Source organism: Akebia trifoliata, chromosome 8 (assembly GCF_017979445.1).
Source record: "Akebia trifoliata isolate Shusen 1 chromosome 8, ASM1797944v1, whole genome shotgun sequence".
NCBI lineage: Eukaryota > Viridiplantae > Streptophyta > Magnoliopsida > Ranunculales > Lardizabalaceae > Akebia > Akebia trifoliata.
Genome location: NC_141382.1, coordinates 44,766,614 through 44,905,034, shown reverse-complemented (window position 1 = coordinate 44,905,034; position 138,421 = coordinate 44,766,614). Strand labels below are relative to the sequence as shown.

The 138,421-nt window shown below is 34.6% G+C and overlaps 9 protein-coding genes across 10 annotated transcripts; 2 read left to right on the top strand and 7 right to left on the bottom strand.

Moving 5' to 3' along the window:
* The first annotated feature begins 9,169 nt into the window (after positions 1-9,169).
* Positions 9,170-12,321, top strand: LOC147397094 (protein LURP-one-related 5-like). The gene is made up of 2 exons (XM_086449585.1): positions 9,170-9,532; positions 11,821-12,321. Exons 1-2 carry the CDS (start codon positions 9,293-9,295, stop codon positions 12,214-12,216), a joined length of 636 nt encoding a protein of 211 aa, XP_086305711.1. The 5' UTR covers positions 9,170-9,292; the 3' UTR covers positions 12,217-12,321.
* Positions 12,322-16,038: 3,717 nt separating this feature from the next.
* FHIT (FRAGILE HISTIDINE TRIAD) lies at positions 16,039-26,283 on the bottom strand. Its single transcript, XM_086452538.1, has 5 exons — positions 26,109-26,283; positions 25,903-26,022; positions 19,428-19,574; positions 16,511-16,609; positions 16,039-16,417 (listed from the first exon to the last, which is right to left on the bottom strand). Exons 1-5 carry the CDS (start codon positions 26,253-26,255, stop codon positions 16,301-16,303), a joined length of 630 nt encoding a protein of 209 aa, XP_086308664.1. The 5' UTR covers positions 26,256-26,283; the 3' UTR covers positions 16,039-16,300.
* Positions 26,284-29,248: 2,965 nt separating this feature from the next.
* Positions 29,249-35,156, top strand: LOC147397092 (2,3-bisphosphoglycerate-independent phosphoglycerate mutase-like). The gene is given in 11 exon segments (XM_086452536.1): positions 29,249-29,417; positions 29,532-29,698; positions 30,491-30,618; positions 31,006-31,040; positions 31,043-31,155; positions 31,254-31,457; positions 31,558-31,976; positions 32,208-32,400; positions 32,493-32,588; positions 33,736-33,891; positions 34,753-35,156. Coding segments are annotated over 10 exon segments (1,671 nt in total). The 5' UTR covers positions 29,249-29,417; positions 29,532-29,536; the 3' UTR covers positions 34,918-35,156.
* Positions 35,157-37,336: 2,180 nt separating this feature from the next.
* LOC147397091 (uncharacterized) lies at positions 37,337-44,647 on the bottom strand. Its single transcript, XM_086452537.1, has 8 exons — positions 44,100-44,647; positions 42,637-42,784; positions 42,344-42,494; positions 42,105-42,230; positions 41,931-42,011; positions 39,501-39,693; positions 38,963-39,230; positions 37,337-37,993 (listed from the first exon to the last, which is right to left on the bottom strand). The coding sequence occupies exons 1-8, from the start codon at positions 44,289-44,291 to the stop codon at positions 37,746-37,748; spliced, it is 1,407 nt and encodes a 468-aa protein (XP_086308663.1). The 5' UTR covers positions 44,292-44,647; the 3' UTR covers positions 37,337-37,745.
* A 6,289-nt stretch (positions 44,648-50,936) lies between these two features.
* LOC147397090 (mediator of RNA polymerase II transcription subunit 33A-like) lies at positions 50,937-75,665 on the bottom strand. Its single transcript, XM_086452535.1, has 12 exons — positions 75,171-75,665; positions 73,918-74,028; positions 70,842-71,195; positions 65,034-65,350; positions 64,651-64,742; positions 64,228-64,558; positions 63,914-64,124; positions 63,711-63,825; positions 55,427-55,588; positions 53,960-54,635; positions 52,629-52,835; positions 50,937-52,098 (listed from the first exon to the last, which is right to left on the bottom strand). Exons 1-12 carry the CDS (start codon positions 75,461-75,463, stop codon positions 51,005-51,007), a joined length of 3,963 nt encoding a protein of 1,320 aa, XP_086308661.1. The 5' UTR covers positions 75,464-75,665; the 3' UTR covers positions 50,937-51,004.
* Positions 75,666-78,770: 3,105 nt separating this feature from the next.
* LOC147397089 (uncharacterized) lies at positions 78,771-80,977 on the bottom strand. Of its 2 annotated transcripts, none has more exons than XM_086452533.1 (3): positions 80,817-80,977; positions 80,078-80,121; positions 78,771-79,885 (listed from the first exon to the last, which is right to left on the bottom strand). In XM_086452533.1, the coding sequence occupies exons 1-3, from the start codon at positions 80,960-80,962 to the stop codon at positions 79,182-79,184; spliced, it is 894 nt and encodes a 297-aa protein (XP_086308659.1). In that variant the 5' UTR covers positions 80,963-80,977; the 3' UTR covers positions 78,771-79,181. The 2 variants fall into 2 exon arrangements, with proteins under 2 accessions (XP_086308659.1, XP_086308660.1); XM_086452534.1 differs by having other exon boundaries at positions 80,078-80,118.
* Positions 80,978-83,826: 2,849 nt separating this feature from the next.
* LOC147397088 (cytochrome P450 714C2-like) lies at positions 83,827-90,750 on the bottom strand. Its single transcript, XM_086452531.1, has 5 exons — positions 90,419-90,750; positions 87,957-88,183; positions 85,527-85,774; positions 84,640-84,994; positions 83,827-84,391 (listed from the first exon to the last, which is right to left on the bottom strand). The coding sequence occupies exons 1-5, from the start codon at positions 90,702-90,704 to the stop codon at positions 83,966-83,968; spliced, it is 1,542 nt and encodes a 513-aa protein (XP_086308657.1). The 5' UTR covers positions 90,705-90,750; the 3' UTR covers positions 83,827-83,965.
* Positions 90,751-97,413: 6,663 nt separating this feature from the next.
* On the bottom strand, positions 97,414-103,895 carry LOC147397087 (cytochrome P450 714C2-like). Its single transcript, XM_086452528.1, has 5 exons — positions 103,394-103,895; positions 100,629-100,855; positions 99,067-99,314; positions 98,161-98,515; positions 97,414-97,897 (listed from the first exon to the last, which is right to left on the bottom strand). Exons 1-5 carry the CDS (start codon positions 103,680-103,682, stop codon positions 97,472-97,474), a joined length of 1,545 nt encoding a protein of 514 aa, XP_086308654.1. The 5' UTR covers positions 103,683-103,895; the 3' UTR covers positions 97,414-97,471.
* Positions 103,896-119,017: 15,122 nt separating this feature from the next.
* Positions 119,018-126,795, bottom strand: LOC147397086 (cytochrome P450 714C2-like). The gene is made up of 5 exons (XM_086449409.1): positions 126,462-126,795; positions 124,142-124,368; positions 122,554-122,801; positions 120,581-120,935; positions 119,018-119,523 (listed from the first exon to the last, which is right to left on the bottom strand). The coding sequence occupies exons 1-5, from the start codon at positions 126,742-126,744 to the stop codon at positions 119,098-119,100; spliced, it is 1,539 nt and encodes a 512-aa protein (XP_086305535.1). The 5' UTR covers positions 126,745-126,795; the 3' UTR covers positions 119,018-119,097.
* Positions 126,796-138,421: the final 11,626 nt, after the last annotated feature.

The following is a 138,421-nucleotide window of genomic DNA, read 5'->3' as shown; positions in this document are numbered from 1 at the left end:
TAAAACTCGTTTTGACATCTCATCTCATCCATGAATGAGATCGAGTCATCTCGTGCAACAATGAACGCCCTCCACCTTATCTGAGAAACACATCAGGCAGTTTGAAATGATTTGTCGATCCAACTCGTTGATGGACGATACTGAAACGAATCAAACGAGTCGTCTTAATCTCGAACGAGATTTAAAATCATGATTGATAGTGGATGAAGATGTAGATCCCACTAGGAGGAATAGTTAACCACAAAAAGAAGAATGTATAATTGAATTTCCTCCTCATTGATGAGTTTCCTTGGCTAAAAAGGGAACCTGGGCACATCCCATGTACTTGGCTGGTTCCCTTTTAGAGATGAGGAGCATGTGGTGCAAACAAAGATTCCACTCCTTTCACTGACACATGATAATGATACCCACTTTCCATCCTAATTAAATTCTATATAAATTTTTTTATTAATTGATGGCTACATGGCTTAAAACATATATGTCTGAGTCCACTTGAAACTCGGTCTGTGTAGGCTTGAATTCCAAGCTAGTTCAACCCTAAATCTCGTTTGACCAAATTCGTCGAATCAGCTTGACAATGGACTGAGTGAGTTTAGACAGGGATGAGTTATACATTATATTTATTTATTTATTTTTTTTTTTGAAAAATTAAAGATAAAAATAAATCTTAATCTGAACACTTAAGTATTAAAATTTATTTGACTTATCCAAGTTTTCTTGAGACTAATGGCGTCGACTCTATAAGACGGACATTTAAGTCAAATCAAATTGAGTTGTGTTGGAATGACCTCAAGATTGTACCTCATATCTCACTTTTTTGACGTGAAAGTGTGTATAATCATAGATATAAGTGAAAAAACATTTATGATTCTTACACACTTTCACGTTATGAAAGTGAGACATGAGGTATAATTTTGAGGTCACTCCAGCACAACTCTTGATATTATTTATCAAACCTCAAATACTTGCTTCATTCTCCTTTTGGGGCTAATTTTGAAGAATTTCTTTGGCTTTGGATGAAAATTAGAGATATCCATTTGGCCTTCAAATTGATGACATGTCCCTTGACTTTAGTCTCCAACGAGACACTAGTAAATCTCTTTCCCAACTTCAACTAAATTTAGAGAAATTCTATTGGCACCCCAACTTTTACTTATTGCACCCAAACTACATAAATTATTTGTCACAGCCCAACTAAAAATTAATACACGCCATTTAAAATGAGAATTAACATTTTCATACAAAAAATTTCTTTGTGATACTTGAACAAGATTCAAAAGCCACAACTACCACTATTGACAATGACCCATCAAAAAGAACAAATTGACATCAACAACAAGTCTACTCCAAACTCTTGATATTGCTCTTGTGCTCTTCGTTTTACTATATCTATCTCTCCATCAAAGAGAAGAACATATCCAGACCTAATGTACTTTCCCAAAGTGAGATAATGATATTCTCATCTATTAATATTTTATTTTCTAAATTTGGTTGTGGTGTAATAAGTACATGTTGGGGGTGCCAATAGAAGTTCTATAAATTTTCCTTTATAGCTTTTTTTTAAACCTAAAATATTCATAAATATAGTTCTAGATTTTTCATAATTTTGTTAAAAAAGGTAAAGGTGGCATTTTATTTGAGGTTCACAATAAGGTGATAAAAATAAATAAATACCAAAATGGGTATATGGCTCTTCATATAAATATTTTTAAAACATGGTTGCTTTCATACATTTCCATATTGGTACTTTCCCCTTCACAATAATTTATTTATATAATTATATACTAGAATAAGGGTTGATTCGATCTGTAGTCATGAAAGTGAACATATGTTTACACACAATCTCAACCATGTATATGTGAGATCCAACAGTTGAGATTAATTTTAGAGATCTGTAATATATTTTTGGGATACATCGTTATCCTAACCATTGGATCCCACATATTAACGGGTCTGGATTATGTGTCAACATATGAGTTCATTTTTCATGAGTCTACTGATCTCGACCCATCAAATAATATTTGTATCTATTAAAATTCTCTTGATAATAATAATAATAAAACTTTATCTGAAAGATTTGAGGTTAGCTACACTAATTGTGTTCTTCTATTCCACTCTATCCAAAGTCAAGTCTTCTGTTATTGAGAGTAAGTTGAGGTTTCCAATTAAGGCATATTTGAGGGTATCTTTTAATACTTCACATTTTTCAATTAGGACACAAATGTTTCAATCAATGTCTTATTGGATCTAATCAGGCCCGATTCATATTTTGGGTTGGATTTGGGACTTGTATTATACAATGTTAAGTCTATAAATAGGCCCGAGCAATTGCGGATGGACCAGGCTTGAACGTAGTTATGATTTAGTCTTTCTAGCCCGGCCCATTGACAACCATTCGGATCGGATCAGGTATTATCAGGTCCCACCCAACCTATTTACAGACTCTATCACAACTCTAAAATAATAGTACTTTAATGCTGATGAGTTAAGATAGGAACAATGATGTCATCAATGTTGTTTACATCTAGTGATCATGATTTGAGATGTATAATATTAAATTACAGCCGACGATATGACATCATTAGGCATAAATATAAACTTGGTTGTTGGACTGAACACAGCTTTATTTAGAAGATCCAAGGCTGAAGGCTCCTTGTCCAAATGTAGACTCCAGTCGCTGGACGATATCAAATACGACAACCCACCGACTTCAACTATTTTCAAAGCAAAATCTTATATAAGTATAGATAATACAAGTGTTTGGTGTAAAATACTCAGATTATCATATTTGGAAATGAGTAAATTATAGTTTTAAAACTCGATTTGACTCGACTCGAATGTCCACTGAGTCAAGTAGAGTAAAAAACTCTTCAAATAACTCAAATTAAAATTATATTAATTTATATAAAAAGATTTTTTTTGTATTTTTTTTTATAATAAATAAAAATAATTATTTTTTGTTTTCAAAAGAGTAAATAAGGATAAAGATACTTCCTGTTTGTACTCGTGTATGTGGGATCCAACATTTTAGATCGTTCAGTCATTTAGTGCCCTTTCCATGCCTTGGAGGTCATCCTCACAACTTTATTTCATTAAATTTTAACTTGAATATAAAGAGTCTAGACCGTTAATTTAAAGCAATTTTTTTTTTTTTTCCTTCAGTTAGTGATCTTAGAATGTAATGGTTTTTGGTTTTTTGTATATTTTTTTTATGGGCAATAATGATATTCAAATTTTGTAAAGAGCCGTGATTTTCTGACTCAAAAATTTTCACTTAGTCTGTATTCAACTAACATGACAAGAGCACATAACCATAGATCTTTTTCTTCAGGATATACAAGTAAACAATCAATGGTTATGCGCCCTTGTCATGTCAATCGAGTGCAGACTGAATGAAAATTTTCGAGTCAAAAAATCATTAGCGTTTTGGAAATGATTTAATGTATAGTTTGATCCTCCCATATGGAGACCTCACGAGCAGGAGTACAAATAAGGATTAAAGATTTTAAGAATGATTTAATTTTTCAAAGGCATTTTAAAAAAATCATAATTGTTTAAGATACTAACGTCACCAAGAAGCACTGAACATAGCGTAATTCCCCCATTGTGAACCTCTATGCGTGTGTGTGCCAACGTGCATGTGAAAAGCTAACCTCAAATCTTCATTGTAAGTCAGTAGAGTCGTGATAATCTGACTACCCTACACTAAACACTCAATTGACTTTTCTAACGTGACAAGTTCAAGTTACACATTTTTACAAGAAAATGGAGTTTTGTATCTCAAGGTGTACATATCTACGATTTCCAAACTTGTCACGTCAGGAGAGTGAATTGTGTGTGCCACGTGAGGTAGTCAGATTATCACAATTCATATTAGTATCTTCCAAAATTATGTTTAAATTTATGCTTCTTAAATTTATTTTGTAGAAATATTTTTATCTTTTAATATATAAAAAAAAAATATGAATTTTATTGTCGGTGGTAATGAACGATAATTTTGTAAATATTAACCTCAACAAAAATTTTATTTTCTAACAACATTAAAATCTTTACTTTTTGGATTAAAAGAAAAAAAATAGAAACACTCATGGAGGGACATTCATGTTTAGAACTTTTGGAGGGACATTCCTGAAAATCGGGATCGAACCCACACTAGTGGGTGGCAGGATGAGTTTCAAGTCATAATTGGATGACTCGCATCATCATCATAAACACTTTCTTTAATCTATATATATAATATAATTAAAATGATAGACTTAATTAGCTTACACCTCTTATTATCAACCTCACATTGTTTAATAGAATGCCGTACTACTTAATCAGGCCAATCTTGTGGTCCATAATCAATCTTAATGACTCGATTTTATAATAATTAATTAATGGAGAATTTTTTTATATATAAGAACTGTGATGGGCACATATATAACTTAATACAATGCCCTGTTATAGGTCGGAGCCAAGATTTTCTTTTAGTGGGGGCAAACTTATACTTAACAGGAGGGAGAGGGGACAAAAATTGGAGGGAGATGAGGGAGTGGGGGCATTAGGATCAAATTGGGCATATCAGTAGTTCAAAATATAAAAGTATCTCGAATTTAAGTATAAATTCAAAGATACCTAAAATGCCCTCAAAAAGTTGAGTGGGGGCAATTGCCCTCAATGTCTCCTTACTAACTTTGCCCTGCCCTATTACATAGGTATCACACGGTATTCCTAGTAGTTTAACAATTGTGTATGTGATAATCTAAAGAGGGGTTAGTGTGATACGGGTGTTCGATTCAAAGATCTAGAATAATTCCCAAATATTGGTTATCGGTCACATTGTAATATTTTGACATCTATGGAATATATCAAAATAATCATATTTTTACAAAACTTCAGTACGAAATTTAGTCAATAGTTTTATCTTGTGTATATTCTAATATAAAACACTATTTATTTCATGAAATATTTTCATGAATAGTGAATTTCAACCAACAAAGATTTATCCAAAAGTTTTGGAGTCCAATAAACAATCCATTAATACTATAACTATTATGAAAACAGGTGCAATCGAAACAAAAAAACGAATCGAAAAAACAAAATAAGACGAAATATAATCACACAAAAAAATACAAAGATTTTACGTGGTTCCTTCAACATTGTAGTATGTCCACGGATCACATCGATTCCACTATGATGAGAAAACTCACAGTTACAGATTATACTCTTTCACAAAAAATGAAAAATATAAATATCCTAGAAAAATCTAACATAATATTAGCTCGACCGGTGTGAAGACGTGGATTGATTTACAATACCTCCTTATTGACCAATACTATCAGACTCCACAAACTACAACAATAAATACACTGGGGATATGATTGTTTTCGTAAATATTAAAAAAAATATATGATTGATATAGGAATTTTGGCAAAATACGTGACTGTATTAGTTATTTTCCAATTTGATAAAATATATTATCTCCAATTTTGCCATATGTATTTATACGTAAAACAAGCTTAGACATCCATAACTTGTTGGTAATGGATGCTTACACAGCCCAAAACTCACATAATTTGGTTCTTATTTAACTTGGTTTTATCACACAACACTATGAACCAATGGAACCTAAAATGCTTAAAGAAGGGATGATGTTGATGAAAAATGTTTTTGCGCACGAACATGAATGAATGTTTACATGAAGTCATTCAAACTTTCCCACCAACTTTTTTGTCACACCAATTTTTTTTTATCACACACCAATTAATAATATTTTATATAACACACCACAATCCGTCATTAGCCAACTCCAAAAGGAAATATAATCGAACGGCCTCTTTTAGATCGTAAAACCGAATTTGTATGGAGGAATATTATATAGTGGAAGAAAAAAGAAGAACTGAAAAGGGTTCATTAAATAAATAAAAGCATAGTTATCCACACTTGAAACATTATATTTAATTTCATTGTTTGGTGTGTTATAAAAAAGAGTTGGTGTGCTCCCAAGCCATTTATATACTTCCATAATATGTGGATGATTGAATATAACACAAAGGTCATCCATCTCCAAAAAAAAAAAAAAAAAGAAATTCTTAGATGAGTAGCTATCATATTAGATTATGGGTTAAACCTACTTTTTTGCCTTATTAAAGAATTATCTGACTCATATTAGCCTTATAATTTATCCAAGATAATGACTTTTGCTCTCTATTTTTTTTATGAAAATTTAATCCCACTTTATCTAGTGATTAGTAAGTGGTTTGTGACACAAAACTATGGGTTCTAGAGCCAACTTGCTTAATTAATTAAACATAATTTGACTTGGTGGGGACTACCATTACCTAACTCTCATTCTCATCTTCTTTCTTTAATTTTCTTGAACAAATTTTCACATGGTTAATAGTGTTTATGACTAATCTTCAAAACAACATACTAATGGAAATTTTGTATCACCCCCACCAAATAATAATAATAATAAATAAATGAAGAAACACAACCACTCAATTTTCCCAGGGGTGTCAATGGATCGAATCAGACCTGAAACCAATCTATTCTGGTCAATAACTTCGATTTTAAGTTCGTTCAACCTAATTTGATAACTTATTGGATGGGTTCTAGTTTAATCATGTTTCGATCCGATAAAATGAGAGAAAGTATTTAAATTATATTATATATTATATTTAATATATGAAATTCATTTATATTTTGTATATAAATAGTAGTTGATCTGGATCTGATCTGATTGTTATCGAATTGGATTGAATCTTAATATTGAGATCCAATAAAAACTCAATCTGATAAGAGTCTGATTCAATTCTTATTGGATTAGTCGCAAATCGAACATGATCCAATCCATTGGCAGCCCTAGTTATTTCCGTGTGTCTTTCAAACTAGTTATGAACAATAGGGGATGCATATGTGATGCATGCCTCACTTAATTAATGCCACTCGTTTTTTTGTTTTTTATGACTTATAGAATTTTTCATAATAATTTTTATTATTAAAGTAACCTAAATTTTATTAAATTATAGATGGGTACGTAATTACTTAAAATATGATCAACTAGTTGAAAATGACATCCTCGTGAGCCCTATGAATGGGATTTTAATTTATAAATGAGGAATAAGAACATGGAGTCAAAAAGCACTATTAAAATGACTTTGAATAAGAAATAAATTTGATTCGCCCAATTTAACTTTAGAGTTAACACACAACACGAAAAAATGTCATATTTGACAGATCAAGGTATCAAAATTTTCATTGTCGAATTTTTTTCTTTTCTTTCAAGAGGTCGAAACTGTCAAATTAATGGAGGATGGGAGAAATTCGACAATTTTAAACCTCGAATCGGGAAACATAAAAAATTTCGATAGACATGGGCAGTTGAAATTCGATTTCTAAAATTCGTTGGCCTTGGCCCGTTGAATATTTCTGTCAAATTTTGCGATTTTCACATAGTAAAGACATGATAAACTATAATGCTAGATGATTTCATAGGTCATATCTTTCATAATATGCATTCTAAAGTTTGTCCATTGGCCCACCATAGAGTCATTTTGCCTCCTCGATTTCTTGTCTATGAGTTGTGGTCATGATATTTGACCATCTATGTCCTAATATTCATATTTTATAGGATGTGACATTGTCAATCACTTTCTTTATATTACCAAGTACATTAAAATTATATTTCAGATATTTTAGCTAATAATCAAAATCACTAAATTTACACTAATTAGATCAACATACTTGAAAATATAAGAAATATACTTGACAAAATCAAATTTATTTTCATAAGTAAGAAAAAATGATGATTTCCCTAATTTCCTCGACCATTCACTTTTATGTGTCCCTATAAAGCATGGTTTTTGTAGATAAAGGAGGCACATGTGATGAAGAGTGTTAGTAAAAGCTACCATTAATTTATTTGAGCACTAATAATGTGTGTGAGGTGATAAACCAACAACCATAGCTATAGGGTTGTTTGTTCCCTTGTGAGGCTTTTTAAAGTAATCATTGTGGATTGCTAAGTTTTGTAGATTGTTCTTAATTAGTGAAAGTTATATGTGGACTTATGAAAACTAACTCATATACAAACACGTAATTCTAACCATTTAAACATGAGAAAACCTAGTGATATGTGATGCATATGTATAATTTTTTGATAATTGAATTTTGTGTTTTAACAGTAGGGATTGTATGTTTTTATGAAGAGTTGTGATAATTTGACTCTCTTTTTTCGTATGCTCTCATCATAGAACCGTAGATCCTTTGTTTTGGGATACTCAAAAAAAGATTTATTGTTTTGTAATTGTCAGGTCAGATAGCGAACAAAGATCGTATGAGAAAAGAGAGTCAGAAAATCACGATTCTTTTATAAAAGTCTTTTTCATGAATGAACGGATGGATCCTATTTTAATATATTTTCTTTTCGAAAAATGAGTTTTGGGGACATGAGGACACATATTTTAAACACGCTTGAGTCAACTAAGGTATCATCGAGTTGAAAATTCTTGACAATCCGAAAGTAGATTCAAATGAGTCAAATTGAATATATATTAAATTTATTAAATATTTTAAATTTTAAAATTATATTATTACTGAAAAATAGTTTCGATTCAACTTGATGAGTTTTGAGACATGGGAAAATCAAAAGAAGTAAAAAATACTTTTCTTTAATAACTAAACCACATTAATAGATATAGAATACAAATATTTTTTTAGGATATTTTAATAAAGGAAAAATTATGAAAAGAGGGTTAAATATTTTAATATTTACAAAATAAAATAAAAATCTATTTTTTTTAAATGACCAAAAAGAATTAAGTCCACATAGTCCAATGTTTTATAGCTTGCTTTAACACCCCGGCAAATTAGCCCCACTTAAAATGCTGGACAGTCCAGCGACTTATTAAAACACTTGACTGTCCAACGACTTATTTCTTTTTTGATAATTTTTGAAAAATTAAGTTTTTTTTTTTCTTATAAATATTAAAATATTTAATCCTTTTCTAGTAATTTTTTCCTTTAATAAGTATAAGTTGGTACAACCAAAATTGAACCTTAGTTAACAAGTTTCGGGTCGAATCACGGGTTCAATTGTTTCTAGCTTTCAACCACAAAACATTGTTACGTATAAGAAATTAGATAATCCAGAAAAGATACAAAACATCCTAGACAAAAGGTCTTTCTTTCCACGTCCTTCCATGATCCAAACTCAAACATAAAAACCCATTCTCATCTTTTTTTTCTTTCACCTCTCAACCACACTTCTTCTTCTTTTGTAGAACTTTCTTCGTATCAACGTAAGGACATGTCGAAGATATATCCAACGGAGAATAAACATCGTGAACCCATTAAACAACGTGACGCTGTCCCGTCGGTTATGACTGTTTGGAAGAAATCGACTATGTCGTTCCAAGGTACTGATGGGTTCACAGTGTTTAATCGTGACGGAAGGTTGGCTTTTCGTGTCGATAATTATTCGAGGAAGAGCAGAGGGCTTGTTCTAATGGATGGATCTGGGAGAGTCTTACTTACTCTTAGGCCTCAGGTAATGTTGTTCATGTTTATATATATATATATATATTAATTACTAACTATATATTAATTACTAAAAACTAAGTTAAAATAAGAAAAAATATGATTAAAATACTTGCATTAATTTTTCCTTTTAATGGGTATAAATTTATTAGAAAAGAAGGAAAAACATGTAGGGGGGTGATAATTTCTTTCTTAGAGTTTGTAAATCGCTTTCTTCTCATCTGTCGAAGTGAACACATTGCCAAACCACACAAATGTTGTTGCATGTGTTCTCTTATTTCTAAATGATTTTTTCCTCACAGGTCTGTGAGCAAATTCAATAACAGCCCAACAGTTCTTTAACATGTGGAGCAAATGACATTAATAATAGAAAGAAAAATTTTCTCTCGTGCTGACAAGTCCTCTGCCCACAAATTTTAATTTTGAGTCTTAAAATCTTAAAATAGGTCATTAAGATCACATGGATTATTACATTATCAATCTAACTCCACACCGTTCTAGATTTTATAAAAAAACTCATATTCAAATATATATATATATATATATTTCAAGCTTGATCCATAAAATAAAAAATGAACAGTGTCAAGGCCACCAGGTAATCAAATTTAAAATTAAAATTCAACACTGAAAAATAAAGTTTTTTTAATTTTATTTTAAATATCTTAGATTTTCATCCTCTACAACCTGGTGGAATCGAATTATGTTTTTGAATGTCATAAGATGATCTGATTAAGAAATTTTCGTTTTCCACTCTTATTGTTGATGTCGTTTGTACCACGTGTCCAAGGATTGTCTGCAAGTAAATTTGCTCACAGTACTGTCACAAGGGAAAAAAAAAACTCCTTATTTCTATCACCATTGTGGTTTTACTTTTTTAAAATTGTTGTTTGACGTTTCAATAAAGATAAGTGGCGAAGTACATGCTTTGTTGGCTGTCAGTCACTTAGGTTGACGAGGCATCCAAGGCAACTAGGACCCACACGTGTGTAAATGAGTCGGTCCGATGATAACGATGGTTTAGAGGTTATTCTAGAATGAGCGAGATTTTCGATGTGAATCATCTTTCATATTGGTCCGGAGGAGATCCAATAGAATTTAAGACATTTTGAAAACATCAGCCAACATGGATTGAATCTTTATATATATATATAATAGTAAATTATTTGTTATCTTAATAGAAATATGATCTTTTGACCTTCTAATCACCTTATTTTATGAAAATTATATATTTTTAAAAAAAATATGAACTTATAAATAAGTAGAATCTACCTATTTATTTCATGCAAGGAGAGAAGACTCAAACTAGAAATAAAATAAAACTTAAAGAAATTGATCTTAGAAGAGTTTGTAAGTAAAAGTAAGTTTCTTCACATAAATAGCTTATCTTAAAGATAAAAATAAAATAGAGAGCTTTTATTTTATATTAGTTTTTACTTTTTTTGCTATATTAAATTAATGAAATTATACAAAATACACCAAATAAGAATGCAAGTATACCAAAAAAACGACTCTGAAAGATAAGATGGTTTCTAACGCAATCTCATACCTACATACCTTGAACATAATCAGTCTTTTAAGAATTCAAAGAGCTTCTTCAAAGTAGTAACTAGTAAAAGAGATTAAAGGGTGTGATCAGCAAATAGAATTGTTATCTACACCTCAAACATCATATTTAATGTTAAAGTTTGATGTATAATGTTGAGGGGTTTTGCTAATTTATGCCTATAGAGCACACATTAAAGTGCAATAAATATACTTTGAAAATAAGCATTTAAAGGTATTTTAATAAAAAAATATTTCTTTAAGAGCATTTTTCATGCAAATTTCAAATTTTAAAGTGTATTTATTGCACTTTCATGTGTGACAAGACCCAAAAATGAGATATTTTTAAAATTTTGACCAACTTTTGGTGAAATCACGATTCCAGCTTATTGTTCATTTTAATTACCAAAACGTGATTGGTAATGAGATTGGAGGTTTTAAAGTGACAAACTTGTAGGTTTTGCTACTTTTAGCGAGACCATCACTATACAAACCAGTGAGTTTGTCACTTTAAACCTGCGATCTCATCGTTTGAAAATCCTATGATTTCACACGATCACATTCACATTTTGGTAATTAAAATGAATAGTCAGTTGAAATTGTAATTTCGTCAAATTCAACTCATGTAATGGTAATTTACGAAAACATGACTAAACTTTTGATGAAATTATGATTTGGTGTGACTATATACGCACTCTAGAAATAATTGTTCCTTATAGAATTACTTTCATTGATAATTTCTTTATATTCTTGCAGATTTTAAGCATGCAATACCAATGGAATGGATTTAAAGGAGAAGATGGAAGTAAAAAAAGTCTAAGGACTCCTCCAATCTTCTCAATGAGAAGGCGATCGATGCTTCAAAGCAACGACGAAGTTGATATCTTCATGGGTGGCTCTATAAATCATGTCACGACGCCAGATTTCAAGATCGAAGGGTCCTTTAGTAGGCGAAGTTGCAAGATTAGAGGCCCCATGGGTGAGGTGGTAGCAGAGATATCAAGGAAGAAAGTAAATACCACAATTTTGTTAAGTGACGATGTATTTAGTCTCATTGTACAACCGGGCTTCGACTCTGAGCTGATCATGGCTTTTGTGATCATCTTGGATCGTATCTGCCAAAAACCATCCACCCCAATCTTGTGTTCTTAACTGTATATCAGAGAAATAAATATATGTATTAATGTAATAATGTACATGCATGAGATACATTTTATCATTGTTATGGTATATATCATCACATATCTTAAAGATTTATATTAGTGTCAATTAATATGAACTACATCGATTGAATTAAAAATAAAACATTATTATGATATATGTCATCAGATATCTTAAAGATTTATATTAGCGTCAATTAATATGAACTACATCGATTGAATTAAAAATAAAACGATATCTAATTATTAGGATAAATGCTAAAAGTATGATAGTACTTTGAAGTTTGAATTTTCATCCTTACGGACGGGTTTCACATTTTAACTGAGGGTTTCGAGTTTTTTTACGAGCCACCTTTGCTGAATAGATTGATCCCGATCCTTAGATAAGTTAGATTAGATTGAGTTGATTATATTAATCTTGTTGTGGGTTCCATGTGATCTCATATTTCATTCTTCCTTACTAGTATATATAATAATGCCATAGAATGGGCGATGTAAAGATTAAACAAAACACTTGCTTATGTAAGAGCAAATATAATAATATTTGCTCTTTTGTACAATTTGAAGAAGAATGTTATCTAGTTGTCCGTACTCCCAACATATAATGTTTAAAACTCGTTGAGTCGACTCAAAATTTTGCCCATTTGACTCAATTGGATTTTAATGTATTCCACTTAGGGTGGCAACTTGGGTGGGCTAACCCAAACTCAACCCAATCAATAGGTGAGCCTGGGTTGAGTTATGTAGAAGATGAGTGAGCCTAGACTAGAATATCTCAACCCGAACTCAATTCAGGTTGAGAGTTCATGCAACCCATCTCAATTCGGGATATATATATTTGATTTTAAACTTTTTTTTTTTTCTATCTAGTTATCTGTTCTTAAATATATTTGTAAAACTAAGGAAAAAAATATTTTTATGTAAATTTATTGCTATATATGTTTGTAGATGATAATAGTACAGCTTTTTGAAGAGGAAGAGTCCAATTCGTCGAAAGTTATTTAACTCGGGCTAATCCGATTTTAGAACCTCAATCATGGATTGACCTCATTGAGGTTCTACAACTTCGGTTGAGTTTGGGTTTACCCTCCAGCCAGCCCAACCCGTCCATGTTGTAGCCCTAATTCCACTCCCCAACTGAAACTAATCAGTTGAGTCAATTAGGAAGTCCACTGAGTTAACTCATCAAACGGTCAAGTTATTTGGATATAAAATATTTATTTGGAGAATGAAACTAAATATTTTATTTATTTTAAAAATACTAAAAACTGCTTTATAAGTATTCATGAACTTAATAGGTTTTAATTTGACTCGTCTGAATCAACTCTCGAGTTGTTGACCTGACTCAATATTTATTTAAACTGAGTTTTAAAATTTTAAAATTATGATTTGGACTCCCAACCAAATCCGTACCGATGCAAATAAACATAGAAAATGTTTGAAGTGTAAGACCAACAGTGGGATAATAATCAAAATCACTAGGCATGTGAGTTAGGTGCAATGGTAGAAAGCCTATTTGATTACCCTACCATCATTCCCTAAGGGGATCATTGAGTTGACTTTACTTCCGGAAAATGAGAAAGAAATGACATTTGGTATATATATATATAGACAAATCATTAGGGTACAAAATTCTTCCAACTTAAATTATTTGTTCCGTTCGGTTTACGATGAAATTTGTAGATATTTTTAGAGTGCAATTATATAGAATTTAGACCTATAATTCAGTTGATTTGATACATTGCAAAGTAATTTTAAGATTGTGATTTCTAGTCCAACTTACTCATAAAATAAAATAAAAAGAGAAATTATATATCTTTGTCTTTGTAACTTACGTTTATATAATTTTTAAAAATCTTTTATAATATTATGTTTGGTCCTGCCTACATCACTTCAATTGAAAATTATAAGAATATGATTCCTTCGAGACTTCACAGAGGTTCTTTTGCATTAGATAGGCATGTATCAGTATTTGGTAGTGATGTCTATATTTCATCTAATTATCAAAACACATGTTATTGATTATATCATAATTCACTTGTTTCTTGGGGACGAACGTCATCATTGTTTTGACCTTAGGTTTCTTATGTTCTTCTTATCGGGAAGATCGTGTAAACCTGGAGAGTTCATTTTCCAATACCCAAATTAGGATGATGGATATTCAAATAGCTTGAGTAATCGACCCAAGCTGAACTTTTGAAGGGTAACCGAGTCCACTCTTACTCATTTGAGTTGATTTGTCCAAGTTTAAAATTCATACTACCTGGCATCCAAGATAAATCCCTTGAAGACGGTCAGTTAGGAGTGTCAATGGGTCGGTTCCAATTTTAAAATAAGTGGAATCAAAACCATAAAAAATCATAGGTACCCATCGGTTCCGGTTCTCAAGAATCAAATGAGAAAAGTTATTCAAAATCATCATATAAAAAAAATTCCTTCTAAAAAATAACATATTATTTATAAAGTATAAACTTAATAATAATTTGGTCCACTAAAATGATAATTTAATGACTTTTATTTTCAAATATTAAAATTTATTACCTTTACAAGTAATAAATTTAAAAAGAAATGACTCATCTTAAGTTCAAATATTTAATTTATATAAAATTTGAAGAATTTTATGTCATATATGTTAATTTTAAAATATAGGATTACCTTGAATCATGTATAATGTAAAAAGAAATGACAAAATAAATTGATTCCAAGTACCTATCGGATAGAATCTAATGGTTCCGGTTCTTATCGGTTCGATTCCATATTAGACCCGACTCTAATCAGTTCCAATAAAAAGGGAACTAGAACCGGGGCTTTCGATTTTGGTTCCGGGTAAATGGGTACCCATTGACACCCCTAAGGCCAGTTCCACAAGTCCACCCCACCAAATGAAACAAACATAACCTCAGACGAGTGGGAGGACTGAGGACACAATACCAACTTTGCAAAAGAATTGAAGAAGGCTCTTCTCTCTTTGTCCGTACTCCCAACTTCACCTCTACAGTTGCAAACAAACTTGGACAATGTTGAACAGTGACTCACTTTAATCTCTCCATCTTCAACAATCTCTTAACATTTTAAAATAATTATGTGAAAATTATAACAATTTCTTAAATTAATTATGGAAACATATCGAACAGTAAATACTAACTTTTGCAACTCGTGCAAATGCACGTGCCACCCGCTAGTACTCTAGTATTATATAGTTACAGGCAGGCTATTATCGTAGAGGAGAATAACCATGGTTGGAGGATAATTTTATTGAAAAAAAATGGAACAAAACAAAAAAGTCGACGTTCAACAAACAAGCTTCCCAAAACTGGGAAAGCCTGAAAATAGTTTAGGCCATTTTCCTTTTGAGATGGGTACGCTGAACATGAACCCTCAACCTGGCAGTTGAATTGCAAGATGTCAACTGAGCTATGGTTGCAAGACCAAAAAATCTTGATGTTTACAATGGAAAAGCCTGTTTTCAATGAGATCAATAACTCGGTGCTGGCAGGAATTAAACCCAAGTCAATGGTATCACCACCCAAAGACTTTGCCAACTACGCTAGTTGGAACTTAGCCATTTCTTGCTTATGTCCATTTCGACATTTTGCATAATCAGACAGTTCCCAAACAATCATAAGACAGTCAAACATACTTTCGAATGCCCAAAAAGGGAAGCCAGCTTGGAGTAACATTCCCAAGCGCTACCTCCACGATTTCAACATTCCTCTAGGGTGGAGAGTGGTGTGTGTGTGTGTGTGTGTGTGTGTGTGCTCGTTAGCGTGCATGGGTGTTGTGTGTCTAAATCCAATGCCAAGATTAGAGAAAATTGAATAAAATGGGCATTCCTTCTTTTAACAAGCCAACACCAGGAAAGATAGTGAACAAAGAAAACAGGAAAATGAAACACAGCTGTGTATTATCCAGCACAGATCACAAAAAAAAAAGAGAGGATTTGATCAGTTGGGTATCTTCAAAACCAACAAAGGGAGTTATAGAATCAAAAGTGATCCTGTTAAGCAAAACAATAATTTTAACCTTTTTTAATCGTGGAGTCTGATTGGACATTGATGACATCATCATCATTATCTCTATGAGAAAAGCTTTCGATACTCATCAGCCTCTTGACACATTTCCTCGCTACTCCTGTCTTTCCTTTCCTTATCCAAATCAAGCTTCTGCTGCAGCTCCTTTTCCTTCACATCTAACTACACAACAAGATCAACCGACAGAGAATAAGCTCACCACAAAATCCAAAGTGAGGATAACGTGAAAGAGAAGGCGCCTGTACAAAAACTTACAGCATCATAAATCTCGTCATTATTAAAGAAGTCACCAACTTTCCGTGGCAAGATATGAATGTGGACATGAGGTACTGTTTGTCCTGCCTGGGGACCATCCTGAAGTGCAAAAGAAGAATCAAGAGGTTAATATTACAATATTAAATTTGGTGCATATGTTGTGCACGCAAGAACGTTACAGAAACCTACCCTAAGTGCCACTCTTACTTTGTGCAATTGGGACATCTCCCAAGAATAGCCATACCATTCTTCCCCATTTTACCAGCCATAACAACCTTATTTGGTCCAGAATCTTTTAAAGTAGTCCTTGAAAATGTCAGAAACGGAGAATGTTCCCTTTTATGTACCATAATGATTATATAGAAACTTATACGATATACAAATGAATGGTTTAGAATAGATTAGAAATCGTGCCGATTATGTAGAGAATTATCTGAGCTGGATAACTGGAAAGAATGGATTGAATGCCATTTAAAGAAGAAAAGTAATTCCCCTTGTTTTCCATGGAAACTCATTATAGATGTTTCTATGGCAGAAGGGTAGTAAAAACTTAGCATGACCTAAAACATAGATTTAAACATTATTAAGTATTTTGGGGGTCGATGTTTTGTTTTGGTCTTGACGGAGACCGCAATGTCTCAATCAAAATATTTTGAACCAATTTGAAACTTTAAACCATGATTGTAACCTTAGAAGTTGAGAGGATTACATTTCCCTCTTCCATACTATGGAAACCTCAGTCTGGATCAGATCCCCCCCTTGTGGGTCGGTTCCAATCTCTCCTGGATTGGTTTTCGGGTTTTGGTTATTTTTAAGGTATTATGATACCACCAGAGTTACCTCCTAGTTTAACGGTTTAGGAACCAAAGTTGACTCCGGATTAATATAGAGGCGGAATCTGGTGAAGCGTTGATGGACTCTACCCTACTGATCCAAAGTTTCTCTTTCCTCCTTCCTGTAAGCACTAGTGCGGTACCTGCCAAGAGTTCTCCGACGCTCAAGTTAAAGTTGTAAAAGAATAACAATAATAACTGATAGAACTCTGTTCTTCCTCAATCGGCCAAAAAAGATCCTTTAGGCTCTGTCAATTCCTCTATTTATAGATCCTTCCTTCAAATCAGGATTTCCCCCTCTAACGAGATGTGATCCTGGAGAATCCTATAATTACCAGGATCCTAAATGGAATTGGGATCTTTGGGATTGGATCCACGATTCCAAGGAGATCTCCTCCAAAATCTCCGGACTTGACACGCATAAGTCAAGATTGTGCAACTTCCCAGACCAAGCCTGCCCTACTAGGTAGATCAAGTATTCACTAGTGCTACCCTGCCCTACCAGCCAGGTTGGACGCCTTCTATCTTGGTTTGTCTTGCTGCTGGGCAGCGCTGGGAATGCTAACTTACACATAGTACCACTTAACTGGTGTGGACACGTGTACAGTCTGGATAATCATGCAATTATTACCCTCTACAATTAGGTTATAGAACCAGAATGTGTTAAGCGTCAGTCCAACTGATCGGTCGGTTTTGACTAAGATTCATTACTCTATATTGACCCATTTGCTAGGTTATTGAAAATGAAAATTGATTGTGTATGATTGATGGAACAACACCACCACCGTCTTAGCCCAAAGTATTGGGGTTGGCTAAATGAATCTTGGTTATTGAAAGTAAATTCATATATGCTTTCATAGTTTCACTATCTCTATATCTTTTTGAGGACCTTCAACTTGAATATTTTTTATTGCGACTGTAATCGGCCTTTTTTGAACATGTCCAAACCATCTCAATTGACTTTCTCTTAGTTTATCTCCTGTTAGAGCCACTCTACATTTTCTTGAAATGCATTCATTTCTAATTTTATCTTCCTAGTCTTTTTTTTTTGTAAGTATAATTCAGTCAACAACGGATTGGAGGTCGAGCTGACCAATTAGATACAAAAACTGTGGATGCAAAAATCCACTCACTCCTGATTTGCCTAGGGATTTGTGTTTGATGACTCTTCATCCGGTTGTGGATGCCCCTACACCACAGCCATTCTGATGCCCAAGTTAGCACAAACAGTCAAATTGGCAGAGTAAAGGTGTAAATTGTGTACCTTTACCTCTGAGAGATCCTTTTTTATGGAGAAACTAGGGGATCTTGATAGGATCCCCCTTTCCTGATTTAATCTTCCTAAATTTTCACAATTACATGATTTGATTTGATTTACTCCTTCAATCAATTTTCATGGATCTCTCTCTGGATAAGAACTGATTCAGAGGATGTTTGACTTTCCTGATTTTCTGGGATTTGATATGTCGTGCCACGTGGAGATGATTCCAACTTATCATCTCATAGGTACGCCAGCCAGATCACCTACTTCCGAATATTCGAGACCATTGCCTCTGGAAAGGTAAACACAGTCTCTCAGAACTCCCAGTTTTGTTCTTGATCCCAAGGTCACACGTGGCAACATCTTAGAGCACCACGATTTTATCCTCCACAAAAACCAACACGCTGTACATTCCTCACACACCCAATACCCCAAGAACAACTTACTCCTCACATCTGATATACAAAACCATTCCCACCTACCTAAGAAATCCTTCAAAACACACCTCTAAATTCTTCAAAAATTGTCCACCAATAGAATAGTAACCCGAATATTGAAATCACTATTTCCTCTAGTGAATGCTCAAGGTCCATAAGTTCTTGTCCTTCCATATTCCCCAACAGATTGCAAACAACGCTATGCTCTATTAAAATAGGTTTAGTTTCCAAAATAATCAATCCCTGCTACAAAAACTAGAAGGACCATCAACTAGTGTAGGTTGTTGGAAGTGCCCGATGTACATAGCAACATACCATCAATAGGCAAAAAGGGTGCAAAAATGAAAATCAAAGAAGACAAGAAATTACTCTCATGGTAATCTTACTTGGATTGTAAGTGTAAGCGATGATGCCTTATGATACTGCTCAAGCTGACCCCCAACCTTCTGTGCTGTGAGCCACAAATCAGTAGTCTCATCACTAGTGAGATCAACAAAGCGCTTCACTTCGCGCCTCGGACAGACAAGCACATGTAAATAATGTCAAGTTGAACAATTGGAATGTTGAAGAATAGAACTAGTCAGACCATAAGACAATTTTTAAAAATTTATGGCAAATCACATCCCAACAACATGCATTCTACCATGCACTAGACGCTTGATAGGAAAATTGCATGCATCCATACACACAATCATCATCAAAACCTTATCCCAAGTATTTGAGATCAACTAAATGAATCTTGTTCCTCCATTCCGCTCTTCTCAGAGCCATGTAATTTGGGTGCATGCATCCATGTTCATAGATACATATTTATGTGAATATTACCTAGGTATGCCCATATCAACATCACAAGAACCTTTAAAGGTGTATTCATGTACAAAATGACACATGTTTATATGTTGAAATACAAAGGCATGCCCATAATCTTTTTCCCATGTGTACACTTATGTACTCAAGTGTGCGTACCTCTGTGTGCATTTGAGAAATAAACATAAGATTCTACATATTATACATGTACTACAGATCATGCATAAGTTGCACACTATGGGCACACAAAAATTACTCAAATATTCAATAACATGAATAGATACTTGAGAATATACATATGTATCTTGGTATGACCATTCATAGATAAATTCCCATTTAAAGTAAGAAATAGAGCCCATGTAGGAAGATTTATACGTGCATGCATGTCTGGTGTCTATGGGTGTATAAGCATTTACAGATGTCCACTGACATTATAAAAGGAAGTCACTGAAATAAAATAAAATAAAAAATCCAACTTAGGCCATCCACATATATAAATCTGTGAATGCATTAAGCCAATAAGATGAACTCATTCCAATAGAACAAGGATATGACCTGCACAAGGACAAGAAAAGAAACATCAATCAAAAAGATAAGTTGTTCTAAAATTATAAGCAAAGAAAGGACAAAGAGAAAAAAAAAATCTATTGCGCTTGACCATGACATGTTATCATATATAGGCATGATACACAATGACGTAAATCATATAAGAAAGTCCATACACAGTAACGGGATACTGAATTGCGTAAGTATTCAAGACAACATAAAGTCCACCCACATTAATGATATTCAAAAAAAGTGCCTTCTAGTGGTTCAGAGTTACTAAAAATTAAAAGACACTAAAGTTACTAACAAAATGAATAATGTGACTAAAATTAGCTGAAACATCAGTATCACTACAGGTAACTGATGCTGAGACCAATTTTAAACGCCAAGTGTGGTGATACAGTTGCTGAATTTTTTTGTGGCTAGTTATAAAACTTTGAGTTTGGGCAAATATAAGAGGGGAAAGGTAAAAATATGTTTGGTGAAGACCCTTGAGTACTTGTGAAGGAGCTGCCCCGTCAAAGTGGTGATTGTAATTTTATCCTCTGATTTTTCCACTATTTGCATCTTATTGTTGATCCCTAAAATGGTGATTCAACATGATTATCTACTTGTTTGGACTTCACATACTAAGAAGTAGGATTCTAACTTCACAATTAGCCTGATATATTTCTAGATACTTCAATTGTACCTCCTTGAAAAACCTTTCTCCCTAGTGCATACCCCAAATTAGATTCATCTTCAAAAGCTCTTGCACTTTGTGTAAGCCATCAATAAATCATCATTTCTACATGAATCATTTACTCTTAGACTTGTGTAGACACCCCGATTTGAACGGGCCCCCACTTGAAAGGGCCCAAAAACAACAATCTTTCAATAAAATTGGCCAACAGGCTTCAAAAGCCCGAATCATTCAAATATGGTATTTTGATCGAACCGAGGCCCCCAAGACCCCCTAAGGGGCTAGTGGACCCATAAAAAAGGACTTGACCTACCCCCACCTTCATCGCTACCCAAAAATACTCGATTTTCAATAAAACTCACCAATGGTCCTAAAAAGCCCGACTCGCCAACACGTGGCATTTTGATCAATCCAATATGTTCAAAAACCTCAAAAAATGAATAAAATAAAAAAACGAGACTTGGGACACTTATCATTTCCCCCATCTTCACCGCTCCATCTCCGAAACAAAAAATACCCCAAGCCCATCTACGGCCCACCAACCTTCAACTCTCGTAAATCAATCTTTCACCTCCCCTCCCCTAACCTAAGTTCAACCCCATTTTACCTAAACCCTAAAACCTACCCACCATCAAAAATCCAATCCAAAATGACCCCAACCAATTCCTATAACCCAAAAACTTTTCTAAAACCCAAGCCCAATACCCTTAAGCCCAAATCCATATCTAATTTATATCCAACCTACAACCCTAACCCATAAACCACTACCCACATCAAAGCAATCATCACTTTTTCATAAAAAATGACACATGTCATCACCCCATCTCACCTCCCTCATCAAACCACCAACTCCCATCACCTTTCTCTAAAAAATTAACTACCCCACTACTTTTTCTCTAAAATAATCACATCAACCCACACCTCCCCCTAACCTACTATCATCATTCCCTACTAACCAACCACCACCTTCCCCTAATCTACCATCTCTACAACCTAAACCTATACCCCTCCTCTCAAATCAAACACCTCCCCCTAACCTACTATCATCACTCCCTACTAACCAACCACCACCTTCCCCTAATCTACCATCTCTACAACCTAAACCTACACCCCTCCTCAAACACTCATTCTCTCCCATCAATAAATTTAAACCCCTAATCTCCACACATCTTGCCACATGTCACCATCTCCTTCACCCTCCCAACCACTCTCTTACACTTAAACCAAACACCACTCAATTACAACCACCCTCTTAAACACCCATCATCTCACCTCACCAAACACTCCACCCAAATGGTTTGGGTAAGATCCAAACCATTTGGATCAAAACACAACTCATTTACCTCCATTACATAATTACCCCTCCCAACTCCTAATTTCATATCCCCCATCCTCAAAACTCATGTCATTCTCTACTCTCCCAACATTTCACCCCATCTTACCCCTAAAATAACTCCCAAACTCTATAAAACCCCCCTCATTCTCAACTCTCACTACCTAATGAAAATTTGAAAAAAGCTTCATCTAAAAAAATTCTCTACTCTCAACTCTCAACCCTAAATACTCAACTCTTAATTTTCTCTTAACTCTCAACTCTCTCAAGCAAGTCAATGAAAGTCAAAGAAGGTCAAGAAGAATAAGATGGGCTTTAGACAAGAATCACCCTCTTTCTCCTCCCCACTTCCCTCTTCTACTTCTCCCCCTCTCTACACCTACACATACACCACCAATGGCTTGAACCATCAAAGGACCCCTTTTTCAATAAGGGTGCCCTCAATGGTTTGAATCAATATCAAAGTCCCTCATACTTGAGGGCACATATCGGATTTTTCGATTTTATTTTATTTTATTTTTATTTTAAAAAATGGACCGAATCCGAGGCTACCACCATGGTGGATGGAGTAGGGTACCTAACACCTTCCCTACTCCATAAAATGAGCCCCCTTACCTAAAATCAAAAGTTGGACCAAATGAGTCATATCCGTACGAGAGTCACCAAAATGCCAAAATTGACATATTTTTCAAAAAAAATGTAATCCGGGTGACCATTCACACTCATTTCAAATATGAATGGTGGCGACTCCAAAATCCCCCAAAGTGAATGATATATTCAAAATAGAATAAATCATGTGACCACAGCTTGGCGACTCCACTAGGGATGACTCTAAAAAGAGTCAAAGAGCTACTGACATCTATATCCTCAGTAGTTGGCAAAAACACATAAATCATCGAAATAACAAAGGTTTTTCAAAAATGTTCATATTATGTGCAATGGAGTCGTCAAGCTGTGGATACGTGATTTATTCATTTTTGAATATATCAACCACTTTGGGAGGGGTTTGGAGTCGCCACCATTCATATTTGAAATGGGTGTGAATGGTCACCCGGATTGCATTTTTTTGAAAAATCATGTTTTTTTGGCATTTGACGACTCTTGTACGGATATGGCTCATTTGGTTCAACTTTTGATTCAAGGTAAGGGGGTCTAATTTATGGAGTAGGGAATGTGTTAGGCACCCTACTCCATCCACCATTGGTGGTAACCTTGAACTCGGTCCATTTTCAAAAATAAAAAATAAAATAAAAGAAAATCGGAAATATCCGATGTGTGTCTTCAAGTTTGAGGAACTTTGATGTTGGTTCAAACCATTAAGGGCACCCTTATTGAAAAATGGGCCCTTTGATGACTCAAACCATTGTGATGTGTGTGCAAAAGTGTAGAGAAGGGGGTGTAAGAAGAAGAGGGAAAGTTGGACAGGAGAGAGAGAGGTGATCCTTGTCCAAAGCCCGCCTTGTTCTTTTTTACCTTATTTGACTTTCTTCAAAAGATGAGTCTTCTTTGAATTTCCTTGACTTGTTTATGAGAGTTGAGAGTTGAGTATTGAAGATTAAGAGTTGAGAGTTTAGAGGGATGAGTATGATAGTGAGAGAGAGTGATTTTTCTTATGAGACTTGGGGGTTTTTCTCAAATTTTCATTAGGTAGTGAGAGTTGAGAATAAGGGGGGTTTTATAAAGTTTTGGAGTTATTTTTAGGAGTAAGATGGGGTGAAATGTTGGGAGAATAGAGAATGACATGAGTTTTGTGGGTGGGAGGTATGAAATTAGGAGTTGAGAGAGGGGTAATTATGTAATGGAGATAAATGGGTTATGTTTTGATCCAAATGGTTTGGATCTTACCCAAACCATTTGGGTGGAGTGTTTGGTGAGGTGAGATGATGGGTGTTTAAGAGGGTGGTTGTAATTGAGTGGTGTTTGGTTTAAGAGAATGGAGGGTGTAAGAGGGTGGTTGGGAGGGTGAGGGAGATGGTAACATGTGGCAAGATGTGTGGAGATTAGGGGTTTAAATTTAATTGATGGGAGAATGAGTGTTTAATTTGAGAAAATGGGTGTAGGTTTAGGTTGTAGAGATGGGTTTGTACGTAATGATAAGGGTAAATTAGGGGAAGGTGATGGTTGGTTAGTAGGGAGTGATGATAGTAGGTCGGGGGGTGTGGGTTGATGTGATTTTTTTAGAGAAAAAGTAATGGGGTAGTTAATTTTTTAGAGAAGGAGATGGGAGTCGGTGGTTTGATGAGGTGATGACATGTGTCATTTTTGATGAAAAAGTGATGATTGGTTTGATGTTGGTAGTGATTTGTAGGTTAGGGTTAATGGGTTGGATATGGATAAAGGCTTAAGGGTATTGGGCTTGGGTTTTAGGAAGGGTTTTGGATTTTAGGAATTGGTTGGAGTCATTTTGGATTAGGTTTTCAAGGGTGGGTATGTTTTAGGTGATGTGGGATTAAATTTAGGTTAGGGGTTAAGGTGAGAAACGCATTTTGTGTGTGTTGAGGGTTCGTGGGCTTTTAGATGGGCTTCGGATAATTTGATTCGAGGTGGAGCGGTGAAGATTGTGGAAAGTGGTGAGTATCCCAAGTCTCATTTTACATTTATTTATCTTTTTAGGGATTTTGGGGATCATTGGATTGATCAAAACGCCACGTGTTGGCAAATCGGACTTTTTAAGCCCGTTGGTGAATTTATCAAAAAATCGAGTATTTTTGCTTTGGAAGCGGAGCAGTGGGGGTTGGAGAGGGGTAGGTCAAGTCCTTTTGGTGGGTCCACTAAACCACTAAGAGGTCTCAGGGGCCTCGGTTCGGTCAAAATGCCATATTTGAGTGATTCGGGCTTTTGAGACCCGTTGGCCAATTTTATTGAAAGATTGTTGTTTTTGGACCCTTTCAAGTGGGAGCCCGTTCAAATTGGGGTGTCTACAACTTGAATTATATAAACCATCTCTTCGACAACTCTCGGCATGATACAAACCTAACCAACACTCCAAAACTAGCTAGGCCACACCCTACAACCGATGTTAGTAATGGCCAACTCTGTAGTGCTTTCACTCAGTCATCCCATTCAGATCAACATTGTACTTTTCACTCTTGTACTCCTCTCTATTAAAGGCCCCAATACATGATAATGGATATGATACCATTCCATACTAGCCTAAATAATCCCAAAAGCACCTAAGCAATAATTGTGCTTAAAATTAAACCCTTATCTCTTCAGTTCGTAACTCAGCAACTGAGTATAATAGAAGGAAATTTTTTTTACCATGTACAGATCACACCCCAACCGACAACCCATTGTAGCAGAATTGAAAATTAATAAGTTAAACCAAGATTCACAAAATACCAATATATCATTGTTCATGTTATTGATTTCTCATCATTGGCAAGAATCAAACTACATATAGAAAGATTAAAAAAAAAAAACCCTAAAATCAAATTGGAAAATTAAGCAACCAAACATATAAAATGGAGAAGAACTTGGAGAATTAGTACAAACCAGGAAAAAGAGGCCTGAGATTGACCATAGCGAAGGAGAAATGAGTGGAGTAGAATACTTCTTTCTCATGTATTTTATACGGTCCGAACATATAAAACTCCTCCTTTGATGCCATAATCTGTAATTACAGATCGTTAGGTATAAAATTAAGGGAATCGAGAGATTTAATTTGTTCTTCGATTGATAAGGCTTGGGTTCAATTACAGAATTCGATGGAGTTGAAGACGTTCGGATTCTTCTGCAACAGGAGAGAGGAAAGGTAGCACGAAGGTTGCTAAAATGCGCTTTGGGTGTAGTAAGCACCTTCGAAGAATAGTCCACCAACTGCTTTACCATAAAACCGCCATTCATTGCTGTTTATCTTCTTTTTTTCTTCCTTAAGTGGGTCTAAGGTTTCCCCTAAGGTTTTGAGAACCGGTTTTGGATCGAATCGGTGCCCTGAAGTCCGGTGTGACTCAGTTGATCCGATCCAACTGACGTGGACCAAAAAGGGGTACAGATCCGATCCAACTGATGTAGACAAGTCATCTCCCACATCCTATCTTCTTGTTCTAATATGAATCATAGATGTTAATCTGTAATAACGAATGTGGATCCGTGAATGTACCTCAATCTTGAGGGAATCATGTAAATATATATGTATGTATATGTGATTGGTGCAGATAAAAATCTTACTTCATTCCTAAAATTTTGTTTAAATGTTGATCAATCATGCAAAAAAATCTAAAAACTAGGGTACGTTTTCTAGATCAAGACCTCCTAACAATCAAGCTAGTAAGGTTAAATAGTTAAATGAGAAATGAGAAAAAAAAAATGTGTACATTGTTTATGCTTTTTATTTATTTATTATTATTTTTTTTTGTTAATGAAGGATATCTGGGCCAGCTTGTGAGTACCAGACTAGTCCCTACGCCCTGCACTCAGACTATACCCCACTACGTGGAGCGGTGCGTGGCTACCAAGATTTTTTATGGGTAGTGGGATTTGAACTTGAGACCATAGAAAGAGCAGATTCCTTGACCCTAAGTTACTATCTTTTATTTATATGTTCTTCTTGTTAATGTTCAATCTTAATTTATTTATAGAAATCTTTTATAAAATTTTGTAATTTTCTCTGGTCGGCAATTTCTTAAATTTAGTCATAATTATTTCATGTACAATTTGACTTCTAATTATTTTAGTTTATTTTCAATTGTATTTCTAAGACTCCTGATATTAAATGTCTCCATATCCTTCCCTTAACAATATTAAGGTACTGGATTCATGTCATATGTTATGTCAAATAAGTTGAATTTTATACTTGGATGAGTTGACACGTGGAAGGTCTCAACTTAACTTACTCACACAGTGATAGACACATGACATTTAACCATTAATCCTTGTCATGAGGGTAACATGTTACTAGAATTTTATTTTATTATCTTATTTATTATTCTTAAATCAATCTTTCTACACTTGATATATTTAAACTAGGCATTATGCACACATGGCGCATAAATCCATGGACAATGATCACGTAATGTCACTTTACAAGACAACACCTATAGGAAATATGCACATTCCTCCACTATTTATTATAATAAGAAAAGGGTGAGTACCCATCATGCAATTTCATATTAATTGATTATTTTTAAAAATTATGTTTTAGATAATATTTATATTTTTATCAAAATCCTTATAGATAATTCAAAATTATCATTGATTTTTTATTTTGAGTCGTGCTGGAGTGACCTCAGTGGGGACACCTTGACATGCATTTAACTTGTATCTCAAAATAAAAAAAAAACCATATCTCATGTGCATGCCACCACGACTAGATGTCCCCAGTAAGGTCAATCCAGCGTTAATATTTTATTTTATATATATGATCATTGAATTTAAGCAGTTATGGGTAAGAAGAGATCGGCTGATGGGTCACAATTTTTTGATTTTTTTTGTAAGAATAATGATGAATGCACGTGGTTTTGATATGCGGTTGGGTACGTGGCAAGGGCACAGAACTGCACATCTTTTTCCTGTGCATCCCGAAGAAAAATATCTATACCACTTTCGGTGAATGATAGTTTTTATAAAAATGTGCCACATGGCAAATATTATACGGTGCCACGTGGCAATTTGCAAATGGAAATGCGCCTAAGAACCTTGAAAGCATATACGAATCAAAATCTCCGAGCTCTTTCTCTATCTCAGATATTTTATGAGGTAGCCGCCTCTTTTTCGTACAAATTAGAGACACCCCTTCCTTTTCAAACTTTTTAAGAAATGTCCCCCTTGACTTGGGTCCTCTATGAGAAATTAGTAAAAAGTTAACCAAATTCCATAATATTTTACATTTCTACCTCTCGCCAAGAACCCCAAATATTTGAGAGTTGCCATTGACACCCCAACTTTTACTTATTACACTCCAATTAAAAATAGAGAAAATAAGTGAGTAATTGAAAATAAGTAAAAATTGGAGTGTCATTTTTAGTTTTCTACTCTTTGGGTTTAAGATTTTATATGAGTCTAATCATTATTATAAACAACTACAAATTTTTTTTTTTGAACGAGTGTTATAATATTTTGTAATGTTGAAATTATAATTTGGACTAAACTTTTCTAATGTTTGAAGAATCTATTTTAATCTTTAATTAGGGCGGGATAAATAATTTAAGAGATTGAAGTGTAATAAGTAAAAGTAGAGGTGCTAATAGCAACTCTCGAATATTTTTACTAAAAATAACATGGTCTTCAACATCTTTAACCTTCACATGATTCAAAATGAATTTCTTAAGAAAATGATAATAGAAAAAAATAAATTGAACTATTAAAAAATAAATTTTCAATATTGAATTTTTCCTTGAATAATGTAAAAAAGATGATGAGTGTAGCCTTGAGTGAACCAATGAATAACGTTAATTTACCTAATGGTTTGCACTCACATAGAAGGTAGGGAGGGAAAGGATTTTTTCTGGTAGAAAATATTTTCTAGAGAAAGTATTCAATCATAACTCATAAACTTGAAATTCCCATTTTTTCAAGAAAACAAATTTCCACATGTAATCATATAAAAAATTGACTATAACTCATTGCAAAAATCTCTACATCGTGCTTGAGCCTTGAAGGAATTAAAACCTCGAAAGTTGAACATCAAGGTTGAAGGTGATAGATTTTGGTGTTTGTAAAGAGGTTGCAGATAAGGGTATTTTGGCCACTATATTAGTCTCTCAGTTGATACTTAGTCAAGGGGCATGTCGTCAATTTTCAAACTCGATGGTGTATCTTTGAATTTCACTAAATCGGGAAAGGGGTACCTCATAATTACATATTTTATACGTATATGGCACCTATCTTACCTACCTCTCTCTCTTAAAAACAGCATCACGAATCACGCTCTCTTAAAAACAACGTCAATAATCACGCGAATCTCTTGCCCTAATCAGAAAGTTGACCTAGCGTTAGATTTATAGAATCAAGGGCTTCATTCATTCACCATTAATCTCTGTTTCTGAACTTTCAGGGAAAAAAAGGAAGGTAAGAGAGATTAGATCTCATCTCCTATAATTTATCTTCTAGTACAGATCTCATTTCCGCCTTTAATTTATGATTCTCTGTTTGTTAATTAAACAAAATATTTGTGTGATTTAGCGAAGATGGGCACCTCTGAATTTTCATGGAAATTAGCGGATCATCCCAAGCTTCCCAAGGGTAAGACAGTGGCCATGGTTGTTCTTGATGGATGGGGCGAAGCAAATCCTGATCAGTATAATTGCATCCATGTAGCTGAAACACCCACCATGGATTCCCTCAAAACGGTAAAAAATAGAAAAACCCCAGATCTATCAAAATTGTTTTTTGATTTATGTTTCCATTAGATCATTCCTATAGTGGTAAAACCCCCGTGTTTTGGATTCTGTTTTATCCCCTTTGTTGCGCTTGATCTCGGATTGGGTGTTTGTTATTATCGCGTTTTAGGTTCTGTTTTTTCAGATTCTTGTATTGCATTTTTTTTTTTTACTTATCTGATGATGATATATGATTCAGTTGTTAATGGGTTGAATCGATGTGCGTATTTACGATGCATGAATGTATGTGAAGCCTGTGAGGAGATGATTGTGTATTGGTGTCGTTGATGGCTACCTTCGCTATCACATATCCATTATCCTTTATATGTTTGTGAGTCATGTTATTATAGTAGGGTACCCTTGATTTCAAAGGAGCCAACTGAGCTAAGTTGGTAAGGCGTGTGGAGTGTTGGTCTCACCACCTGGGTTCAAAACCCGTTGAATCCACTCTTACGTTGTCCACTAACCTCTTGCCCCTTGCTTGCCAAGAGAGAGAGAGAGAGAGAGATACAAAAGAAAGGACAAAAAGAAAAAAAGAAAGGTACCCATGGTTTTTCTGCCTAAAAATTGGCCCATATAACTTGAATAATTGAGATTTTCTAGCACCTAATATCGGTTTCAATCAAAAGATACATAAAAGGACCCAACTCAATATTTGTGTTATTTGATGTTGAATAAACTTTGAAATGCCAATTTCTGAGCATGTCTTGTAATGGATAGTGATATGCTTTCATATTGACATTATTGTTGCTTACTTTGAAGGTTGCACCAGACAAATGGAGATTGGTAAAGGCACATGGTACGGCTGTTGGGCTCCCTACCGAGGATGACATGGGTAACAGTGAAGTCGGTCATAATGCACTTGGCGCTGGAAGGATTTTCGCTCAAGGGTAATTTTTTTTGCTTGGCATGATGAGATGTTTAGATACTCGTTTGTTGAGGCATTTACCAACTCATCGAAGTTGATCCAAGTATAGTTTATTTTAATGAGGAACCATCTAACCTAACCAAATGTGATTGAGTGGACTTTGTTGGGCCTGTATCTCTTACATCCCATAATGAGGTTTACCCTTTTTTGGTCTTATCTTTTTTTCTATCCTGAATTAGCCCAAGAATTTTATAAGAGAGAACATGAAGAGATGGTAGTCTTTTGTTGTTATTCTTATAGATGTTTCCGTGCTGTTAATCTTTATTTTTCTTTTCCTTGTTAATTTGAATTTTGCTGTTATATGTTGAGTTAGTTGCATGTTGTGATATTTATTTGTTTCTGAATGCAGTGCCAAGCTTGTGGACTTTGCGCTTGCTTCTGGAAAAATCTTGAAGGAGAAGGTTTTAAGTACATTAAAGAATGTTTTGATGCTGGTACATTGCACCTAATCGGGTTGCTAAGTGATGGAGGCGTCCACTCCCGGCTCGATCAATTGCAGGTATTCTTTCTTGTTGAAGAGAATGGTGCTGACTCTTATGCTTTTGGTTGTCCATTATTGTGAAGGATACCTCTAATTTTCTGTTGTTTTCTGTGCAGTTACTGCTAAAAGGAGCTAGCGAGAATGGTGCCAAAAGAATCCGTGTTCACATTCTCACTGACGGCCGTGATGTTTTGGATGGATCAAGCATCGGATTTGTAGAGACTCTCGAGAATGACCTGGAAAAGTTACGAGAGAAAGGCGTTGATGCACAAATTGCATCTGGTGGGGGTCGCATGTATGTCACCATGGATCGTTACGAGGTATTTGATCAATTTTTTTATTTTTGTTTTTTTGCTTTTGTAGTTTGTGACAATTAATCTAGTTCAAAATTAAACTATTTTTTGGCCAATTCTTTTGCAGAATGACTGGGGTGTGGTGAAACGAGGATGGGATGCCCAAGTTCTTGGTGAAGCACCATACAAATTTAAGAGTGCTGTGGAAGCCGTTAAGAAGCTGAGGGAGGAAGCCAATGACCAGTACTTGCCTCCATTTGTTATAGTTGATGAGAGTGGGAAGGCAGTCGGTCCCATTGTGGATGGCGATGCTGTTGTCACATGCAACTTCCGAGCAGATCGTATGGTTATGATTGCAAAGGCACTTGAATATGAAGACTTCGATAAATTTGATCGTGTTCGATTCCCAAAGATCCGCTATGCAGGAATGCTCCAATACGATGGCGAGTTGCTGCTTCCAAGCCATTATCTCGTTTCTCCTCCAGAAATAGACAGAACATCCGGTGAATATTTAGTGCATAATGGAGTTCGTACTTTTGCCTGCAGGTGAGATGGTACCCTGTGAATATTTTGTGTCTGTTCAAACTTTAAATTATTCATTGAATCTTATTGCTTGAGGTAAATTTCCACATGGTTCCCTCATCTACCGCTTTGGATATGGTTTGGTAGGTGAAGAGAGGGAAATTGGAGGGAGATATGCAATATTTGTGCTCAATAGACCTGTCTTTTTTACTGTATTCTGGGTCTAATGCACACTTTTCTGTCATTGCTCAACAGTGAGACTGTCAAGTTTGGACATGTCACATTTTTCTGGAATGGGAACCGATCCGGATGTTTTAACCCAGAAATGGAAGAATACGTGGAAATTCCAAGTGATAGTGGAATCACATTCAACGTCAAACCAAAGATGAAGGCTTTAGAGATCGCTGAGAAAGCAAGGGATGCTATTCTCAGTCGCAAGTTCGATCAGGTAACATATGAATTCATCAGTTTCTATGTCTGGAATATGCTACCAGTCGAATGGATATTTAATTATCCTTTTCTTTTGTGTATGTTTTGTAGGTACGTGTCAACTTACCTAACAGTGATATGGTAGGACACACAGGTGACATAAAGGCAACCGTTGTGGCTTGCAAGGCTGCTGATGAAGCTGTCAAGGTAACAATCTAAAGTTGCAATTTTTTTGATCCATTTATTATTATTTATTTATTTTTGATATCATGGGTTCCCCCACCCTTTTGGTGGGACTAATCCCTTGGTCACACACATCGCCCTCTTGTCCTACGTGCAACGGGTCGAGTCGAGGATCAACCTGACCCTGGAGGGTGTTCCCAAGAAATTCATAGCTTCGTGGGGTTTCGAACATTTGACCTACTCTTCCTGAGGAGCTTGTCAAGGCTCAGCTTGCCACTAGGCTAACCACTTGGGGTTTTATCCATTTATAATTTTCAAGAACTTCAGAAATTTCATTGCTGCTTAACTCTATCATGGTTTACATCAGTGTTGGGATTTTTGAGTTTTAATGTTTGACTCTTCTAAGCCTAGGTAACTCTCTGCAACTCAAAGAGTCATTGGAGGTCTTCATACACAATGAAAAATCAAAGAAGAAAGGGAAAAATGATTAAGAAATTACAGCAGTGAGGAATGCTTGATAGATGAAGGGATTGGTTTACAGAAGAGTATTGTTAGGTTTAGGAAGGAACTAAAGAGAAGAATTATACTTTTGGGGTTATAGAAAAATAATAGGGATGCCCAAGTGGTTGGGGAAGGAGTGGTGGTGGTGGAGGGTTCGCAGAATATTTTAGAGAGAGCCAGTTACTAAAACAACCAATCCCACAACTGAATATAGACTGAGGATATGAAGAGGATTAAATTCATTCTATTATTCACAAGGACAGAAAAGTTGAGGATGATGTTGTCCATAGATGATGGAACTAAATTTGGACTTTGAATTCCCAAATTTTCTTTGTCATATTGTTCTTAAGTAAACTTAATCGATCTAAGAGTAGGACTTGATTTAACTTCAATCATTGAATTTTTGAGTTTGACTCAGCTGGGTCAACAAAAACTACTGTAAACTGGTGAAAGAAGTCATGAAAAATCAGAACCAATTAGAAAATAGAAATATTATCTGAGTTTTTCAAGTTGTGGGAATGAGGCTGCCATTCCAAAAACCTGGAGAAAAAGAGAAGCTACTATTCTAAATTACTAAAGACCCTTCTTTCCCTTTAAACTTGGCATTGTTTAATTTAATTTCTCTTTTTGCTGATGAGAGAAGAACTTCATTATGGTTTCTATCTTGCAGATGATTCTTGATGCAATAGAGCAAGTTGGTGGAATTTATGTTGTTACAGCAGATCATGGAAATGCTGAGGACATGGTAAAGAGGAACAAGAAGGGAGGTCCTCTTCTGGACAAGGATGGCAACATTCAAATCCTTACTTCTCACACTCTTCAACCGGTAAGTGAACTAAGCATTAGTGTTATAACATACTTTCTTTGAGTGGGTTTGGTTGGGGAGGCACTGCCTTGTTCTCCATCGACTATCCAGATCGTGGTACCATTTCATTAAGAGAGATTATATTGCCACACCAACTTTTGCTAACGCCACCCCAATTCATATGCAAATCACCAAAGAATTAGCACACATCTTGGGGGTGACGTTAGAAAACGTTGGTGTGACAATATAAGCTCTTTTAATATAGACCATCTATTTTTACAGTCCAATCTCTTGGATTGGCCGCAGAGCACTTATGTATATTTTTTGGCCAAGTAAAGATGTTTATTAGATAGCAAAAACAAAGGAAAGAGTGGCCAACAATGCCCAAAAAGACTTATTGATGGTTAAAAGAAAAGCTTTTAAAAGAACGTAATTCATCATCAGATGGTTATGGTCAAATTATTAATTAGATTATGTGATTCTTGGGTTGTTTGCATTCTTAGAGCCTAACCAATGTTGTTAAATAGCATATGCGACCAACACATCGCATATGTTGCAAGAAATTTTTTTTTGAAAAGAAATGCAGAAAAATATGTCATCGCACAAATCGCATGTACCATCTAACACATCGCATAGTCAACACACAAAAATATGCCATCGTGTATTGGCAGATAGCATAATTTGGGTATGCGAATATGCGACCGCATTTGACAACACCGGGGCTAACCCATTTATTAGATGACTTAGAGCAATGAGATGGTCAACTAATTAAATGGAAGTTAGAAATTAAGTATGCATTTCCAAAAGTGGTGTATTACGAACTTGAAATTCTCTTAAGGATTCTAGCTTCTCAGGTTTTGGTATACCGTCTTTCATGTTCAGGTTCCCATTGCAATTGGAGGTCCTGGACTGTCTCTGGGTGTCAGGTTTCGAAAGGATGTCCCAGGTGGCGGGCTAGCCAATGTTGCTGCAACTGTTATGAATCTCCATGGATTTGAGGCTCCAAATGATTACGAGCCCACTCTCATTGAAGTGGTCGACGCCTAAGGGTAACGTTAAATATTTACTAAGAAGCTGAAGCTAGTTTTAACGTCAATTAATCATGCTATACAAATTCATGTGGAGAGTATGTTATTTTCTAAGGTTAAATAAAGATTTTGATGGAACGGAATAAGTAGGATTATGGTTTTGTATTGTGATGACAGTTTTGGGGAGGTGGGGTGTCTCTCCCACTGGAACTGGAAGTACACCTGCGTTTTATATTTTATGGTATTTAGTTTTCATCAGGATTAGTGGGCTTGTGGCGATGAAACTTATCTATCACTTTTACCAGGTTATATATTTAGTTAACCGACATCCTGCAAGTTAGGTTAATGCAAATACAACTTTGTATTTTGAAAGTTACCACTGGGCAGCCATTGTGAAAATCAGCTGGACTATGTGATGGTCTGCCGACTGATAGCAAATTAAACATGTTGAATTTGGCAGGACCATTAATTTTGATGGCCTGCTTTTATACAAATGAAAAATGAGAATAAATCCCTAAAAGATGTCATGTTCTGCCCTGTCATATGAAATGCAGACATCATCCTTTGGTATATTGATACAGTATTCTGTTAGTACATCTCTTTTGGGTGGTCAAGAAGTATCATTCTTGATAAATTGAGTGTAGTAAAGATAAAGATGTTGCAATGGATGTGTGGAAATGTTAGGAAAGTTAAAATTAGAAATGATCGTACTCGAGAAATTAATAGTGCTCCAATAGGTGATAAACTTTAGGAAGTAGATTGCGATGGTTTGGGTTCCATCGAAGGCCAACAACAGCCTCTGTATGAAGTATTCAAGTTGAAGGTCCTAAAAGAGAGGGAAACTCAAAAGAATGTAAATGGAGATTGTGAAAGCTGGTAAGAAATCATTTTCATTAACAAAAACACTTGGCTCGTATATATTTCTAAGAGTAGGAATCCCCCGCTAAAACAAAAGTATGTACATTCCCATAAGAAAGATAAAATGGACTCTGTTGTGTGTGTCCCTACATACAAATCTCCCAGAAAAGTCATAAATAGCTAACTCTCTCATGTAGGATTATGCACCACTGATTGGAAAGAGTAATATTGACTTCTAATCTTACAACAATCACCTTTTTTTTATATTAAATGCGGAGGAAATATGCACATTAGACGACTTCTTTTTGATAGAATGGCCACTCGCATATTTCTAGCTGATAGGCAAATCATTGATCGAAGGCATACCAAATTTTGAAGAGCTATAATGGGTCTATTTAGGAGTTGTCTTTTGCCTCTGATTTGCTTTCAAGTTCACATTGAGGAAAATGTGGCATCATCATCATCATCATCAGATCCTTGTCCCAAAAAATTTTAGGCTGGTTGAATATTTTTGTTGTTCCTCCATTCAATTCTATCTAAAGCCTTGTTTATAGAGGTCCAAAAGACGGTTATGCCCCCCATTTATAGGCTTGCACAATGCAATTAAAGAAAGGAGGGAATGTGGAAGCTGAAAATTGACTATTCAACTCTTTGGGTGGTTTTTGGAGCCATTAATAATTCTATAAAAATCTACAAATTGAAAATCGATTTAACAATTTGCGAAAAAACCCAAACGAAAAAATCTAATGAATAAGTGAAACAATTCATGTACAAAAAGAATTGATAAAATAATTCGCAAAATTCCCTTGTACCATCATTTTCTTTATCAGTCTGAATCATTTTCTGCTGATTATCACTGGAATATGATGATAAAATCAATCAATCAATCATTTACAATTACAATTATGTATCAATCAGTATGTGCCTCCACTGATATCATTTTCCAATGGTCTACTCACGTGATGATTGAAGGAATTGTTCATGAAGGTTGATTTTGCATGATTTTAGACCTTACCTTGATTTTCTAATATTTCTTGGAGGAATTCCAGATGTTATGGTGTTGAATTTAAATTTTCTGTATTTTTCATTTATTTAAGTGTCAAATGCCCAAATTATACCATTGAAACTAAATTATGCTCGTATCAATCACCGACATGAAACATTAAGTATAGAGAGGCACCTTGTTTATTCTCTGGTACTAATGATGATGGTGTTTCCATGCCTAGAGTGTTGAGCATAACATATGGTTCAAAAAAATACTTCACTAATCAACAGCTTATGTGACCAAGGTGCATCGCAAGCCACTCTAAGTTGCTTGAAAAATCCCGTTTGTTCATCAACATTAACTTGAAAAATCCCCTGTTTGTTCATCAACATTAACCAGGTACCAACATACTATGGAAGCCCCAATGAAGCTACGTGTAACATTACAAGGCACCAACGCATATTTATCACGCTTGGACAATGTCGCAAGCATGATTTGTAGCCAAACTAAATCCCTGTTGTCCAAATTTTCATGCTGATCTATGCACACACCTGAGACCATGGAGATTACTATAACTCAATTCCATGTGGAAATGTGGACAAGGAAAACCTACTGTTATCATCAACTAACATTACCCTGCTCATGTTAAGATTCACAACTCTTCAAAGTAGTATTTAGGCATAATTACACTAGAATTCAGTGCAGTGGAGTGTAGACATGACGAAAATGAGTGACAAATGCAACTCATACAACTTATCTTGGCCCCACGGCTCCATCATACACAGGCCAGCTCATTGAATATATTACCTAGTGCAGAGTGCCCAACAAAGAAAAGAAAAAAAAAGGGGTGCTGGGTTAACAAAGAAAACAAGACGGAACCACTAAAAGCACACTTGAAGCCGTGAAACTCATGTCAGCTATGGTGCAAGCCTAATGGATTCAACCCCCCATTGTTGAGGAGTGGGTTACCACTGGATCAGAACAGAGAGAAGATATTATTATCTTCAGTTAGACCAAACGTGAACAAGGCCCTGCCTGTTACCAGTGTAGATCTCGTTGCGTTCTTCATCATAGAAGAGTGCCGTGATGTCCTCCAAGGCTTCTGCAACTGAATTCCTGAGCCTGGAAGCATAAGACCGTTTCTTCAATTTTCCACGACCACTGCTGCACTCATCTTTAGGGTTGCTATTGCTTGCTCGTATTTTGGCAAGGCATTTTCCAGTCAAGATATTGCTGATATTGATCGACCCAGCTGTCATGAGAAAACAATTACTGTTGGAAACATAAAAATTTCAAAACCTACATTTTAAAACTCCAAAACATGCTCCCATGCCCATCAAATCAAATCAACTCGGATGAGTCAAATTTCTAAATTTTCTTAGATATTTTAAAAGAATTAATATTTAATTTAAATTATATTTATCCTTTTCTCCAAAGAAGGGTATTAAATATAACACAACTTGGTCAAGTTACTAATCTGACTTGGAGATGTCACAGCAACTTGGCAACTTAGTTCAAATGGGTTTTAGAACTGAATCAACAAGTTTTAAAAAATGGATCAAAACCTCTAGAGTCAACTATAACTCAACCAAGTTGACTCAGCCAAGTTTTGAGTCCACTCGGAGTATTTTAAAGCATAGCTCAAAACCTATGAAGCTGTTGGGGCCCAAAAGTAAGCAAGAACGTTGCAGAGGCTACATTTATTAACAATATCAGAGCAAGCATGTCATTCTTCCTAACCATCCATTCCCAACAGAAGCCAACAAATCATAAATCTTGCATGAGATGGGAAGGTGTATCTTCTATAGTTCTGAGACAAGCATCCAAAAGGTGTCATCTTGCCCAAAATATAACCAATGTGCACCGAAAACAATTACAGTTGCATGTAGCCTTGCCCACTATGACATATGGTCGTGTGAGCAAGTCTGAGTGGACATACATTGTTTGAATGGACTTTATAATAAACCATAGTTCAAAATTTTGTGCCGTTTTAGAATATTCCAGTTTTGGCCAAGACTGGAACGAAAGATTTGACCCCCCAAACCAAAACATTTAATGTTTCAAGAATGTTTTGGATTGTCTACATGTTTCAGTTGAGGCTGTTTCAGTTTTTCTAACCGAGACATTATATCAATATGAGATCTTAAACATTGATTTCAACAATATATGGCATGGAGGCTTGGCTTAAATTCATAGCTCTAAAATTAGATGAGAAAATTACCATTTCCTTCCAATGGATCGTCTGAATCAGCCTTGCAGTAAGAAATTATAAGATCCTGATCACTTGTGATATAAATATTGTTTGTGTTGCAGTCGGGGTGCCATAACAAGTGATCCTCGAATGATGTTACAAGCTCACCTCGGAAGTTCCAAACAGCCACAGTTCGATTCCGGAATGTCAAGAATAACTGATTCTCATATAAAAATATAAACGCCGATGGAGTCATAAATTCAGTTCTGTTAACTTCTGTTAGCTCAGAATTCCGAACCTACAAGAAGCAATCATAGTTACAATCAAGGTTTAAAATCTCGTTTCACATTGTCAAAACATTCGGTACATTGATTAATGTTTAAATAATAGTCTTTTATAGAGGACCATGGTCAAGGAAGTGTGTGTGGTATCACCATCTCAAACTTTACCAACTGGTGAGCTGGTATAACCCACAGAATTTACCTCCTTACTAAGGTGACACATTGAGAAGCCCAGCGATTAAAGTGCTGTTTTAAATTCTAATGAATCAATGACAAGAAAACCTTACATCAAGAATCTGGAGATTCTCATTCTCTTGCTTGACAAGAAGCTTCTCATTGAATTGCTCTATGAAGTCCACCTTTTTATTTCGATGAAGGAGATGGTTGAAGGCCTTCAGAACAGTGCCATCTTCTATCGATAGAATCTTAAGAGGGACATGGCTACCAGCTCTTGTAAATATCAACAACATGATCCCTGGACTGTTACGAGTGTAAAGAAAAAAAAAAAGAGACGGGAGGATAAGCATGTGCTCTATCATACTCAGAAAAACAAGAGTGCCAAATATCAACCAATCAAACAACATCCAGAAAATCATTTGTAGTACCTCATCATTCAGACTCATGTACTTGAAAATAGAGAAGCAGCAAATGCAATAAAAATAAAAATAAAAATAGATCAAATCATTCAAGCATAAGTAGATGGATTACTTGCAAGCAAACACACCACATTATGAGCCTTCTACATTGGCAGTCATCAAATCATACGAAAGCAAGATCATTTTTATAACAACATCCATAATATCAACTTCAACAAATAACAGATAAAAAAATCCTGAAAGATCTTCAACCTTTTGTGAAGGCCAGATCTAGGTCTTGGCTTTAGTGTTTTGTATTTTCTTGCTTTCTATTTCTTTTCTATGACGTAGCTTGCTTCATAGGTTGGTCAATCAACCACCTTATTTTTCAATAAATCATCAACTAATAAATTAAAAAAGGACTAAATGCCCATATTATGAGAAAAAAATAAAAAAAAATAGCATACTTTTTTTTTGCCAGGCAAGGGATTATTGGGGTGAAGGTGGATTCAACACACTCCAAACCTAGGTCATGGGTTCAACTCTCCTCAAGCATTACTGTAAATCTCATTATTGGTGTGCCTTGGGGTGTAGTGCATGTGTGGTTGTGGGCGGGGAGGGAGGGAGGAGTTTTGTGAGCAGGCTCGTATTAGACGCATAGCACATATTTATGGAATCTTAATTTGAAGTTTTTCGCCACTAGGACACTTTTTAGCTACCTCGCCATCTAGTGCCTCCCTTCAACTACTTGAAATAATAGTGCCAACAGGCAAATGGGTCCAGCCAACTAAGACCCGTTTCTAAGATCCAGTACAGTAATCCAATAGATCTGGGTTTGGGCTTCTATCAGTCTGATGACTATGGGTTGAGTATCGTTAATCCAGCTCATAGGTGGGGTCCATTGATCATTCCCATAACTAATTTTTAATAGAGTTAGAATCCTAGAAGATTTGATAAGATTCTAGTGCTGAACCCTTATCTGGAAGATAGAGGCCTATCCTAAGAGTTTGAGTAGTTTAGAACTACGAAAGGAGGATTCTACACTTCATAATTACATGTAAATTCCTCCTAAAGACACAGTGAAGTATGTTAACTATTATCATAACGCAATTTAGAGATGAAACATATCTTCACCTTATTGATTGGTGCGACTCCAATCTATTAGTAACTCAGATTTATGGGGCTGTGAGACTCAGTCCACTTTCTTCTTCAGATTAATTTTTCTGCATAAGCCCATTCCTAAATCTCTATATCTCTATAATAACTAACTTGCCCAACACTTAATTTCATATAATCCACCCTGTTTCAGTCCTACAAACAGCACATAACAGTTCCATAAATTTCCAGTGGGGCCAGGACCCATCCAAAAGATCAACCATCTTATCCAATTATACTCCAGCTTCCATGCAAATCAGAATAGATACCAAAACTTTCCAGCAACAAAACAATGAATACACTAATGAATCACATAGTCCATTGTTTCCCTACACATCATAAAAAACGCCAATGAAGTTCACAATTTTGAAGGTAGTCAATTCATGTAAAAAAGCACCAAACTTCACCAGCCAGATTAGTGAATGAGCAAATCATTAAGGACTCTCGCATCCTACATGTCACATAATTGTTGAAGTGGAAAGTGTACAAGCCAAACACTATGTTGGTCAAATTCAATTACTTGTCAAGGACTTGAGAAAGATAGTCTCATAATCATAAAGAATAACCATGAACCACTCCCAAAAAAAGGAACCAACTTTGCCAACCCCCCTTAATTCAAGGCAAAGCTATTATTACGGTATATCAAATGAAAAAACCCCAATAAACATACTGGAAACTTTCCTCTCTTCTGCAACTGGAGAGCATTACCATAATCAAGTGTAAAGTAGCTCTATGCTAGGAACTGGAAATTAGTAATATATAGCATCCTAGTTTTTATTAAGCCAAGGAAGAGCACCCATTATGTCAACGAATGGGAACATGTTACAAAATACAATCATCTAAGAAAAAGTAGAGAGGGATCATTATATCAATGCATTGGAATATACTAAGAAATAAAAGCTGCATAGAACTAATTCTGAATTTAAGGATAAGAACCTTTGAACGTTATAAAACATGCTGAAAAAGTTTTATGAGAGAGAAACTTACCTAATCTTAATTTCTTGTACATTTTTATCTGATATAGAGTACAGCAGTGTATAATTTTTGAGGTCGAACACCTTGTATATACTAATACAAAGAAACAAAAGGAAATTTAGATTCAAAACCCAAAGCATGCAGTAGATGAATTAGCCACACATTGATTGAAGTGGCATAATTTACCTGTCTTGAGCAGAATAAGTGAGAACCTTTCCATTTACATCATCAAACTCAACAAAACCAGGCCACTTTAGTGATTCAGATTCAAAAAGTGCAAAACCAGCATCTGGCTTTCCCCTTCGTATGTACCTAACTCATTTATAATAACATAAGGTAAGAGAAAAAGAAAAAGAAAAGGAAAAAAAAAACAAGGGGGGGGAACAGAACTATAAGCAAAAGAAAAAGGAAAGGTTTCCACGCACTCAATTCTTGTGGTTCTGCATTTCAAGGAGCTGAAGTTGTCTGAAGCATAAACTGAAACTGTTATAAGTGAATCATTGTTCTTATTATAGAACAAGCTTCGAATGACTTCATCAGGACTAACATTCAGAAAACATATCCTCTGGTTTGCTTCTGCATTTTGAAAATTCAAAGCCCGAAGGCTTGCTATGTAGGTAATTTTCAACTTTGGAATAAATTGTTCACAATGAAAGCATATTCTATAGCAAAACAGTATTCCAAATGTGATAAGATGGTGAAAATCATGCGTTCTAACCTCTACTAAATGCTGCACAAACACCAGATTGTGCAAGAGCAAATACAATGTCACGTGCCGCCACTATCTCAATAATTTTTGACCTCTTCTTCAGAAAAGGTAGTACCAGAGGGCAGTGACCCTTGGGATCATGGGTATCGTATTCCTCCTGATCGAAAGAAAAAAACACATATGCAGCGCGTCAAAGAGTCTTAAAGGCATGACTTTAAATATGTGGACATTATAAACTGAAAATGGTTCTTATACATACAGGTAGATAACAAGGCATGGAAATGTGTTGCATTGGCTACAGATGATATTGAAAAAACAACAAAAATGGAATTTACATATAGTATCAAACCAGAGCTTCCAACAATATTTAGCAAGAGAAAAAAAAATATAATGACAAGAAAATGCATTAAAGAAATAGATTCAGTAAGACCATAGTCCATACATACTAAAGCAATTAATCTTGTCCCCCAAGTCCCACAAAGAAATTGAACATTTCAAGGATCAAACATCAGGCCTGATAAGGCTGAACACAGATGAAGTATTTGCATGGATTCTTTTTCACTATCAATTTCGAAGGAAGTCGGTGGTTCAAGTGACAAGCCTTGTGAATCAATAATAAGGGAAGCTGGCAGAGAGGGATGTTGCCCAACCCAATTGAGTGCAGCCATAGATATGGGCCGAGTGTCATGCAATAAGAAAGGGTGAAAATCGAGATAAGCCAGACAAGTCCAAAGTTTGGGAGAAGAATTGAGCAGGTCCATTGTTAAGTCCTAAGATGTTTGATGCAAGAACAGTCAGAGTGATCCACTTAGAATGTTCGAATTCTGTTTAACAAGATCAGAAGAAGTGTATTCTCAATCAAAATCAGGAATCCAAATATTGTGGCACTTCATGAGATCAAACAGGATATCTTAGCCAAGAGAATGATATAGGATTCCCGATGTGAGACGAAAGATGATTCATGAAATGGTCCCAATTTCTATTAACTGCAAATGTGTTGGAAAAGACTTCAACTAATGCGTCATTGGTGTGCAGAAACCGTATCCAATCATACAAACCCTCAGTTTCTTGAATTTTATATTGAAGAAAATAATTGAAACCATGCTACCAAACTATTTCAATTTTCAGATTTCAAGTTGGGTCGTAGAGGGAATCTGAAATGCACCACATGCTTAAGGCTTCTAGGAATCTTCATGACACATCTTAGGAATTTTTGCATAAAGATTCAATTTTTATGACACACAAGTTACACCAAACTGAATCGTTCTTGTTTAAATTCACTTTGAAATTGAATTACCAATTGTGACAACAACTCGAGTCTTTCAAGCCCTATTGTTTAAATTCTAAAACCTAAACCAGTTCAAGCAAAATAATAAAACCCTAATAGCAACAAAACACTGACAAATCGTAAAATTAGAACACACACACACACACACAAAAACAGGAACAAAGGAAGAAGATAAAACACTAACCCTCAACCCTATATTCCTGAATCGCTCCTGGGCATTGCTCATACTGAAAGCTCGGTCTCGCTTAGAACATATCTCCCTCCTCTGAAGCTTCTTGACGCTGTTCACGAATCCGTCAACCCGCGGACGTTTCTTCACCAAAATCCGACGACCACAACAAGGACGAGGACTGACAGAAATCCTCTTCCCATCCATCTCAATAACCCTAATTTTTAATTCCAAAACGGTCAAATTGCATCTCAGAATCTAAAACAAATTAAAGGAACCATCTCTTTTGTTTTCCTGATCAACAAAATCTGAAGCTCTAGCTTCTGATCCTCTCTTATAGAACCCTAAAATCCAAGACTAGAAAACAGATGCACGAGAAAGAAACCCTAGAATCCTTGATAGAAAATTCTTGCAAAACTATCTTAATTCGCAATTCGTAAACCCTAAAAAACAGAGTCGAAGAAACCGAGAAAAAATAACAGAAGTAGAGAAGACCGTCTCTCTTCTCTTCTCTTCTCTCTCTAAGTCTGAGAACTCGGTAGTGTGAGAGAGTGTCGGAGAGAGGAAAAAACCAAAATATATAATGAGGTCCTCAGATCGGGTTTCAAATTACAAATTTAGAAATTTAACGGCGTGTTTTGACGGTGTTAGTGTATACGAGTTATGAACTAGAACGTCTTCACTCACTAATTACTCGGATGACGTGGCATAGACACGGTACCATAGATCCGTTTCCTCAGGATACCCAACCATAGATCTGTTTCTTTAAGAAACACACCTGCAATTCGATTGAAAAATATGCAGATGTGTATCCCGAGGAAAAAGATCTATGGTTCCATGTCTATGCCACGTCATATGAGTATTGACCGAGTGAAAACTCTCTAGTTAGGATATCATTACTCTTTGGGGGTTCCGTTCAGCACCAAACATTTTAGCCAACCATTTTTGTCCTACATGGGTTAGAAGTTTTGGAATGGACTGATTTTTGGTGATGATGATCTCCTCACCGTAGAGATCATCCTCACCAAAAATCAGCCCATTCCAAAACTTCTAACCCCATGTTTACAAGTTGAAAAATCGTGGACCGTCCATTTTTTATGGGATTAGAAGTTTTGGAATGGGCTGATTTTTAGTGATGATGATCTCCTCACCGTAGAGATCATCCTCACCAAAAATCAGCCCGTTCCAAAACTTCTAACCCATGTGTTTGAAAAATGTTTTGCCAAAATGTTTGGTGCTGAACATTTCCCACTCTTTGGATATATACTTCGCCACGTTTTGGTGAATATTTGAGATGTACTCTGCATGTTTTTGAACTGATGATATACTCCATGACCTCGGTCTTCTTAAATTGATTAATGGAAATTATGTGTTAGAAAATTCTCCCAATTTTTTTTTTTTAACTCATAAAATCCTCCAAATAAAGGACTATCAATTACCAACGAATTAAAAAATTAATTGATGATGTTAGATGTATTGATAAATCATTTTATTCTTTATCCTTTGTAATTTTATTTTCTTCAACATTTAAATCTTAAGAATAAGATTAGATTTTTAGGGAGGTTAAAATGATAAACTTTGCTAGGAAATCCAGCGACAACATTGGTATATTCCCAGAAAATTATTCAAATTTTTTTTTACAAAATTTTATTGAATTTCACTGAATAATTATTGTGGAGGCTTTTATAGGTTCCACTCCTTGAGATTAGATGGGTACCTTGATGAAGTTGTTGTTGGTGATGATTTTAATCAACAAGTCTTTTCTTAAAGGCTTCAACAATTTAGAATAGTTAAAGAAAAGAAAAAAGAAGAAAAAGATCCAGTGTGGTGCTTGCCAAAGATCTTCTGAATATTTAGTCAATAAAAATAGTGAAGATCAAGAAAATGAAGAATATTTAAATGAAAAAGAAGATGAAAAGTCAAAGTAAAAAATGCAAGCTGGTGTTCTTAGGAAAGTGAAGGACAATAATTTTTTCAATCATTTCTCAATCTTTGAAAAGGAGTTTTAAATTTTCAAACTAGTGACAAGTGTCACCACATGCTTGTCCAAGTATAGTATCACATAGGCATGAGTTGGATGAGAGTCGATGACTCTGTCCTAGGATTTTATGCACATCCCTTATTAATATTGATACTTGAGTTTGATTAACATCGTCTCAGGTCAATTAATGCTAAATTGGTATGATTTATTGTTTTATGAGGGGGGGGGATAAGTAAGAAAATGTGACTTCCTCTTCAGATTTGATAAGTATTCTCAAATATTGCAGTAAATAGGGAGATTTTGCGCATTAGAAGGGTTTATATCATATTTTTTATCTTATTCTCACGTGCATATTAAACTCAATATGTTATTTTATCGACTTGTTAGGTTATTCGAAGTTATTTGTGCATGGATCCAAAATCTAATTTGCACATTTGTTCTAATCACCTCGAGTTTTAGCCTTAACACATATATTCATGCTTCTTTTAGATAAGGGAAAATTATGAAAAAAAAATAGAAAAAAAAAATTTATTTATCAAAAACAATCTAAGTTTTAAAAAATTAGAAAAAAGATACAAATCCGGTCATTCAAAGACCGGTTTTTCTCTCTCTTCACTTTTTTATCATTTTTCTCTCTCCTCAACATTTAAAAAAAAATTGAATTTTTTTTAAATACCGGTCATTCAAAGACCGGTTTTTCTCTCTTTTCACTTTTCTATCCTCTTTCTCTCTCCTTAACATTTAAAAAAAAGAATCGATTTTTTTTTTAAATACCGGTCATTCAAAGATCGATTTTTCTCTCTTTTCACTTTTCTATCCTCTTTCTCTCTCCTCAACATTTAAAAAAAATCGAATTTTTTTTAAATACCGGTCACTCAAAGATCGATTTTTCTATCTCTTCACTTTTCTACCTATTTCTCTCTCCTCAACATTTAAAAAAAATCGAATTTTTTTTAAATACCGGTCATTCAAAGACCGGTTTCTCTCTCTCTTAATATTTAAAAAAAATCAAATTTTTTTCTCTATCCTCTTTTTCAAATTCAACCGTTATATAGCCGTTTTTAGATGAGAGAGAAGAGAAGAGAGAGAAATGAAGGGTAAAAAGTGGATGAGGGAGTAACTAGAGTTGTTGAAATGGAGTAAAAATTAGATGAGAGAATAAAGTTGTGTTGTTGAAATGGAATAAATTTCGTTGTTGAAATGGAGCAAATTTCATTGTTGAAATCGATGAGGAAGAGATGAGTGAAGAGAAGGAAAAACCGATCTTTGAATGAGCGGTATTTAAAAAAATTCGATTTTTTTTTTAAATGTTGAGGAGAGAGAAGTGATGAGAGAGAAAAACCAGTCTTTGAATGACCGGTATTTAAAAAAAATTCGATTTTTTTTTTAAATGTTGAGGAGAGAGAAAGAGGTAGAAAAGTGAAGAGAGAGAAAAACCGGTCTTTGAATGACAGGTATTTTAAAAAAATTTGATTTTTTTTTTAAATGTTGAGGAGAGAGAAAGAGGATAGAAAAGTGAAGAAAGAGAAAAACCGATCTTTGAATGACCAGTATTATAAAAAAATTTGATTTTTTTTAAATGTTGAGGAGAGAAAAAAATGATAGAAAAGTGAAGAGAGAAAAATCAGTCTTTGAATGACCGAATTTGTATCTTTTTTATAATTTTAAAAACTTTGATTGTTTTTTATAAATAAATTTTTTTTTGGATTTTTTTCATAATTTTTCCTTTTTTTTAAATGTTGAGGAGAGAGAAAGAGGTAGAAAAGTGAAGAGAGATAAAAATCGGTCTTTGAATGACCGGTATTTAAAAAAAATTCGATTTTTTTTTAAATGTTGAGGAGAGAGAAAGATGATAGAAAAGTGAAGAGAGAGAAAAATCGATATTTGAATGACCGGTATTTAAAAAAAATTCAATTTTTTTTTTAAATGTTGAGGAAAGAGAAAGATGATAGAAAAGTGAAGAGAGAGAAAAATCGGTCTTTGAATGATCGAATTTGTATCTTTTTTCTAATTTTTTAAAACTTAGATTGTTTTTGATAAATAATTTTTGTTTTTGGATTTTTTTCATAATTTTTCCTTTTTTTTTTAAATGTTGAGGAGAGAGAAAGATGTAGAAAAGTGAAGAGAGAGAAAAAATTGGTCTTTGAATGACCGGTATTTAAAAAAATTTGATTTTTTTTAAATATTGAAGAGAGAGAAAGATGATAGAAAAATGAAGAGAGAGAAAAATCGGACTTTGAATGACCGGTATTTAAAAAAAAATTAATTTTTTTTTAAATGTTGAGGAGAGAGAAAGATGATAGAAAAGTGAAGAGAGAAAAACCAGTCTTTGAATGATCGGATTTGTATCTTTTTTCTAATTTTTTAAAACTTAGATTGTTTTTTATAAATAAATTTTTTTTTATTTTTATTTTTTTCATAATTTTCCCTTTAGATAATACCAAACTAACTTAATAAAATTAATAACATCGTGCTTATTGTTTCCTACTTAATTTAAGATGTTGAATCATATTTTACTGAATGCATTTTTCGAGAAGTGTTAACTTTGAGCCACCATTGATTCCAGATTGATATTTTCATTTAATATTGATTTCCAAGGATCAGATTGGTATTTAAACTTAGGGCCCACTTGATACTTAAAAACAAGTGTCCTTATCTCGATAATATGACAAAAATGGTCTTCACAATTACCATATCTTAACTTGTTACTATGCATGTGACCAAAATCCCTTGTTTTTTCTTTCGAAAACTAATCTCTATTTAAGTTCTTCAACCTCATGGTTTTCAAAATCGTTGTCACCCTTGAATTTTTCTATCCAAAACCTAAATATTTAAAAAATGCTATCGTATTCTGAGGTTTGAAGACAATTGATTTTGGGGAAGAAGATGAGAAGGTCTTTGGGTTACAAATCAAAGATGAGGGCGTTTAAATCAATTTCCATCAACTTATTACAAAAGACCAAAGTCAAGTGGCATGCCATCATTTTGAAACATAGGGGATCTCAAATATTCACCAAAATGTAGAAGGGTGTGTCTATATCAACTGATCTTTTTTTTTTTTTTTTTTTCCAAAAGAGGTTTTTAATATAAAAATTGGATTGTCCAATGAACAACCTTATGGATTTTCTAAAAAATCTCCAAATGAGGGATCAAACCATTAAATCGATGAATCAATTAACGATTCATCAATTAACAACCAATTATGATAATGTTTTTACCCTCTAATCTAAAAAAATGTATCTTCTTCAATCTTCAAATCTTAAGAATAAGATAAGATTGTTAGAGAGATCGAAAATAATGGGGAAAAAACTCAAAGACACTACTTATATAATCCCATAAAATATTATAATTCCCCTCCAAATTGTCAGATGAACTTGAGGTTTGATGGAGATAGAATATGAAGGTTGAAGAGATAATAGAGAAAAAAATTAACCTAACAATCGAATACAAGTGAAAGGCTGTTTAACTAGAGAGTTTAAGGTGAGGGTATTTAAGTCATTTTCTATTAGTCTCTTAGAGAAGACCATGGCAAGAGATACATGGCATCAGTTTGCAAGCGCATGACAATCGGGAATTATAGTCTCTCAAAACCCTTTGAATTTTATTTGAAACTAACCTCCAACTTTGTTTGGGTTAAGAGAAGTGGAGAGAAGCAAAACTCATTAAGAGAACAGAAGAGAAGAGAAACTCAATTTCTCTCGACCATTTTGGAATTTTGGATTGAGAGGAGAGAAAGAGATATTAGGGCAGAGTTAAATTTAAAAATATTTTAAAAGAATTTCTCTCGATTTCTCTCCTCTCTCCATTTTTGGGGAGAGAAAACTCATTTTTTAATCTTATCTTCTCTCCAACTCTTTTCTCTTCTCTCCCCACTTAACAATCCAAACAAGAGAAATATTGAGAGGAACTTATTTATTTTCTCTTCTCTTCTCTTCATTTCTCTCAATCCAAGTGACTAATGATATACCATTAGTATTGAAAATAAATAATAAAATATTTACTCCAAAGGACAGGAGATTATGGGGAAAAATACAAAGAATTAAATATGTGGACTTCTAATAAAAATAGAGTTTTTATTGGAACCTGAAGAATACCTCAAATATACACGAACAATTTGAGTCGACTTGCCAACTTCAAGTCAAGTTTTAAAATTATATTTTACTTATTTGTATATTTGAATAAATCTAAAATACATCGACCAAATCAATTTGATGATGATGATCATCATCATTATCATTTATGTAAGTTAAAGATAACTAGTTTTACAAACAGAAAACAAAGATTTTTTTCATTTATCTACAAGAGATGACCATAGTCAAGAGGCACATCATTAATGTTAAAAACACAGGATTACCTCAAACATTCTCAAATAGAAACGTTTATTTAGACCTAAACAAATCTTTGAAAGAATAATTACAACATTTTCGCTTCAAAAATAATCTTTATACTAATATTTAAAGAAGTACCATCAAGTCCATTTTTTTTAGAACGGACTTTTTAGTACATAAGGTCTTCACGGTCATCGTCCTTTTTTATTTTTTAATGATCGAATTTGATTAAGGGTGTACATCGAGAATGCCAGCCCCTCAAGAAAACTTCAAAGTCTCCCCTGTTTTTATAAAATTTTTAAAGGTGATATAGACGTACCCCTCCACGTTTGGATGAATATTTTAGTAACCATAGTTTTCAAAGTGGTCACATATCTCAGGGTCGATTTAGGCTGGGCATCCAAGGTCAAAGACCCAGACCCAGGCCCATCTCAACTATGGGCTGGGCTGCACTGCACCTAATGTCAGACCGGGCTGGTCCCCCAAAATACCGGACTGGGTCAGGTTTCATAAGTTTGATGAATGATGCAGACACCTAAAAAATGGAACTATGGGATGCAATTATGTTATGATCTTTAAACCAATTGATACCTTCAACAGAACTCAATCAATCAATCAATCACACTGACCAGTTCAGCTACATACCCCATGGTTTCTGCCCCACCTCTTTCAAGAAGTGAAAGCGCCAGTTCACACTCATGCCAACCTCTCAAACCATCGGCCAATTTCCTCAATGTCTCATGCTTTATCTCCCTTATCCACACCGGTGCGAAACTCACTATTAAACCCACGAAGCACGACACATACGCCTTCCATGTGGCAGGTTCACACCCAAGTGATATATTCCCCTCTAGTGCTCCCGCTATAAAATCCATGTGCACCCTCAAAATACGAGGTCGTCTAGAGAGCGGCCGTGTGGAACACGTCTCCCCAACACCCCAAACAAAAGACCCCGACAAGAACATCAGATAGGCCATTGTATAACCCTCGAGAATACATGAGATGGGACCCACACCTCCATGCTTCCTATCCCTCGTCGAGAGTAACCACATTGATATTGTTTCCTGATACAACACTTGGACAAGCTGTACACCACCCGTGACGCATAAAAGGCTTGCACCAAGCATGGCCACTTCTTTGGCCCTAGCTGTGGCTGAGGCTAATGATGACCGACTCGACTTCAAGCGAGCAGAGTTCGTGTGGGCCCAACCAGCGGCTGATTCTTGGGCTGACTCTACGACAAGCTCTACGATCACATTGTTCACGAAATTGAAGTTCTGCAAACTCCTGCACGTACCGAGGTATAGAAAACCGGGTGCAATAGAAGGGCGGGGGCCTAAAGCTGATACGTTGCTGCCTAAGAGACCATTCACACCCATTTGAGCCGTAGCTGGACAGACCACAACATGTGGTGACCCGAGAAAGGAGGTGAAGCAGCTTCGAAGAAGCTGGGCGATAGCTTCTTTATTATGTCTGAAGACAGAGCGAGAGCATGTCACGACTATGTAGTCATGCAAACGGCGGACCTTTTGGGCCCACAGAGCTCCAATGATTGGCATGCCAGGCCAAGGACAACTTGATGCACAACTTTCCAAGGCAGGTCCTGAAACAACATGAATGTACTCCAAGCTCTTTTCGAGTTTGAATGTTATGGTTAAACTGACCATGGCCGCCACTGGCAATGGAAGCATCACCGATGCAACTCCTACAAAATAAGGCACAAAAAAATACTTACGAATGTTTGTGTCAATTTTCACATACATGGTTTCAAATCTCGGTTTGACGTTTTGTCTCGGACAAGATAAACCACATAACTCGATTTATAATTATGTAGTAATATATATAGGAAAATAATTATAATTTTTTATTATAAAATAAGGTAGATTAGAAGATGTTTTATCATAAAATCATATTCTATTTAGCTAATAAATGTTTACATTAAAAAATAGTAATTATATACAAAATCCCGATTGACTCGGACGAGTTTTACTGCCTCGGCCCAGATTTTCAAAGTAGCATCCGAGTCAACTCGTTTCTCTCATGACATTCTGCGGATGTGAGACACCATGTCCATCTGTCTTGTTTAAGGACGATGGTGAGATGACTCGGGTGAGTCATCTCAGTCTCAGACGAGATTTAAAACCATGTTCACATAAAATTGAAAGATAATAATAGATATGGTGCCGTAAGCATGTGAATAGACAACAAACATATGATAAGAGTGGTAAAATGTACCTGTGGGAGACTTGGGTAAAGTAACACCAAGAGGAGCAAGTATTTCTTTTATTTCAGATTCAATTGAGAAAAGGGTAGCCGCTGGACTAGGCCAATCTATTCCATTCATTGAAACGGGTTTCCAGATACCACGAGTAACTTCGGCGGAGAAGTAGGTAACAATAGTTGCAAGAGAAGCCGGAAGAAAGTCCACCAGGTCCCTTAGACCTACAAGGCATTCAAGAATTTACGAAGGATGTACTGATTGCTCAAGGTATAAGAAAAAGCTTTGTTTGGTAGTAGTATTAGGAAACCATATAACTGATTTTTCATATTCAGTCCAAGTATCTCCAGTAGTTCATAAAATTGGTCCCCTAAATATTTTATCCTTAAAATATCAACGAGAAATTCACTACTATCCACAGGAGACCGGAGCAAATAATGTATACTTACGAATAATTCTATGTTGTAGTTTGCTCATGCCTATGGCACGGGTATCCTGTTCAGGGTTAAGGGATAGAAGAGAAAAGACAATAACATTAGAGGGGTACTATTGGAAAAGGGGGAGAAAAGGAAAGACAATAAAGTTGAAGGTTTATTATTGGAAAAAAGGGAAAAGAGGAAAGGTAATATATAAAGTTGAAAGGGTATTATTGAAAAGGGGGAAAGAACAAAGGAATAAAGTTGAAAGTTGTCCTCGAGATTCATGTCGAGATTAAATCCCAACCCTCTTTATGGAGGGGAAGGATTACAAAGGGAGGACAGCCATTGGGTTGCATTATATGGAAATTTCCTTAACTCATACCAGTTTGCCTGTTTGTTTTGTCATCAAAAATATGTAAAGAGTAAATTAAATGTCTCGCTGTAGAAAAAAAAATTAGAAGGCTGGTTACATTTTGCATTCTGAATAAAAGATAAAATGATACTCAAAACTTATAAAATCTAAAAAACACAAAGCATGATATCAAGATATTGGATATAACATACATGTTTGTATTAAAAAAACAAAAGACATGGCACGGCATCAAGACATTGGATAGGATAACAAGTCCGTATCTGTGTCTTGGATTTTGAGAAACGATGAGAAGAATCCCCGCTTCTGTCCAAGTGTCTAAATAAAGTATCCATATCTGGGCGTCTTGATTGGTTGTACATATATCTAAGAAAAGGTTTGAGGAGAGTTGAACCCATGACCTAGGTTCAAATCACATTGAACCCACCTTCACTTCCATTAACCACAAACCCTAGTTTGCTTAGCCATGAAAAATAAAAAACAACAAGTATGGAAAAGGGGCGAAAAAAAAGGAACCAGTAAAACAAATAAAACAATATATCAAGAAGCTCCAAATAACCTGTCGTTAAGTCCCTTGATGATAGCCTTCCATGGGCACATGCAGTTAAGACAGCCTCAAGAACGAAAGGGGTGGCTTCCAAGACCTCCCATGCAGGAAGCATGGGTCTCTCATAAACATCTTCTACTGTAGTTACAGGGGACCCACTTATGCTGCTGCCCGAAGGTGTTGAAGGTTTACCGGTCATGATCCCGCCTTTAGTCATTTTCCAGTAAATCATATTTAAGATCTTATTGGCAACTTGGTGAACTGGATTTCCACTACCGAGGCTGGAGAGAGTGGAGGCTATACAAGCTTTGTTTTGACAATACCAAGCTCGCAATTTTGGAAACGATTCAATATATATGGGTTGACCTGAAGAAGATGTTTCAAGTGGGTTCTCAACTTTGTTGATTTTATTTGTGGATGTAGATTTATGCGATGCAATGCGGCTGTTGTGTAATATCAAAAGATATTCCAGAGTAAGCTCATATCCATTGTACCCCCCTCCCTCTGTTATACAGTGCTCATGAGGGGGTCTATAGAATTTCCACAAACGAAGGAGAAAGAGAAATGCACAAGAAAAGACTGTGTAAACTGAGCTCTCATCCCCAACGCATGGTTTGTGACTTGGTGTGGGTATGAGTGATCCAAAAGCCTCACAAAGTGGCATTAAAGAAGCTGCAACTTCCGGGACCTGTAATTGAAACTTTAAATCCATTAGAAAGCATGTGAACTGCAACTTCAAAAAGAAAAAATAAAAATAAAAAATTATGATGCATGTCTGGCATAGACCACAAAGAATTTCATCGGATACAGGTCAAAGTAACTTTGCTTTAATAAGTGGAGTGGCCTTGTAACATAATAGGACACTTTACCAACCAAAAGTTAAACAAAAAAAAAAGAAAAGAAGGAAGACTGCCTTTATCAATACAGAAGGACAATTAGCCTGAACACATCAAGCAGAACCAGCTAAATTTGTGGAGGCCGGGCTTAGATCCATAACTTTGAGGTTGTGGGTTCAAGTCCAGCTTACCCATAAATATATATATATATATATTGTGGAGGCCCTATTACAGTGACAAGTCAATTTTGGCACATCTTTACCATTATAATGAGAAGGCGGAGTAAAAGTAGTTCGACACCAAAATTTGGCTTCCAAAAATACCCAACCTTAACATTTAAACTGAAAATAATCAGGGCCATTTTGGTCAAAAACCAAGAAAATTGCAATCCCACGACACGTTCATTAGTTTTCAAAATTACAAAATATCCCTTTTACTTAATATTTTAAATTTCAAATAAGCCCTTCAGAGACGTGCGTTTGCACATACCACCTTCTAGTTCATGTAATGGCTAAGGTTGATGACTGCATACAAAAGGTAGGAAATCTAATTTTATATGAACTTAGACTTCCGCAAAAATGTATGAGAATTGTAGCACAATAAAATATGAAACACAATGAATAATGAGAAAGTAATCACTTACCATACCGTGCAAAGAAATAACATGCACAGTATCAGCAGAGGACAACCCAAAAAGTACTGCATTCAGCATGGACATATAATCAACTAAATGGCTCCCCAGCCCGGTAAAATTGGGAGGTACAGGAGGAGCTAGAAGCTTGACGACTAACCGCACCACATGTTCCTGCAAAAGAAACAACTAGTTAGAGAAAAAGATGAAGTAAAGGATAAAGAAAAACTGAGTTTCAACAGTAGTATATGGATGTGACCAATAATTTATTCTCCTTGACCTAGACACTAAAACAGGACATCCAGACAAAAAAAATTGGCACAAACTCATTTTAAAATTTGTTTTCTTGGGAAAAAGTTAGAAAAAATAAAAATAAGGGTAAATAGAATTGTAAGCTATCGTGGAGTGAGTTCCTGTAATCGTTGTTTTCTTGTGATATTTTCAGGTTTTTCCTAAGAGAGAACAAGATACTTAAATCTCACAATATCTTTGAAATAACAGGATAATCTTGTGAAACATAAAAGTACTATCGTTTTTTTGAGTCTCTCATATTGGATCTAGACCACACATGCATAAAAGAGTATATCAGAATCTATCAGTCCCTAGCCAAGAGATACAAATTTAGTCTTTGTAGATTGATCTGTAAGTATATAGTCCACAGGTTAAAAGATTACGCGGAAGGCAAAAGAGGCTTTAAAAAGAGCACTACCACACTCTCATAACCGCAGAGAAGTTGCCCGGAAGTGCATATTACACAAGTAACTAAGACAAATCACTGGAACATGAATAAAAGGGGAAGCTCTTTACGACGACATTGAAGCACTAGGGCCTATGTTTGGTCCTCCATTTGCTAATGAGGCATTACAGCTTTTCATCCTACTAATAGTGTAGTTCCATCAGGGATCGTTGTTCCATTTGTCTGTTCAGACCTCAAGCAATTCAACAAATGGGTAAAAAGCGAACTCACCACTTTTCCACACAAACCTATGTTCGAGTTTTGGGCCTTCATTTTTGGGGGAAGTTGATGATTCGCCATAGGGTGTGGTACTCCAACCTAACCTTCTCAAATCATCCACTCTCATGAGAGAAAAACAGTACATGAGGTCAGAGATCTAAGCGAGTTGAGAAGGCAATGCGCTTGACCCCCTTCAACTCTCATTATTTTTCATTTCTCTATAAAGAAACATGGGGCTTAGGAGAGGAACTATTAAAAAACCAGTTTTTTTTATAACTTTCGTTTTGGGTGGATGAACCAAGAGAAAAGAGTTGAAATGATTCAAGTAAATAATAATGGTATAAAATAAAACAAATTAAAGATACAATGTTCCTCAATTCAAAATAAGGCTCAAAGGCTTATAATGTTCAAACATTTCATGATATGGATGATATCCCAACATTCATTAGCCCTCCTATATTTATGGCCAAAACAACATAAGGATGTGCACTTTTCCAAAAAATAAAATAAAATGTGCATGCTCTAATGCATAGGAAATGGCATGCCACCAAGAAACTATACTCAATACACAGGGACTTAATCTTATTCAAGAGAGAAACACTTCCAATGCAAATAACTATGAAGAGGAAGGGCAATAAAGACTAAGTTCAACTCCAAAAATATCATGACTATTGTAGATGCGCATTTTCGCTCTACTTTTCGATCTCAGATGCCACCTTGCGATCCCCTCTCCTCGTTCTCCTAGGTGTACCTACATCGACACCACTCCGACGCCCAAGTCAGAGATTTAGTACAAAAATGAGTCCAGTTTGGAGCGGGGAGAAAATCATACCTTTTAGCTTATTTGTCCATCTATATATATAGAGATGAGACCTTAGGACTTAATTGGATCCTACCACCGATTTTACCCTTCTCCAACTTAGAAGGGGATTTTGGGACGTATCTCGTACATATTTTGTATTTTCTACCGAGCTTACCCTCGTATATCCATACCAAACTCAAATCCATAGGTGCCACGTGTCACCCCTCAGTTCCTAGTGAGAAATATCCTCCACAATACCCCCTCTCGGGGGTTTGGACTTTTAGTCCGAGCGCCCGAGAATAAATGAATGGTACTATGTGACACGTGGTCACGCACCCCATAAATTATCATTTCCTGATTATTGACTGCGCTTGGTGCCATCATAAACCCGATCTCCAAAGCCAATAGATATAACCCCCTACGGTTGGGTTTGGAACATAAATCAATTAAACCCACCCCCAATGGATGGACTTGCCTCCCTTATGAACCAGTCGTTATATAAAAAAGACAAAAATGAGTTAACCCGACCGTCATTGATCGGGCTTGGTTCTCTTCACTCGCCAAGATTTTCGTTGCGTGCCGACCCCCTTACGGTCGAGATTTGTTCCTACATGAGCCAGGATTTTCGTTAAATAGTAGAATACCCGATCAAAATCTCAAATCGGGTTTGGATCCCGAAATGATCCAAGATTTTGATAAATAATAAAATAACCGATCGAAGTCCCGGATCGAGCTCGGCTCCCCTGATGGGCTATGACTTTGATAAATGATAGAATAATCGATCGAAGTCCCAGATCGGGCTCGGCTCCCCTGATGGGCTATGACTTTGATAAATGGTAGAATAACCGATCGAAGTCCCAGATCGGGCTCGGCTCCCCTGATCGGCCAAGGCTTTGATAAATGGTAGAATAACCGATCGAAGTCCCAGATCGGGCTCGACTCCCCTGATGGGCCAAGGCTTTGATATATGGTAGAATAACCGATCGAAGTCCCAGATCGGGCTCGGCTCCCCTGATGGGCCAAGGCTTTGATAAATAATAAAATAACCGATCGAAGTCCCAGATAGGGCTCGGCTCCCCTGATGGGCCAAGGCTTTGATAAAATAACCGATCGAAATCCCAGATCGGGCTCGGCTCCCTGATAGGCCAAGGCTTTGATAAATGGTAGAATAACCGATAGAAGTCCCAGATCGGGCTCGGCTCCCCTGATCGGCCAAGGCTTTGATAAATGGTAGAATAACCGATCGAAGTCCCAGATCGGGCTCGGTTCCCCTGATCGGCCAAGGCTTTGATAAATGATAGAATAACCGATCGAAGTCCCAGATCGGGCTCGGCTCCCCTGATCGGCCAAGGCTTTGATAAATGGTAGAATAACTGATCGAAGTCCCAGATCGGGCTCGGCTCCCCTGATCGGCCAAGGCTTTGATAAATGGTAGAATAACCGATCGAAGTCCCAGATCGGGCTCGACTCCCCTGATGGGCCAAGGCTTTGATATATGGTAGAATAACCGATCGAAGTCCCAGATCGGGCTCGGCTCCCCTGATGGGCCAAGGCTTTGATAAATAATAAAATAACCGATCGAAGTCCCAGATCGGGCTCGGCTCCCCTGATGGGCCAAGGCTTTGATAAAATAACCGATCGAAATCCCAGATCGGGCTCGGCTCCCTGATAGGCTAAGGCTTTGATAAATGGTAGAATAACCGATCAAAGTCCCAGATCGGGCTCGGCTCCCCTGATCGGCCAAGGCTTTGATAAATGGTAGAATAACCGATCGAAGTCCCAGATCGGGCTCGACTCCCCTGATGGGCCAAGGCTTTGATATATGGTAGAATAACCGATCGAAGTCCCAGATCGGGCTCGGCTCCCCTGATGGGCCAAGGCTTTCCGTTACACCAAACCCCTCGGTTGGGCTTGACACCAGTGAAGGGCCAAGGCTTTCTGCTACACCAACCCCTCGGTTGGGCTCGGCACCAGTGAAGGGCCAAGGCTTTCTGCTACACCAACCCCTCGGTTGGGCTCGGCACCAGTGAAGGGCCAAGGCTTTCCACTACACCAACCCCTCGGTTGGGCTCGGCACCAGTGAAGGGCCAAGGCTTTCTTTGTAGGCCGACCCCCAACAGTCGGATTTTGCACTAAGTGGTCCCGTATGACCAACTTAGGATGTGGACCGGACTCCCCATATGAGTCGGGTGTGTGTCAAGTTCTTCTGCTTCCTGCATCTTTAAAGTAACAGTAGACACGCAACAATAATAATTGCATAAACTAATAAGGCAATTAGTTCTCAATCCAATGTTGTCGATCTACGTCATTGCTTAAAACATCATAGTTTGATCGAATCCAATGTATAAATCAATCTCTTAAGTCAAACCCACTCGGCTCGTTGAGTCGATGCTAGTGAGTTTGGGTTGGTTTCCCCTTTGACTCGGTGAGTCGGGGTAAAATTGACCCCCACAAAGATTTTCCCATAATCCATTAAGCTATTTGAATCGGATGAATTCCTAATTAATCGTTACACTGTTCGATGGAGTCACCTTTGACTCGATCAAAATTTTGAATTACAAACTTAGTAGCTCGACTTAGTGGAATCCCTCAACTCATCGAGTTTCTAATTAATAAATCCAATTCATCGGAGTCTAGTGACTCGGCACGTCGGGCTTGGTTAAGCCCCCAATTTATACCATTTTACTAACTTAATTGGGTCCCGACGACCATCAACATAACATTTGATGCAAACCCGTTACCTTTTATATCACGACCCTATCATCCACATGGGATCTCATCGGAAAATAAAATTGGTGTTCACTTAAGGCATCAACAACCCCCAATTTATTTTGACAACTTATGACTCTTTACTCAATATATATATTTATCAAGGGTAAAGGATCCTAATTTTATACACCAACAATGATGTATAAGCCAAACACTTAAATTTAACCCAATTTTCACTTATCATAATTTTAAAAATTCTAATGTTCCTGCTTAAGCAGGTCTTCCATCAAAGGATTGAATGCACACCAAAGTTGTGTATGAAGATACACTACAACAACTTTTACCTTCTAAAGCTACACTTGCTGACAAGTTTGAGAAGGGTTTCCTTACACAAAACTGTTGATGTGTCTGCACCACACTCAACCTCCCCCTTTTATATCTCTATTTTAAGTTCTTGTAAGAGATACACACCACCATGCTGATGCGATGTAATTTAATTCAAAGAGATACACATCTGACATCCAACTACCCTCATCACTACTTTCAAGTAATTTAATTTAGTAATAATAAGTACCTGCAGTATCACCATGTTGATGCGATGTTTAGCCCCTTAACTAGCAATGCAACTGTCAAGATCACGTAAGCTCCATACATCAACAATGATGTGTATGCTAATGCACCAAAACATAATTTTCTTCTATCTCTTTCACTACTATTATCATCGGAGATGAAGGCGGTGAAAGGGAAGTTTCAATCACTGCTTTGAACCAACCCCATCGATTCAGGCCCCAAATACGTCGTGATCTTGTGCTTGATCTTGCGGCTCCATTACAGAGAAAACAACCTCCATTGCAACTGTTACAGCGCCATTAAAGCATCATTTTCATAATCCGATTATTCCCAACAGCATATCCCTCATTAACGAGGTGTTTAGGAGGGGACCAATAAGCAGCAACCGCAGACCCTTTGTTATCGGGGTACACACACCTCGACCTTCTTCATGCTCCAACCCCTCTAAGTCTATATTTGAGTCTAGATGAGAGGCCCCAAGACTAAAACTTATACAAAACGATGGGCAATCCATCCGAGTAATGTTTTGCCATTACGACCTAGAGAAGCCAAGGAAAATAGAATCTCCTCAATTTTTTACTCAACTCATCTCAGTCACAGACCTGGTGCTGGTGGGAGGTCAACCAATTTCTTCTCTTGCAAGAGATCTTAATTGCGATTGATAAACTAATCTGTGCCGTCCTTGATTCCTCGTCTTTTCAACTTTTATGATCAAAGAACCCAATCAACCATCCCTGATGCCTCCCTCAACCCAGTTGAATTCAAAGTAATCACTCCCAATTAATCATGGCTGGTAAAACTTGATCATTCTCCTTGTAGCGTTTCCCACAGACGGCGCCAATTGTAGATGCGCATTTTCGCTCTACTTTTCGATCTCAGATGCCACCTTGCGATCCCCTCTCCTCGTTCTCCTAGGTGTACCTACATCGACACCACTCCGATGCCCAAGTCAGAGATTTAGTACAAAAATGAGTCCAGTTTGGAGAGGGGAGAAAATCATACCTTTTAGCTTATTTGTCCATCTATATATATAGAGATGAGACCTTAGGACTTAATTGGATCCCACTACCGATTTTACCCTTCTCCAACTTAGAAGGGGATTTTGGGACGTATCTCGTACATATTTTGTATTTTCTACCGAGCTTACCCTCGTATATCCATACCAAACTCAAATCCATAGGTGCCACGTGTCACCCCTCAATTCCTAGTGAGAAATATCCTCCACAACTACCCCTAACAAAAATGTTAATTTTCCTCACTTGTTCCTTCCCCCATCATGCCCTGAATTAGCATGGTAAAATGCTGAAATAAACTTCCTCTTTGTTACAGTACGAGTTTTCCTCATCTTCTTCTACGCTTGAGACTACATCACTATTACTTTCATGGATTGTGTTTAAAGAACTCAATAAAGTTCCTTTCTAATAGAATTCTTGGGTTTTAGGATAGGGGTACCTCTTCATCAAAACAAGCTTTTTATATAAGGACCATCCTTGATAGTTTTGGTACAAGTGTGATTGGATCTAAAAACAAGATCTTTGTATCATTCTTTCGCCAAATTGTTTTATAATGATAATGACTCATATAAAAGAGTATCTATATTAATTTTATTGACAAAGAGATAGCATATGACAAACTACCTAGAGAGCTAATGTGGTGGATCTCTTCTTTTTTTATACCTTGGGTATTCGCGCTTCCTAGAGCATTTGACTAATCCCACGGGGCACGCATGTCACCCCTTTCACACTACCAGTTAAACTGGGGCATGAACTCCACCCTGACATAATTAAGTGGATCTTAGAGTGATCTGAATGGCTATATTGACATAATTGAGCACATGTATGGAAGGGCTATGACTAGTGTGAGGGAAAATGAATTTCCAGTTACAATTGGTCTACATTAGGAATTGACTTTGAGTTCGCATTTATTCTCTAATGGTAGATGAAATAATTGCTCATTTTAAAAAGCACGCACTTTGGTGTATGTATTTGTGGATGATGTGGTATTTATTAGTAGATGAGACTAGAAAGTGAATCAACATAAAACTAGAATTATGGACAAAGATATTATTCTCCAAGGGATTTAGGATAAGTAGAACTAAGACCAAGTATGCGGAGCATAAACTTAGCATTGATACACAAGAAGAAAAATGCACTATTAAAATTTTGATGGTTTAGAAATACCTCGAAGCAATCAATTTCATATCTTGAGTTTATTATACATAAGGATTGAGAGATTGGAGAAGATATTGCCCATAGAAACAAATGGATGGTTACAGAGGATGTGCACTTCTAGAGTATTCTCTAACAGACAGATACCAATCAAAACAAAAATTTTATAAGACAATAGTAAGGCTAGTTATGCTTTATGGAGCTGAATGTGGGGCAGTTAAGAAACATCATCTTAATAAATTGAGCGAAGCATATGATGAGATGGATAAATAGAAAGACTAAGAAAAATAAAATTTTAAAACTTATTTAAAAAAATGTAGGAGTAGCTCCAATGGGTGATGAATCAAGAGAAAGTCAAGTGAGATAGTTCGGGCATGTTCAACGAAGGTCGATTACAACCCCAATTAAAGCAAATGATCAACTTAAAGGCTATAGAAGAGCAAGAGAAGGTACCCAAAGACCATGGATGGAGACAATGAAAGCAAATATGAATTCGCTCTCAATAACAAAAGACTTCGCATTGGACAAAGGTAGAATGGAGGAACATGATTCATTTAGCCAACCGCAAATCCTTGGGATAAGGCTTTGTTGTTTGTTGTCACGAATCACGATCTTGCTGGTGCACCTATCCAGGCTAGGGAAATGGCTTCTTAGACCGAGGGGTTGAAGTGGAACCGTCCTGTGTGCCGGATGGAATGAAAGGGTGAGTTGAGAGTTCAGCCCTACTACGATTACGTAGATGTTCAGAGTTTGGATTATAGGGGAAAGCTTGACCCTATTTGGTATGACGCGTTTTAAAGCCTTGCAAGGTAAAACCCAAAGCAGACACAATCATATTGGTGTGGGCTAGGGGCACTACAGTTGTTGTTCTTGTTGTATAAAAGAGTATCCACAAAGCACATCATGGAGCATATTTGTTTTCATAGACAAAAGGCAACTTTAGGACAACATTATCGGTAATTATTTCAGATTCATTTCCCAAAATGCAACAGCTTCTGACATCTTACCATGTCAATCAATGATCTCATTACTCAACTGAAACCAAAGATCTGAATCAGTTCCGCTAGAAGTATTACCAAATGCATTAGCTACCTGGATATTCCACCCACGGCTGAGAGATGCACCACATAGAATCTTTGCAGCAGCTGACCTTTCCTCCTCTGACCCATTTAATGCAATATGGTATAACTTCTCAATCTCCACTAGGCTTAAAGAAGAGAGGGAGAAGGTTCAGACAATATAACCTCTGTCTATTCACTAATATTAGCATTTGAACACAAATCCTTCTGAAATACCTGGAGGCAGGAGTAGCAATAAGGGCATCTTTCAGAGGGCCAGATAACTGAGCTCCTTCCATGAAGGTAGACCAAGGAGATCCTTGACCCAATGATGAATCCGACATTGAGGTGATTGATGCAGACACATAACCAGGCCAAGAGTAGGCCGTTGTGTCAATCAGCTTTCTTGAAATGCACGCTTCGACTATGAGATGCAGCATGTTCCCTCCTGCCAGGAAAAGAAACAAACAAAAGATTACACATGGAATATTAATCAGAGTATGCGGAGAAGAAATATGATAATATAGACTTCATGCTTGATGCAAAGTCACCTGCTTTAACATACGTATCACTTCCACTCTTGAAATTAGAAATGAAGTTCGCTGCTTTCAAAGCAGCATTATTAGCTGCAATAACCACTGCTTTAGGAGGGGAGAGAAGGCCAGCAAACTGTCCAAGAGACTGAAGCGATGAAACTAGTCCATGTTTTTTAGAAGCATGACTAGTTCCAACATTACCGGATCCACTACTTTCCGGAAAAGAAGATAAAGGCAACCCCCCCTCATCATCCACAACACGAACAATCGCTAAGGGTATAATAGACAAAAGAAAAGAAAGACGTGCATCAAGATGTGGAATAGGCCCTTCCACAGGATCACGCTCCTGCAATAAAGCATGAAAGAAATGGTGAATATCAGCCAAGTTTTTAAGGAAAAAAAGAAAAGAAAAGTTCAATGATGAGGGTTTATCTCAACTCGTTGCACAAGCCGAAGGGCTGAAATCCAGAGAGCTTGGAAGGTCTGTTGCCAGCTCGAATGGTTAATTACTTGGAGTGTTTTAATTAATTCTGCAATTAGGTCATCAAAGTCAAGGAAAACATTGTATGGTTGCTAACAGACATCTTATATTTATTTAATGGGTTTTGCTAACATGTGCCCTAGGGGCACATGTTAAAGTGCATTAAATACACCTGTAAAATTAAATTTTGCATTGGAAATGCCCTAAAAAAATCTTTTTTTAACCAAAAATACCCCCATATGCTTTGTATTTATTGCACTTTAACGTGTTCCCTTAGGGTACACCACACACATTAACAAAACCCTTTTTTAATTGAGAGTGAATCTTTGACAAGGCACACCTGTAAGTACATCAATAGCCGATGTTGCTGGGAATTGTTTTCCATCCATAGCAGTTTCCATATACATATCAAAAGTAACCCAACAAGCTGCTCGACCAGTTCCAAAATTACAGCAAGATGCCGAGCTAAATGATCCAATATCAATTAGCACTCCAATAAGCTGACGCTTGTTCAACTGTTTTTCCAAACCCAGAGCTCTCTGTATGTTTGCAGACAATCTTACCAAAAATTGGCTTACAGACTTTAGATTCGAAGATACCAACTTATTAGCTTCCAGAAACTGTAGTCTCTGCAATAGGCGATTGAACTTTTCAGGCCTATTCCTCGAAAAGAAAGTGTATATCAGTAACCCAATAAAATTCATTAAGCATATGGATATCTTGGAAACATTAAACATCCCAATATTAAAGAAAAAAACACTTATAAATATAACATTTTGTATGTGCACAATGTGCGTAATATGATCTGTGCATGCATGTATATGTGGGTACATACATTTCCTTAAATAAGAATGTAGGTCTTTTTTGGAGATATTGATTCTAAACTTGTCCGTCTTCTCCTAATTCCAGGAGTTCATTTTTAATAGATAAGTCCATGGAGTTTCAACACATGTTCAATCATTGTGGGCTTTAATCTGGCTGCTCGGGATCAGGGGTAATCAGGTCTGAATACAGGATCTCTGGATCTAAAACTGCTTCTATGGCAGGTCACCAGTAGGCCAACGTCATTGCTAAAGCCCTAGGGAGAGATCATATGCGCCACATTGATAAATCACTTGATTCAAGAAAAATATTATTCAAAATGAATTTTATGAGTTAGGAATTGAGTTTCATTGTAACACTGATGGTGTTGAAAATTATGGCAAGCAAAGGCCAATTTTTAATTAGCATCCACCAAAGTTTCTCTCAGCAATAAGATAATGGATCTTTTGGGGCGAATATGAAACCCTTATGTCAACTTTGGTGAATGTGTGAGGTATCTTTAAAAGTTACGGGGATGAAGCCCAGTTTTCTTGTTTGTGGATTCTTGAATCAAACTTAAAGCATGTGGAACGACAAGGATGGTAATCGTAAATTTCACTTGCTCAAGTGAAAACCAGTTTTTTGTCCCAAGGAGAAAAGAAGCCTTGGTTTCAAGAAATTTTGATTCATGAATCTGTCTTTGCTAAAAAATGGCTTTGGAGATTTAGGATTGAGCATGATAGTTTAGGGAGAAATGTTATTAGGACAATGCTGAAGTAACATTAAAATGTACATCGATTCTCATATCGCTAACGTGGATGTATGTACGAAACCATTGATGCTTTTCATCGAGATACGAGTGAAGAACGTCTATGGTTATGTGTGCACCTCCACATTAGCAATGTGAGAGTCAATGTACATTTCAATGTTACTCCAACACAACTCATGTTAAGGCAAGTATGGTAAGGGTGCCTTAGGGTAGGAATGTGGGGAAGTGAAATCATCTTATGGGTGTAGCATACTCTTGAGTCTTGAGTTTCCCAAAAGGATTGTCATTGAAGTGGGGAAAGGGAATCAAGTGTGCTTTTGAAAGATTTTTGGTGCAATGAGAGTCCTCTTTAGGTGCAGTTTTCAGGTTATTTTTGGGACAATGACCGCAAAGACCTATTTTTTGAGAATATGTACCAAAAAGTCCCTTCTAAAAAAATATGGACTCTTTAATACTCTTTTTATCAAATATTAGTCTAAAAAGGATTTTTGAAGTGAAAATACCGTAACTACCCTTTCAACAATTTTTGAGGTTTAAAGAAATGTGTTTATTTGAGAATATTTTAGGTACTCCTATGTTTTAAAATTAATGACAAGCCCCTTGATTATGGTCATCTCGTATGGAACAATGAAAAAAAAGATATAAATGAAAAAAATCCATGTTTTCTCTTCCAAAAACTAGTAATCTTTAACTCACATAGAGCATTCATAGATGATGACTACAACAAAGATGATGGAGATGGCTTATGGTCATCATCACCATCAAACTGATTTGATCTATGTATGTTATATTTATTAAAATATATAAATAATTTTCAATAATTATAACATAATTTTAAAACTCGACTGGAATGTTCATCAAATTGATTAAACTCAAAAATTAGCAAGTCGACTTAAATGAGTCAAATAAAATTATATTGAATTTAATAATAGCTTTTAATAAACAAAAATATTTATTTTTTACAAAAATATTAATGACCAAATAAATTGGTCAAGTTTTTTATTTGACTCTGTGTATTTTTATATCAAACCACTTTGTAAGGTTGTTAAAAGGGTATTTTTCTTAAAAGAATTTTCAAAAGATCCTTAATAAGTTAATATTTTATTAATTGAGACTTAAATGATCCGTATTGTTTATTAGAGGACTGTTTGGTACATATTCTCAATAAAGAGTCCTTCACAGTCATTGTCTCCTATTTTTTTGATGTCGGTGTCCCCAAAGAAATGTTTGCTAATGTCAAGCTTTATGATTCTAGGTAGGGGAGCTATCTTTAGTGCTAAAGCCTACTAGTCCATATTTTCCCGTCATTTCTTAAGGCACTTAACAGGTTTTCTAACTCATATCGTCGATCTTGATAATAGAATCATGCATGTCACTTAAATCATTACATTCATATTTTATTAGTTCATTGCATGAAGTTTAAGGATCCTGATTACGCGCTATATTTTTGTAAATAAATCAAATGAAGTCGAGAAGCCAATAGTAGGAAAACTACCAAGGTCAAAGTTAAGATCAAGGCACGATCCAAGAGATCTGATGGTCCCGGATCCACAGAAAGATTGATAGAATCAAATTTTCCTTTACTGCAAATCTGCCACAGTATGTCATTTTGCCCATAACCTTTAACTTACTTATCACATTAAGGCAAGGCTAGTGAGGTTAAAAAATTGATTCAGAGGATAACAAATTCATATTACACGAAGAAAGGCCAATTTGGACTTTTCATTGGTCAGAAACGAAAAAACAAGTCAAAGACTCCTAATATGTCATGTTTTACCATTATAGACATAACTTTTGACTCAGGTATTGAAACGAGACAAGTCAATTGGGTTAGAACTCTAATTGAGAGGAAAACATATTACTTTTTCACGGCGTAGAGCTAATTAGGACATTCTGTGGATGAAAATGTGCTACCAAAGTAACCCTAGTTTCTTTTATAAAAAAGGCCTTATAGTCTATTTGGATTGAGAGAAGAGAAGAGAAAATATGCAATTTTCTCTTCCTTTCTCCTATTTGGATTGTTAGGTGGGAAGAGAAAAGAAGAAAAGTGGAGGGAAGAGAAGGGAAAAAATGTCAAATTTGGTTATCTCCAAAAGTGGAGAGACGAGGAGGGAAGAGAACAGAATGAAATTTTAAATTCCAAGTTTGTCCTCATTATTTTCAATATTTTTAAAAATAGGTAATATTAGCATACCAGATATTACTACTTACACCCCAAGTAAACAAACATCCGACAGGCCATTGGGCAGGCTATGAAGGGTATAATAGTCACTTGACAAGAATAATTTCTTTTCTCTTCTCTTATGAATCCTAACCAAACAAGAGAAACTTGGTTCTTTCTCTTTTCTTCTCTTTCAATCCAAACAGGGTGAAGAGAGACTAGTATTCTCTTCTCTTCTCTTCTCTTAATGAGTTTCTCTTTTCTCTGCTTCTCTTAATCCAAACAGAGCGTTAAGTCTCTAGTTTTGGATGCTCTCTTTGATCTCTCTTTATCCCCCCTCTTTAGTGGTTCTCTTTTCTTCTTCATTTTTAGTTTTTAGGATTTTACTTTTTGCTATAGTTGAAGAAAACAACAAGAGCTTTATTTCAAGACTATTCAGAAGCAATAAGGATGAATTTTTTTTCCAATTTATTCATTATTGCTTCTAGGATGTTTTATTGGCTAATCTCCCAATCTAAGGAGATTGATGAAGCCATAATGATTTAGTTTAATTTAGTTTTATTTCTTTAAATTCTTGAATGCTTTAATTTTTTTTTTGGATATAGATTTTTCTTCTCTAACCATGGATCTTCATCATATGTAATTTATTTCTTTTTATCCCTCATACTCGGCATGATCCATCGTCATTGGATTAAGTTCCCTTATGTTGGATGCTCGCTGTAATGGAGGATCATTGGTCGATAAAACCTTTGAAGAGAAGGAAGTCTTGAAAAATAATCTAGATTTATCAAAACCATATGTTTTTATTGTTAAATCTTTCGAGTCAAGAACCTTTGTTCATTTCTTGATTTGAGTTATCAAAGGAACTTAAGATTAAAATTAGGATTTAATTAAATTGGTTTGGTGGATTTAGTTTCCCTAGGTCTCCCAAATTGCAGATTTTTTTCTAGTTTCTTCCAACATAAGTTTTAAACCCTTTTCTTTTGGCTTTCTTTAATTCGGAAAATTAGTCCCCCACTTGCTAAATCAAGTTAGATTTTAAGTTATTTGTTCTATTCTTTTCAGATCACATCATTCTGCGACGAACATTGAGGGTTTTAGTCAAGAGAGGTTTATATGATTGGGAAGTCAAGGAAATTGCTAGTCTTACCAATATCATCTCTGTTATTCCTTGGTCTCCATTTGTGGAGGATCGAAGGGTTTGGGGATGTAGTTCTCAACCAAATCCTTCTATCTTGCGTTTTATTCAGTTAATGATCCTATTTTTCCAACATTTGTGGTCTAGAGTCCACAAATTCCATCGACAGTGTCCTTTGTTTGGACTGCGGCTTTGGATAAATTTTTAATCTTAATCACATCAATGCTAGGAAGAGTTATTTATCTAGACTTTTGTTCCTTACACAAATTAGGTGGGATGATCTATCAATCATCTCTAAATTCATTGTGAACTTTCTTGTAATGTGTGGGATCATTGTTTTGTGGGATCAAAGTTGGCAGACCAAGGCTTTTTTTTTAAAGAGAGAAGATCCCATAGAAATTTGAGCCTTTTGTTGTTTGTCGGGGCATCCTTTTTTTTATAGGCAATTATTAGTTAGCGTAAGAAGTATGAGTTTGAATCTAGGACATGAGAACAACCTCCACAAGTCTTACCACTTAGCTAACTGGCACTTCTTGTTTGTCGGGGCATCTGAAGAGAGAGGAACAAGATTTTTGGAGGGAATAAACACTCCCTTCAAGAGGTCGTCATTTTAATTTTGGATTTGTTGTCCCTTTGGCGTAAGTTGTTTTCAAAGTTCAAAGGGTTCTTTTTTAGGATTTCTCATTTAAATGGGATTTAGTTTATAAGACTAATAGCTTATTTTGTTTGTCTGCTTGTTTTCGGAGGTCTCCCCGACTTCCCTCTCTTTTTCAATAATAATAATAAAATAAAAAATGAACGAAAGATCTCCTGTAGATATATTGTGGTTGGTAAGTGTGTATGTGAGAAGAAAGAATTTCCATCCATTATGTATTTGACATTTAAGTTTGTTGTTGCATGTTCCGTCTTCTAAGCTTATAATATATATCTTCAATTGCATGTCCTATTTCCAGTTCCTGTGATCTCTGTGCCTGGCAACAAGCTTCCTATGTTAGTGTCTCTGTGTCTATGTTTTGTTCACCTTAGATGCATTTAATAACACACAATACAGCAAATACACAACTATTATCTTCAAAGTTCAAATGTTCCATCAACCTAGGTTTTGCTTAATTAGTACAATCCATAAACACAAGGAACTCATATGCGACTTCTTAAACAATCCTTACTTTGAAACAACAAAGTGTAAATCTATAATCTGAGCAATGTATGCTTCCATCTGGAAAGCAACAGACAGCTTTCTGAAGAAGGACAAGAATTATATAGGGTAAGTAATGCATACATGTTCAAGTGGACGAGACGGAGTAGAACCATAGCTTTTCTGTTTTCTGTCAGTTTTCCCAACACTTCCATAGCTGTAAAAGCATTTGCTCTGCTTAGCTGTTCACGAAGTTCATTTCTTTTATCATTCTGATTGTCTTTATAATTGACATCCATATCCTGGTGGCCTCCACCTCCAACTATGCCACTGAGTTTGTCCACAAATGTCGATTGCAACCCCCAATCATCCAGCGTGCTATCGATTAAACCGATGATGATGCTAAAAAGAAACAACACCAACGCATGTCCAAGCTCCATTTTGAGAACCCCATATGTCTGGGAAAGCTGTAACGCATCGTCTACACATTTTATGATCCTGCAAAAAGAAAAAAGCATGACCTTCATTAGAAATGATGAGTATTTTTAGTGGCTGATTATGTAACTAAGGAATATAAGAGTGTCATTTTGCAAGTCTTTGTCTCATATAAGGTACATTTTCTTTTCTTCTTCTTTTTATTTTTTATAAGCTAATGCACAATATGCATTAAAATGTGATCAAGGTGACCAACAAAAGTACAAAGAACAAAGAAGACCCTGTGCTTACAAAGGAACGGTACTACAAACCCACTCCCATCTGTCCATGAAGTCATCAAAGAAAATACTCCTAAACTCCTTATACACTTTACACCAGAAGAATAGGAAACCCATACTAGATACAATCACATCATCTAAGGGGAGGTACTTTCCATCAAAGACACGCCACTTCTTTTCACACCAAATACCCCAACCGATCACAAAAGGCATAATAGACCATAAAATTTTCTTGGCTACCTGGAGAAGGGGCTCCTAAGTAGCTCCAAGACTCAAAAAGAGCTCTCACCGATTTTGGATAGCAAACTGAAACACCAAACAAACCCATGAAGAAAGTTCAAATTCCTCTGGTGAAAGGATAATGAATGAGTAAATGATTTATCGATTCCCCCTCTCTCTATTGCACAGGAAACAACAATTGGAAAAGATTTTAAGTTGGTCCATGGTAAGAATCTTTTCTAGAGCCGTAGTCCAAATGAAGAATAAAATCTTAGATGGGACTTTTGGTCCCCAAATGCCTGAAGACAGAAAACTCACCCCCATCCACTTGGCCAAGAGAAGCATAAAGAGATCAAAGAGAAAACAACCCATTGGACCCTTCCCACACCTAACCACCATTCGCCCCAAGGCCAGAGAGGCACCCGCCAAGCCCACACCCTTTGAACTACATTTCCTAATGTATAAAACCATATATTCTTTCTATTTCATGCATGAACTTTACGGTATGACAAAATCTTGTATCATATAATGCACCAATTTCAAGGAAGGCCAATCACATACCTCTGGCAAAGCATCCTTAAGTTGCATCGCATCAGTAAAATAAAAAGAGAAGACCACATGATTACAAAATAATGCATTACACAACGATCCACTCTTATACTCTTAGTTACTCCAATTCTTCGAATATGGTAAATGTATGTCATGTTCGATACAAACACGAGTGTTAGACACAATGCCTTCGATAAGCTCGAGGTGTTGATATGTGACATATAATATTTTGGTTACATTTAACCAAAAAATTCAAAATAAATTAAACAAATGAAAGGTATGAGAAGTTAAGGAAAATATTTTTATATACCTTGGAACTATCCAATAACTTAAACAAATTGACATATACTTATCCTCTTGAACAACTTCATAAACAGTATATAGAAGACAGAATACACCTTCCTTGTTATAAGTCAGTTTTTATAGAAAAAATTCAATCCAAGGATGTGACACTTTTTTAGTAGTTCATACTGTTGTCCGATAAGCTCATAAGTCATACAAGTTTGTGTGCAGGTCATGGTGGGCCAAATATAGCACACCCTTCAGCTTTGGGAGCAGAGCTTAGTCTCAGCTTGATGCACTCTAAAACTTCTCCAGTGTACTTTGCGTCAAGACCGGATAAGCACCTTAGAAGAGAGAAAATTGTGGTGTACATTTTCTTTTATCAATCATGATTTTTGAATCATGGGGCAAACGTCTGTATTGGACATAGTCTCCCATGTCTTGTCTCCAATCATCGACTCTTAGATAGTAGACATTATGTAAAGACGAGTGTCACAATATATCGACGAGGATACGAGTGCTGATATGCCTAGTAAGGAGAACAACTCTAAAAGTGTGGTGTTACTGATATGTAGCCATAGACTATAACAACAACAAAGATCGATTTGCAAAATCAATCTCCTAGTTCTAATTTTGACACAGTCGAATCAGTGAAATCCTATTTAAAAAAATGGTAGTAAATAATGATGAATTCAAAAGATGGATAATACTAATAATAATAATAATAAGCAAATGGTAGATCGGGGAGAGGTTTGGAGAGGGGGCGGACCCTTTCCGGTACTATCCTAGGCTAAGCCCCAAAAAAGCCAGCTTATGGCCATCCTTTAGCAAGCCTAAGTGAACCCTACAGGATGAGCAGCTAAGTCAGATAGGTCTTTTTCCCAAGTGATAAATATGGAACCCTAAGCCCCGAGACGATTATGGATGAATCGGAATGTGGAAATTAGGAGGAGAAGAAATATATCCAATATAACAAACCCTAAGACCAAAACTTTGAGAAGGGGGAATTAAATATATTTATGCATAACCATAACAAACATCAAAGTGTTAGATCTAAAAAGCACTTTCTTCCCATGCTCAAAACTTGTTCATTTACTTGGTAATCATCTAAATTGATTCATTTTGAGAGGGTTCTCACTTCCCAGCATCAAGTCAAAACAAGCACGCACAACTCACCCAACTTATACAATTTGTTTGCTTTTCATCGACAACTAGCAGTAGAAAACAAAACATCATTTCCAGTTTGAGTTCAAGATCACGAATATTGCTTGATGCTAGTCTATGATATGTCCATTTCCCATCAATGAGCATTCATCCAAAACCTTAGAGAACTTCTCTCTATAATTTAAACATGAACATATGATGTTGGAAAGAATTGTTTGGGAAACCAATAGTAAATTTCAGCCATTATAGATTTAGTTAAGCAACTTGAACATAAATGGGATCCAAACACTTACTTGTTTCTACAAGAATTGGTTCCCATTGAAGTAGGTGAAAAAACATATCGGCTTAAAAGTTCAAGATAGAGTCTATAAGCCTCCGGTTGAGTCCGTCGATTAGGAATCACCCTGACAAGAAGATGCAATTTGAAGGAAAATAAGTATCTAGCACAAACAACAAATCAAGTAATGAGTGTTTGAGGTAGAGAATTCTTCACCAAATTCAATCCCAAAGAAAGGAAAGTATTCCTTAAGAATCTAACTAAATAAGAATTGAGACCCTTGATGAGAGTCTCAATTCTTATTACTATTTGTATAATCGTGACTTTAGAATGGTTCCTTCATAATGCATATCAGGATTGCCACAAAAAAATAAAAATTTCATCATCATTTCTATGTGTTGGTGAAATGCCTTGTTACTATATGATCAGCTCATACTCATATATTAATTATCTATTTATTACCTATCAAAAACAATATTATTTATTTATTGAAAATTATTTAAATTTAATTCATAAATAAAAAAATCTATTAATCTTACAATACAAATATTTGAATCCTACTACTAATGTTTATATGATCTGTTAGTATACTATCATATTATCAAAGAATTATGGGCACAACAAAATGGGTCTCTACTGTTCACATAGGACCAACCCATGTGTTGTGTGATCATCCAACCGATGGGTTTCATCCAAATACCTTTTCGAGCCAAAAATCAGAACGTGATTGTTCGAATGATTTAAGTCCATCCACTTTTTACTCATCTGAGTCATCTCAGCCTATTAAATTTAAACTCGGCCGTGTTGACTGGTTTTGGTGGTTTTTCATGTAAAAATAATTTATTTTTTAATAATTCGAATATTAATAATTTCTATAAAATAAGATATTGATATTGAGCATCGTTTAATCCAATTAACAACAGAAAAAATATATATATATATATATCAAATCCATTCGACCCAGTTTGGACAAGTTTGACTCGTTCGAGTCATCTCAGTTAATAAAAATAATTTTTTTTTTAAAATAATTTGGATGTTAATAATCTATATATAATGAGATGTTGCAATTGAGCACCCATTAATCCAACTAACAACAAAAAGAAAATCAATTATTATTAAAACATAATTACATATTTACCCAATCCATTCAAACAAGTTTAGACGAGTGTGACTCATCCGAGTCATCTCGGTCTCCTTAGAAACGAAATTAAAAACCAATACTTCATCAAAATCGTTATTGTACACAATATGTATGTATGTGTTAGGTACCTGGGGGTGAGAAGGGCGAGGACTTGAAGGGAAGAGAGGAGTCCGGAAGAGATGGCTTGTTCGATAAATTTCCAAAGAGAGGGATTGTTGAAGTTGAAGCAGAGATTTGACACCAAAACTTGCCCTAACTCGGGACTCGGAAGCCCTAACCCAGCTTCCGATACGCATTTGCTGACCTCCATCCCCCATCTTGAAGGCGATGCCTTTCGCTCTTGGCACAATTTTACAGTCTCCAATACTCGTTCCTCAAAACGAGTCGACTCAGTTACTACCATGTCTTTGCTTTGCATCATGAGCTCATCCACTTAATTGAAGAACGAAGACGAAGACGAAGAAGAAGAAATCTTTTAATTGGGGTTTAACGCTAACTTGCGCCATGGGTCGAAATTGGCCCAATAAAGTACGCTTTTTGTGATTTAGGTTTCGTTGCATAAAATGTGCGCCCATGTAAGAACCGAAGCGCACCGACGGCTGAATAAACCAACCTCGGTCAGACCGTAGATCAATTTGATTGGGATCGATTTAAATTAATTAATTTTAAAATATATATAATTTGTTTTTTTTATTTTTATCGTTTACTTTTATTAAAAAAAAAAAAATCAATATTAAATATGTATATTAAATTTTGATTATCAAATATTTTTTTGTAACGTAAGAAATCGGTCTTTATCAATTTGATTGGTTCAATAGTTGAAAATTGATTCAGTCAAAAATTTAAATTTTTGGTGTGACTTTTCCTTTGAAAGACCAATCAATGGTACGGTATAGTATTGGGTGATCGTCATTATTGGGATACGGTCAATTCAATCAGTTAATTTATATTTTAACTGTCACGATCATGTAACTTTTTAGAAATCGTTTCACATTGCTTGTCAGGGTCATGTAACATTTTAGAAATCGTGTCACATTGCTGACATGAATGCATGCATCTATGATTCTGTACATGCATCCACATCAGTAATGTGAGAAACGATTTCAAATTTAATGTTAGTTTAGACTCATTAGTTTATCGTGTTAAGGTTTTTAAAATCACTACAATTTATCTTGACAAACATTCATGAAAGAAATGAGATACCTAAAAAGATGAGACAGGAAACCAAAATTCAAAACAATAATTTGTCTAGATAAAATCCTTTGAAATTGTTTAAAGTATCCCAATTTGAAAATATCCAACGATAGATAAATGTTAATTGAAAATTTATTCATAATTATTTATTATATAAAAAATTAATATACTCTATCGTTTTCATTAAAAAAAAAATTATCATTGAAAGAAATAAAAATTGCGATGGACAATGCTAAAATCCCTACGAGGTCTTGAATGTTAACATTCCCCATATATATATATATAATAAAAATCATACATAAATTCTTTTATATATATAGTAAAAGTCAAACATAAATTATGATCACATAATCCAATAGTATTGAATTAAAATCAGTAAGTAATGAATTCAATCATTTGGAAACACCCTTGAATGATCAAGAAGGTATAGCGAATCAAAAAAAAAAAAAAAAAATCCTTTCTATCCAATCATTTATGATTGATAAACCCCCATTGTCCAATCGATCTGCTTTATTTTCTCCATCACCATTTGAGAATGATAGACCGAATAGATGAAATTTGTAAACCAAATGATTAGGAAGTCAATGAACATAAATGCTCATTTCTACAATAATAATAAGTAAGAAAAAGGCCATAGAGAAGGGCAAACAATAAATGGTTTTTTTTTTCTTTTCCTTTTAGGAATCTAGAAGCAGAAACAAGTTTTTTTCCATTACAGCCTGAGGGTGAGAGTGCATCCTTCCGATCCGGTCCCAGTCCCGGTCCTCTCATGCTCTATGAACACCGAACTGTCGCGATCCGGTCCCAGTCCCGGTCCTCTCATGCTCTATGAACACCGAACTGTCGCAAAAGTCTAAACACTAATAGACGAGAATATTTATCCTATGCTTGGATTGGGAGAAATGGAGAAAAGAAAAAATAAATGAATTTCTCTCCATTTCTCTTATTTGAATTATTAAGTGGGGGAGAGAAGAGAAAAGAATTGGAGAGAAAAAAAAAATATGAATTTTCTTTCTCTCTAAAAGTGGAAAGAAAAATAAACAAATGAAGATAAACCCTTTTAAAATATTTTATAATTTTTTTTTAAAGATATTTTAAAATTTCAAAATTATCCCAAATTCTCTCTTGTCAATCCAAACATGATAGAGAGATGTGTTTCTCTTCTCTTCTCTTTTCTTAAATGAATTTCTCTTATCTCCACTTCTCTCAATCCAATCATAGTCCCTGCCTCAACAGCAACACATACAACCACCCAAAAGATGAAGTGCACATTCCAAGAAAGCCAGAATTTTTAAAATAAATTCAAGACAAATAATTTATGCAGAGAACAGTGTCTATACTTCATCCTTAGTAAATCCACTGCCCCACCAAAAGTTATCCTTGCATCCAAACAACCCTTTATGGTTGGGGGTTACGGGTCAAGCAATGATAATTCCATCCACAAAAGAAACGTTAGTGTCGCTAATTAAGAGTCCACAAAATCCCCACATTCTCGTTCTTAATCCAAGATCCGATGACCTACTGCTAACTAGGCTCCACCAGATCAATTACAGGAATCTGATTCACATGGTTTTGCGCATATGGTGTTTTAATACAAGCACATCTAGATGAGAATAAATGAAAAATAAAGCAAAAAAGAAATCAATTAAATATTTTAGCTTCAGAGATTGCAAGCTCATCATGTCAATCAGACATTCCTACTAGGGATGTAGTCCAGTCTCTCCAGAAAACCCCTCGCACACAATGAATCCACCTACAAAACTCTGGTACAATTAATGACATAGTTGGATGGTGACGAGGACCTAAATGCCCAAATACTAATATAAACTAATTTGCATGTACTTGGTTAAAAATCAAAACAAAAGTAGTGTCCGACTTCAACCGTAATATGGTGTGATATGCAAGGACTGTTGAAATACACAATTCAACAGAGAAATTTTTTTTTTACGTCATAATCTAATCTAGCTGGCACCTGCAAGTTCCAATGGGCTCATAATAAATCATATAATTGGGATCGAAGCTTTAACTCCATCTATGTGGGTTCTAGGCTAGAGTGAATGAAGGTGCCAGCTTGCCAAGTTGGCTAAAGCATGGGTGTTGATACGTCGACCCGGTTTCCATTGCCGCCTTCACCTACTAGCTACCAACCAACCACTAATCTTATGTGCCTACCAAAACAAAGAAAGAAAAGGGAAAAAAACCCGAGTGAATGAGTTGGCTGACTGTTGATTTTGGCAAAACAAGATCCATATTGCCAAATCCAAAATTTTGGAACAAGGTTTAAAGATGATGCGAAATGATAAGATACACCTCTTACCAAATGGTGGTGATTTCACAGGAATTCCCATCAGACAAGAGGCCATGTTTAGCTTCACAAATATCCCGAAAACTTATTTGAGAATTGCAAAATACCCAAGGTACGAAATTCCAATCAAACTCCACACAGAATAGCCCAGTCAAAAATACATATATTAGACAATTCCAAACAATAAAGTGCATTATATAAAAATTTGTTGATAACATTAAACACTTGCTAATCCAAATCAAGTATCCAACCCATTAAAATATAATGAAAAGATCAAACAGTATTCGTTTTTTCCACCCCAGTACACACTACAAACTGTTAGAAAGAATAAATTAGTCATTGAAGCATATGTTCCCAAAGGAAGAATATTATACATTGCACAAAATTCAATAGATAAGGCATCAAGACTAGCATGTACAAGCTTACCTACCAAAGAGAAAATGAAGCAACCATGCAAACTTTATTTCAGCTTTACTAGTAGCCAATCTCAACTATTGCGCCCATTTCTTGCTTTGACTTAATCCCAAGAAGAAATATTTATCAACTGATTCCCTTCAAGAATTTTTTTTAAGGTAAGCTGGACATGAACCACAACCTCAATTCCCTTCAAGAAATTACCATAATCAAGAATAAAATTTCCTCAAAATTCAAGCTTTTTGCACATCGTTGGATCAATGTTCCTTGAACTCGGTCTGGGTTTCTTAGGGGCACCTGGGCAACTTTCCGAAATGCCATTTAAGAGAGGAAATTTAGTGGGTGTCTTGAAGCCACCGGAAACACCCATCTCCTTAGAAAGGATTTCAGCTGCAACTCCCTCGACTTGCTTTGAGATAATTGCATCCAAGAAGGATTCATAAATTGTATCTAACAATATCTCTTCTTGCGAGAGAACTTCCACACCATCATTATCATTGCTATGCTCCTTAAACCCCATAGAAGAATCAAAATCTAACCGTCGTGAGACATTGTTGCGGGCTTCCTTCATATATTTCTTAACCAAGGGAGCCAACATCATCTCATCTGGACCCGGAGCAAATGGATCGAAGACATCCTCTCTCGGTGTCCGAGGGCTTGAACAAAGATCTTGAGCTTCATCAATTCTGCCAGAATCAGAACATACTCCTGTTGTTGAGGAAACCCAAGTCAAGGGAGACAAGAAGTCGAGAACATCTTTTCCATTATTCTCTCTATCCGGATTGGGGGTAATTGGCCCTAGAGATATTCTACCATCAATGACTTTTGATGGCTCAGCTTCTACATTACCGTTCTTTTGCAAGAATGAAGTTTCCAGACAAGAATCTACTTTGTTCTTGATTTTTTCTGAATCAAATTCAGACTTCATATCTGGGAGAAAGAAAATCAGTCTGTTAATCAATCTTTAATACAAAACCCTAATTCAAATACTCTGACTATCGTCAGAAACTGAGCATAACTCATAACAAGAAACAAAATCAAACCGTAACAAGGTAGTTTTCCATCCATAAAACAAGAAAAAACGTGGGACAATTAAAATTTCCCATCTTTAATGGAAATTACCTTCCATCCAAACCAGAATAGATGGAGTTTTCCGAAAGAACCTGCTATTGGAGGAAAACTATCAGTATTTTCAAATCAAGAAACCCTAGTACCAAACAAGCCAATTTCACTCCACTCTGCAACATGTGATTTTCAACAATGGAACCTAAAAGATAAATTTTTAACCAATAAACCGAAACCCTGACAACAAAAAGAGACAGACTAAATAGAACGAGCCTACAATCTGTAATTTCAAATAAAGAAACTCTGGAAACAAGACCCTAGCACCAAAAACCCAATTTCTCTCTGCAACATCAGTGATTTCCAACTATAGAACCCTAAAAGAGAAATTTTTAACCAATAAAGCGAAACCCTAACAACAAAAAAAGGCAGACTGCATAAAATGTACATACAATATGTAGTTTCAAATAAAGAAACCCTAGAAACAAAACCCTAGCACCAAATACCCAACTTCACTCTGCAACATCGGTGATTTCCAACAATAGAACCCTAAAACAGAAAACTTTAACTCATAAACCAAAACCCAAACAACGAAAAGAGATAGACAACACATAACATACATACAATCTGTAGTTTCAAATAAAGAAACCCTAGAAACAAAACTCTAGCACCAGACAAGCCAATTTCACTCTGCAGCATCGGTGATTTTAAACAAAGGAACTCTAATAAAAGAAAAAAAAAATTAACCGATAAACAAAAACCCTAACAATGACAAGAGACAGATTACATAGAAATGTACCTGATTTGGAGGGAAATTTTCGAAAGTCGAAGAAATCCGTATGTGCCGGGAGAAGTGAGAGAGAAGCGAAATTGGATTTTATAGCTATATAGGTGGAGAGATTGAGAGATGACGGTAACGTTGCTAGGGTTTATAGTTTTTGACATACCCCTCCCCGTTTTGGTGAATATTAGAAATGCCCCTGTATTTTCAAAATAATGAAAATAACCTTTGACTTTGGTCTTTATTGAGTCATTCCGACGAAAGTATTTAAATAATAAAATTACTAATTCACCCTTGTTAGATATCTCACATCCTTTCCCCACCCAGAATGAAGTTGCTATACGAGTTCTTCTCCCACCTAGAATGAAAATACAGATTTATTTTAATTAATATTTTTTTATAAATCTTGAAAATATTCATTTGGTAGATATTCCCTTTGCCGCCATTGGAGGTTAAATTAAATGCATAAGGTCACATTGGTACTTTTGGGGGTGACTTGGACATACTAATAAAAAATGACCAAAAATGTCCCCGTCGTTAACTTTTTGTAATTTTTTTTTTTTCATAAAAAGGATTAGTCTTTGAAGTAAAAATTTTATTGTTAACTTCAACCTTAAGATTTTCATCTAATTTGACATTCAAACCTCAAGGAAAAAAGGATTTTTGGATGGTAAAAGACAATGCAATCTTAGACAAAAAAAAATAAAAAAAATAAAAATGAAGGACATTAGTCGATAAATCATATCAGACCTTTTCTAATCCAATTTCAGATCTGGATCAAGGATTTAGATTTCGATGATGATTTGATATGATAAGGTTCTGATCCAATATCTTATTGGATCGGTGCTAGATCAACCATGTCTTGATCCAATAAAGACTCGATTCGACAAAATGTGAGAAAGTATATAAATTATATAACATATTTTGTTTAAATTTATGAAAAGTATTTAACTTTTGTATATCAAATCAAGTTTGATTCTACCCCATTGTTGTTGAATTAGGTTTGGATCCTAATAAACATGATTAAAAAAGAGTTTGATTCAAAGCTTATCAGATCACTTTCGGGTCCGATCCAATCATTATATGATTGGTATCAAATTGGCCCTCAATCCGAATCCGATACATTGATAGTCCTATAGAAAATGTTGGATTGAACATAAGGTTAAGTATTTTAAAAATAATTCACCATAGAGATTTAAAAGCAAAGTTTTTAAGGGGAAATCAATTTTTTTTTTTTATATACTATAAGTTGAAGATGAGGGCATTTATAATTTTTTAGTTAGTCTACAAGGGCGATCATGAGTTTGGAAACATGTGAGGTATCTCAATATTCACCAAAGGTGTAGGGGTATGTCTAAGGCGGTATTTGTTTGCGCTATTTTCAGTGCTTATTGCTGAAAAAAGTTAAATTCAGCACTTTTGTCAAAATAACGCGTTTGTTTACTTTATATTTTCAGCGCTTATTGCTGAAAATAAGTGAAAAAAATTCAGTACTATTTTGATGCTGAAAAAAAGTGCTGAAGCGGTAAGCACTTCGCTTTTTTCAACACGAACAAGTATGCCCTTTATTTTTTTGAGTATGGACAAGTATGCCCTTATTCTTAAAAGGATATTACCTCTTATATCCCATGGATAAGTATGTAAACACCCCACAAATTAATAAACCCACACCATGGCTAAATTATTTTGTCTTATATGGGTTAAAAGTTTTGGAATAAGTTGATTTTTGATGAGGATGATCTCTATAATGAGGAGATCATCCTCACCAAAAATCAGCACATCTTGAAACTTCTAACCATATCAAAACAAGTTCAAGAACCGTAAATCGTCCCTTTTTTTTAAAAAACTATTTTTGACGAGTTAGAAGTTTTAAAATGGATTGATTTTTGGTGAGGATGATCTTTAGACTATATAGACCATCCTCACTAAAAATTTGCTTAATCCAAAAACTTTAACCTATATAAAAAAAAATGTCTATAGTATGGGTTGCCCTTATTAATTCATAGGGTGCTTTTATAATTACACATCCTTCATTTCCATCGAAAATTATTCATTCAAAATTAAGTTCTTTAAAGTTGAATTCAAATTTTGGTGACTTTTATGACATTATTATTTTTAATTTGAAATTTGTGGGTTTTTATAAATAGAAATTATTATTTATAAATTGAAGATTTGAGTATTATTTATTATTTAAAAATAAATTGTATTTTAATTTTATAAGAAATAATATATTTTATTGTGTTTGATAATAAATAAGCATTTGAAACATGCAAACAATGTATAATATGATTGTAAGGGTAACAAAGACAATTTACTAGTTTCAACAGTGTGTAACAAACATGATTCAGTATCTAAACAAACAACTTTTTCAGCACTTAAATTCAGTGCTTATAAGTTTCAGCGCTTAATGCTATTAAGCACTTATTTTTTTTCAATTTAACAAACAATACCTAAGTCACCCTACTTTTAAAGAAAACAGTTAGATAACGGACGTTAAATGTATACGGTGTTAACCTTTGAGGGATTTCTAAGGGCCAAGACTCTTGAGTAAAACACATTGGACCTTAATGCCCATGATCAAAATATTCAAATTCAATAGCTAGAGCTCACCTACTCTCCAAACTAGAATTTTTGTCTATGGATCGAACCACAAATCATGAAGCTTTCTTATATACGGGTGGTGTATAGGTATAGTATGCTAGAGTGGTAATATAGCAACCTAAGAATTACCATATTTTTAAATTTTAGAATTATATTAATTTTTTTATTTCCAGAAAATATATATATAAGGGTCATGTTGGAGTGACTTCAACATTGAACCTCATATCGGACATCTTAACGTGAAAGTGGATAGGAACCATGGATGCTTTTACACTCGTATCTTAAAGAAAAGCATTTATGGTTTCCATAAACTTTCACGTCAGAGCATGCGATGTGAGGTCCAATCTTGAGTCACTTTAGCATTGTTCAAAATATAAATATAACAAATAACTATGACCAGTTTCTAAATCAAAGCAACAATTAAAAATTATAAAGTGAGAAGAAATAACAATATTATCAAATAAAGTAAGACAAAATAACCAGAAATATGAAATGTAACCTTAGGAGAGACTAGTTTTGCTTTCTTATTTGCTAAAATAAATGAGTTTTTTTTTTTTTTTTTCAAATTAAACCTTCCTTACAATGAGATCTACTCCAAATTCAGGCATGATGACCATTGTGAACGATGGAGAGTGATGATATTTAGGAGAGATGGAGAAAGAAAATTTCGATAGAATTAGAGAAAGAATGATCTTCAATTCTGTCATGGCCAAGTGTTGTCCAGCACATATACGAGGCCCAGCACCAAATGGCATGTACGTGTGCGGGAACTTGCAAGCACTGTTGAGTCCATTAGCGAACCTCTCAGGATTAAACTCGTGAACGTCGGGTCCCCAAATATCAGGATTGTGGTGCAAAGATATCACAAGTAGCCAAAGATTGATGCCTTTGGGAACATGAATGTCTCCCAACTCCATGTCTTTCAAGGCCTCTCTTGAAATGAAAGGTACAGCAGGGTACAAACGCAATGCCTCATGAATCACCATTGTCATCTGCCATTGGAGATCATATGTAAGTATGATGTATGACCGATGGTCATGGTTATAAATCTCATCCAAGACCGAGACGAGTTGACTAGTTGTCTCAAAGACATGGTTTGTTCTAATTTTAAGGCATTTTTTTTTTAAATCTCATCCGAGACAACTTGGTCTTGTTCATGGACGAGATGTCAAAACGAGTTTTAAAACCATATCGATGACGCAATGCTTTAAAAATAAATAAACAAAATAAGGTTTAATACCGTTTTTAACTTGCGGAGCATGTCAACATTGGGCACATGCCCACCACAAATTTGTACCACCTCGGCACGAGTACGATCTTGCCAATGTGGATTTGAAGCCAATAACATTAATACCCACGACGCGGTAGTCGCAGTTGTCTCATAACCAGCAAGATATATATTCTTGCAATTGTCAACAATAAATTGCTCAGCCTCAATTCCCCTTATATCATCATTTTTAGCATTTTTGATGATCACTTGTAATAAATCCTCATCTGATGTAGAGTCAGCTCGTTCTTGCACTATCTTTAAGATCATTGAGTGCATCTCCTTTTCTAATCTCCATTGCTCCCGATTGTTCTTTGTAGGAAAATATCTATCAACAGCAATAACAATAACAACAACCACAACAACAACAACAAAGCCTTATCCAAAAGATGGGAATATGAATATACCATGCTTTTGACCCCCAAAAGTTCTTTTAATAAAAAATTAATGTTTGGTAACATATATTAAAATCGCTTCCAGCATGACTAAGAAACCAAAAACGAGAAGCCAAACGTGGTGAAGACCCATTTCTGACTTCTGAGGGAATCAGACGTAAATATTCTCTTTAGATGATAATCTCCTCACATATTTTGGTTGATGATTAAAATATCCCTTGGAGTGTTTCTAAGGCATTACCCGAAAACTTTTAAGAAAGTTATCAAAATGTCCAAAGATGTTTGTTCACCAATTACCAAATAAATGGTACGGTTCACAACTTCTCTAGATTCCAAAAAGCACTTTCTAAACTCATGGAAAATGACCAATTTTGCAAGAAGTGCTTCTACTGTTTAATGCACTACATTCTCAAACAAGGCCTTAATAATTGATGAAGTAGTAAACTTTGAGAGATATATACATACCTCAATCCAAAGATCTTACTAAGCAAATTTGGCCTAGACAAGGTCTTTTGAATCTGTCTAAACCTTAAGAATATCTCTGTCCCTTGGGCATAATTTCTTCCAAATAAAATTTTTGAGATTACAAAGGATGAGGATCTTCTCAAGTCATCATCAACTCTTATGTCTGCATGTCCTCCCTCACTTTCAATCTTACACTCCCATAATTCTGTTAGCATTTTGGCTGCTTCCATCATAAGGTTTGTCATACCCTATAAATAAACTATGCATCACCAACAAAAATAATAATAAGAATAATGATTTTCTAACTCCCCCCCTCCAACATACTCTCCTGATGTGGTATGTTTTAGAACCATAGATTTCCTCGGGATACACAAAAGCTCTATGGTTATACAAAATGCCACATCAGGAGAGTTTGGGGGAGTGTGTCAGAGGGGGGAGTCAGAAAATCACAACTCTAATAATAATGCTAGCTATTATTGAAACCATTTTTTTTTTTTGACCGACTAGTTGCATATTACAAGTTGTTGGTTGCACCCCACCTCAATATATAAAAGGTTTTTGTTAAGGGCACACTTAAAGTCAATAAATACACTTTGAAAATTGGATTTTCTACCAAAAATTCCCTTAAAAAAATATTTTTTACAAAAATAAACTCGGATTCCAATTTCCAAAGTGTATTTATTGCACTTTAACGGGTGCCCTTAGGCCATACATTAACAAGACCCTATTTAAAATATGTTTTTTTTTTTTACTTTTATAAAATCACTACCAGCTATGCCTCTCTTGTTGCACCAATCTCGAGGAAGGAAGAAGAATATATTAAATATGATAGTACTTGTATACCCTCAATATAGCTGTTTACTTTACAATTAAAAAGAAATATGTGATAAATTTAAGTAGATACATGAACAACAGATCATCTGTTTGATTAAAAAAAAAAAAAAAATCTAATTATTAGGGAGAAAAAAGTATATGGCACGATAATTTTGGCTTCTTGTGCATCCTGACGAGGGTTTTGACAATATATTGAAGATTAATACTAGAGTGACCTCGGTGGGGGACACACGGGGGACTCTTGACGTGGAGGCACGTGCATGCCCATAGATACGTTTTCTCTGAGATACGAGTAAAACACATCTATGGACATGCGCGCACCACCACGTCAAGGTGTCCCTCCGTGTTTCCCCCACTGAGGTCACCTAGCACGACTCTATATTGAATAGAGTCGGGCCAGAGTAACAGTAAAATTGACATCGATTCTCACATGCTGATGTGGAGGTGCACACATAACCATAGATGCTTTTCACGTGTATCTCGATGAAAATAATCTATGGTTCCATATATATATATATATATCTATATATGGGAAATGTTCAGCAACAAACATTTTGACAAAACATTTGGGCAAAACATTTTTCAAAACATGGGTTAGAGGTTTGGAATGGGCTGATTTTTGGTGAGGAGATCTCTACGTGAGGAGATTTTTTCATCACCAAAATCAGCCCATTCCAAAATTTCTAACCCCGTCAAAAATGGTTTACAAAAAATGGCGGTCCACAAATTTTCAACTTGTAAACTGGGGCTAGAAGTTTTGGAATGGGCTGATTTTTGGTGAGGATGATCTCCTCACCGTTGAGATCATTCTCAACCAAAATCAGCCCATTCCAAAACCTCTAACCCATGTTTTGAAAATGTTTTGCCAAAATGTTTGTCAAAATGTTTGTTGCTGAACGGGACCCTATATATATATATATACATCCACGTCAGCAATGTGAGAATCAATGTCAATTTTAATGTTACTTCAACATTTATATATATATGGGTCCCATTCGGCACCCAACCATTTACCCAACAATTTGCCCAACATGTTTTGTCCTACATAGGTTAGAAGTTTTGGAATAGGCTGATTTTTGGTGAGGATGATCTCTATGGTGAGGAGATCATCCTCGCTAAAAATCAGCCCATTCCATAACATCTACCCCATCACAAATGATTTACAAAAAATGGACGGTTCACGATTTTTCACTTGTAACATGGGGTTAGAAGTTTTGGAATGGGCTGATTTTTTGTGAGGATGATCTTCTAACTGTAGAGATCATCCTCACCAAAAATCAGCCCATTCCAAAACTTCTAACCCATGTAGGACAAAACATGTTGGGCAAATGGTTTGGATAAATGGTTGGGTGCTGAACATTTCCATATATATATATATATATATATATATATATATACATCCATGTGAGCAATGTGAGAATCAATGTCAATGTTAATGTTACTTCAACATTTTCCTATTGAATACGAGAGGTTTATACAGCAGTTTATTAGTATTTAAGAGAAGACAAGGTGTCAAAGGATATGGCATCGATTTGGAATTTCGGGTATTTCAATTATTAACCAAAACTCAAGGGGGTAATTATTTTTTGAATTTACCTTAACTTTCTCCATGTACAACTCTGGAGCTATGACTTTCCTCTGGTGTACCCAGGCAGGCCCACTTGAGGTTAGAATACCCCGTCCAAGCAAAGGTCTGAGTTCCCTTAGTTGGTAAGAAGGCTTCCCAAGATCCAAAGATGTGCACAGGCCCATGTCCTTCACCACATCAGGGTGGGTCAGGCATAAGACTTGTACGTTTCCCATTGAAAATGTGAACGTCTTACCTGTCAAAAGTTGAATCCATTGTTTTAAACAACTTGTGAGCAAACTCGGGCGAGAAATTGAAACTCATGTTTGGGTTTTAGCAATTGAAACTCAAGCCCAATTTGTCGGAGATTCACTCCTATGTATCATACCTATTACTTATGCGTCTTTTATCCCAAAGGGTAAATATAATGGTTAGGATAAGTTCCCTTTTAGGTGCGAGTGATAGTCCCACATTGCCTAGTTATCAAGACCATGAGCTATAGATAAACCTGGGCAATCCTCACCTTACAAGCCGGTTTTGTGAAGAAGACTTAGGCCCATGGGCTTCTATATGGTATCAGAGTGGGTAATCACAGGGATGTAGGAGACACGTTACACGTGAGGGGGAATGTGAACGATATATTAGCTTACTTTCTACATCTTGGTGTGATGTAATCTCTTTAAATACTCTATCCAAGTGAATTAAATAATCATCAAAGGATATCAATAAAGTTCTTTTTGTAGGTGCTAGCTAGCTTAGTTGTTAAAATTTTTAGGTGGTGATACTAGAGACATGGGTTCACATTCTACCAGCATCAAGTTACTAAACTCATTAAAAATAGACTTTACCGATAAAAAAAAATAATAATAATAAATAAATAAATAAATAAAATCTAAGTATAAAGATTGGAGCAAAAGGTTTATTCGTCAATGTAAAACATTCGAGTATAGTGATTTGCCAAGAAAATGAAGTCAGAAATTGAAAGTTAAAAGGGTTAAGCTAGAGCCAAGATTTTTTTTGTTATTATTTACTTATTTTATTTTTTTTAGGGTATGGTAAGATTGAAGAGCTTGAAGATGAATGGTTTTGGGGAGAAAATTCAAAAGTTTTTGGTCAAAGATTGAAGGAAAGGGCATTTAGGTCATATCGTAGTAATCTATGAGAAAATGCTCAAGTCAAGGGGCAATATCATCTTCAAAAACATAAGATATCTCAAACATCACCAAAATGCCTATATGTCCCCTCAACCTCAATCTTATTTAATAAAAAGTTTATTTAATTTCATTTCCCTCTTTAACTTGAAATAAAAAATCTTTTGAATTCAACCTTTAGGGTAAAAAGTTAACCTTAATTTTTACCTTAAGATTTACTTTAATCTTCATATCTAAATAACAAGATAGGATTTTTAAAGTAGAAGATGATGAGATTTATATATAAAGTTTTAAAGCGTTGTAGAAGGGGTCGAGACAATGTTGAAATGATGGAGTTAAATAGATTAAAATTAATTTTTTATAAAGGTTGAAGTACCAACAAATTTTAGGAAAGAAGTTTACTTTCTTTCTTTCTATTTATTACAAATTGAAAATTAAAGAGGGTATTTAGGCCACTTTATATTAGTTAAAAAAAGAAAAAAATAATGATAGATGCACACAGTAAACCATGCATGGATGATGTGGCAAAGGCATAGAACTGTAGATCTTTTTCCTTGTGTATCGCGATGAAAAAGATCTCTTGTTTTATGCCCTTGCCATGTCAACCGCGTATGATTTACCGCGTGCATTCATCACGACTCAAAAGAAAAATAAGCCAAAGGGGGTATAGCATCAATTTGAAAACAAAAGTTGGGGCATCGCAAATGTTCCCCAAAGTATAAAGGGGAGTCTAAAATAGCCTAAAAAGCTGAGGGGCGGGAGAAAAAATTGGAGGGAGGTGAGGAGTGTCAAATTAAAGCATAAAAGAAGGATATCTAATATTTTAAAAAGAGAGTTACTATTCCCACACCAAATTTTACTAACGCCACACCAACTATGTGCAATTTTGTTGATTTACATAGAAATTGGTGTGGAATTAGTAAAATTTGGTTTGGCAATAGCAGCTCTCATAAAAATTTAACAAAAAAATAAAAAGTAGTGTTGGAGCAGTTGCCTCACTGGCTTCTTCTTACCACTTTTTTTGTTTTATCTTCTGAGAAAACCTTTTACTTTCTACAATTTTTTTATTTTTTATTTGGTGTGGGGGGAGCAAAATCATTATTATTATTTTTTCTGAAAAGACCTTCTATCTTCTACCATGAGTTGTGTTGACCAGATCAGCACTTATATATATTCTCCTCATAATTAAATTAATAACTCAATATTAATCTATATATATATATATATATATATGGTTTCATCCTCTAAATAAACAAGAAGAAAATGAAGGAATCTATATTTCAGTAATCTTGATTTTTTTTTTGGTAAATAAATCTATATCTGGTCGAAATAAAACTTACCATATTGCCTTATCCACTGCTCCAGATATGGGAAGAGAAAGGAAGCACAACCATGATTGATTGAATATTCTTCATTTTTTCGAGCCTTTGTGACCGTTGATACGATCTTCTTGATTTCAGGAATGTTTCCATATGGAAAAGAAGGAGGAGGACCATTGATGCCTTGCTTTCGAAGCTTTGATCTAAGTCTTTGAGGCTTTAACCAGAGAACGTTATAGAGCCTTAAAAACAAACTGAAGAAAAAAACAAGAGAGAGTGAGATAAACATCTTCACAACCCCCTCCATCACCTTTTTTTTTTCTTTTTCTCTTTCGTTTTGGGCTTACTGGACAGACCTCACTGTTGCCTTTTTATTAGAGTGCGAAGTCTTCACTCGGCTGACGTGTTTCGAACGCGGAATCATTGACCTTGGAATATACACAAATGCACATCTTCATAGAAAATCATTATTTGAGTCTTGAAAATATGATTGTCGGGCGACATACTCAATTGACTCGCTGATAGGGACAGGTAAGTGAACCATATATTTATATGCCTTGAGATACATGATGAGAAAGTGCAGTCATGTATCTCGAGATGTACATATCTACGATTTTTGACAGGGAGTCAATTGAATATACCACTTGGCCGAGTCATATTATTGCGACTCCTATTCTTTTTATTACAAGAGTTTTGAGGGAATCTTAATTTACTAAGTTAGAGTGGGATTCACATCTTTTTAAAATATTAAATATCTTCATCTCTTTAATTAAATTAAATTAGAAGGGGTCATGTGTAAGCACATATGCATTAAAAGAATTATTTGTTATTTAAGAAACTGACTTAAAAGGATTTTTAGAATATTATATTACATAGTAAAAAAAAATGATACTTTTTCTCAGTTGGCAATTTTGTTAGGTTTTTATTAAAATGGTTATCATTATATTAAATTTAAATATAAAAGTGAGGCATTTATGACCACTTAAAATTTGGTGTCTGTTGTGTAGGAGCGTAATAAGAGTAAAGATAAAATAACAAAATAAACACACAAGATTTATTTGGTTTGGCAAATTGCCTACATCTATGAAGGAAAGATAGAGAGAGAAAAATACACTATCAATAATAAAGATTACAAACTTCTTGTTCACAACTGCAAGGAACCTCACAGAGCAAAAACATAAAGAAACCCTACTCGAAAATACAATATATACCTAAATTTTTTTGCCTTGGAACGTTGTCCTCAAACCCTCATGTGGGCCTAATTGAGTCAAGCCCACTCCACATCGGGAAAATGTCACTTTTGATAAATCCAAACCCAATAACAATACTAGGCATCTCATAACTAGGGGTGCAACTTGGTTTGATTTAAATCAAGAACCGAATCAAATCGATAGCTTTAAGGTGGTTTGGTTCGGTTCTAAGTTACGAAAATGGAGAGCTGATCAATTTGATTCGGTTCTTGGATCAAACTTGTATAGAACCAAACCCCTATGCAATAATATATATATAGATATATATAAAATAATTATTATGAATTATTTTAAGAGTTAGGACATATTTTAGTGATCTTTTATGAATAAGCTAATGACTTTTTATGGATAGATTTGTGATTTATTGTATAAAATTTTATGTTTGTTTTTTTCATTAAAATATATTACTTACAATTTATAGAATATTGGCAATCCGTAGAATTGAACTGAACTAAACCAACATTAATTCGGTTTGCGTTGGTTTGGTTCCAATGAAATTTGGTTCGGTTATGATTCTTATTTAGTGAAACCAACCTATGTCAGTTTGGTTCCAATTTGACCTCAAACTGAACCATGTTGCACCCCTACTCATAACTGTGTCCAGCCACTTCTGGTCCACCATCTCCCATTATAATAGGAAAGATATCAACTAGAAGGTGGCATGTGTGAAGCACACATCCATTAAAAGGACTTATTTGTAATTTAACATATAAATTAAAATGGTTTTTAAAGATTAAGTAGTAAAAATGATACATTTGTGATTTTGAAAACTAAGCAACTCACGTTGGTTTCCAATTTTCTTGATTTTTTTATTTTTATCAAAATGAACTTGATTATATTAAACTTAAATATAAATGCGGAGGCATTTATGACGACTCAAATTTTGGTATCGAACCACTTCTATTCCGCCTTCTATCATTATAATAGTAAATACTATATTATCTCTCATCTCAAAGTCTAATCTCTCTTAAAATCATCAATCAAACCTAAAGATTTTAAAAATATTGTACTATTCTTTTTTTTTTTCAATCTTCTTCTTCAACAATACTCACATAAATTATCATTGTTTCAATAATTTGTGTAACAAATACTTAATCGTATAACAAGCCTGTTTACAATGTATACCATTAGAGAAGACGATGACATGTGAAGATGAATAACCCTAAATCTTAAAGTTACTAATAATAAGAGTAATTAGTAGGTTAAATTTTAGAGTTTATTTTAATAATAAAAAAAGCTAAATTTTCAAGGTTGGTGTGCAACCAGCTACTTAGTGGTGTGTAATTAGTTAGGTGGTGGGAAACGCTCTGCATGTAGGACCCACGTTATCATCATCATATACAAATGGTAATCACTCGTCCATTTTTTTCATAGGTGGAAAGAGCCAAAGAGTTAATGGCACAGATAAATGTAGAATGAATTTGGTTTGGGACCAATTAGTTACACACCATTAATAGTTTGTTGCACACCAATCTTAAAAAAATTCCCTTCTTATTTATTTATTTATTTTATATAATCACTTTTTTAATTGAAGCATTTCTTGCAAAATGATTTCGAAAAGTGTAATTTTCTAAACATGACTTAAAAATGGTCAAGTACTCCTTACAAAAGTTATTGAACCAATGATAATTTTTGAGCATGGCATGGTTGAGGTAGAAGAAAAAAAATAAAGACAAAAGTGCAAGAAATGATAATTTCTATGAACATGGTTGAGATAGAAGAAAAAAGTGAAAAAAAAAGTGCACATTTTTTTTTTTTGGAGTGTAATCATCCAATTGAGTGGAAATGAAATTTTATGTAATGAAGTGCAATTGGTAGTGGATGGTGTGCAACTAGTTGGTGCCATTTGATTTTCGACTCAGGATCTAATATGGTGTCTTGTTCCTATAAAATAGGATAAGCATTTCCATGGCACGCTTTAGTTGGTATTTAAAATACCTTGGACTTCTAATCAAGCCGTTCAAACAACCCAATATATTTATTTCCTAATCAAATTGTGGCATGTAGACATCTATCCAATCTATAGAAACGGGGAATCGTATTGGGTCTCGACTCTTAAAAATGCTATAAGGAATTTTAGATTCTAAAAATTCATTTTCAGAGGATTATACGAGAAATCCTATATTTCAAAAAGAGTAGCAAAAAACATACTCAACTATTTTTCCTCGAGATATATAATAAAATCCATAGTTATGTGTACATCCCTTGTTAGTTGAGTATATTTAAGTAGCTTTTTTTAAGTCAAGTTACCACCATTGTTTTTTGTTTTTTGTTTTTTTTTTTTAAGATGTCGTAGAGGAAGGGTGAGAGCTAAAATAAATTCTATTTAAATTCATAGAATTTTGTCTTCTATATCGATGTGGTAAAGGATCATGTTTTTGAATGCCACAAAGTGAGCTCAATGATCCTTGTTAAGATTTGAAACCAAATCTTACTCAATTAGTAAGGCTAGCATTACTCTAGAAGAAATGGGTTTCCCACTCTTCCCCTCTTTTAAAATGGTATTTGGAGGAGAGGAAATGAATTGAAATGCTTTTTGTAAGAAAATAAGAAAAAAAAAAAGGGGGGGGGGGGGGGATCATATAATAAAATTAAATTGCACAACGTCGGTGTGGCGTTAGCAAAAGTTGGTGTAGCACTAACAGCTCTTCAAATTTAAGGTATCAAATTACAAAAAGCACTTTTGATACATGTGCGTTTTGCATGTGTCAACTTCCAGATATTTATTTTTTAAATAGAAGTTGATGTGCCAATAGTAATTCTCATGATTAACAAAACTAAAGATTAAGAATTATTATTACCACACCAACTTTTGCTAACGCCACGTCATCTATGTGGCATGCGGTGGCGTTAGCAAAAGTTGGTGTGACCTACCCTACTTAAAACCAATTTCACATCGAGAAGTGGTCTGAGTTTTCTTTAGTTTTTCTAATTGAGTAGAAATAGTGTTCCACGTGACATGTCTCAGGTGTTAGGTGGACAAATATTATATTTTTGATCATATAATAAAATTAAAGAGCTGCTATTGAGTTGCACAATGTTGGTGTGGCATTAGCAAAAGTTAGTGTGGCACTAGCAGCTCTTCAAAATTAAGGTATCAAATTACAAAAAGCACTTTTGATACATGTGCATTTTGCACTGTCAACTTTCAGATATTTATTTTTTAAATAGAAGTTGATGTGCCAATAGCAATTCTCATGATAAACGAAACTAAAGATTAAAAATTATTATTATCACACCAACTTTTGCTAATGCCACCCCATCTATGTGGCGTGGCATTAGCAAAAGTTGGTGTGCCCACCCTACTTAAAACCAATTTCACATCGGGAAGTGGTCTGAGTTTTAGTTTTTCTAATTGAATAGAAATAGTGTTCCACGTGACATGTCTCAGGTGTTAGGTGGACAAATATTAATTTTTTTGATCTATTGGTGACAAATAATTACGACCTTATCGTTTTCTTTCCATCAGGCCATGATTTATTGTTTACTACTACTCGATGAATATTATATTCCTACCATTATACAACATAAAAGTAATATATGTATATGTTCAGCAACCCTAAAGTTTGCCAAACATTATGCCAAACATTTTTCAAAATATAGTTTGGAAGCTTTGGAATGAGTTATTTGTGAGGATGATCTCTATGATGAGGAGATCATCCTCATCAAAAATCAGTCTATTTCAAAATTTCTAATCCCATCAAAGGGGATTTACAAAAATTGAACGGTCCACAATTTTTCAATTTGTAAATTAGGATTAGAAATTTCAAAATGAACTGATTTTTGGAGAGGTCACCGTAGAGATCATCCTCACAAAAAATCAGCTCATTCCAAAGCTTCTAACCCATGTTTTGAAAAATGTTTGACAAACTTTAGGACTGTTGAACCGCTCCCATATATATATATTCTAATTGTAAAGAAAAACATGGATTTCATTTAACCAAACAAAAATCTCTGTTGATTGAATGAAGAAAAATGAAATCATCCGACATGTCAAACCTGAAACTTTGATTTTTCTTAGAATTTGTGTTAGTTTATGATGCATATAAGATTCGTGATAAACTGATTATCCCACATGGCAAACTCAATTGATTACCCTAACGTGATAAGTTAGTGAATCACAGATTTGCGCTCCTTGGGATGCATGGCTGCACTTCCCCATAAAAAGGTGTATCTCGAGGGAGCCTTGTATCACGAAGAATGCAGATCTACAATTCTTGAACTTATCACATGAGATAGTCAACTGATTTGCCACTTGGGGTAGTCAGATTATCATGACTCTTTCGAAAATGCTGGAGTGACTGTATTTCACTACATTGACACGTTGGTGTGTACGGAACCATATATGTGTTATTGACTGTGTTCCATACTCACCTTCACGTCAACGAAGTGCGAAACAATGTGAATAACACAGTCACTCCGGCACGACTCTTTTGATTTTATTGACAATGTAAATGCTAGTGAAAATAACAAGAAAGAAAGAAAGAAAGAAAGCAAGAAAAGAAGATTTTAAATAATAAAATTATTAATTCACCCTTGTTAGATATCTCATATCCTTTCCCCACCCAGAATGAAGTTGCTATACGAGTTCTTCTCCCACCTAGAATGAAAATACAGATTTATTTTAATTAATATTTTTTATAAATCTTGAAAATATTCATTTGGTAGATATTCCCTTTGCCGCCATTGGAGGTTAAATTAAATGCATAAGGTCACATTGGTACTTTTGGGGGTGACTTGGACATACTAATAAAAAATGACCAAAAATGTCCCCGTCGTTAACTTTTTGTAATTTTTTTTTTTTCATAAAAAGGATTAGTCTTTGAAGTAAAAATTTTATTGTTAACTTCAACCTTAAGATTTTCATCTAATTTGACCTTCAAACCACAAGGAAAAAATGATTTTTGGATGGCAGAAGACAATGCAATTTTAGACAAATAAAAAATAAAAAAATAAAAATGAAGGATTTTAGTCGATAAATCATATCAGACCTTTTCTAATCCAATTTCAGATCTGGATCAAGGATTTAGATTTCGATGATGATTTGATATGATAAGGTTCTGATCCAATATCTTATTGGATCGGTGCTAGATCAACTATGTCTTGATCCACTAAAGACTCGATTTGACAAAATGTGAGAAAGTATATAAATTATATAACATATTTTGTTTAAATTTATGAAAAGTATTTAACTTTTGTATATCAAATCAAGTTTGATTCTACCCCATTGTTGTTGAATCAGGTTTGGATCCTAATAAACATGATCAAAAAAGAGTTTGATTCAAAGCTTATCAGATCACTTTTGGGTCCGATCCAATCCTTATATGATTGGTACCAAATTGGCCCTCAATCCGAATCCGATACAATGATAGTCCTATAGAAAATGTTGGATTGAGCTTTAGGTTTAATATTTTAAAAATAATTCCCGATAGAGTGGTAGTATAGCAACCTAAGAATTACCATATTTTTAAATTTTAGATTGGACCTCATATCACACATCTTAACGTGAAAGTGGATAGGAACCATAGATGCTTTTTACCTCGTATCTTGAAGAAAACCATCTATGGTTTCCATACACTTTCACGTCAGGTCGTGCGATGTGAGGTCCAATCTTGAGTCACTTTAGCATTTTTCAAAATATAAATATAACACATAACTATTACCAGTTTCTAAATTGAAGCAACAATTAAAAATTATGAAGTGAGAAGAACTAACAATATTATCAAATAAAGTAAGCAAAAATAACCAGAAATATGAAATGTAACCTTAGGAGAGACTAGTTTTGCTTTCTTATTTGCTATAATAGATGAGTTTTTTTTTCAAATTAAACCTTCCTTACAATGAGATCTACTCCAAATTCAGGCACAATGACCATTGTGAATGATGGAGAGTGACGATATTTAGGAGAGACGGAGAAAGAAAATTTCAATAGAATTAGAGAAAGAATGATCTTCAATTCTGTCATGGCCAAGTGTTGTCCAGCACATATACGAGGCCCAGCACCAAATGGCATGTACGTGTGCGGGAACTTGCAAGCACTGTTGAGTCCATTAGCGAACCTCTCAGGATTAAACTCATGAACGTCGGGTCCCCAAATATCAGGATTGTGGTGCAAAGATATCACAAGTAGCCAAAGATTGATGCCTTTGGGAACATGAATGTCTCCCAACTCCATGTCTTTCAAGGCCTCTCTTGCAATGAAAGGTACAGCAGGGTATAAACGTAACGCCTCTTGAATCACCATTGTCATCTGCCATTGGAGATCATATGTAAGTATGATGTATGACCGATGGTCATGGTTATAAATCTCATCCAAGACCGAGACGAGTTGACTAGTTGTCTCAAAGACATGGTTTGTTCTAATTTTAAGGCTTTTTTTTTTTTTTTTTTAAATCTCGCCCGAGACAACTTGGTCTTGTTCATGGACGAGATGTCAAAACGAGTTTTAAAACCATGTCGATGACGCAATGCTTTAAAAATAAATAAATAAATAAACAAAATAATGTTTAATACCGTTTTCAACTTGGGGAGCATGTCAACATTGGGCACGTGCCCACCACAAATTTGTACCACCTCAGCACGAGTACGATCTTGCCAATTTGGATTTGAAGCCAATAACATTAATACCCACGACGCGGTAGTCGCAGTTGTCTCATAACCAGCAAGATATATATTCTTGCAATTGTCAACAATAAATTGCTCGGCCTCAATTCCCCTTATATCATCACTTTTAGCATTTTTGATGATCACTTGTAATAAATCCTCATCTGATGTAGAGTCAGCTCGTTCTTCCACTATCTTTAAGATCATTGAGTGCATCTCCTTTTCTAATCTCCATTGCTCCCGATTGTTCTTTGTAGGAAAATATCTATCAACAGCAATAACAATAATAACAACAACAACAACAACAACAACAACAACAACAACAACAACAACAAAAAGCTTAATCCAAAAGATGGGAATATGAATATACCATGCTTTTGACCCCCAAAAGTTCTTTTAATAAAAAATCATTGTTTGGTAACATATATTAAAATCGCTTCCTGCATGACTAAGAAACCAAAAACGAGAAGCCAAAAGTGGTGAAGACCCATTTCTGACTTCTGAAGGAATCAGACGTAAATATTGTCTTTAGATGATAATCTCCTCACATATTTTGGTTGATGATTATAATATCCCTTGGAGTGTTTCTAAGGCATTATCCGAAAACGTTTAAGAAAGTTATCAAAATGTCCAAAGATGTTTGTTCACCAATTACCAAATAAATGGTACGGTTCATAACTTCTCTAGAAGCACTTTCTAAACTCATGGAAAATGACTAATTTTGTAAGAAGTGCTTCTACTGTGTAATGCACTACATTCTCAAACAAGGCCTTAATAATTGATGAAAGTAGTAAACTTTGAGAGATATATACATACCTCAATCCAAAGATCTTACTAAGCAAATTTGACCAAGACAAGGTCTTTTGAATCTGTCTAAACCTTAAGAATATCTCTGTCCCTTGGGCATAATTTCTTCCAAATAAAATTTTTGAGATTACAAAGGATGAGGATCTTCTCAAGTCATCATCAACTCTTATGTCTGCATGTCCTCCCTCACTTTCAATCTTACTCTCCCATAATTCTGTTAGCATTTTGGCTGCTTCCATCATAAGGTTTGTCATACCCTATAAACAAACTATGCATCACCAACAAAAATAATAATAAGAATAATGATTTTCTAACTCCCCCCCTCCAACATACTCTCTTGATGTGGTATGTTTTAGAACCATAGATTTCCTCGGGATACACAACGGCTCTATGGTTATACAAAATGCCACATCAGGAGGGTATGGGGGAGTATGTCAGAGGGGGGAGTCAGAAAATCACAACTCTAATAATAATGCTAGCTATTATTGAAACCATTTTTTTTTTTGACCGACTAGTTGCATATTACAAGTTGTTGGTTGCACCCCACCTCAATACATAAAGGTTTTTGTTAAGGGCACACTTAAAAGTGCAATAAATACACTTTGGAAATTGGATTTTGTACCAAAAATTCCCTTAAAAAAATATTTTTTACAAAAATTAACTCGAATTCCAATTTCCAAAGTGTATTTATTGCTCTTTAACGGGTGCCCTTAGGCCATACATTAACAAGACCCTATTTAAAAATATGTTTTTTTTTTTTTTAACTTTTATAAAATCACTACCAGCTATGCCTCTCTTGTTGCCCCAATCTCGAGGAAGGAAGAAGAATATATTAAATATGATAGTACTTGTATACCCTTAATATAGCTATTTACTTTACAATTAAAAAGAAATATGTGATAAATTTAAATAGATACATGTACAACAGATCATCTGTTGGATTTAAAAAAAAAATCTAATTATTTGGGAGAGGATATCCCTTACTTCTAAATATTTTTTTAAAAAAAAGCACATGGCACGATAATTTTGGCTTCTTGTGCATCCTGACGAGGGTTTTGACACTATATTGAAGATTAATGTTGGAGTGACCCGTAGGGGACACACGGAGGGCTCTTAACGTGGTGGTGCGTGCATGCCCATAGATATGTTTTCTCTGAGATACGAGTAAAACACATCTATGGACATGCGCGTGCCACCACTTCAAGGTGTCTCCTGTTGAGGTCACTCTAGCACTACTCTATATTGATTAGAGTCGGGTTGGAGTAACATTAAAATTGACATCGATTCTCACATTACTGATGTGGAGGTGCACACATAACCATAGATGATTTTCACTCATATCTCGATGAAAAGAATCTATGGTTCCATATATACATCCATGTCAGCAATGTGAGAATCAATGTCAATTTTAATGTTACTTCAGCATTTTCCTATTGAATACGAGAGGTTTATACATCAGTTTATTAGTATTTAAGAGAAGACAAGGGTCAAAGGATATGGCATCGATTTGGAATTTCGGGTATTTCAATTATTAACCAAAACTCAAGGGGGTAATTATTGTTTGAATTTACCTTAACTTTCTCCATGTAAAACTCTGGAGCTATGACTTTCCTCTGGTGTACCCAGGAAGGCCCACTTGAGGTTAGAATACCCCGTCCAAGCAAAGGTCCGAGTTCCCTCAGTTGGTAAGAAGGCTTCCCAAGATCCAAAGATGTGCACAGGCCCATGTCCTTCACCACATCAGGGTGGGTCAGGCATAAGACTTGTACGTTTCCCATCAAAAATGTGAACGTCTTACCTGTCAAAAGTTGAATCCATTGTTTTAAACAACTTGTGAGCAAACTCTGGTGAGAAATTGAAACTCATGTTTGGGTTTTAGCAATTGAAACTCAAGCCCAATTTGTCTGAGATTCACTCCTATGTATCATACCTATTACTTATGCGTCTTTTATCCCAAAGGGTTAATATAATGGTTAGGATAAGTTCCCTTTTAGGTGCAAGTGATAGTCCCACATTGCCTGGTTATCAAGACCATGAGCTATATATAAACCTGGGCAATCCTCACCTTACAAGCCGGTTTTGTGAGGAAGAGTTAGGCCCATGGGCTTCTACATGGTATCAGAGTGGATAATCACAGGGATGTAGGAGACACGTTACACGTGAGGGGGAATGTGAACGATATATTAGCTTACTTTCTACATCTTGGTGTGATGTAATCTCTTTAAATACTCTATCCAAGTGAATTAAATAATCATCAAAGGATATCAATAAAGTTCTTTTTGTAGGTGCTAGCTAGCTTAGTTGGTAAAATTTTTAGGTGATGATACTAGAGACATGGGTTCACATTCTACCAGCACCAAGTTACTAAACTCATTAAAAATAGACTTTACCGATAAAATCTAAGTATAAAGATTGGAGCAAAAGGTTTATTCGTCAATGTAAAACATTCGAGTATAGTGATTTGCCAAGAAAATGAAGTCAGAAATTGAAAGTTAAAAGGGTTAAGCCAGAGCCAAGATTTTTTTTGTTATTATTTACTTATTTTATTTTTTTAGGGTATGGTAAGATTGAAGAGCTTGAAGATGAATGGTTTTGGGGAGAAAATTCAAAAGTTTTTTGTCAAAGATTGAAGGAAAGGGCATTTAGGTCATATCGTAGTAATCTATGAGAAAATGCTCAAGTCAAGGGGCAATATCATCTTCAAAAACATAAGATATCTCAAACATTACCAAAATGCCTATATGTCCCCTCAACCTCAATCTTATTTAATAAAAAGTTTATTTAATTTCATTTCCCTCTTTAACTTGAAATAAAAAATCTTTTGAATTCAACCTTTAGGGTAAAAAGTTAACCTTAATTTTTACCTTAAGATTTACTTTAATCTTCATATCTAAATAACAAGATAGGATTTTTAAAGTAGAAGATGATGAGATTTTTATATAAAGTTTTAAAGCTCTATAGAAGGGGTCGAGACAATGTTGAAATGATGGAGTTAAATAGATTAAAATTAATTTTTTATAAAGGTTGAAGTACCGACAAATTTTAGGAAAGAAGTTTACTTTCTTTCTTTCTATCTATTACAAGTTGAAAATTAAAGAGGGTATTTAGGTCACTTTATATTAGTTATAAAAAAAGAAAAGAATAATGATGAATGCACACACTAAGCCATGCACGGTGGATGTGGCAAAGGCATAGAACTGTAGATCTTTTTCCTTGTGTATCGCGATGAAAAAGATCTCTTGTTTTATGCCCTTGCCATGTCAACCGTGTGCATTCATCACGACTCAAAAGAAAAATAAGCCAAAGGGGGTATAGCATCAATTTGAAAACAAAAGTTGGGGCATCGCAAATGTTCCCCAAAGTATAAAGGGGAGTCTAAAATAGCCTAAAAAGCTGAGGGGAGGGTGAAAAAACTGGAGGGAGGTGAGGAGTGTCAAATTAAAGCATAAAAGGAGGATATCTAATATTTAAAAAAGAGAGTTACCATTCCCACACCAAATTTTACTAACGCCACACCAACTATGTGCAATTTTGTTGATTTACATAGAAATTGGTGTGGAATTAGTAAAATTTGGTGCGGCAATAGCAGCTCTCATAAAAATTTAACAAAAAAATAGAAAGTAGTGTTGGAGCAGTTGCCTTACTGGCTTCTTTCTTACCACCTTTTTTGTTTTATCTTCTAAGAAAACCTTTTACTTTCAACAATTTTTTATTTTTTATTTGGTGTGGGGGGAGCAAAATCATTATTATTATTATTATTTTTTCTGAAAAGACCTTCTATCTTCTACCATGAGTGGTGTTGACAAGATCATCACTTATATATTCTCCTCATAATTAAATTAATAACTCAATATTAATCTATATATATATATATATATATATATATATATATAGGGTCCCGTTCAGTAACAAACATTTTGGCAAAATATTTTTCAAAACATGGGTTAGAGGTTTTGGAATGGGCTGATTTTTTGTGAGGATGATCTCTACAGTGAGGAGATCATCCTCACCAAAAATCAACCCATTCCAAAACTTCTAGCCCCAGTTCACAAGTTGAAAAATCGTGGACCGTCCATTTTTTGTAATCCATTTTTGATGGGGTTAGAATAGAGATCATCCTCACCAAAAATCAGCCCATTCCAAAATCTCTAACCCATGTTTTGAAAAGTGTTTTGCCAAAATGTTTGTCAAAATGCTTGTTGCTGAACATTTCCCATATATATATATATATGGTTTCATCCTCTAAATAAAAAAGAAGAAAATGAAGGAATCTATATTTCAGTAATCTAGAATTTTTTTGGCAAATAAATCTATATATGGTCGAAATAAAACTTACCATATTGCCTAATCCACTGCTCCAAATATGGGAAGAGAAAGGAAGCACAACCATGATTGATGATTGAATATTCTTCATTTTTTCGAGACTTTGTGACCGTTGATACGATCTTCTTGATTTCAGGAATGTTTCCATATGGAAAAGAAGGAGGAGGACCATTGATGCCTTGCTTTCGAAGCTTTGATCTAAGTCTTTGAGGCTTTAACCAGAGAACATTATAGAGCCTTAAAAACAAACTGAAGAAAAAAACAAGAGAGAGTGAGATAAACATCTTCACAACCCCCTCCATTACCTTTTTTTTTTTTTTTTTTTCTCTTTCGTTTTGGGCTTACTGGATGGACCTCACTGTTGCGTTTTTATTAGAGTGCCAAAGTCTTCACTCGGCTGACGTGTTACGAACGCGGAACCGTAGAAATGTTTCCCTACCATAGAAAATGACTATTTTTTAGTTCTGAAAATATGATTGTCGGGCGACATACTCATGTATATTTATACGCCTTGAGGTACATAGTTCCCTTGTGATACACATTTTTATAAGGAAGTACAATCATGTATCCCGACATTATTTAAGAAAAGACGTCTGTTTTATTTTATTTATATATATATATAAACAATCTCTCTCTCTCTCTTTATAATAAAGACAAGTCGCTTACACTCTCTCATAAAGACGAGACAAGACAAATCACTTACACTCTCTCTCTCTATAATAAGGACAACTCACTTACACTCTCTCTCTCTTTATAATAAAGACAACTCACTTACATTCTACCTCACTCATAAAGATGAGAGTATACAACTCACTTAGACACTCTCACTCTTAAATAAAAACAAGATATATCCCTCTCTCTCTCTCTCTAACAAATACGAGACTTTTTTTTTTTTTTTTTAAAGACGGGATGAGACAAGACATGTGGTGGATAACCTTTCTTCCCCTCTCCCTCTCTCAACTCAAACTGCGCAAATATTCTATAAATAATTTTCATGGCGCGTCTGAATTAAAAATCATAAACCTAAGATTCAAGACCAATGGTAGATATTAGAAGGAAGAAGGTTTGGGAGCTCGTTGTCTGTGATGGTATACTTTCACTTCAGTATACCAAGCACTTCCCAAACAAGGTCATCAATGGTATAACTTTAAAGGATGCATTGATACAATTAACGATGAATTGGGTGTTCCTTTGCTAGAAAAATTCTTATTTTTTCAGGTAATTTTTTACTTTATTTAACTCTTATTTTACCTGTAAATTGATCGTAAAAAATCAAAGATTTTTTTATTATTTAAATTCGAATCGAATATTTTCGGATATTCGATAATTCTTTCGGATGCGAATTTGAATAGTGATTAGTGATATCCGATCGGATTCGAATTCGAATATTACTATTTTTTCGAATTCGAATTTGGATATAACACTATCTGATCGGATACCTATCCGTTGACAGCCCTAGTATTTATGACCACTTAAAATTTGGTGTCTATTGTGCGGAATCATAACAAGAGTAAAGATAAAATAACAAAATAAACACACAAGATTTATGTGATTCGACAAATTGCTTATATCTATAAAGGAAAGAGAGAGAAAAATACACCATCAACGATAAAGATTATAGATTTCCTATTCATAATTGCAAAGAACCTCATAGAGCAAAAACATAAAGAAATCTTATTTGAAAATATAATATATACCTAAAAAAATTCACCTTGGAAACGTTGCCCTCAAACTCTTGCATGGGCCCAATTGAGTTGAGCCCACTTCACATTGGAAAAATGTCACTTTTGAAAAGTCCAAACCCAATAACAATACTAGGCATCTCATAACTAGGGGGGCAATTTGGTTTGATTTAAATCGATAACCGAATCAAATCGATAGCTTGAAGGTGGTTTTGTTCAATTTGAAACAAGTTGCGATTCAATTTCGAGTTACGAAAATGGAGAACTGATCAATTTGATTTGGTTATCGGATCAAACTTGTATTGAACCAAACCCTATGCAATAATATATATATACTAATTATTATGAATTATTTTAGGAGTTAGGACATAGATTAGTGATCTTTTATGAATAAACTAATGATTTTTTATGAATAGATTTGTGATTTATTGTATGAAATTTTATTTATGTTTTTTTCATTAAAATATTACTTACAATTTATAGAATATTGACAATCCGTAGAGCTGAACTGAACTAAACCAACATTAATTCGGTTTGAGTTGGTTTGGTTCCAATGAAATTTGGTTCGGTTATGATTCTTATTTAGTAGAACCAAACTATGTTGGTTCGGTTCCAATTTGACCTCAAACTGAACCAAATCGAACCATATTACACTCCTATGTGTTCAACCACTTCTACTCCATCATCTCCCATTATAATAGTAAAGATATCAATTAGAAGGGGACATGTGTGAAGCACACATCCATTAAAAGGACTTATTTGTAATTTAACATATAAATTAAAAAGGTTTTTAAAGATTAAGTAGTAAAAAATGATACATTTGTGATTTTGAAAACTAAGCAACGCAACATTGGTTTACAATTTTCTTGATTTTTTTTTATTTTTATCAAAATGACCTTGATTATATTAAACTTAAATATAAAAGTGGAGGCATTTATGACCACTCAGATTTTGGTATCGAACCACTTCTACTCACTTCTACTCTGCCTTCTATCATTATAGTAAATACTATATTCTCTCTCATCTCAATGTCTAATCTCTCTTAAAATAATCAATCAAACCTCAAGATTTTAAAAATATTGTACTTTTTTTTTTCAATCTTCTTCTTCAACAATACTCACATAAATTATCATTGTTTCAATAATTTGTGTAAGAAATACTTAATCGTATAACAAGCATATTTACAATGTATACGAGTAGAGAAGACGAAGACACGTGAAGGTGAATAACCCTAAATCTTAAAGTTACTGATAGTAGGAGTAATTAGTAGGCTAAATTTTAGAGTTTATTTTAATAATAATAAAAAGTTAAATTTTCTAGATTGGTGTGCAACCAACTACTTAGTGGTGTGTCATTAGTTAGGTGGTGGGAAATGCTCTGCATACCCACGTTATCATCATCATATACAAATGGTAGTCACTCGTCCTTTTTATTGGTAGGCGGAAAGAGCAAAGAGTTAATGTCACGAATAAATGTAGAATGAATTTGATTTGGGACTGATTAGTTACACACCACTAATAGTTTATTGCACACCAATTAGACCTGTCAATGGATAGTCGAAATCCGAATTCGAATTCAAAAAATCGGATATTATCCGAAATTTTCAAATATCGAATTCGGATTTGAATAGTTTTGAATATCCGATAATGTTTCGGATACGAATTCAGATATCGATGAATTCGAATTCGATAATATCCGATCCGAAAAGAATAATAAATAAATATTATTTTATTTTAATTTTAAAATAAATGAATTTTTTTCCTTTAGGGTTAGAACTTCTGTCGAACTGATTATAGACCTCAGCCTGTCGCCCCTCATCGTTTTCAACGATCTCATCGTCTTCAATGATCTCAACCCCACGACCTCACCGTCGGAATCTCTCTCAGCGGCTCAGTCAAATAGGCGACAACCCCTAATCGTCTTCAAGGATCTCAACCCCTCGCGGTCACGATTTCACCGTCGGAATCTCTCTCAGCGGCTCAGCCCCTCATCTCCTTACGACCTCAGCCCCTTGTTGTCACGACATCACTTTAGGCAATTGTATGTAAACTCTCTCTCTTTCTCTTTCTCTCTCTTTCTCTCTATCTCTCTCTTCAATCTCAATTCTCAAAGACTCGAACCACAATAACCCTTGATTTTTCTTTTAAATCTCAACATCTTCAAGCTTTTAAATTATCGTGCTCTTTGATTGATTGTTTTCAACCATACTGCCTAACCCATTTGCAGAAAATCCTTGGTTTTTCTATAAAAAATTCCAAGGTTTCTACTTATCTAAAAGATCTGTTTTACCTTCTAGTTTGTAGGTTGAAATGGTAAGAATATCAAGGTTGTAGAGTTACTAAATCCATGGTTTTGTACCTTTCCCTAACTCTTTTCTGAAAGTCCCTAAATTTTATGTCCAAAACTTCATAGTTTTTTATTTGATCTTATTTTAAATTATTCATTTCGGATAATTTTCGAATAATAAATTTCGGATTCGAATATGATAATATCAGATACGAATTTGAATATTCGTTAGTGATATCCGATCGGATTCGAATTCGGATATCACTAAAAAAATTCGGATATAGCACTATTCGATCGGATATCTATCCGTTGACAGCCCTAACACCAATCTTTAAAAAAATCCCTTCTTATTTATTTATTTTATATAATCACTTTTTTAATTGAAGCATTTCTTGGAAAATGATTTTGAAAAGTGTGATTTTCTAAACATGGCTTAAAAAGGGTCAACTACTCCTTACAAAAGTTATTGAATCAATGATAATTTCAGAGCATGGTTGTAGAAGAAAAAAATGAAAAAAAAAAAAAAAGTGCAACAAACGATAAGTTAAAATAGAAGAAAAAAAAAAGAACAGAAAAGAAGAAAAAGAAGTGCAACATATATATATATATATATATATATATATATATATATATATAGGTCCCGTTCAGCAACAAACATTTTGGCAAAACATGGGTTAGAGGTTTTGGAATGGGCTGTTTTTTGGTGAGGATGATCTCTATGGTGAGGAGATCATCCTCACCAAAAATCAGCCCATTCCAAAACTTCTAGCCCCAGTTTACAAGTTGAAAAATCGTGGACCGTCCATTTTTTGTAAACCATGTTTGATGGGGATAGAAGTTTTGGAATAGGCTGATTTTTGGTGATGATGATCTCCTCACCGTAGAGATCATCCTCACCAAAAATCAGGCCATTCCAAAACCTCTAACCCATGTTTTGAAAAATGTTTTGCCAAAATGTTTGTTGCTGAACATTTCCCATATATATATATGGGTCCCGTTCAACACCCTACGCTTTACCCTACACTTTACCCTACGTGTTTTGTCCTACATGGGTTAGAAGTTTTGGAATATACTGATTTTTGGCGATGATGATCTCTATGGTGAGGAGATCATCCTCACCAAAAATCAGCCTATTCCAAAACTTCTAACCCCATAAAAAATGGTTTACAAAAAATGGACGGTCCACGATTTTTCAACTTGTAAATATGGGGGCTAGAAATTTCAGAATGGGTTGATTTTTGGTGAGGAGGATCTTCTAACCGTAGAGATCATCCTCACCAAAAATCAGCCCATTCCAAAACTTCTAACCTATGTAGGACAAAACATGTTTGGTAAAGTGTAGGGTGTTGAACATTTCCCATATATATATGGGAGCGGTTCGGCAGCCCTAAAGTTTGCCTAGTTTTGTGCCAAACATTTTTTGTAAATCACTTTTGATGGGGTTAGAAGTTTGGGAATAGGCTGATTTTTTGTGAGGATGATCTCTACGGTGAAGAGATCATCTTCACCAAAAATCAGCTGAGTTTGAAACTTCTAACCCTAGTTCACAAGTTGAAAAATCGTCGACTGTCTAATTTTTGTAAATCACTTTTGATGGGGTTAGAAGTTTTGGAATATGCTGATATTTGGTGAGGATGATCTCCTCATCATAGAGATCATCCTCACAAAAAATTAGATCATTCCAAAGCTTCTAACCCATATTTTGAAAAATATTTGGCACAATGTTTGGCAAACTTTAGGGCTACTGAACCGCCCCCATATATATATATGGTTCACGTTCCTAAGACTCATATTGAGACTCACATTGCGACACACCGTTTTGTCTTATATGGGCAAAAATGTTTGGAATGGGCTGATTTTTTGTGAGGATGATCTCTGTGATGAGGGGATCATCCTGGCAAAAAATCATCCCATTCCAAAACTTGTAACCCCATCAAAATTGATTTACAAAAATTGGACGATCTATAATTTTTCAACAAAAATTGGATGGTCTAGAAGTTTCATAATGAACTGATTTTTGGCAAGGATGATCTCCTCACCACAGAGATCATCCTCACAAAAAATCAGCCCATTCCAAATATTTTTGCCTATATAAGACAAAACGGTGTGTCGCAATGTGAGTCGCAATATGAGTCTTCGGAATGCTGTTCTATATATATATTAGCGTAATCTTCCAGTCAAGTGCAAATGAGAATTTTAAGCATTGGAGTGCAATTGGTAATGGATGGCATGCAACTAGTTAGTCCCGTTTGATTTTCGACTCAGGATCTAATATGGTGTCCTGTTCCTATAAAATAGGATAGGTGTTTACGTGGCACACTTTAGTTGGTAAGCCATTCACAACACAACCCAATATATTATTTCCTAATCAAATTGTGGCATGTAGACACCTATCCAATCTATAGAAATGGGGCACCTTATTGGATCTTGACTCTTAAAAAATGCTATAAGGAATTTTAGATTCTAAAAATTCATTTTCAGAGGATTATATGAGAAATCCTATATTTCAAAAAGAGTAGCAAAAAACATACTCAATTGATGTGGCATGTGCACATAATCATATAATTTTTCTTGATATATATAATAAAATCTATAGTTATGTGTACATCCCTTGTTAGTTGAGTATATCTAAGTATATTTTTTTAAGTCAATTTATCACCAATGTTTAAATAAAATAAAATAAAAGATGTTGTAGGGGAAGGGTGAGAGTGAAAGTAAATTCTATTTAAATTATCTTCTAAAATATCTAGTTAGAATATATATATATATATATGGGTCCGTTCGGCACCCTTAGTTTTACCATACACTTAACAAACGCATTTTGTCCTACATGGGTTAGAAGTTTCGGAATGAGCTGATTTTTGGTGAGGATGATCTCTATGGTGTGTAGATCATCCTCACCAAAAATCAGCTCATTCCAAAACTTCTAACCCCATCAAAATTGATTTACAAAAAATGGACGGTCCACGATTTTTCAACGTGTAAACATGGGGCTAAACATTTCGGAATGGGCTGATTTTTGGGGAGGATGATCTTCTAATCATAGAGATCATCCTCACCAAAAATCAGCTCATTCCAAGACTTCTAACCCATGTAGGACAAAAAACGTTTGTTAAAGTGTGTGGTAAAACTTAGGGTGTTGAACATTTCCCATATATATATATATATATATATGGGAAATGTTCAACACCCTAAGTTTTACCACACACTTTAACAAACGTTTTTTGTCCTACATGGGTTAGAAGTCTTGGAATGAGCTGATTTTTGGTGAGGATGATCTCTATGATTAGAAGATCATCCTCCCCAAAAATCAGCCCATTCCGAAATGTTTAGCCCCATGTTTACAAGTTGAAAAATCGTGGACCGTCCATTTTTTGTAAATCAATTTTGATGGGGTTAGAAGTTTCGGAATGAGCTGATTTTTGGTGAGGATGATCTCCTCACCATAGAGATCATCCTCACCAAAAATCAGCTCATTCCGAAACTTCTAACCCATGTAAGACAAAACGCATTTGTTAAAGTGTGTGGTAAAACTAAGGGTGGCGAACGGGACCCTATATATATATATATATATATGGGGGGCGTTCAATGGCCAACTTTTTAGCAAACTTTTTGGCAAAACATTTTTCAAAACATGAGTTAGAGATTTTGGAATGGGCTGATTTTTTGTGAGGATGATCTCTACGGTGAGGAGATCATCATCACCAAAAATCAGCCCATTCCAAAACTTCTAGCCCCATCAAAAACAGTTTACAAAAAATGGACGGTCCACGATTTTTCAACTGGTAAACATGGGTTAGAAGTTTTGGAATGGGCTGATTTTTGGTGAGGATGATCTACTCACCGTAGAGATCATCCTCACCAAAAATCAGCCCATTCCAAAACCTCTAACCCATGTTTTGAAAAATGTTTTGCCAAAAAGTTATCTAAAAAGTTTGCCCTTGAACGCTACCCTATATATATATATATATATAGGATGGCGTTCCTACGACCCTTATTGCGACTCACATTGCGACACCATTTTTGTCTTATATGGGCAAAAAGGTTTGGAATGGGCTGATTTTTTGCAAGGATGATCTCTGTGATGAGGGGATCATCCTTGCAAAAAATCATCCCATTCCAAAACTTCTAACCCCATCAAAATTGATTTACAAAAATTGGACGGTCTAAAATTTTTCAACTTGTAAACATGGGGCTAGAAGTTTTATAATAAGCTGATTTTTTGCAAGGATAATCTTCTCACCATAGAGATCATCCTCACAAAAAATCAGTCCATTCCAAACATTTTTGCCCATATAAGACAAAACACTGTGTCGTAATAAGGGTCGTAGGAACCCGACCCATATATATATATATATATATGGTCCAATTACAAACCCCAATTTCCGAAAGAAAAATGAAAGCCTCAACATGTGGCTCTCCATCAACATGACGGGATGTTAGGGTTCCCAAGAAAAATGTATCCCTAGGAAAGAAAGTATTAATATTTAGAGATTGATATTGCTATCTAGAAAATCTACTTTTTCCCTCAAATCTTAATAATCATCTATCCCCCTTTCTCAACCATAGGTTGGAGAAAGAAAAACACTTTCCCTACTAAGGGTCGATGAATTCAAATGATTTATCAATTTGACAATCAAACTCCACAGCCCTCTAGATTTCGCAGAAAAAAGTTAGATTAAAAAAGAAGAGGGTTTTGATCCAAGACTTTGAAAATGGATCGCTATTGAACTCCTATTGAGTTTTCAAATTTAAAATTAAAATTCAACATTGAAACATAATTTTTTTTAAGTTTTTATTATTAATTAAATTCATAGAATTTTGCCTTCTATATTGATGTGGCAAAGGATCATGTTTTTGGATGCCACAAAATGAGCTCAATGATCCTTGCTAAGATATGAAATCAAATCTCACTCAATTAGTAAGGTTAGCATTACTCCAGAAGGAATGGGTTTCCCACTCTTCCACTCTTTGAAAATGGTATTTGGAGGAGAAGAAATGAATTGAAATGCTTTTTTTAAGGAAAGTAAGGAAAAAAAAAAAAAAGAGGTGGGGGTGGGGCACATCATTGGTGTGGCGTTAGTAAAAGTTGATGAGGCAATAACAACTTTCCAAAATTGAGGAACGATTATCTACTGCATTTTTAGTCTTTACTATTAATTATCAAATTACAAAAAGCGCTTTTGATACATGTGCGTTTTGCACAATTCAACTTCTAGATATTTATTTTTTAAATAGAAGTTGATGTGCCAATAGTAATTCTCATGATTAGTTAAACTAAATATTAAGAATTATTATTGCCACACCAACTTTTGCTAACGCCATCCCAATTATGTGCAATTCTTGCTGATTTACATGGGAATTAGTGTGGCATTAGCAATAGTTGGTGTGGCTTACCCTGCTTAAAACCTATTTCGCATCGGGAAGTGGTCAGAGTTTTCTTCAGTTTTTCTCATTGAATAAAAACAGTGTTCCACGTGACAGGTCTCAGGTGGACAAATATTATTTATTTATTTAATTGATTGGTGGCTAATATTTATGACCTTATTGTTTTCTTTCCATCAGTCTATGATTTATTATTTAATACTACTCAATGAATATTATATTCCTTCCATTACACAAAAAAGTTTATATATATATATAGGGAAATGTTCAGCACCCTAAGTTTTACCACACACTTTAACAAACGTTTTTTGTCCTATATGGATTAGAAGTTTTGGAATGGGCTGATTTTTGGTGAGGATGATCTCTATGATTAGAAGATCATCCTCCCCAAAAATCAGCCCATTCCGAAATGTTTAACCCCATGTTTACATGTTGAAAAATCGTGGACCGTCCATTTTTTATAAACCATTTTTGATGGGGTTAGAAGTTTTGGAATGAGCTGATTTTTTGTGAGGATGATCTCTATGGTGAGGAGATCATCCTCACCAAAAATCAGCTCATTCCAAAACTTCTAACCGCATCAAAAATGATTTACAAAAAATGGACGGTCCACGATTTTTCAACTTGTAAACATGGGGCTAAACATTTCGGAATGGGCTGATTTTTGGGGAGGATGATCTTCTAATCATAGAGATCATCCTCACCAAAAATCAGCCCATTCCAAAACTTCTAACCCATGTAGGACAAAAAACGTTTGTTAAAGTGTGTGGTAAAACTTAGGGTGCTGAACATTTCCCATATATATATATATATATGGGTAGCGCTCAATGGCAAACTTTTTAGCAAACTTTTTGGCAAATTTTTTTTCAAAATATGAGTTAGAGGTTTTGGAATGAGCTGATTTTTGATGAGGATAATCTCTACGGTGAGAAGATCATCATCATCACCAAAAATTAGTCCATTCCAAAACTTCTAACCCCATCAAAAACAGTTTACAAAAAATAGACGGTCCACAATTTTTCAGCTTGTAAACATGGGTTAGAAGTTTTAGAATGGGCTGATTTTTGGTGATGATGATCTCCTTACCGTAGAGATCATCCTCACCAAAAATCAGCCCATTGCAAAACCTCTAACTCATGTTTTGAAAAATGTTTTGCCAAAAAGTTGGCCATTGAACGCCCCCTATATATATATATATATATATATATATATTATATATATAGGGTCGGGTTCCTACAACACACATATAGACAACGTGTTTGTCTTATATGGGCAAAAATGTTTGGAATGGGCTGATTTTTTGTGAGGATGATCTCTGTGATGAGGGGATCATCCTGGCAAAAAATCATCCCATTCCAAAACTTGTAACCCCATCAAAATTGATTTACAAAAATTGGACGGTCTATAATTTTTCAACAAAAATTGGATGGTCTAGAAGTTTCATAATGAACTGATTTTTGGCAAGGATGATCTCCTCACACAGAGATCATCCTCACAAAAAATCAGCCCATTCCAAACATTTTTGCCCATATAAGACAAAACACGTTATCTATATGTGTGTTAAAATGGTTGTCGTTTGAACCTGACCCATATATATATATATATATATATATATATATATTATATATATATATGGGTCGGGTTCCGTATACCCTATTACGACTCACATTGCGACACACCGTTTTATCTTATATGGGCAAAAATGTTTGGAATGGGCTGATTTTTTGTGAGGATGATCTCTGTGGTGAGGAGATCATCCTTGCCAAAAATCAGCTCATTATGAAACTTCTAGCCCCATGTTTACAAGTTGAAAAATTTTAGACCGTCCAATGTTTATAAATCAATTTTGATGGGGTTAGAAGTTTTGGAATGGTATGATTTTTTGCCAGGATGATCCCCTCATCACAGAGATCATCCTCACAAAAAATCAGTCCATTCCTAACATTTTTGCCCATATAAGATAAACAGTGTGTCGCAATGTGAGTCGTAATAGGGGTCGTAATAACGCCATCCTATATATATATATATATATAAATGTTAGGTGGACAAATATTATTTAGTTTTTTGATTGGTTGGTGGCTAATATTTATGACCTTACTGTTTTCTTTCCATCGGTCCATGATTTATTAAGTAATACTATTCAATGAATATTATATTCCTTTCATTATACAACATAAAAGTTTTTATATATATATGGGGACGGTTCGAGGGACGTTCGAAAAACTGTCTGAGAAACCGATGTTTCTCATACTTTAGATTTTGACAAAATAACGGTTGAGATGTTTTATGACGTCATTCGGAATGTGAATGTAAGTTGTACATTTTATAAAACAACTCCCTCGTTTTATTTTTATTTTTTAAACAACCTCTCATTTTCTCATTCGTCTCGACAGAAACCCAAACCTTCGTCTTGACAAAACGATTGAAAATCGATTTTTTCGTCTCCATCGATCGACTGATCAACTAAACTCTCTCTCTCTTTCTCTCTTGACAGAACGACTGATCGACTGTTGTTGTGCTGTGTTGTAATGGTAGATCAGCTCCTGTAATAGTAGTGAGGGGTTGGTGGAAGGGCAGCTGATGATGATGAAGCAGTGGTGGTTGAAGAAGAGAATCCTGATGATGCTACAATAGAGAATAGTGGCATTAGGCCCACGTTGCTGCCATTGAAGCCGCCGTGCATTTTCCATGCCCAGTTAAAGGGTCCGGTTGACCCTCTTCTCTATCGCACTTCCCAGTCATATAAGAAACAAAAAAAAAAGTCAAACACTATCTCAGAGAGAGAGAGAGAGAGTTCAGTCCATTTGAGCACCGAACCATTGGAGAGAGTTGAGAAAGAGAGAGAGACAACAGAGGCAGAGAGAGAGAGGAGGGGAGGAGGAGGTTGAAGCCTTCCCGTGTTTCAGCCAATGTAAGAACACACAAAAATACACACTAATCACTTACATTAGAACTAAAAGAAAGAAAGACTAAAGCCAGTATTTGTGTTTGGTTATAAGGTGTAATTGGATCGGACTGCGCGAGCCTTGGAATCATAGTGTCCAATGATTCAGCTGTTTTGCAACCCACTTCCGATGGTAACATCATTAATAATAATTTTTCACACAAAGAATTTAAATTTTGGAATCTAATTATCTCTTTTTTCACACTTTTCTTCTCTACAGCTAGATCGATTCTACATGGGAATTACTTCTGGTTGATGTCGATGAACTTGCCCACAATCGTGGGTTGTGAGTTCGTTGAGAGAGAGACAGAGAGAGGCAGAGAGAGAGGAGGGGAGGAGGAGGTTGAAGACAATGGGTTTGGGAGGAGGAGGTTGAAGATGATGAGTTTGCCCAAAATCATGGGTTGTGAGTTCGTTGAGAGAGAGAAAGAGAGACAGAGACAGAGACAGGGACAGAGGAGGGGAGGAGGAGGTTGAAGACAATGGGTTTGGGAGAATTCATTTTAATAAGTTAGAAAAAGGAGAGAGTTTTTTGGAAATATATAAAATCTTTTACAAAAACAGTTGGTTTCCAGCTGTTTGGCAGATTTCATCCGAATCGTTTAACGGTTTAAATCCAATGACCTGAGAACATCGGCTTCTAATGTGGTTTTTCAAACGTCCATCAAGCCGGCCCCTATATATATATATATATATAATTATATATATATATATATTCTAATTGCAGCCGACTTTAAGATTCCCCATCAAATAAATGGCATAGATGCAAAGAAAAACATAGATTTCATTTAGCCAAACAAAAATCTCTGTTGATTGAATGAATAAAAATGAAATCACCCCTCATGTCAAACCTGAAACTTTGATTTTTCTTAGATTTTGTGTTATTTTTTTATGCATATAAGATTCAACCGTGACTTATACTAATCAAATCACTTCTTTTCAATTTAAAAAAAGAATCGTGATAAACTGACCATCCTATGTGACAAACTCAATCGATTACCTTGATATGAGAAGTTAGTGAATCATAGATCTGCACTCCTCGGGATACATGGCTGCATTTTCTCCTAAAAATGTGTATCTCGAGGGGATCATGTATCACAAGGAATGCAGATCTACGATTCTCGAACTTGTCACGTCAGGTAGTCAATTGATTAGCCACGTCGGGTAGTCAGATTAACATGACTCTTTTGAAAATGCTGGAGTGACTGTGTTTCACTACTGACATGATGTATATGGAACTATATATGTATTATTCACTGTTTTCACCTCCACGTTAACAAAGTGCAAAACACTGTGAATAACACAGTCACTCCAGCACGGCTCTTTCAATTTTATTGGCAATGTAAATGCTAGTGAAAATAGCAAGAAAGAAAATAAGATTTCAATCTCAAGCTACTTAATTTGAGATTCCCCATCAAATAAACATCTTAGATGAGAAGAAAAAAATAGATTTCTTAGAGATTAGTGTTAATTTCCTAGTGATTGGTAAAATTTTTACCTTTACCTGTTGCATTTGTCACCTTTACTATCCCAATAGAACCCACATGCTTCTTCCAAGCACCACAAAGCTCAGAATGGAGGGATGCCATGGCCAATGAGATTCATGCTCTTCTTCGCACAGGGACCTGGACCCTAATTCCACCACTTACTAATCAAAACATAATTGGTTGTCGTCGGATATATCGCATCAAACAAAAATCAGATGGCTCAGTGGAACGTTATAAAGCCCATTTGGTTGCGAAAGAGTTTCATCAATTACCCGGCATTGGCTATGATGACACATTCAGCCCTGTGGTTAAACCTACCACAATTCAAATTGTGCTCAGCCTTGCCATGCAACATAACTGGTCATTACACCAACTTGATGTTCAAAACACCTTCTTACATGGTGTTCTTTTTGAAGAAGTTTACATGGTTGATCGTCAACAACCCCATTATGCATGTCAGCTAAATCGCTCCCTTTATGGTCTCAAACAAGCGCCATGAACCTGGTTTTTCCGTTTTAGTACCTATCTTCAAAGTCTTGGTGTTGAAGGCTCCACTGCTGACCACTGTTCATCATCATCTTACTTATTTATGTTGACAACATTATCATTGCTGGTAACACGCCGATTGCTATCACAAATCTTATTTCTAATCTTGGGCGAATTTTCGCAATGAAAGACCTAGGTCCAATTCATTATTTCTTGGGGATGGAGGTTCGATATACACCATCTGATTTATATTTGTGTCAATCCAAATATATTGTCGATATCCTTTGCGGGCTAAGATGGAAGGGGCAAAATCATTGAGCTCTCCTGTCACCAGTGGATCAAAACTCTCATTGTATGACGGTGATCCTACGCCCAATTCTACTGAATATTGCAGAATTGTGGGCTCTCTTCAATACTTGACATTAACAAAAACTTCATAGTTAGCTAGAAACTTAAGAAGCCACTTTTTCTCCGAAAACTTCAATTTTCATTAATATTTTTTATTCTATTATTGTTCCAAGGAGCTCCGAAAAAAAAAAATTCTAATTCTCAAGTTAGAAATTGGCGAGAACACTGGGCTTGCTTGAACATTTAGACTTGGTGTCATAATTTTCTCACCTTGCGCACCAGGTGATATTAACTGTCTTTGAGAAATGGCATATCAACACACACCTCATAGCGATGTACCAATTATTTTCATATTTTTACTATTATAATGAGAAAAGGTGGAGTGGAGTTCAACACCAAAATTTGAATTCCAAAATGTAATTATAAAAATCAAGAAAACTGCAATTTTATATACATCTCTAAAATCACTTTGATTAGTTTTCAAAATTATAAAAATATTTACTATGTAATCTTCAAAATCACCTTTCATTTAATATTTTAAATTACAAATGAACATTTGAGAGACATGTACTTGTGCCCCTAACTTGACTTTTTTTGGGGTGCCTGTACAATTTTTGGGGGTCATTTTCTTAATTAAAAATGCATGTTTTGTCCTAAGAAGTCATATATACTTCTAGTTCAAAAAACCTTAAAAGATGTATTGTATTTTTGTAGTTTTCATCGATAAAGAATTATCATCGCTGCCCGTGGACGCAGGCAATTTTGCTAAATCACGTAAATCTCTTGTGTTCTTTATTTTCTCTATTTTTATCTTCGTAGTTTATCAATTTTGATCAATCAAAGAGAGCTTTTCTGCAACAGTTTGCACATGCCTCCTTCTAGTCGTATGTGAACTATTTTCCAACATAACATACTTTTTATGCTTGCTTAGTGGGAAAAAGTTTAATTATCATCACGTGAAAAATAAAGTAAAATCAGCTAATAAACAAAATTATAAAGTAACAAGAAATAACACGAAATATGAAACAAAATCTTACACTAAATTCCCCAAGCAAATATGATTTTGTTTTCTTATTACCTAAATTGAAAAGAAGGGTTCTCATATCTTCCTAACTAAAAGATTCACTCCAAATTCGGGCACTACGACCATAGTGGTTGTAGGAGAGTGGCGATATTTAGGAGAGAGGGTGAAAGAAAACTTCGATAGAATTAAAGCCAGTACTATCTTCAATTCAGTCATGGCGAAGTGTTGTCCAGCACACATGCGCGGTCCAACACCAAATGGCATGTACGCGTGTGGGAACTTGCAAGCACTGTTGAGTCCATTAGCGAACCTCTCGGGATTAAAATTGTGGACATCAGCTCCCCAATTATCGGGGTCGTGGTGCAAAGGTAGCACGGGTAGCCAAAGGTTGATGCCTTTGGGAACATGAATGTTTCCCAATTCCATATCTTTCAAGGTCTCTCTTGAAATGAATGTTGCAGGAGGATACAAACGCAATGTCTCTTGAATTACCATTGTCACCTGCCAATATTGGAAATATATATAACTGTTCTTATTAGGGATGCATGTTATATTGCGACTCCAATATGCTATAATTATACACTATTCTAAGAAGACTACCTTTTATTCAAGTTTTTTAAGGAGGAAAAAAAAAACCCAAGAACACACTTCTAGAAGACAATGGCATTTAAGTTATTTATATTAATCTTTCATGAAAGACAGAAGTCAGGGAGTATTTCATCTGTTGAAAAAAGAAGGAAATATCTCTAATTTTCACTATATTCAAGGTTATAGTGACAAAATTATGGGTTTTGTTAACGTGTGCCCTCAAGGCACTGCATTAAAAATTGATTTTCCTACCAAAAATGTCTTCAATATTTTTTTCAATGTGTATTTAATGCAGCTTAACGTGTGCCTTGAGGGCACATGTTAACAAAACCCTAAAATTATAGAGATAGCCTTAAGTTTTCAAAATGAAAACATATACCTTGACTTCAACCTGGGATGAGAGACTAATATGAAATGATTGAAATGTCCTCACCTTCATTAATTAATTCTTAGCCAAAATCACTTGAATTTTCCCAAAAATCTATGGTCTTCAACTTCCAAGGTAAAAATTTTACCCTCATCTTCAACCTAAAGATCCTATCACCTTCAACCATCAAACCTGAAGAGGTATTGATGATCGATACTTTGGACTTGGGTTCAATTCTCGTGAGCACCGGGTTACTAATCTAGTTTAAAAAAAATTTAATCACCCCACAACAACAAAAAAAGTGGGTATTAGGGAAGATTGAAGACAATAGGTTTTTGGGTGAATTATCATTGGTTTTTTTGCTAAGAGGTTGAAGATGATGAGTCGAGGAAGGTTTTAGAATATAAATAATAAATATGACATATGAACCACGTACGTCTTTTGGTTTAATTTGCTAGACAACCAAGATTAGTGGTTAGTAATTAGTCGGTGAAGGCGGGTTTTGAACCTAGGTCATGGTAACCAACTTAACAAGTTGGCATCTTTGTATGCACTACATCCCTATTCTAACAAAATAAAAATAGAAAAATTCAGATTTAATACCAGTTTCATCTTGCGAAGCATATCAACATCTGGTATGTGTCCACCGCAAACTTGTTCCACCTCAGCACGAACACGATCTTGCCAATCTGGACATGAAGCCAATAACATCAATGCCCACAGTGTGGAAATCGCCGTTGTCTCATACCCAGCTAAGTAGATATTTTTGCAATTGTCGACAATAAATTGCTCGGCCTCATCTACCCTTAGATCACCAAGTTTAGAACCCTCAACAATCATTTGTAATAGATCCTTATCTGAAGTAGAATCTGTTCGCTCCTTCGCTATCTTTAAGATCATAGAGTACACCTCCTTTTCTAGTCTCCATATCGCCCGGTTGCCCTTTGTGGGAAGATATCTAGCAACAACAACAATTAATAAAGCCTGATATATCTCAAAGATCGAAGAAATCTAGTATAGGACGTTATTACTTAGAGCCCACTTGGATATACTTAAAAAAGTAACATTTTTTTATTTTTGAAAATTGAAAAATTAAAATGTTTGTTTGGGTTAATTTATATATAAAAAACTTTTAAAAATGAAAAATCTTAACATTTTAAGAAGCAAGAGGAAAGTACTTCCTACTTTTTAAAAGCTACTTCGCCCAAAGCTACTTTCTTCCACATTTACTTTCTACTTTGTATTCAAACAAAACCTTCAAATAATATATGGTTCATGGTTGGGTCTGCCTACTTTGCTTCTAATCCCCAAAAGTGCTTTTTGATTGAAAATTATTATTTGGTAACTAATTTTTAAATCGCTTCTAGCATAATTAAGAAACCAAAAGCTAGAAGCCAGAAGTGGCAAATATCCGCCCCACGTTCCTAGTAAGCGGGGTTACAGTGGATTGTCAACCCCGATACTGTAGTTTAGAGAGGTGGCACTTTCAACTTCCAACTTCCATGAATAAGATGTAAACTATGTTATTTATGTGATGTAAGATTAGAGAAGATAAATAGAAAAATGATGTAAAATAAATGAAGAAAATAAATTATAAAGACTATAAAAAAGAGCATTTATAGAATTAGAAGTGTCTCTGGATAGTCACCAAGACTATTGAAAAGTGTGCTTGGGTTGTGACTTTTCAAATAGACACATGACTTAACAAAAGTGAGTCTTTTACACGCACCCACGTGAGGTTTAAATCTGAAGATTTGCACCTCCCCTGCGCACGCATCGTATTAAGGTTTTTTGGATCAATACGTCCATATCCTTTTTAGAACTCGCCCTCACGTTCGTGTGGGCTTGATCTATATCTTTTTCACACTTAGTACATTATGTGATAGCTTTTATATAAGAGTTATACTTTTTAATTGTTTTTATTCGATGTGGGACTAAGATTTTACACCCCAACTTACAAACAAACCACTTAACTCTTATTTTCACTTTTTTACTTTAACTTTAACTTTAACTTCTACTTCCATTCAAACATTAGGATAAATCCCATATTAATCCAACAAACCAATCTCATCATATATTTTAGTCAATGGTTAGGGTATCCCTCAATGTCAGCCTACGCTCCTCTATATATATATATATAATCCAAATTCCTAACAAAAGTGTCTTGTTCTATATGGACTAAAAGTTTCGGAATGGGCTGATTTTTTTTTTTTTTTTTTGAGGATGATCCCTATGGCGAGGAGAACATTCTCACAAAAAATCAGTTCATTCTGAAAAATTTAACACTAGTTTATAAGTTGAAGAATCGTGGACCGTCAATTTTTAATTATTAATTTGTAACCATTTTTCATGGGGTTAGAAGTTTCATAATGGGCTGATTTTTTGTGAGGGGGACTCCTCACCATAGAATCCCGAAAAGCTCCTCCTAAACTCACACCAAAGTATCAATTTTTCCATCCTGATTCTTATAAAACTGATTTTAGAGAAGTGCTTAATTTTGTTGTGGCATGCACCGCATATATTCCCAAACGAGAACTCAATAATTGGTTAGGTAGTAAAACTTAACACATACATACCTCAATCCAAGGATCCCACTAAGCATAGTTGGCTTCGCCAAAGACATTTGAATTTGTCTAAGCCTTAAGAATATCTCTGTTCCTTCGGCATAGTTTCTCCCGAATAAAGTTTTTGAGATTATGAAGGATGAGAATCTTCTCAAGTCCTCATCAGCTCTTATGTCTGCAAGTCCCCCCTCACTTTCAATTTTACTCTCCCATGAATTTATTAGTATGTTTGTTCCTTCCACCATTAGGTTCATCATACCCTGTAAATTTACCAAGCAATTATTATTTCCAACAACAATTCCAACATAGCAGAATTTTTTTTTTTTTTTTTGGAAAACTACCAAAGAAGGATGATTTTGTTGATAATTTTGTTAAAAAATAGTAATTTTTGAATAATTTAAAACATTGGATAGTCCAACGTTATTTGAAATCATTGGATTGTCCAACGTCTAGATAGTTTTGTGTTTTATATTTTATTATAGGCAAATTTACCAAAACATGTACCAAAAATTGAATAATTCCCAAAACAGAGCACTATTGAACTTAATTCCAAAAACAGTAACAAATGTCACAAAGGCGGAAACTTCAGTGCCATAATAAAATGAGTGAATTAGACATATATACCACTCTTGATTTTGATAAATATTCAATTTATCTCCTCAAGTCTTCAAATAATGGACGTACTCCTTGATCGCGTTCTTTTGTTGGAGACTACCAATAAATGATATTCCTTCATTTTCAAATACTGGTTATAACCCTTGGCTTTTTAAAATTTAATCCTTTTACTTGTGGTTTGAAGATGAAGGATACAAAATCTTAGTATCCGTACGATTGCACATGAAAATGATCGGGAAAGAATTCACCATTTTCCCAAGAGGTAGGATGGAAAAACATTTTCCCTCTTAGGCGTGAAATTGAAGTTTAATTTTCAAAACATGTTTTCCAATGAGCTTGTCACTTTTATAAGTAGTGATCTCGTTGATAAATTACCAGAGAGATTGTGGGTAATTTTTAAATGACTTTTATAATCAACTATCTCACTGATAAATTACTAGCGAGATCACAGGTAATGTTAAAGTCAAATACCCTTGATATCATTGGTAATTTATCAGTGAGTTTGTTGATTATGCACTACGTTAAAACTGGATACTTCGACATAAAAAATTTGACGGTCCAAGGCCAACGAATTTTAGAAATTGAATTTTGATGATCCAGGATTGTCGAAATTCTTGATGTTCCTAGATTTGATGGCTTAGAGCAATCGAATTTCTCTCATCCTTCATTAATTTAACAGTTTCGACCAGTCGGAAAAAAAAATTTGACAACGAAAAATTCGACGCCAATTTGACCTCTTGGTCCATCGAATTTTATGAAATTTGATGGCCCAAAGCCGTCAAATTTGTGCTTTTTTCACATTGTGACGGACTCGTTGGAAAAAATGTTTTGGGAATTAAAATGAATAGTATACCGGAATCGGAATTTGTTCATATTCAGCACACGAAATGATAATTTACCCTTAATTCTTAATTGATATCATATGAATAGGTGTGCACTTAGAAAAAGATGGTGTTCAATATAATATCTGTTTTATTTAATTTACCTTGACTTTATCCATGTATAACTCTGGAGCAATAACTTTCCTTTGGTGTACCCAAGTAGCCCCACTTGAGGTTAGAATGCCCTTTCCAAGCAAAGCTCCAAGTTCCTTTTGTTGATAAGAAGGCTTTCCAAGGTCCAAAGATGTGCAAAGGCTCATGTCCTTCACTGCGTCAGGGTGGGTCACGCACAACACTTGCACGTTCCCCAGCGAAAGCATGAACACTTTACCTGTCAAAAGTTGAATCACCATGAATGGTTTTAAAAGACTCGTGAGTTGACTCGAGCAAGTGAAAGAAATATATGTAAGGAATCATGATAATATGACTCGCCATGTAGCATACTCAATCGACTCTCTGACGCGACAAGTTTAGAAACTGTAGATATGTATGCGTCGGGATACACAATTATACTTCCCCATTTAAAAAAAGTGTATCCCGATGTGTATAGATATATGGTTCCTGAGCTTGTTCACATCATGATTGAGTATGACACATGGCGAGTCATATTATCATAACTCTAATATTTTAGAGAAATGCTAAATTGAAGACGTTTTTGGCCAAAACCCCATACGCCCTCTGATGTGTTGGCTCACAGCCCAACAAATGTATGACATGTGGTGCAATGACATCAACAATAGAGAAAACTACTCTCTTGCTTGTTAGATTTCAAATCTTAAAAAGGGTCGTTGGGCCCACAATGATTAGCACATTGACAATCCAATAACACAGTCTTTTAGATTTCAAGAAAAATATTCATATTAAAAAATATATATATTGCTTTTCAAACTTGATCCAACGTGTTGAAAATGGACGGCCACCAAGAATCCAAATTTAAAAATAAAATTCAGCGGTGAAAAATAACGATTTAAATATTTTTTTTTTCTTAAAGTTCATATAATTTTTTATTGTTACTTTTCATTAAAATTGATTTTTTGATACAAAAAAAAAATTCTCTAACCATAAGGGATCCTAAGAGATAAATTACCTTGTAACACACCCAGGGCAGAGCTAGTAAGGAGAAATTTGAGAAATTACATGCCCCATTTGTCCCCACTCCCTCATCTCTCTCCCCATGTGCCCCCACACCCTCACCTCCCTTTAATTTTTGCCCCCCCCCCCCCCCCCCCCTTTCAATTTTTTGTTGATGTTGCCTCTTGACCGGGCCTTCTCATATAATAATTGAAAATGACCTAAATATCATTTTCTTCAATTTATAATTAAAAACCTCTGAATTTCTCCCTAGAACAATTCATCTTCAAATTCTTCAACTATACAACTAACCATAGTTTGCCCCCACTACAAGAAAATCCTGGCTCCGGCCTGAACACACCAACTTTATAGTTGTAGATTTTTCAAGGGAGTTGTGATTGAATTATTTTAGAGAAATTTTAGTAAACGTGTGCAACTTATTATTCCTATTTCGGTACACTATTCATTTTAATTTCCAAAACATTTTTTCTAGTGAGTTTGTCACTTTTATAATAATGATCTTTCCAATAAATTAATAGTGAGATCGAAGCTAATTTTGAAGTGACTTTTATAATCAACAATCTCGATGATAATTACCAGTGAGATCATAGGTAATGTTAAAAGTCAAATATCCTTTATATTTTTAACGGCGAGATCACTGGTAATTTATAAACGAGATCGCTAATTATAAAAGTGATGAACTCGTTGAAAAATATGTTTTGGGAATTAAAATGAACAGTGTACTAAAATCAAAAATTTTGCAATATTTAGTGCACAAAATGATAATTTACCCTTTTTATAAATCATCTGATCGACCCATTCCCAAAACCCCCGAGAGAGAGAGAGAGAGATGTTGGTGTCACCTCTCTCCCTCGATCCAAAATCATTTAAACAAATATGCTTAGGCTTTTTTAGTCAACATGAAGGTGGATTTGCTGAGATTTGAACCTTGGTCATGGGATAAACTCTCCCCACGCCTTTGTCAAATTAGCTACTCGAGACAGTACTTCAAAAAGCACTTAAAAACTGTTCTCCACAAAAACGAAATTTAGAAATACCAATTTCGTACTTCACATAAATACTATTTTGACTCTTTTAAAATGTTTCTCTTTCAAAGCATCAGATGTCCACACGGGCCCTAAGTTTCAAACAACAAGTATAGTCTTTGGATGCTTGTAGACAATGGGATGAGGTAAAATGAAAAAGATGAGGAAAGAGAGACAATTAGAGAAAAAGATACACTATGTGATTCCATATGGTCATCTAATTCGTGCATTATTAAAAGAAGTTTCTGTGTGAAAAGAAAATTTCAAAACTATCTCATTTAATGGACTAAAAATAACTAAAACATACCATATTGCTTTCTCCACTGCTCTAAATATGAAAAGAGTATGGAACTACAATCATGGGTGATGATTGATTCTTCTTTTCTTCGAGCCTTAGCAACCATTGATTGGATCCTCTTGATATCAGGAATGTTCCCATATGGAAATGAAGGAGGAGGACCATTGATCCCTTGCTTTCGAAGCTTTGATCTAAGTCTTTCTGGCCTTAACCAAAGAGCATTATAGAGACGTAAAAACAAACCAAAGATACAAAGCAAAGAGAGTGAGAAGAAGATCTTTACAACCTCCATGGCTTCTTTCTTTCCCCCTTAGTATTCTATGTATGCTGATCTGTTTTGATTTTCTTATAGTGGATAGTTGGGATGATTAATTTCTTTATTGAGTGGTAGGTACTCACCTGATTTTAAAATTTAGATTCTTTTAAGTTTCCATAATTTGATTTTATTCTAGACGATGACTTGAGATTCGATTTGAACAAGTCTAACAAAAATACTTTTTTAACTTTTAATTATTAAAGTTAGTGTGCATTACTTTATTGATTGAGTCGTGCTCGGGTGACACAGGATTTACTGTGATTCTCACAATTCTGCCATGGAGATGCATACATAACTGTAGATGATTTTTACTCGTATCACAAGGAAACACATCTATGGTTATGTGCACATCCCACATCATGTGTCATTCCAGCATTTTCCTTATTGAGTTAGTGTGCCTCACGTGAGCATTACTTTATTAAGTGGTAGGTACACACCTGATTTTAAAATTTAGGGTGTTTGATAAGATTTGTGTGTCATAAGTAAATGTCTGTGTGCCATTAGAAGATTAATATCACACCTACCCTACTTCCAACCTTATTCGCATTGGGAAGTGGGATGCATCGAGATAAAATCAATTTTTTTTATTATTTACGCATACCTATGCACCCTACATATTATATTTTATATTAGAAGGTGGTGTGTGCAAATTAAAATTAATTATTTCTAATTTAAAGATTAAATAATAAAAATAATATTTTTATAATTTTGAAAAAGAATTGGGATTTTTTTACTCTAAAATTTTTCACTAGATCTGTACTTGGCTGATGTGGCAAGGGCACAGAATCATATATCTTTTTCTTCGAGATACACAAGAAAAAGATCAATGATTTTGTGCCCTTTCCATATTAAACGAGTACAGATTGAGTGAAAATTTTTTAGTCAGAAAATCATTAGCGTTTTGAAAATCATCCAACTTACGTATTATAAGGTAAGATTGCAACTTTCTTGATTTTTGACCAAAATTACAAAAATTATATTAAATTTAAATGAAAAGAGGGGCATTTGTGAGATCCAATTTTTGATGTCAAACTACTCCTATTCTGTCTTCTCTCATTATATAATAAAGATAAATTTAATTATAACACAAAAATAGACTTTAAACTCCCCTAAATCCATCAAAGTAATTTAAAAACTTACAAAATACAGAAAATCTATTTTCTAAAGATATCTGTTATTGGCACTACACAACAATTCAACCATTCTCTTATTTTCTTTATATTGAGATGTAATAAGTAAAAGTAGGGGGTGCCAATAGCAGCTCTCATTAAATGCTTGTAGATTTATTCTACTTTTATTTGACTCATCCAAGTTGACTCGTAAGTGTTGAGCTCAACTCGACTCAGTTAAGTGGAGTTTTAAAACTATGGATTAAACAAGAGAGGTTCTATGGTCGCACAACTTTGACTAAGAGGGCATCATGTGTGTGCTAATTCTTCACTAATATCATAGAATTGGGGTACTCTTAACAGGGTGAAGCCAGGATTGTGATCTCACAGGGGTAACCAAGAGCAAAAATATTTTTGTGGGGACAATCAATAGAGGATTTTTTTTTTTTCTAGGAGTAATAGAAGTGGATTTTCTTAACAGCCGTTGGTATCTATCACTATAACTCATGTATACTCATAAACTTTGAAAATTCTTACACAGGGCGGGACAAGTGCTCCCCTTATCCCTTATGTAAATCCACTCCTGACTTCGGGTAAAAGTTGGTGTGGCCATAGAATATATCTTGAGCAAAGGTTCATGCGTTGCACACTAAGGGTGCACATGATTTGGTTTGGTTCAGTTGGGGGAAAAATCAGAATTGAACCAAACATGATTGGTTTTACAAATCTGAAATCGGAATCGAATCAATCACACCATAGAACCGAATCAACCCAAACCGACCTTGATTCGATTTGGTTATCGATTTTCCTTATTTGCATTGGGACTTTGATCTTCACCCCCAAATCTTCTAAATTAATGTACAATGTGAGTCATTTTATTCCTTGATTGATGAGCTAATGGACCTATAATGAGTTTGTGTGGGAGGGTGAGGGGGGGATTGTTTGTTAATTAATAATGAGAGAGAGTGTGTGTGTGTGTGTGTGTGAGTGAGTGTGAGTGAGGAAGCACTCAAATAAAATTCTTTAAGGGAGAAAATATTGAAATTATTAATAAAAATTTGATCTAATATGATCATATTTATATATAAGTTCGGTTCTATCATACCCCTAAACCTGGTATCGAATCAAATCAATCGATTTTTTTTTTTTTTAAAGAACCCAGAATCAAGCCAATGCATTTTAAAATCAAACCAACCCAATGGAAAATACTTATTTCGGTTCAATTCGATTCTCTTCAATGTGCACCCCTACTCAGGACCGCACCCTCACTAAAGAATTTAATAAATAAATAAAATTGAAGGATTTGGTATCTTGAGATCCAAAAATGGGGGCCCACCTGACCAATTAGAGTGAATCTGTCTCTATAATCAATTGGATCCACTCAACCCACCTACACCCAGACAAAAATGGGGGCCCACCCGATCAATTATGGTGAGTTTGTGTCTATAATTACGTTGGATCTGGGTCTATCGTCAGACTGATATCTGACTGACAAGATATTGGGGTAGAAAAGTTGAAAGTAACCATTAAAGGCTTTTTATCACTGACAACATATAGATTATTATTATTATTTTTTTTTAAATTTTAATTTTATCCAGATAAAAAATCTATGGTGTAAAATTTATTTATTTATTTTATTTTATCCAGATGAAAAATCTATGGTCTAAAATTTAAAAAAAAAATGTTATTCTTTTAAGGGACAATAACCGTAAAAGACTTTTTATTGAGAATATATACTAATAATCCCTAGTAAATAGTACCTACTATTTAAATCCTTCTTAATAAAATATTAACTTTTTAAAGAACTTTTCACAATTAAAAAAAATATATCTAAAATGCCTTTTAACAATTTTACAAAGTGATTTGATTTAAAAATATACCAAGTCAAATAAAAAACTTGATTAATTTATTTGGTTATTAAAATTTTTGTAAAAAATAAAAAATAATAATTTTATTTATTAAAAATTATTCATAAATTCAATTTAATTTTATTTGAGTTTGACTTGTTAATTTTTGTGTTGAATCAATTTGATGAATATTCAATATTAGTTTTAGGATTATGTTTTAATTATTTTAAATTATTTATATATTTTAATAAATATAATATACATAGATCAAATCAATTTGACGATGATCGTGCTCATTTTCATCTTCATCATGTGAGATAAAGATTATTAGTTCTGAGAAGAAAAAATAATAATTTTTTTTTTTCTTTTTCATTTTCATTTAGATCATTTTTTCATTGTTCTATAAGAGATGATTGTAGTCAAGGGGCATGTCATTAATCTTAAAACATAGGAGTGCCTCAAATAAACATGTTTCTTTAAATCTCAAAAATCGTTGAAAGGATAATTAAGACATTTTTACTTCAAAAATCATTTTTAGAATAATAATTTTCTAACTTAAAAGTCTACACCATGTCAATACTCGACTAGCGTGGTATAACACGAAATCATAGTTTTATTTTCTCGGGATACACAATGATTCATTTTTTATGAGAATTTCGAGTGATGTATCCCGAAAAAAAGAGATCTATGATTTTTGTATCCATGCCACATCATCCAAGTATTGACCAAAAGAAGACTTTTTAATTAGAATATCAGCACTTCAAAAAATAAAATGAAAAATGCTTGATTGCCTACGTTGGACATTGTGCTCAACACTGAAATAACCTCGTAGTGCATGGAGAACAATTGATTTTCTAAGATGAATATCGAGTAAATAAAATCATAGTGGCTAGAAAGTGAAGGATATCTTATCTTTGAGATTTAAAAAAATGGGGGTCCTCCCGATCAATTCTGGTTAATCTGTATCATAATGGGAGCCTACCAAATTAAGTACGTTGGATCTGAGTCTATTGTCACACTCAGAGTGCCTTGCAACAGATAACTGACAAGCTATTGGGAATCCAATTATTTTGATTTGGTAAGGTCCTGCTTGGATACAAAAGTAGAAAGTAACTATTAAAGAAAATAGTTTTTAAAAAGTAGTTTATTTTTGCTTTTGAATATTAATGATAAACTGATTATAAAAAAAAGGGACAATTATAAAAAAATACAAAAAAAAAAATTATTTATCAAAATAAATCTAATTTTTAAAATTTTTCAAAAAAGATACAAAACCGGTCTTTTAAAGACCGGTTTTTCTCTCTCCTCAATTTTCCTCAAGACTTTCTCTCTCCTTTAATATTAAAAAAAAAATTAAAAAATCGGACTTTGAAAGACCGGTTTTTTCTCCTCTTCATTTATTTCTCTCACCCCTTTCTCTCTCCTCTATATTTAAAAAAAAACGAATTTTTAAAAAAAATATTTTTCTCTCTCTCTCTTCATTCATTTCTCTCACCCCTTTCTCTCTCCTATTATTTAAAAAAAAAACTAATTTTTTTTTAAAAAGATTTTTCTCTCTCTTCATTCATTTCTCTCACCCCTTTCTCTCTCCTATTATTTAAAAAAAAATGAAATTTTTTTTAAATATATTTTTCTCTCTCTTCTTCATTCATTTCTCTCTCCTCTGTTATCTAAATTTTTTTTTTTTTTTAAATCGATCTTTGAAAGACCGATTTTTTCTCTCTCTTCATTCATTTCTCTTAATATTTTAAAAAAAATCGAATTTTTTTCTCTCTCATCTTTTTCAAATTCGACCGTTTATAGCCGTTTTTTAGTCGTTTTTTTATCGTTATACTATATGTAAAAAGAAGGGTAAGAGAGATAAGTGAAGAGAGAAAAATATATTTAAAAAAAAATTCTGTTTTTTTTTAAATAATAAGAGAGAAATGAATGAAGAGAGAAAAATCTTTTTAAAAAAAAATTCGTTTTTTTTTAAATAATAGGAGAGAGAAAGGGGTGAGAGAAATGAATGAAGAGAGAGAAAAATCTTTAAAAAAAATTTGTTTTTTTTGTAAATGATAGAGGAGAGAGAAAGGGTGAGAGAAATAAATGAAGAGAGAGAAAAACCGGTCTTTGAAAGACCGGTTTTTTTAAATTTTTTTTTTTTAAATATTAAAGGAGAGAGAAAGTCTTGAGGAAAATTGAGGAGAGAGAAAAACCGGTCTTTAAAAGACCGGTTTTATATCTTTTTTGAAAAATTTTAAAAATTGGATTTGTTTTGATAAATAATTTTTTTTTTGGTATTTTTTTGATAATTGTCCCTAAAAAAAACTCACTCAAAATTCATTTAAAGGTCGAGAATCATGGATAATTTTCTTTTTGCATCTCGATAAAAAATTTATGATCTAAAATTAAAAAAAAAAAAATCATTTTTTTAAGGACAATGACTATGAAGGATTCTTTATTGAGAATACGTACCATTTAAATCCCACTTAATAAAATATTATCTTATTAAGGATTTTTTCATAATTTTTTTTATATAAGATACTTGCAATCTTTTTAACAATTTACAAAGTGGTTTGATTTAAAAATATACCAAGTCAAATAAAAAACTTGACCTATTTATTTGGTTATTAATATTTCTATGAAAAATATTAATAACGTAGCATATGGATTCTCAAGATACAAGTTATACGGATATGTATATTGTTTTGTAAATGTCTTGTATTCTGTTGCGTTACACATAGCTATGGGGGTCCTGTTGCTCGATCAACTGGCGAGGGTGAAGAGCGCAATGTCCCTTCATAGGAATGCGAGGGTGAAGAGCGCAATGTCCCTTCATAGGAATGCGTGTGGGGAATAGTCCCTGACCTGAATTTTTTAAGGATTATGAAAATAGCACTCATAAAGATTTTCTTAAGGAGTTTTCTATCCTAGGGGAGTTTTACTTGTTTTGGTATTTTTTGATTATATAAATAGAGATCTCTAGAGCTACGAAATGTATGAGAAACTAGTGATTGTTTTTGTTCTATTTCGTAGACTCCAAAGAAATATCGATCTTTAATAAAATCACGTATTATATGAGAAAAATAAGAATGATTAATGCTTGAGAGAGTCATTCTAATCTATGGCTCCAATGCATTTCCACGTCAGAAATGTCCCTCCCAGTGACTCAAATAAGAATAATGATTTTCTAACTAGAAAGTCTACACTGAGTCAATACTTGACTGACGTGGTATGGACATGAAACCATAGATCGATTTTCTTGGGATACACAACTGTATATTTTTTATAAGAATTTCAAGTGGTGTATCCCGAGGAAAGAGATCTATGGATTTTGTGTCCGTGCCACATCATCTAGGTATTGACCAAGAGAAGACTTTCTGATTAGAATATTAGCACTTTGAAAAATAAAATGGAAAATGCTTGACTACTACATTGGACACTATGCTCAACACTACAATGACTTGACTGTGCATAGAAAACAATTGATTTTCTAAGATGAATCTCGAGGAAATAATAGACTTGAGAAAAATCAACAAGACTGTGTGCAATACGGGTGCACACTGGATCGGGTAAATCCGAGAACCAAACCAATCTGAAGCCTTTTGGATTGGATTGGTTCGGATTGAGCACGGTTGGGTTCGGGTACAGATTGTAAAAAAAAAAAAAAATTGATTGATTTGATTCAGTTTTAGATTAGGGGTATAATAGAACCGAATCAATTTTTATATTTATTATATATATTTAAAAATAAAATATAATCTTAAAAGATAAAAGGTAAAAACATTCAAATAATGCTCAAAATCTCAAGTCCCTTTCTTAGTTTCTTTCATCTATTCTCTTTTCTTCAAGTTATTTGAAGAAAGGCTAGCTGTTCATCTTCTTCACCTCGTCACTCGTCACATTTCTTAGTTTCTTTCATCTATTTTTTAATTTTTTTATGATTTTCATTTTTAATATGTTATATGTGATGCTTTGTTTATATTGAAATAATAAGTATGTTGATGCTTTATTTATGCGTGTTATACGTAATGCTTTGTTTAATATTTATTTTGCTTAGTTTTAAGTTTTAACTATTTTAATTTTACTATTGAAAATAATAAGTATGAGAACCAAGAATAGATCCGAACCAAGGTTGGTTCAAATCTATAGGGTAATTAGATTGGTTCAATTTCAAATTTGTAGAACCGATCACGTTTGGTTCGATTCCGATTCGAACCTGACAAACCCAACTGTTGCATGTTTATTACAAAAACTCTCTTAGAGTTTTGACAACTCCAAGGAAACCTTACTTTATCAAGTTTGTTACCCACCAAACCCTGGAATAGGAATCCACGTCATAAAATGCAAATTTATGAAGTTAATTTGTTACTCAACATACCTTAGAGTGGATTCTAATGGCATTAATTTGTGGCATCCATAAACATGATTTGATGTGACAAGTTTATATAGGCAAAAATTTCTAAAAAAAAAGAGTTAATTTACACCATTGAATTTTAGTTTTAAATTTGTGAGTTCGGTAGTCATTCATTTTCAAACACCTAAGATCAAGGTCAAAAATATAACTTTTGAATAAAAATGTGTTTTAATCTTAGTTTGTCCATGAAAACTAGAACTATGTGGTGTTAGATTTCTAATTTGATAATCCATATAGTCTCAACAACCCTTAGTAATATTTTAAATCTTACTAAATTTATCATGGTAGTCTAAATCATACAATAAAATTTGCTCAAGTGACGAACTTGATAAAATAACGGGGTTTTTGTAATTAAATTGCAATAGATAGGCCTGCCCAGTAAATCTCTCTTCTAAATAAAGTTGAATATACATACAAGAGAATCATTGAAAAAAAAGAAGAGAATCATTTTGTCAGTTTTGTGTCTCCGTTTGTGTCATTCCAGCATTTTCCTTTATTATTGGCCGTCCACATCTGTTACGAAAATCCTCTAGTTGCAGATCACTTAATATCAACTGCTCTCCACTAATTAAAAATCTGTATTTAGAAACTCCTCCTTTGAAGCCCAAATACATTTTATATTAGAGTCGTGATAATTGGATTTCCCCATGTGATGTACTCAAAATACTCTCTTGAAGTGGCATGTGCTAGAATCAAAGATTGTTGCCTCGAGATACAAATATGTATATCCTATAAATATTTACAATTGTTTATCCCGAGGTAAAAAATTTATGATTCTAACACATGTCAGGATAGTATTTTGAGTATGTCTTGTGCGGGAGTTTGAAAATCATTAATCTTCTTTCTTTGGAGCTTTCACTCCTTACTTTCAAAATCCTCAAAGTTCAAACCAACTTGAAACTCAACCTAGTTAACTTGACTCAAATTAGAGTTTGAGGTGACCCAATTGCAAACATGATGCAATTGACTCATTGAGTTAATTTGTAAAAGGTGCAGTCAATTCATTATCTTGACCTAGTCGGGTTAAAAATTGATCGACTTATAATAGTTTATTTAATATTTTCATCTAGTGAGATTATTATTTATTTTAAAATATAGAAAATCTATTTTCTAAAGATATCTGCTATTGGCACGACACGGCAACTCAACTATTCTCTTATTTTCTTTATATTGGAATGTAATAAGTAAAAGTAGGGGTGCCTACAACAACTCTCATTAAATGCTTGTAGATTTATTGTATTTTTATTTGACTCGTCCAAGTTGACTTCTAAATGGTCAGCACAACTCGACTCAGTTCAGTGGAGTTTTAAAACTATAGATTAAACAAGAGAGGTTCTATAGTCACACAACTTTGACTAAGAGGGCGTCATGCGTGTGCTAATTCTTTATTAATACCATATGAATTACGGTGCTCTTAAGAAGGGTGGAACCAGGATTTTGATCTCCCAAGGGCAATCAAAGGTAAAAATATTTTTATGGGGCCAACCAATAGAGAAAATTTATTTTTTGGACGAAATAGGGACAGATTTTATTAACGGATTATTTTCTACAAGGACCAATTTATAGTGGGGGCTGTCAGGGTACTTACCCTCACAAAAATTTTCAAAGTCAATGGATAATAGATTATTATGATAAAATTTAACGGTGGATAAAAAAATCTATCACTATTATCTCTTATAATTTTATTTTTTTTTCACTCTTAATTATCCTATAAAATTTTGTCTAGTGTCGTACTTTATGTTGCGCCCCCCACACACCTAAAGAAATAAATAAATAAATAAATAAATAAATAAAAGTGAAGGATATCTTATTTTTGAGATAAAAAATGGGGGCCCACCCAATCAATTATAGTGAATGTGTCCATAATCATGGAGCAAAGCAGATCTCTACCTACCCACACCAGTACAAAAATTGGGGCCCACCCGATCAATTATGTGAATCTGAGTCCGAAATCAACGTACCAAATGGGAGCCCACGAAACTAATTATGCTGGATCCGAGTCTATTGTCATACTGATACTGACTTGCAACAAATCACCGACAACATATTGGGAATCCAACTATTTTGATTTGCTAAGGAGCTTCTTGTATACAAAGTAGATAATAACTATTAAAGAAAATAGTTTTTAATAAGTAGTTTATTTTTGCTTTTGAATATTAATGATAAACTTATTATAAAAAAAACTAACTCAAAATTCATTCAAACGTAGAGAATCATAGACAATTTTCTTTTTGTATCCCGATGAAAAATCTATGATCTAAAACAACAAAAAATGTTATTCTTTTTAGGGAGAATGACTACAAAAGATTCTTTATTGAGAATATGAACTGAATATTCCTATGATAAAGAATACAGAATATTTAAATCCCACTTAATAAAATATTAAATTATTAAGGACCTTTTCACAATTAAAAATAAAATAAAATCTAAACTACGCTTTTAACAATTTTACAAAGTGATTTGATTTAAAAATATTCCAAGTCAAATAAAAAACTTGACCAATTTATTTGGTTATTAATATTTTTATGAAAAATAAAAAATAAATATTTTTATATATGAAAAATTATTTATAAATTCAAAATAATTTTATTTGACTTATTTGAGTTTGACTTGTTAATTTTTGAATTGAATCAATTTGATGAACATTCAAGATAAGTTTTAATTATTTTAAATTATTTATATATTTTAATAAATCTAATATACATAGGTCAAATCAGTTTGATGATGATCATACTTATCTTCAACATCATCGTCATCATCATCTATGTGAGTTAAAGATTACTAGTTCTGAGAAGAGAAAACAATGATTTTTTTTTTCTTTTTTCATTTAGATCATTTTTTCATTGTTCTATAAGAGATGATTGTAGTCAAGGGGCATGTCATTAATCTTAGAACATAGGAGTACCTCAAATAAACATGTTTCCTTAAACCTCAAAAATCGTTGATAGGGTAATTACGACAGTTTTATTTAAAAAATCGTTTTTAGACTAATACTTGGTAAAATGGGTATTGAAGATTCAATATTTTTTTAGAAGGGACTTTTTGGTACATGTTTTCAAAAATAGGTTTTTACGGTCATTTCCCCTTTTTTAAAAGGTAAACTAAACTCGAACACATGTCCTCAAAGTTATTTTGCAATGTGTGAAACCGATTGAGCTATGAGTCTATAAATATTTTTGTGAGGGACATTCTAACCTATGGCTCCTACACACTTTTCACGTCAGAAATGCCCCTCCCAGTGACTCAAATAAGAATAATGATTTTCTAGCTAGAAAGTCTACACCGAGTTAATACTCGACTGGCGTGGTATGGACACGAAACCATAGCTTGATTTCCTCGGGATACACAATAATTCATTTTTATGAGAATTTTGAGTAATGTATCCCGAGAAAAGAGATCTATGGATTCGTGTCCATGCCACATCATCCAAGTATTGACCAAGAGAAGACTATTTTATTAAAATATCAGTACTCCCAAAATATAAAATGGAAAATGCTTGATTGTCTACGTTGGACACTGAGCTTAACACTGCAATGACCTGGCAGTGCATATAAAACAATTGATTTTCTAAGATGAATCTTGAGTAAATAAAACCATGGTGGCTAGAAAATATAAAGACTTGAAAAAAATCAACAAGACTATGTTCATTCTAAATAAAGAGATTTACCAGATCCAACTGTTACATTTTTATTACAAAAACTCGCTTAGAGTTCTGACAACTCCAAGAAAACCTTACTTTATCAAGTTTGTTACCCACCAAACTCTCGAATGGGAATCCATGTCATAAAATGCAAATTTATGAAGTTAATTTGTTACTCAACATAGTTTGGAGTGGATTTTAATGACATTAATTTGTGGCATAAAAAACGTGATCTAATTTGACAAGGTTATAAAGGAAAAAAATTCTAAGAATAAAAAAAAAAAAAAAATTTTCACCATTGAATTTTAATTTTAAATTTGGGACTTCGGTAGCCATTCATTTTCAACACCTAACATCAAGCTCACAAAAATTATATTTTGAATAAAAATGTTTTTTAAACTGAATTTGCCCATGAAAATTAGAATTCTCTGTTGTTGGATTTCTAATTTGATAATCCATATAGCCTCAACAACCCTTAGTAATATTTTAAATCTTATTAAGTTTGCCATGATTGATAGTTTCAATCATTAAATAAGGTTTGCTCAAGTACAGAATGATTATGTTTAATTTGGATTTTATCTTTTGTTGGTCTAAAATGTATAAGGAGTTTATGAATTTATTTTTTTTAGGATTTTTTTTTGTACAAGTGGATGGGATT

What these genes read in the sequence shown, in the direction of transcription:
- LOC147397091 (XM_086452537.1), bottom strand. Translation starts at nt 44,291, where the DNA reads ATGGATGGGAAGAGGATTTCTGTCAGTCCTCGTCCTTGTTGTGGTCGT. An exon ending in ACTTATTCTGCTCAAGACAG is followed by an intron (nt 42,012 to 42,104) that starts GTAAATTATGCC and finishes TCTTTGTATTAG; the next exon opens with TATATACAAGGTGTTCGACC. An exon ending in CGATCCATTGGAAGGAAATG is followed by an intron (nt 37,994 to 38,962) that starts GTAATTTTCTCA and finishes TTCTCATGACAG; the next exon opens with CTGGGTCGATCAATATCAGC.
- LOC147397094 (XM_086449585.1), top strand. Translation starts at nt 9,293, where the DNA reads ATGTCGAAGATATATCCAACGGAGAATAAACATCGTGAACCCATTAAA. An exon ending in TACTTACTCTTAGGCCTCAG is followed by an intron (nt 9,533 to 11,820) that starts GTAATGTTGTTC and finishes ATATTCTTGCAG; the next exon opens with ATTTTAAGCATGCAATACCA.
- LOC147397088 (XM_086452531.1), bottom strand. Translation starts at nt 90,704, where the DNA reads ATGGAGGGGGTTGTGAAGATGTTTATCTCACTCTCTCTTGTTTTTTTC. An exon ending in GCAGTGGATAAGGCAATATG is followed by an intron (nt 88,184 to 90,418) that starts GTAAGTTTTATT and finishes AACTTTTGACAG; the next exon opens with GTAAGACGTTCACATTTTCA. An exon ending in TGTACATGGAGAAAGTTAAG is followed by an intron (nt 85,775 to 87,956) that starts GTAAATTCAAAA and finishes GTTTATTTATAG; the next exon opens with GGTATGACAAACCTTATGAT.
- FHIT (XM_086452538.1), bottom strand. Translation starts at nt 26,255, where the DNA reads ATGAATGGCGGTTTTATGGTAAAGCAGTTGGTGGACTATTCTTCGAAG. An exon ending in CTTCAACTCCATCGAATTCT is followed by an intron (nt 26,023 to 26,108) that starts GTAATTGAACCC and finishes CTGTAATTACAG; the next exon opens with ATTATGGCATCAAAGGAGGA. An exon ending in TCAGGCCTCTTTTTCCTGGT is followed by an intron (nt 19,575 to 25,902) that starts TTGTACTAATTC and finishes TGACATTATTTA; the next exon opens with CATGTGCTTGTCTGTCCGAG.
- LOC147397090 (XM_086452535.1), bottom strand. Translation starts at nt 75,463, where the DNA reads ATGATGCAAAGCAAAGACATGGTAGTAACTGAGTCGACTCGTTTTGAG. An exon ending in ACCAATTCTTGTAGAAACAA is followed by an intron (nt 71,196 to 73,917) that starts GTAAGTGTTTGG and finishes TTCTTTTTGCAG; the next exon opens with GATCATAAAATGTGTAGACG. An exon ending in GGCTATTGATGTACTTACAG is followed by an intron (nt 64,743 to 65,033) that starts GTGTGCCTTGTC and finishes ACCTAATTGCAG; the next exon opens with AATTAATTAAAACACTCCAA.
- LOC147397086 (XM_086449409.1), bottom strand. Translation starts at nt 126,744, where the DNA reads ATGGAGGTTGTAAAGATCTTCTTCTCACTCTCTTTGCTTTGTATCTTT. An exon ending in GCAGTGGAGAAAGCAATATG is followed by an intron (nt 124,369 to 126,461) that starts GTATGTTTTAGT and finishes AACTTTTGACAG; the next exon opens with GTAAAGTGTTCATGCTTTCG. An exon ending in TGCTTCGCAAGATGAAACTG is followed by an intron (nt 119,524 to 120,580) that starts GTATTAAATCTG and finishes CAATATTGGCAG; the next exon opens with GTGACAATGGTAATTCAAGA.
- LOC147397089 (XM_086452533.1), bottom strand. Translation starts at nt 80,962, where the DNA reads ATGTCAAAAACTATAAACCCTAGCAACGTTACCGTCATCTCTCAATCT. An exon ending in AAAATTTCCCTCCAAATCAG is followed by an intron (nt 80,122 to 80,816) that starts GTACATTTCTAT and finishes TTCCTCCAATAG; the next exon opens with CAGGTTCTTTCGGAAAACTC. An exon ending in TATTCTGGTTTGGATGGAAG is followed by an intron (nt 79,886 to 80,077) that starts GTAATTTCCATT and finishes TCTTTCTCCCAG; the next exon opens with ATATGAAGTCTGAATTTGAT.
- LOC147397087 (XM_086452528.1), bottom strand. Translation starts at nt 103,682, where the DNA reads ATGGAGGGGGTTGTGAAGATGTTTATCTCACTCTCTCTTGTTTTTTTC. An exon ending in GCAGTGGATTAGGCAATATG is followed by an intron (nt 100,856 to 103,393) that starts GTAAGTTTTATT and finishes AACTTTTGACAG; the next exon opens with GTAAGACGTTCACATTTTTG. An exon ending in AGTAAGATCTTTGGATTGAG is followed by an intron (nt 98,516 to 99,066) that starts GTATGTATATAT and finishes TGCTGTTGATAG; the next exon opens with ATATTTTCCTACAAAGAACA.